General features: G+C 55.7%; 2 protein-coding genes and 1 long non-coding RNA gene across 3 annotated transcripts; 1 reads left to right on the forward strand and 2 right to left on the reverse strand.

Annotated features, from left to right (window-relative positions):
• Positions 1-15,063: 15,063 nt before the first annotated feature.
• On the reverse strand, positions 15,064-18,051 carry HSPB1 (heat shock protein family B (small) member 1). The gene is made up of 3 exons (XM_029081712.2): positions 17,530-18,051; positions 16,086-16,149; positions 15,064-15,428 (listed from the first exon to the last, which is right to left on the reverse strand). The coding sequence occupies exons 1-3, from the start codon at positions 17,897-17,899 to the stop codon at positions 15,227-15,229; spliced, it is 636 nt and encodes a 211-aa protein (XP_028937545.1). The 5' UTR covers positions 17,900-18,051; the 3' UTR covers positions 15,064-15,226.
• A 4,244-nt stretch (positions 18,052-22,295) lies between these two features.
• Positions 22,296-26,269, forward strand: LOC114817937. The gene is made up of 3 exons (XR_003765773.1): positions 22,296-22,593; positions 24,475-24,616; positions 26,230-26,269. It is a non-coding gene; the product is annotated as an uncharacterized LOC114817937 (long non-coding RNA).
• A 2,746-nt stretch (positions 26,270-29,015) lies between these two features.
• On the reverse strand, positions 29,016-83,270 carry SRRM3 (serine/arginine repetitive matrix 3). The gene is made up of 17 exons (XM_039914531.1): positions 83,037-83,270; positions 63,345-63,446; positions 57,945-58,205; positions 56,276-56,377; positions 51,035-51,169; positions 50,727-50,807; positions 49,873-49,902; positions 49,623-49,691; positions 49,093-49,128; positions 48,658-48,708; positions 48,287-48,391; positions 47,390-48,017; positions 44,464-44,649; positions 38,197-38,417; positions 33,609-33,863; positions 31,577-31,714; positions 29,016-29,534 (listed from the first exon to the last, which is right to left on the reverse strand). Exons 3-17 carry the CDS (start codon positions 58,166-58,168, stop codon positions 29,324-29,326), a joined length of 2,472 nt encoding a protein of 823 aa, XP_039770465.1. The 5' UTR covers positions 58,169-58,205; positions 63,345-63,446; positions 83,037-83,270; the 3' UTR covers positions 29,016-29,323.
• Positions 83,271-140,365: the final 57,095 nt, after the last annotated feature.

The following is a 140,365-nucleotide window of genomic DNA, read 5'->3' on the forward strand; positions in this document are numbered from 1 at the left end:
TAGCAGGGGACAGAGACGAAAATAAATGACAGGTAAGAGGAAGCAATGGAGTAGAAAGATATGGGAAAGGGGCAAAAGTGAGTACACAACTACACAAACACTGTGGGGACACTACTTGAGTCCGAGGGAATAAACTTTCCCCACTGAGAAGAACAATAAAGGGAAAACCAAGTCCCGCACAAGTCTGTTAGCATCCACTGCAAACCAAAATGGTTTAGCCCAAGCCAGTGCTACAATTGCTAATTACACCTTGGTGCACTAAGCCAACATTTCAGGAGTCCAGGCATCACTTATTAATTCCAAATAAACCCAGAGATAAACCCACAGCTAGTGGAGGAAAATACCACGGGCTCTATTCGGAAACGATCCCCCAAGTCGGGATTGGCGGAAAATCGTTTGACGTCTTCAGCAGGTTTGTTGAACTAACGGTATTTCTCTTGCCTCTCTAGGCCTTAAAGCCAAGTGAGCCGCCTTGGGGGCCTAGCAGTGAATTATTATTGATAATTAATGATGGGGATATTTATTAAGCATAATAATAATTGTGGAATTTGTTAAACACTTGCTACGTGCCAGGCACTGAACTGAACACTGGGGGGGATACAAGCAAATCAGGTTGGGCACAGTCCCTGTCCCACATGGGGCTCAGAGTCTTAATCCCCATTATATAGATGTGGTAACATAGGCACAGAGAAGTGAAGTGACTCTTCCAAGTTCACACAACAGACAAGTGGCAGAGCTGGAATTAGAACCCGGGTCCTTCCAACTTCCAGGCCTATGCTCTATTCACTAGGCCCCCTAAGCACCACAGTCGATAACAACTTAACAAGACACAGTCCTTTTCCTAAGAGGGAGGGAGCACACATATTTTATCCCCATTTTAGAGAGGAGGAGATTGAGGCCCGAGAAGTTAAGTAACTTTTCCAAAGTCACAGGGCAAGCGACAGAGCCCGGAGTTGCACTCTGACCTCCACAAATTGGTACTTGGTGGGATAAAAGGGTAAGGGGGCAAAAGAGGAGGGATGAGTCTACTACTTCGGGAGCCCGACTGGATGTATTTGCAGGGGGGTATGGAGAAGGAGAGAGAAGCTGAGATTTGGTTCCCTATTTGATAAGTGATCTCAACTTCAGCAGCCAGCAGTGCCTGACATTTGACACCTTCGGTCAGAGAATCCGGACCGACAGTCAGCTTGAACTTTGAATTTCTTGGCCTTTAACTGCCTGCTCTTGCCAACTCCAACCTTGAAGTTGCTCTTTTGCGGGCTGACATGAAAACGGCAGCTTCTCCAACCCCCTGGGACCCAGAAAAAGGCCCAGTCAGGGAGCCACTGATATTACAGAAGGCTTCCAAAAATCGCCGGGCTCAGAAAGCAGGCAGTGCATTCTGCCTTTCTGTGTGAATTCAGTCCCCTGGTCTCGCCCAGTCACTTCACCTCTGGACCTCAGTTCCCTCATCTGTAAATGGGGATTAAGTCTGTGACAGGGACTATGTCCACCCCAGTGCTTAGTACAGTGTCCAGCACATAGTAAGCGCTCAACAGATACCATTAAAAAAAGGGAGACGCTGGACTGTGTCCAACCTAACTCATATCTACCTCAGTGCTTAGTACAAATATCCGAATTATTATTATAATAATATAATATATAATAATATAATTATTATTATTATAATAGAACAATAAACAGACACATTCCCTGCCCACAGTGAGCTTACAATCTGCAGTGGTTGTGTGTGCACGCTTACACCACAGATTTACACTGGAGACAGATCACATGTCATCATCAGGGTGATCATGAGTGCGAGTGTTGTTGCGTGTGATTGTGCGGGCAGCCCAGGGATTTTTGCGTGAGACCCAGCAAGGCTAGAGCAGCGTGGACGAGGGTCCTCATCCCGGCTCTGCCACTTTTCTGCTGTGTGACCTTGGTTAGTTAAATCACTTCCCTTCTCTGGGCCTCAGTGACCTCATCTGTCAAATGGGGATTAAGACTGTGAGCCCCAAGTGGAACAACCTGATTACCTTGTATCTACCCCAGTACTTAGAACAGTGCTCGGCACAGAGTAAGCGTTTATCAGATACCATCATTATTATTATTATTACTAGAGAAGGGAAAGGGGCAGAAAGACGGGCGGTGGGGAGCGGGTGGATGGGGGCCGCTGACTCTGGGCCAGCGCGTGGGGGCGGGTGGATGCAGCAGGGTGTGTTTGTGGGTTTCTACAGTTGTGGGCAAGCGGTATGCACACTGCAGTGGTATGTTTGTGATGTGGGTGAGGTTGCTGGGTGTGTGCGGACAGCGGCCTTCTTCGGCAGACAAGCCTCGGATGTGGGAAGCATGTGGGTGTGTGTGTACGTGCATGAGGTGGGCAAGTGTAGCAGGTGGCAGGGGGGTGGAGAAGAGGTGTGTGTGTGTGTGTGTCTGTATGCAGAGATTAGGTCTACCAAATGTGGTGTGTGTGTGTGTGTGTGTGTGTGTGTGTGTATATGTGTTGGGGGGAGTTTTCATGCATGAGGCATGCAAGTGTATCGGGGGTCGGGGGGATGGGTATGTCTGTGTTTACCGGATGCTCTGTGTGTGTGTGTGTGTTGTGTGTGTGTGTGTGTGTGTGTGCATGTTTGAGGCAGGTAAGTGTAAGGGTGGAAGGTGTGTGTGTGTTTACCAGATGTGTGGTGCATCTGTGTGTGGGTATGCAGTGGGCAAGGGGTTTGTGTGTGTGTGTGTGTATGCAGTGGACAAGGTGTTTGTGTATGTAGTGGGCAAGGTGTGTGTGTATGCACATGTATGTGCATGAGGCAGGCAAGTGTGGGGGGGGAGGGGTGTGTCTGTGTGTGTGTTTACTGGATGTGGGGGGTGTGTGAGTGTCTGTGTGTGTGTGAATGCAGTGGGCAAGTCGTGTGTGTGTATGAGCAAGATTCCCAGGTGTGTGTGGCATGGTGGGGGGAGGTCCGCGGGCAGGGGCAAGTTGGAGGGAGGGAGGGAGAGTGTCTGATGTTAAACTGTCCTCATCCAAGCGCTTAGTACAGTGCTCTGCACATAGTAAGCCCTCAATAAATACCACTGAATGAATGAATGAATGAATGACTGAGGGAGGGAGGGGAGAGGGCGGGGGGGAAAGAGAGGGAGTGCGCATGCGCGGGCCCCCTCCCCTCCCCCTCCGTGGCCGCCAGGAGAGCGATGACGCGGCTCGCGGTCTCGGCCGACCAATGGCGCGTCAGCACGGCCAGCCAATGGCGGCGCGGAGCCGGCTCCAGTTCAGCCAATTGGAAGCCTGTTGCTAAGGCCCCCGTCTCCCTCTTTCCTGCCCCTCCCTCTAGGCCCCCTTGGCGCGCCTTCTGCTGCTCGAGGATAATAAATGCTCTTTGTTAAGCGCCTCCTATGCTTCGCGGACTGTACTGAGCGCCGGGGTGGATCCAAGCCTGTCGGGTTGAACACAGGCCAGGTCCCACATAGGGCTCAGTGGAAAGAGCCTGGGCTTGGGAGTCAGAGGTCATGGGTTCGACTCCAGGCTCTGCCACTTGTCAGCTGTGGGACTGTGGGCGAGTCACTTCACTAGGCCTCAGTTACCTCATCTGTAAAATGGGGATTAACCGTGAGCCTCACGTGGGACAACCTGATGACCCTGTATCTCCCCCAGCGTTTAGAACAGTGCTCTGCACATAGTTAGCGCTTAACAAATTCCAACAGTATTAATCCCCATTTTACAGATGAGGGAACTGAAGCCCGGAGAAGGGAAGTGGTTTGCCCAAGGTCACACAGCAGACGAGTGATAATAATAATGTTGGTATTTGTTAAGCGCTTACTATGTGCAGAGCACTGTTCTAAGCGCTGGAGTAGATACACGGTCATCAGGTTGTCCCACGTGGGGCTCACAGTCTTCATCCCCATTTGACAGATGAGGAAACTGAGGCCCACTTGTCTGCTGTGTGACCTTGGGCAAGTCACTTAACTTCTCTGGGCCTCAGTTACCTCGTCTGTAAAAATGGGGATTAAAAAATGTGAGCCCCACGTGGGACAATCTGATTCCCCTGTATCTACCAGAGCACTTAGAACAGTGCTCTGCACATAGTAAGCGCTTAACAAATACCGTAATTATTATTATTATGCTCTTTCCGGGAGCTTCTGGGAGAGGAGGCTGGGGGCGCAGGCTGGTGGGGTAGGCCTGGGTCGGGGGTCAGGGGTCAGCCAGGGCAGGCGACAGCAGAGGGACTCCAAGCCCCCATAGATTTATGTGGGGGTCTTTCCCACCACCACCCTGGAAACCCCTTCCTTTGGTCTCTTGGAGCTGCGGCTTGTGGTATCCACAATGAGTGGATAAGTGCTAAGCGCTTTCTATGTGCGGCAATACGATCGCATCAAATACCTGGGGCTCACGATCGTATCTACTGAGCCCTTAACGGTGTGCGGAGCATGGACTAAGCACTTGGGAGAGCACAGCATGTGAAGCGCTTAGTACAGTGCTCTGCATATAGTAAGCGCTCAATAAATACTCTTCAATGAATGAATGACAGCGTTGGTGCACACAAGCCCACAGCCCAAGGGACAAGCAGGTATTTAATTTTATAGATTAGGAAACTGAGGCACAGAAATCAATTGGTTTGCCCAAGGTTGCCCAGCAGGTAAGTGACACGCTAGAACCCAGGTCTCCTGACTCCCAGCCCTGTGCTAATAATGATGATAACAGTAGTTGCGGTGTGCATTTACCAAGAGCCAAACACTCTACTGAGCCCCGGAGCAGATACAAGATAATCAAATGGGATATAGTCCCCGTCCCACTGCAGCTCACAGTCTAAGGGGGAAGAAGAATAGGCGTGGAGTCAAAGGTCGTGGGTTCTAATTCCGCTCGGCCATTTGTCAGCTGTGAGACTTCAGGAAAGTCGCTTAACTTCTCTGTGCCTCAGTTACGTCATCTGTCAAATGGGGATTAAGACGGAGAGCCCCAAGTGGGACAACCTGATTTCCGTGTATCTACCCCAGCGCTTAGAACAGTGCTGGACACATAGTAAGCGCTTAACAAGTACCATCATCATTATTATTATATTTAATCCCCATTTTACAAATGAAAAACCTGTTCTTTCCTCCAGGCCAGCTAACAGGTGCTGTTCACTTCTCTAAAGATTCATCCCTCTCGGCTGGGTGCCTAAAATGTTCAGAACACTCTGCTGAGTCTGCACTGCTTTCAAGGCACTCTGCTAGGTGCTTTGGAGCAGACAGTAAAACGTCCCTCAGGTTAACAATCTAATCAGGGAGACAAGATAAATTATATCCAGGCAGCGGAAGTAGGAGAAAAACATGGTTACATCTGCTTAGAGTCTAAAGTGGGAGAAGAAAAAAAAAAGTGCAAATCGTGGAATAAATGAATCCAGTAGTCCCATAAGAGCTGAGGGAGCACGAGAAAAATGTAAGCACCCGTAAGTGCTCAATAAATACCATCGATTGATTGATTGACTGCTGAGGGGGCTGATGGACTGAGCTAACCAGGGTGGTGGGAAATCATCAATCAATGATATTCTGGAAAAATCGATGCCCTCTGAGCCCCCAGGACAGAAATCTCCCTCCTTCTCTCCTTTTCTCCTCCCTCTATACCCAATTGCATTGGTATGGTATTTATTGAGTGCTTACTGTGTGCACGGAGCGTGACTCAGTGGAAAGAGCCTGGGCTTCAGAGTCAGAGGTCATGAGTTCGACTCCCGGCTCTGCCACTTAGCTGTGTGACTGTGGGCAAGTCACTTAACTTCTCTGTGCCTCAGTTACCTCATCTGTAAAATGGGGATGAAGACTGTGAGCCTCACGTGGGACGACCTGATTCCCCTGTATCTCCCCCAGCGCTTAGAACAGTGCTCTGCACCTAGTAAGCGCTTAACAAATACCAACATTATTATTATTATTATTACTAAGTCCTTGGGTGAGTACAATACAGTTGGTAGACACATCCCCTGCCCAAAAGGAGCTAAAAATCTAGAGCGGGAAATGGAGGAAAGGTCTCCTAGATGCTCGAGAGAGAAAATTGGAATCAGATGCTCCAGAGAGGACAGAAGACCCACTTCACCGAGTCTCAGCCGTCCAGTCACCGCGGTCCAGCAGATGACAGGAAACAGACAAAGGAGATTCCAGGGTGGGGAGGGGGCTAGGAGTGTAGCCTTCTCTGAGGGGTTGAGTGAAGGAAAACTGACAGGGATTGTGGATGGGATGGCCAGGGAGGAGGGGAGACTGGAGTAAGGGGAAGAAGGACGGCAGTGGAGGAGCAGAAGTTAATAATGTTGGTATTTGTTAAGCGCTTACTATGTGCCGAGCACTGTTCTAAGCGCTGGGGTAGACATAGGGGAATCAGGTTGTCCCACGTGGGGCTCACAGTCTTAATCCCCATTTTACAGATGAGGGAACTGAGGCACAGAGAAGTTAAGTGACTTGCCCACAGTCACCCAGCCGACAAGTGGCAGAGCTGGGATTCGAACTCATGAGCCCTGACTCCAAAGCCCGTGCTCTTTCCATTGAGCCACGCTGCTTCTCCCAAGTTGGGGAGATTGGGGAGGGAGGGTTATAGGAGGGTTATAGGAGGGGTGTCTTTGGAGGCTAGGTGGTTAGCACTGCTCTTCCTGGGGTCTCTGGGGGAAGAAAAAGGAGGAGGAGGAGAGCTGGGGAGTGAACTGGATCTCCGCTTCTCTCTTCCCTACTGAGTCTTCTGCCCCTTCCGCCTGAAATTCCCGGCCCCACCTCCCCCCGCCCCTCCAGTCTTCCTGCTCTTGCCCAAAAGCACATCAGCGGCAGAGACATAAATAGGTTCCAGCCACAAGTCTTGCCAGTCCAATGAGGAGGCAAGTTTTGGCTCCCAAAAGCTTCTTAATAGCAACCATTTATCAAAGCAATTAGGTACAGAGGGAGGAGGGAGGGAGAGAAGGAGGGAGATTTTCGTCCTGGTGGCTCAGAGGGCATCGATTTTTCCAGAAGCAACACTCCTTTCTGACCGTCTCATGACCAGGCTGTTTTTTCCTCAGGGATGCCAGTGGTTAGACTGTAGATTCCCCCATTAAACTAAAGGCCTCTCGAAGGCAGGAATCATGTCTACTAGCTACTGTAATTTCCCAAATGCTCTGCAAACAGGAGGGACTCTCAATATGATTTATCGACTGATGGAGATTGATAATCCTGGCAGAAGAGCTCTCTCGGGTGGGTTAGGAAGGACTGGCCCCCACCTTTAAGATGACGCTGTGTTTCTCCAGCTACTTCCAAGATTAGAGAGGTACCTCTAGACCATAAGCTCGCTGTGGGCAGGGAATGCATTTGTTTTATTCTATTGTCCTCTCCCAGCGCTTAATACAGTGCTCTGCGCACAGTAAGTGTTCACCACATATGACTAAGTGCCTGCCAAGCCTCCCACACCCACCCAGGAGAGGAGGCCGGTTCCTGAGTCCAGAGCTAGAAACCCTAAGTGGGTCCCAGAGGGGTTTGGTAGACCTATGGGTGAGTAGTCCAGGCTGGAATACCGGAAAGAGACTCGGGGGTGGAGAGAGGGGAGAGGCAGGGGTGTCGGATGGTGCGTGGCTGAACACTGGGGAAGGGGGAGTCAGGGCGGAGATGGGGAGTCAGAGATGAAGAGGGGAGAGTCAGAGGGGTTGGACGATTAGTCCCGGGTCACTGGGGGAGAGACAGGAGGGAAAGAGAAGGAGGGGGAGGAAGAAAAAAAGGAGAGGGAGAAAAAAGAAAGGGAGAAGGAGATGGAGGTGGAAAGGAAAAGGAAGAGGAGATGATGATTCCTTTTGGGACCCCAAGGGAGTCAGGCAGGGACCCTGTTCCCTCTGCTCCAGGATGAGGTAAAGCCTGGGACTGGTCCAGGGGGAGGGTGGAGATGAGCCACTCGGCATGTCGGTGCTGGTGGCGAGGCAGGGGGATGGGGAGCCAGGCTGCGGTTGCTATGGAGATCCGGGCTCGGAGGAGGGGCGGTCCACCGGGATGGGTGCGATGGATGGTTATGTGCACCGGAGAAAGGGGCCAGCCCTCAGCGAGGTGCAGAGACATCCCCCACCCCCTCGCTGGCCCTCCTCCACCATCATACGCATCTTATATTTTCCGCAGTTGGTTCCTGGTTGCTCCCCTTTGCCCACCTTCCCCCCAACACACAGCCCCTCCGAGCCCCTGCCCTGACTGCCCTACTCTCCACTTCTCTACATCTTTCACTCATTCATTCAATCGTATTTATTGAGCGTATTTATTAATACAGTTGCTTAATACAAGCAACTAGGAGAGTGCAATAGAACAATAAACAGACAGAGTCCCTGCCCACAGAGAGCATACAGTCTAGAGGGGGAGATGAGCATGAATAGAAATAAATAAAAGATGTGGATATAAGTGCAGTGGGACTGAGAGGGGAGATGAATAAAGGGAGCAAGTCAGGGCGGTGCAGAAGGGAAGGGGAGAAGAGGTAAGAGGGTGCTTAGTCAGAGAAGGCCTCTTGGAGGAGATGGGCCTTCAGTAAGACTTTGAAGGGGGGAGAGTCACTGTCTCTCTGCTCCTCTGCTCCATCGCTGGTGAAATCGAAGTCCCTGTTAGGCACAGGAGAGCGAGTCAGCCCACCTCAGCCCACTCCCCCGCATCCCAGACCAGAAAACTGGGAAAGGGACCAGCCAGGAGCGAGGGAGGAAAAGGCAGAGCAGGGCCGAATGGAAAGAATGTGGGTCTGCAAATCAGGAGGCCTTGGTTCTAGCTGTAACTCTCCCACTGGCCTGCTGTGTGACCTTGGGCAAGTCACCTAATCTCTCAGTTTCTTCATCTGTAGAGATAAGGCAGCTGCTCTATTTTTTTTCTTCGGGTACTTGTTAATAATTGTGGCATTTGTTAAACTCTTACTATGTGCACCCGAGTGAACGTTGAAGTAGATTCAAGCATTTGGGCTGGACACAGTCCCTGTCCCATAAAGGGCTCGCAGTCTTAATCCCCATTTTACAGACTAGGTAACTGAGGCCCCGAGAAGCTAAGTGACCTTCCTAAGGTTACATAGCAGACAAGTGGCAGAGCTGGGACTAGAACCCAGGTCCTTCTGACTCCCAGGCCCGGGCTCTTTCCACTAGGGCAGGCCGCTTCACTTGTTAAACACTTTCTACGGGCCTAGCACTGTACTATGTTAGATACAAGATCATCATGTTAGACACAGGTCTTGAACCCTATGGGACTCACAGTCTAAGTAAGAGGGAATAGGTTTTAATCCTCATTTTCCAGAGGAGGAAACAGACACAGAGCGTTAAATGACTCACCCAAGGTCACACAGCAGTGATGGAGCTGGGAGTAGAACGCAGGTTTTCTGACCCGGTAGGCTCTTCCGACTAGGCCACGCTCCTCGGAGCCCTGGGTGGGACAGGGACTGGGTCCCATCTGATTATCTCCTATCTCTCCCAGAACTTAACATCTAGTAAGCTTTGAATAACTATTGGAAGGAACTCCTGTTTAGCCAGAAGGGAAGGCTGAGAGGATTGTTTCCTTCTGCGTGTTTGGCAATTTATGGCTGCTTGTCTCTGAATGGCATCTGTGTCCTTTCTTTCTACATTGTGGGTTCTCAAGGGCCTACTTCAGTCCCCTACTCGGAGTACATACGGAGTCCTCAATAGTGAAGCAGCGTGGCCTAGTGGATTCAGCAAAGAACTGGGAGTCAGGGAACCTGGGTTCTGTAGCACCTCTTGCCTATTACGTGACTTTGGGCAAGCCACTTCTCAGTGCCTGTTTCCTCCTCTTTAAAGCAGGAATTCAATACCTCTTCTCCCTCCCTCTTGGCCTCTGAGCCCCATGTGGGACGGGGTTGTGTCTGATCTGACTGTGTTGTATCTACCCCACTGCTCAGTACAATGCTTAGCACATAGTAAACCCTTAACAGATACTTACAATTATTACTACACTACAGCACACATTGGTGCCCAGCACAGTGCTCTACACACAATAGATGCCCAGTAGGGTGCTTTGGCTTCCCCCACGCCTCCCCAGACCTCCCTGAGTCAGAGGACTAGGACTGAATCCAGTTCCCAAGGAAAGTCATCTTTCAGGAATCCAGATTCCCTGTTTCCGGGTGCATCCAACCCCCCCCCCCCCCCCCCCCCCCCCCCCCCCCCCCCCCCCCCCGGAAGCTGGGAATCACCCAAAATGGAGGAGGAAGAGAGCACTCAGAGCCCTCCACCTCTGCTCGTAGAGCAACTTGGGACCCAGGATAGGGCTCTGGGATTGGGAGAGGGAGGAATTTCTTCCCAACAGTCAACCCCCTGCCTTCTTACTGTGCTCTTGGAGGAGCGTATGTGCTCACAACTCCACATATAGGTGTGGGACTGCCTGTGTGTGCAACTGCAGATGCATGTGATTCTGCATCTGTCTGTGTGCATGCGTGTGTGTGTGTGTGATGGGTCATACATGGGAGAATGTGTATGGGCAGCAGTGGGGGATGCAGCATGGCATGTATTCGCAAGGCTGGCTGTAAATGTGCGATATATGCGTGAGAACGTGTGTAAAGCAGGACTACGGAATGAGAGCGTGTGTGTGCGATTTGGGTGCGCGTGTGCACACGCGTACAAGAACCTCAATTCCCCTGGACCCCTTTCACTCTCTCCCGCATCATCTCTCCCTCTTATCTCCCCGAAATCGGCAGCCTGAGTTGCTAAGCAACTCCTGGCTAATTGCAGACTTCCATCCGCTCTAAGGCGAAGACGGAGACAATGTATCCAGGAGGGGAAATGCTTCCCGAAGGAGTTTGTCTCCCACCCTTCCTCTCAGGGCTCCCGGCCTTCCAATCTCCAGTGTTCCATCCTCCCCTCTTTCCCCCAACCCCTTCTCCTTCTCCTCCTCCTCCTCCCAGCCCTCCTGCCTCGCCCTTCGTCCCGGCGCTGGGTCCCCAAGGCCCAGGCAGATGGCTTCTCCTTGGCAACAAAAAGGCGGGTCCTGGGCTAGGGTCTCCTTTCAGCTGCAGCCCCCTCATTCATTCATTCAATCATATGTACTGAGGGCTTACTGTGTGCAGAGCACTGTACTAAGTGCTTGGGAAAGTACAACACAACAATAAACAGTGACATTCCCTGCCCATAATGAGTTTACAGTCTAGAGGGGCAGGGAGACGGACATCAATACAAATAAAATTGCAGATATGGACACAAGTGATGTGGGGCTGGTGTTGCGGGGAGAGCAAAAGGAGCGAGTCAGGGCGACGCGGAAGGGAGTGGGAGATGAGGAAAAGTGGGGCTTAGTCTGGGAAGGCCTCTTGGAGGAGATGGGCTTTCAGTAAGGCTTGGAAGTAGGGGGGAGTCTGTCGGATTTAAGAAGGGAGGGCATTCCAGGCCAGAGGCAGGACGTGGGCTAGGGGGTCCGTCCTCCCGAGTGGGGAAGGGTCTGGCCAGCCCCCTCCCACTCTTCCCCCACCCTCCCCCAGGCCCAAGGAGAGGACACTAAGCTCCTGGTGGACAGAGAACTTGCCAACCAACTCTGGTGTATTGGACTCTCCCAAATGCTTAGTATAGTGTTCTGCGCACAGGAAGCGCTCAATAAATACCACTGATTGATTGATTGAGGGGAAGGGAGAGGCAGAGCTCAGCGAGATGCGGCTCTGCGTCTGGTCTGGTAGGGGTGCCTTCGAGAGTACAGTGCTAAGCGCTTAGTACAGTGCTCTGCACATAGTAAGAGCTTAATAAATACCACTGAATGAATGAATTCTGCCAGTCTGGGCCAGGGGCTGCATCCTTTGCCGAGGGAGGGGTGGGGCTGCTGAATCTCCCTGAGGGTCTCCTGAGCCCTCCACCCCCCTCGGCAGTCCGGAGAGATGAGATCCTGCTGACCAGGTGACCGGCCCTATCCGCAACCCCGCGGGGAGCTAATCCGACCCCTGACTCACCCTCCCACTCCGACCTCCTTGGTATTTCAGACGCTCCGGAGGGGTGGGCAGTGCCCAGCTGCCCCACTGGAATGGGAGGGGGGGTCCTGCCGTGGTCTCTGAAATCGCAGGCACCCCCCACCCCACTCCTGCGGCCTATCCTGCCCCCAACCGGACTGAGTGTTTGGGTAGGGGGGAGAATTGGGGGGAAATTGGAGGGGGGGGGGGGTCCTCAGCCATCAAGAATGAGCAGCTCCTGGACCCCCAGGGGAAGGGGAGGGGCAGCCCTGGCAGACTCACCCGCTGAGCTCAGACGGCCCTGGCACCAGAGTCAGAGCGGCCTGTACCCGTCCGCCTGGCTAATTAAAGGGAAAGGCAGGGATGGGGCAAGGCCCGGCTCCGGGCTTTGCGACTGGATCTGTGCCAGCCTGGGCCGACTGATCTGCCAGCAGCCTGGGACTGCAGGGGTGGGGGAGAAAAGGAAGAATGGGGGGAAGGGGAGGGAAGAAGAGTGGGTGGGGTCACCCCGGTGGGAACCGGCTCTGGCACAGCCCAGCCGTGCCGCAGAGCCCTTAATCTCACCCCACTCCCCTTTCCCCCGGCCTTGGACACCAAGCTGCAGTGGGTACCCAAAGGAGGCAGTGTGGCCTGGTGGAAAGAGCAGGGTCTTGGGGGGCAGGGGGCCCAGGTCAGAGAAGCAGCGTGGCTCAGTGGAAAGAGCCCGGGCTTGGGAGTCAGAGGTCATGGGTTCGAATTCCGGCTCTGCCACTGTGGGCAAGTCCCTTCACTTCTCTGTGCCTCGGTTACCTCATCTGGAAAATGGGGATTAAATGTGAGCCTCACATGGGACAGCCTGATTACCCTGTATCTCCCCCAGCATTTAGAACAGTGCTCTGCACCCAGTAAGCGCTTAACAAATACCAACATTATTCATATTATTATTAATGACATCTCTTTTTATTATGGTGTTTGTTAGGCATTTACTATGTGCCCGACACTTCTCTGTCTCCCCCTTTCTAGACTGCAAGCTCATTAAGCGCTGAACAAATGCCATCATTTTTATTATTATTGTGAGCAGGGAATGTGTCTGTTTATTGTTGCGTAATACTCTCCCAAGCCCTTAGAACAGCGCTCTGCACACAGTAAGTGCTCAATAAATACCACAGAATGAGAAAATGAATGAACGTCCGCTGGGCTGCTGGGTGACCTTGGCCAAGTCACTTAACTTCTCCGGGCTTCAGTTTCGGCATCTGTAAAATGGGGATCAGATACCTACTTTCCCTCTACATACAGAAGCAGCGTGGCTTAGTGGAAAGAGCACAGGTTTGGGAGTCAGTAGTCGTGAGTTCTAATACCGGCTCCACCGCCTGTCAGCTGTGGGACCTTGGGTAAGTCATTTAACTTCTCTGTGCCTCACCATCTCTAAAATGGGGATGGAGACTGGGAGCCTTACGTGGGACAACCTGATAGTCTTGTATCTACCCCAGCGCTTAGAAGAGTGCTTGCCACTTGGTAAGCGCTTAACAAATACCAACATTATTATTATTATTACACACTGCTTAGCCTGTGGGCCCCAGGTGGGACACAGTTTCCCCTCACCCCCCCATACTACACACGTTCTACAAACACTGCTCTCCTAGACAGATCTCCCTCCCAATCTGAGATCCTGGGGCTGGGGGCTGGTCCAGACCCAACTGAGAACTCCAGGCCACCCTCACTGCCCAACTTCCAGTGGTTTGCCCATCCACTTCCTCATCAAACAGAAACTCCTTTCCATCAGCTTTAAAGCGCTCAATCAGCTTGCCCCTTCTTGCCTCATCTTAATGATCTCCTACTACAATCCAGCCCACACACTTCAATCCTCTAACACCAACCTACTCACTCTACCTCAAACCCATCTAATTCACTGCCATCCTCTATACGACCTGGTACTACCCCTTTATATCGCTTTCCCCACTTTGAAAATCTTATTTAAAGGAGGCCTTCCCCACATCCTCATTTCTTCTTCTCCCAGTTCCTTCTGCATTGCTCTTTCACTTGGATTTGCATGCTTTATTCATCATCCTTTCAGCCCCACAGCACTTAAGTCCAGGTCCATAATTTATTTATTTCTATTAATGTCGGTCTCCCCCTCTAAACTGTTAGCTCGTTGCAGGCAGGGAATGTATTTGCCAACTCAGTTATATTCTCCCACTTAGTATGCTGCTGTGCACAGAGTAAGTGCTCATTAAATATGATCGATTTGATATCAGACCACCACTCTCTCCACCTCCAAAGTTCCATCTCCTCCAAGAGGCCTTCCTTGATTAAACCCTCTCATTTCCCCTGCTCCCATTCCCTTCCTCATTGCCTTTACTGGGGTAGATAAAAGGTAACCGGGTTGGACATAGCCAATGTCTAATGGGACTCATAGCCTTAATCCCCATTTTACAGATGAGGTAACTGAGGGCCAGAAAAGTGAAGCTACTTGCCCAAGGTCACACAGCAGACAAGCGGCAGAGCCGGGAATAGAACCCAGCTCCTTCTGACTTCCAGGCTTACGCTCTATCCCGTAGACTAGGGTTCTGCTTCTCCTCCTCCAGACTATAAGTTCCTAGTGGGCAGTGAAGATGTTTTCCAACTCTGTTGTACCGTACCCTACCGAGTGCTTACATTACAGGGTTCCGCACACAGTAAACACTCAATTAATACCATTGAATGATGGATTGATGGGGAGGAGAGGGGGACTACCTTCTCTGGATACTGGACTCTGGCAGGGGACCCCTCCCTCCCCTCATCCCCGGGCTGAGCCAACAGCCCTTTCTAGTGCTTTCTGTATCCTCTCGCACTCCCTCAGGGCCGATTGGTTGAGGCCAAAGGTTGACCCCCCCCCCACATACACACTTGCCCGGAAGACATTAACCAATAATAATACTAATGATGGTATTTAAGCACTTAATATGTGCCAGGCACTGTACTGGCTACCAGCAAATCGAGTTGAATACAGTCTCTGTCCCATGTGGGACTCGCAGTCTGACTCCCCATTTTACACATGAGGTAACTGAGGCAGAGGGAAATGAAGTGACTTGGCCAAGGTCACACAGCGGACAAGAGGCAGAGCCGGGATCAGAACCCATGCCTTTCTGACTCCCAGGGCTGTATTCTATCCACTTCGCCATGTTACTTCTCCAACAGACACCCCCACACACATTCAATCCCCAATTTCAGTCCCTCGATGGAAAGGACCAGGAGGCCGCAGGTGGGTTTTAGAGCTTTATTTGAGAAAGTGAAGTGAATGTGCTAGTATAAAAAAGCAAGATGTGGGTGCTGCGGCGTGGGAGGGGACGGTAGAGGCTGGGTCCGGGCCTCCCCCTGCTCCAGGCTGGAGGTCCCCTCGCCCCCGGCCTGCAAGCGCAGCCGGATTTACTTCGCCGAAGCGGCCGCCGCCGCCTCCTCTGTCTTCTTGGCGTCCCCGGCTCCGATCTGGGCCCGGCTCTCGAAGGTCACGGGGATGGTGATCTCGGCGGACTGGGTGGCCGGCTTGGGCAGCGGGGCCTCCACCGTCAGCATGCCATCCGGGGACAGGGAGGAGACCACCGAGGTGGCGTCCACACCTGGGGGAAGGCTGAGGGGGTGAGGGAGACAAGGAGCAAGAGTCAGGGGGGAGCAGCAACTCCCAACTGGCAGGGGGTAAGGGGGGCAGGAGAAGGGAAGGAGGAGGGAAAAAAAGCCCGGTGGACCCTCAAAAAACCAGGTGGCCGGCAGGAAGGAATTTGTAATTTACAAAGTTCAACTCCTTCCCCACTTTAGCCCTGAAATGATTCTGCCCAGGTAGCGAAGGGTACTTCTGGCTGGTACCAATGCCCGCGGGGTGAATTTATCTGCCTGCTTGCCCAGGTAGGGATCAGGCCACCGGTAGGGTTTGGGCAGTAAGTCAGTCAATGGTATTTATTGAGCGTCTACTGTGTGCAGAGCACCATACTAAGCTTTTGGGAGAGTATAATAGAACAATACAACAGGCACATTCTCCTCCCACAATGAGCTTACAGTCTAGAGGCTAAGGGCTAGGTAAGCATTCTGGGGCGCAGAGATGAAAGAGGATCTCCAGGCAGACCCCTGCTTCTCAGCTCCAACCCAATTCCCAAGCCCCCAGCTCCCCCAGTATCCTCCCCCCTCAGTCTCCAGTTCCTTGGCTCCCAGTCCTCACTGCTCCCCACCCAACCCAGCCCCAAACCCTTCCCCCCTCCCAGCCCCCAGCCCCTCGCCCCCATCCAGGACTCACGTGTATTTCCGTGTGAAGCACCTGGAGATGAAGCCGTGTTCGTCTTGCTTCTCCTCATGTTTTCCTGGAATGGAGTGAAGGGGGGGGGGGTTGAAATGGGTGGGACGGTCTCATGCCTTGGGCACCTCCACTACCCGGGGGAAAAGCTAAGCTGGAACCAGGCTGGCAGAGCTGCTTTCCACCCTCTTGCCCCACCCTTGGCCTGGGCCGAGGCCTCACAGCTCATCACTCCCCCCACCGCTATTCCCCACCAACCCCATTTGGGATGGGAAGACTGATCCCAAGGCATGTGTGTGTGTGTGTGTGTAGGAGAGGGAAGGGCAACTCCATAACAATGTTCCAGCTGTGCTGGGCACTCGGCAAGTCCCTCTTACCAACATTCCCCATGCCACACCCCTCTTCTCCTCCTCCCGTCTCCCGTCCCCCCATTACTGTCAGAGCAGAAATTAACCCATGGGCATTAGGTGGTTGGGGGGCACCAAATGGAACCCCCATCGGTCTCCCTGAAGGCATCGTGGCACCCCCAAGTCGGCTTCCTCTTGGGAAGGGGTGGGGAAACTGAAGCCCAGAGGGTGGAGAGGGGTTGGCCAGGGAACGGGAGAGGTTACCGGTTTCCCCCCTAGGGAGAAGTGAGAGCCGAGAGCGGACTCCTCAAGGGGGAAGGGGGCGTTGGACGGAGGAGCGAGGGGAAGGAGCGAGGGTCTCTGCGTCTGGAAGGACCTGCTGGCCTGCAGTGGGAGGGATCGGGGGCAGAAGGCGGGGGCGGAGGGGAGGCTGCAGGGCAGGGCGGGGCGGAGAGGGGGGCATCAGGAGGGAGAAAATCCGAAATGAGAATGGGAGTGAGGGTGTGCGTGCAGCGGAGGGTGTGTGCGTGTGTGTTTGCGTGCGTGTGGGTCCGGGCCAGGCCCGGGCAGCCCCCGTTCTCCAGAAGAAACAAACTAAACCGCTCCCGTTGGCGGCCAAGCCGGGAGGAGGAATGCGGAGCACAGAGCGGGGACGGTGGTTGAGGAGGAGCGGACGCCGTGCGGGCGGGCTCCCGGACACCGTGCGTGCGGGGGCCTGGGGAGGGTGCGGGCGGGGATCTGGAGATGGTGGGAGCGTGCGGGGGGCTGGAGAGGTGCGTGCGGGAAACTGGAGAGGGTCCTTGGGGGGAACTGGAGAGGGTGGGGGCGTGCGGGGGTCTGGAGAGGATCCTTGGGGGGACCTGGAGAGGGTGGGGGCGTGCGGGGGTCCGGAGAGGGTCCTTGCGGGAACTGGAGAGGGTGGGGGCGTGCGGGGGTCTGGAGAGGGTCCTTGAGGGGACCTGGAGAGGGTGCGTGCGGGAAGGCGGGGACGGTGCGCGTCCCAAGAGGGAGAGGGCGGGGAGGGGAGAGGACCGGCCCCCCCCGCATCCTCTCCCCAGTCCCCCCCCCCCGTCTCCATCCCCCCACCCCCAGTCACTGACCGGTGATCTCCACCACCCCGTCTTTGGTCTTGACCACGAGCTCCTCCGGGGCGAAGTGATTGACGTCCAGGGCCACCCGCCAGCGGTCAGCGGTCTGGCGGATCTCGGACACCCCGCTGCTCAGCTGGCGGCTGAGGGCCCGGCCGTAGGCGGGCGCCGCGGCGGGCGAGGGCACCTGCTCGGACACGGGGCTGGGCAGCAGGCGCACGTAGCCCGGCCAGCTGGTGCCGCTGGGCCACGAGTACCAGTCCTCGGGGGCGCGGGGCAGGCCGAACGCCTGGTCGAAGAGACGGCTGCCCTGGTACCAGTCCCGGAAAGGGTCCCAGCTGGGGGTCCGCAGGAAGGTGAAGGGCACACGGCGCTCGGACATCTCTGGCCGTCGACCGGCTGGGTGTCTGGGTACCTGGGTGGGTGCCCGGCTGGCTGGCCGGGTAGCTGGGTGGGCGGAGGGGCCCGCGGAGGGGTCGAGGCCTGGTCCTCGGGGGTTCGGCGCCCGCCTGGGCTTTGGCTGGACTCCCCCGGCCGGTCCTGCTATAAGTAGAGGCGGTGGAGTTATTTTTAGCCGCGTGTTTCAGCTCTCTATTAATGGAGATGTGACACCCGGGGGCAGGGGCGGGGGGGGGGGGGGGGACGGGCTCCCCAGGCCCCGGCCCCCGGCCACGCCCGCACCGCTTGCGGGGAGGGGGGCGCCTCGCCTGTCCGCGCCCACACCGGTAGGTCCCCGACAACCCCCCACTCGGGGTCCCAGACCCTCGTGGAAACTCCCCCCCGCCCCGCAGCACTTAGGTAGATATCGCTTATTCTATTGATTTTACTCGTATCGATGCCCCTCTCCCCCCTTCTAGACTTTGAGGCCGTTGTGGGCAGAGTTGGTCTCTCTCCATTGCTGGATTGTACTTTCCGATCGCTTAGGACGGTGCTCTGCACACGGTGAGCGCTCAATAAATACGACGGAATGAATGCATGTCTGTCATTTCATTTATTTCTTCTGATTCCTGTTTACTTTTATTGATGGCCGTCTCCCCCCTTCCAGACTTTAAGGCCGTTGTGGACAGGGATGGTCTCTCTCGATTGCTGGATTGTACTTTCCAAGCGCTTAGGACGGTGCTCTGCACACAGTGAGCGCCCCATAAATACGATGGAATGAATGCATATCTGTCATTTTATTTTTTTCTACTGATGCCTGTTCACTTGTACTGATGTCTTTCCCCCCCGCTTCTAAACTCTGAGCCCGTTGTGGGCAGAGATTGTCTCCCTTTATTGCTGGATTGTAACTTTCCCAGCGCTTAGTACAGTAAGGGCTCAATAAATACGATGGAATGAATGAATCGAATGAATGAAGCTACACGGAGCCCCAGATGGGATCCCCTTCAGCTCATCCCCACGATGGGGGAAGGGGGAGGTTCTGCCAGCATTTCTCTGAGGGCGGAGCGAGATCAGAGAAGGGCAGCAACTCGCCTGGGGCACACAGCCAGTCCACTCCCCCGGTTTCCCCGCGTCTCCTCCCGGGGCGCCGCCTTCTGTCTCCCTCCCCTTAATTATGCTATTTGTTAAGCTCTTTCTCTGTGCCAAACACTGTCCTAAGCGCTGGGGTAGGCAATTGAGATTGGGAGCCCCACGTAGGACGGGGACTGTGTCCAACCCGATTGGCTTGTATCCACCCCAGCGCTTAGTACAGTGTCTGGCACATAGTTAAGCGCTTAACAGATACCATAATTGTTGTTATACGAGGTCATCAGGTTGTCCCACTTAGGGCTCGCAGTCTTAACCCCCATTTTCCAGATGAGGGAACTGAGGCCCAAAGAGGTGCAGTGGCTTGCTCAAGGTCACACAGCAGACACCTGGCGGAGGCGGGATTAGAACCCGCGTCCTCTGACTCCCAAGCCCGGGCTCTGGCCACTAAACCACCCTTGATTCCTCTGGTCCCCTTTCTGGGGCCCGGAGCCGGGACTGGATAGAATTCCTCCGGGAATTAGACCCACCAGCACTGGAATAAATTCTGCCCACGGCCTTCCCCTACCCCCTTTGCCCACCCAGGGTCTCTGCTTCCTTCACACAAACACACACTCATTCATTCAATCGTATTTATTGAGCGCCTACAGTGTGCAGAGCACCGTACTAAGCACTTGGAAAGTGCAGTTCGGCAACAGAGACAATCCCTACCCAAAGACAGACACACACACACACACACACCCAGGGAGGCCCGGACTGTGGGAGCCCCCCTGCGACGCTCTGTGTGACTCGGGACTGACCCCATAACCTCTCTGGGCCCTCCTTCCCACTTGGGCATTTGGGAGGCGCCCTTGCCCTGCCCTCCCCTGCCCACCCCCCCCCCCCCCCCCCTTGGAGGCCAGGGCGGGCCGGGAAAGTGCTGGAGCCGCCGGGAAGGTAGAAGCGCTGAGCTCATGCTGCCTCCTGACTCTTTCCGGGGCCCGGGTGGAGTTGCGGGGGATGAGATCACGTCTGCGGGGCGAGGCAGCCCACCCCACCGCAAATCCGGGGGGCAGAGGTGGGGGGGAGCGGGCCAGAGGGGTAGACCCTCTAAAGAAGCCCCTGTGGATGATGATATTTGGGATGGACCGTGGGCAAGCTTCGTCACTCCGTCTCTGTTACCTCATCTGTAAAATGGGGATGAAGACTGTGAGCCCCAGGTGGGACGACCTGACTACCTTGTATCTCCCCCAGCCCTTAGAACAGTGCTTGGCACATAGGCAGCGCTTAACGAGCACCATAATTATTGTTATTATCGTTAGTACGTGCCAGGCCCTGTACTAAGTGCTGGGGTGGGTACAAGCAAATCGGGTGGGATACGGTCCCTGGCCCAGGTGGGGCTCACGGTCTCAATCCCCATTTTCCAGACGAGGGAACTGAGGCCCAGAGAAGTGAAGTGGCTTGCCCAAGGTCACGGAGCAGTCAAGTGGCGGAGCTGGGATTAGAACCCGTGACCTTCTGACTCCCAGGCCCGTGATCTATTCAGTTGTCTGTGCCGCTGGACACTACACCTGGCTTTACCGGAGGGCCGGAGGTGCCCGTCTCTTTGTTCTGGAAATCAAAGGGCAACCGCCCACCCCACCCGCGTGGCGGCCCTGGGGTGGCGTTGGGGTCGGGGGTGGGTTAGGGAGGGTGGGGAAGCGGGGGACGACTTCTTCCCACGTCCCGAAGGTTTTGCGGACTCGGCACCGTCCTGCCGGGAAATCAAAGGCCTTAACGAGCTTGTGGTTTGGGAGAGGAGGGAGGGGCAGGGAGAGGTCGCCCCATTTCCCAGAGAGGGAAACTGAGGCCCAGAGAGGTGGGGTGACTCAACCGAGGTCGCACAATGAGGCTGTTTGAGGGCCGAGGTGGGGCGCGCCAGACTGCCGGGCAAGGGAAACAGCTTGGGGTAGTGTGGTAATGTGGCTTTAGTGGATAGAACGAGGATCTGGGTTCTGATCGCCACTCCTGCCACTCGTCCGCTGTACGACCGTGGGCAAGTCACTTCACTTCTCTGTGCTTCAGGTACCTCATCTGTAAAATGGGGCCCCCTGCACGACAGGGACCGATCCGATTTGCTTGTAACCACCCCAGCGTTTAGTACAGTGCCTGGCACATAATAAGCACTTAACAAATACAGTAATTATCATTATTAAAGGCCTGGAAGTCAGAAGGACCTGCCTTCTAATCCCGGCTCTGCCGCTTATCTGCTGCGTGGCCTTGGGCAACTCACTTCACTTCTCCGGGCCTCAGTTCCCTCATCTGTAAAATGGGGATTAAGACCGGGACCCCCATGCAGGACAACCTGATTCACTTGTATCTCCCCCAGCGCTTAGTACAGTGTCTGATACATAGTAAGCACTTAACCCATATCATATATTTTAAAACCCTGCCCGTTCCAGTCTGTGGGGGAGGAAGGGGTGCTACCCAGTACTTAGGACAGTGCCTGGCACATAGTAAGTGCTTAAATACTACTATTATTATTATTATAAGCGAGATTTCTTGGGAACACTTCAGGCAGCCGACCTGGGGTGGGGGGGTGAGGGTCCCACTCCCGGCCTCTCTGGGAGGATATGAAGGAGAGGTGGGGGGTGGGGAAGGGGGTGGGTGGGGAGACCCTTCTCTGGAAACTGAGCATAGCAACAGGCCCAAGGGCAAGACCGGACTAGAAAAAGGCTTTCTACCTTCTAGTGCCCTGCTACGGGGGACCTGGGCCCGCTCGGCTTCCGGCGAGACCAGGCTGTGCCCTTTCCTCCCCCACTCTCTTTGGAAAGTAATTCTTCCCTCTAGACTGTAACGTCATTTTTGTTTATGTTTATAATGGCCTTTGTTAAGCGCTTACTATGTGCCAGGCACTGTTCTAAGCGCTGGGGTGGATACAAGCTAATCAGGTTGGACGCAGTCCTGGTCCCACACTGTAAACTCCCTCTAGACTGTGCGCAATGTAGACGGGGAACATGTCTTCTATTGTACTCTCCCAAGCGCTTAGTACTGTGCTCTGCACACGGTAAGTGCTCAGTAAATACAACTGACTGACCGATGTGGGGCTCACAGTCTTAATCGCCATTTTACAGATGAGGGAACTGAGGCACAGAGAAGTGGAGTGACTTGCCTGAGGTCATCCGGCAGACAAGTGGTGGAGCAGCGATTAGAACCCAGGTCCTTCTGACTCCCAGGCCCTTCGACTACCAACTCTGTTATATTGTACTCTCCCAAGTGTTTGGTACAGTGCTCGGCACACAGTAAGTGTTCAGTAAATCCGATTGATTGATTCCCCCACAGCATTCAGCGGGACGGGGCGGAGGGAGGCGTTTGAAGCTGATGGAAGCCAGTGTCCAGTGCTCTTTGCCAAGTCCCGCTTCTCCCAAGCCAACTACGCGGTCACGGTGACCCCAGCGAGGCCTCCCAGCTCAGGCCTGGACCGTCCCCAGCTCCTGTCCACCCTTCCACTCCCCTCCCTCCTTGGACCCCGCCTGAGCAGACCCCCGCACTGCAGTGACCCACCGAGGGGCAGAACCTCCGCTGTGCATCCCCGGAGGAGCCGCTGGCCCTCTCTGCGCTTCGGTACCACCTCAGCCTTCCTTACAGACTCGGGTGAGATTTCCCTGTTTATTCATAATAATAATAATGGTATTTATTAAGCGCTTACTACGTGCCGAGCACTGTTCTAAGCGCTGGGGCAGATACGAGATAATCGGGTGGTCCCACGTGGGGCTCACAGTCTTCATCTCCATTTTACAGATGAGGTCAGTGAGGCACGGAGAAGTCAAGCGGCTCGCCCGAGGTCACACAGCAGACAAGTGGCGGAGGCAGGATTAGAACCCATGACTTTTGACTCCCAAGCCACGCTCCAGCCACTAAACCAAGCTGCTTCTCATTCGGTCGTATTTATTGAGCGCTTACTGAGTTCAGACCACTGTAACACTAAGGATAATGATAATCGTGGTACTTGTTGAGCGCTTCCTATGTGCCAGTCACTATACTAAGCGCTGGGGTGGTTAGGAGCAAATCGGGTGGGACCCAGTCCCTTGTGCCACGTGGGGCTCTCGGTCTCAGTCCCCATTTCACAGATGAGGCCACTGAGGCCCAGAGAAGTGAAGGTCACCCAGCCGACAAGTGTCGGAGCCGGGATTAGAAGAATAATAAGAACGTTGGTATTCGTTAAGCGCTTACTAGGTGCCAAGCACCGTTCTAAGCGCTGGAGGGGGAAACGAGGTGATCAGGTGGTCCCCGGTGGGGCTCCCAGTCTTCATCCCCGTTTTCCAGATGAGGTGACTGAGGCCCAGAGAAGTGAAGTGACTGGCCCAAGGTCATTCAGCGGAAGAGGGGTGGAGCCGGGATTAGAACCCCCGACCTTCCCATTCCCCGGCCCGTGCGCTCTCCACTACGCCATGCCGCTGTACTGAGCGCTTGGGAGAGGACAATGGAACAATAAACCGACACATTCCCTCCCACGACGAGCTGAGACCCGCCCCGGCGAGCTGCGGAGGTTGGGGGGGTGGGGGGGGGGGTGGAGATTGACAGGTCCCCCCGCCCCCCCAAATCTGGGCTGCCGCCCAAGAAGCCGCTCCCGCAACTCGGGAGGCTGAGCCAGGGGAGGGAGGGGAGGGAGAGGGAGAGAAACCCCGGGAAAAATCCAGCACCTTCGCCAGCCCCTGCGGGCAATTCCTGAGCCAGAACCTTCCAGCCGCCCCCAGACCCGCAGCGGGCCGCACCCCGCTTTCTCTACTGGAGAGATCGGGGCTCTCCCCCTTGGGCCGCCTGGGCTTCGGGGCTCCCGTGCCCCTTCCCCCCCCCCCCACCCCTGCGACCACCCACCCGTCTCCCCGGCTGTCCCAGGAGCTTGGCTAAACTCCCACATCTCTCCCTCCTCCCCCCCGGTCCCAGCTCCAGGGTCAGTTGGAGGCCTCGTCCACCGCACTGCAGCGGGGGGGGGGAGGCAGAAAGGCTCCGGGGAGGGGTCCGGGGGGTCGCCCGGCTTCCCCGACCCCTCCCCACCAGCCTCTCCCTCGTACCGGGGAAGCAGCGTGGCTCAGTGGAAAGGTGGTGGGTTCTAATCCCGCCCCTGCCACTTGTCTGCTGTGTGACGTTGGGGAAGTCACTTCTCTGGACCTCAGTTACTCATCTGGAAAACGGGGATGACGACTGTGAGCCTCGTGTGGGACAACCTGATGACCTTGCATCTCCCCCAGCGCTTAGAACAGTGCTCGGCATATAGTAAGCGCTTAATAAATACCAACGTTGTTAGTATTCTTATTAAGAAGAATAACCGTGGCATTGGTGAAGCGCCTACTAGGTGCCGAGCACTCTTCTAAGCACTGGGGTACGAACAAAGAAATAATACTAATAACCATGATGGTATTTGTTAAGCGCTCACTACGTGCCGAGCACCATTTTAAGCCCTGGGGAGTGGGGGATACAAGGTGATCAGGTTGTACCACTTGGGGCTCACAGTCTTTAATCCCCATTTTACAGATGAGGTCACCGAAGCGCAGAGACGTGAACCAACTTGCCCGGAGACACCCAGCTGACAGGTGGCGGGGCCGGGATCAGAACCCACGACCGCTGACTCCTAAACCCGTGCTCTTTCCCCTGAGTCAAGATGCTTCTCGCTGAGGTTAGTAATCAGATTAGGCATAGTTTTAATTAGCTCAGGTCCTTTCCCCTACCCTGGGACCCCGGCCTTTTCACTCTCCAGTTTCTCCCACCCCCCGCCCCCAACCCTCTCCATTGCGCAGCCCCCCACGGTCGTGTCTCCTGGGTTCAGATATTTTTCCTTCTTTTCCTGATCCTGCGATGCCTCCCAACTCCCTCTTTCTTCTGCTCCCCCCCCCATCCCCTCATCCTCCATCTCCCCATCCGCTTCCCCTCCCCTCCCCATCCCCCCAGTCTCCATCCCCAGCTCTCCCACCATCTCCACGACATCCCGGCTCCAGCCAGCCGGCCCGCGTCCCGTCGCCTAGCAACAGAGGACGTTCGCCATGGCAACCGCATCCCTGCGTGAGCCGAAGGGGATGCTCGCGGCTGGCTGGAAGCCAAAGAAAGGAAAATCTCATTCGGCTCTTCCTCCGTCCAGACCCTTCCGAGGGGCTGGCCGGAGCAAGAAAAGGCCTAAATTGCTAATTTGCTCCCATCTGGTGGGGAGTCACAAGCAAAGCTGGGGGCCTTGTGAACAGGGAATGTATCTGTTTATTGTTCTAGCGTACTCTCCCAAGCGCTTAGTACAGTGCTCTGCGCACAGTAAGCGCTCCTTAAATACGACTGACTGGCTGACTGATGCTCCTGTTTCAGTGGCTGTAACCCTGGCCCAAGTCGAACTCTAGAAGTAGGAGATAATAATAATAATCGTGGGTTTTGTGAAGCGCTTACTATGTGCCAGGCACTGTACTAAGCACTGGGGTGGATCCAAGCAAAACTCTTTGGACCCAATCCCTTTTCCGCATGGGGTTCACCGTCTTAATCCCCGTTTTACCGATGAGTGAACTGAGGCCTAGAGAAGTGAAGCGACTTGCCCCAAACCACACGGCGGACGAGGGGCAGAGCCGAGATCAGAACCCATGACCTTCTAAGTCCCGGGCCCGTGCTCCATCCGCTAGGCCATGCTGCTTCTCCAGGAGCATGGGTCTGTTTATTGCTATATTTTACTCTTACAGGCACTTAGTACAGTGCTCTTCACACAGTAAGTGCTCAATAAATACGCCTGACTGACTGCTGGTCCTGTCTCAGGGGCCGTAGCTCGAGCCCAGCCCAAACCCTAGAAGTAGTTGATAGGCCAGAGCGTAGTTCTCACACATACACGTTCATAACATACCCCCCACCCACATAGGCCCTACACACCTGCATGTGGGTCCCTCCCACACGTGTGCCTACCCATGACACATGTACTGTCTCCTCTGTCGTCATTAGCGAACACACCAAGACGCCACTGACCGTCACGCCGCGACTCCTTGTCCTCCCCTTTCCAGGTGATAATGGACCTGGGCACCCCAGCGGGCAAATAATAATAATAATAATGTTGGTATTGAGAGGAGAGGACGATCAGGGGCCAACTGCCCGTTGGCTCCCAGCTGTCAGGGTGAAGCTGCTGTTTCCCCCCTATTTATGATAATAATAATGGTGGTATTTGTTAAGCGCTTACTATGTGCAGAGCACCATTCTAAGCGCTGGGGTAGATACAGGGTCATCAGGTTGTCCCACATGAGGCTCACAGTCTTAATCTCCATTTTACAGATGAGGTAACTGAGGCACAGAGAAGTGAAGTGACTCGCCCACAGTCACACAGCTGACAAGTGGCAGAGCGGGGATTGAACCCATGACCCCTGACTCCCAAGCCCGTGCTCTTTCCACTGAGCCACGCTGCTTCTCCTATCTGGGCGACTCCCAGCCTTACCCGCCCCAGATCTGTAATTTATTTATTATATCTGTAATCTACTTATTCATTTTCATGTCTGTCTCCCCCTCTAGACTGTCAGCTTGTTGCGGGCAGGGAATGTGTCTGCTTATTGTTCTGTTGTATTCTTCCAAGCACTTAGTACAGCGCTTTGTACACTGTAAGTGCTCACTAGATACGATCAAATGAATGAAAGAATGAATGAAGGCCTCCCATCAGATCCGAGAACTTCCGAGAGGGGCCGAAGACGGCCGGATGGATTTTCTCTGACCCTCTGGCTTTTCCATGTCTACCACGGGGCCCCGAGATGGGCCCTACCCTGCTCTGTCCACACGCTCCAGATGAAAAGTTGTCACCTCTGGATGCATCAGCTCCCTGGAGGGGGGCGAGGGGGGTCTTGGACCAAGGGATAGAAGGGAGAGCGGAGACCCCCGACCTCCCCACGCTCAGCCTCCCGCCCCCACAGGTCGAACAGACCACGCTCCAGGATGCGCACACGGGCCTTTACAATCTATACTGTGTGTTTATTATAACCCGACCAGCTCACGGTGGGGGCGGGGAGGTGGAGGGGGGGAAGGGTGTTAACAGCTTGACTCACGATCAGGAAAAAAGGGAAACCGAAATCCCAAAATCCAACTCAAAAGAGAGAGGGAGTAGCGTGTCCCACATTTCTACAAGAGTGTTTGTTCCAGGAAAACTCACTCCCGCAGGCTGGAGGTTGACTTCGAGGAAGACTGGAGATATCCCTGATTCGCAATACCCCGGCCTGGGGGCCGTGGGGGCCGTGCCGGCCGACCCTGGGGAGGGAAATGAGGTCCGGGGTGCGGGGGACAAGGGGGTGCGAGGGGGTGGGGAGAGCCGAGGATCTGGTGCTCCCGGTGGTACTCCCCCAACCCCCCCAATCCCCTCCCCCTCTGCCCCACACGCCCTGCCCATCTCGGCGGTGGGAAAATGATTCTGAAGCCCAACCATGGAGGTAAATCAACAGAGAGATAAATAAATTAAATAAATAAATAAGAGACACGTTCTCGCGTGGTCGGACACGGCCGCGAGCCCTGTCGCTGTGAGAATAATACTTGGCTCTCCCCACCCTCGCCAGGGCCCCGGACCCACCTCCCCGAGGGCCCCCGCCCCGGCCCAGCCCTTTCGGGGGAAACCACAGCCCCGTGAAGGGCCTTGATCCCTCCACCCCCGCCCCACCCCCCCACTCCACCCCCATCTTAAGGGCAGAGACCCCTGTTTCGTCAATCTTCTGGGAACCCCAGGGAGGCTTAGCGGCAGCTGCCCGCACACCCCGGCTTCGCCCTGTGACCTCCCCAACTATCCACCCCCCACATACACACAGACTCCCTGCCCCAAAAACCTCTCCAGGTCATGACCCTCGCCTGGGTTTCCCACCACGGAGGAGGAAGGTGCTGGAGGCAGGCAGATCAAGGAAGTGGGGCGGAGCGGGGTGTTGGGAAGAAAGACCAGACCCCCACGGAGGGGGCGAGGGACTTTCTCCCATGATCTTTGGCCACTTTCTGGTTGGAGGCAGAGGAATGGACGGGGTGACCTTCGCGTCCCACCCCACCTCTTTTGAGGAGGGGGTAAGGAGCCTGCGATCCATCGTTAACCTCTACTCCTCCCCATCCTGAAGCCAGAAATTGGGTGTTGCGGAGAAAGGACCCCACCCTCCCAAAGAAACAGGACTCGGCTGGGACCCCCCCCCTTCCCCCCCAGATTTGCACAGCTAGGGGCTGGGGTGGGGAAGAGCTGGGCCCGTCTGGGCGGGCCGACAAGAGATGGCTTCTGAGACAGCCGAAGGCTCAGGTGATGTTTCGGCACCTGGTTCCGTCTCCTCTCCCACCCACCCCGCTCCCCCTACCCGACTTAACAAGCCCCCTGCTCCCCGCTCTGCTCCTTCCCGAGGAAGCCCTGGCAGTCTGGACTGTAAACTCCTTGTGAGTGGGGATGGCATCTACCGACTCGATTCTATTGTATTTTCCCAAACGCTTAGCGCAGTACACAGTAGCCCCTCGATAAATACCATTGATCGATCGATTGACCCCCCCCCCCGCCCCTTTCTTCCATAGCCGTGGCTCAGCCTCTCTTTGGGCTAGAAGCCCAGAGAGGCCAACGGATCCATCCCTCTGCCTCCAGACCCCAGTTTCTGGAAGGGGAGCCGTTCCACCCTTCCCTTGGACATCGTCAGGCGGCCCAGACCCTCGCACCCCCTGGCGGCCGGGAAGTGCTCCCTGCTGTCTGACCTCTATCCCTCTTGCTGCAGCAAACACGCTCGGGCCACAACAGAAACGGAGGAAAGTCCCGCTCCTGGTCCCGTGGGAGAGTCTGCGAGCAGGGAATGCCGGCGGAGCCACGGAGGGGGTCCTGGGTGAGGTGGGGAGGGGGTCCAAGCACCCCCTGAGGCCTCCGCCTGGCCCGCGCCCACCAGGATGACGACGGCAGGGCGGCACTGGGTGGAGAGGGAAGAGCCCCGCGTTAGGAGCGGCTGTTCCTCCCTCTCCATCCACTTTAGGGGATCTGGAGCCGGTTTTCCTGCCCTGCCCCTACCTTAACCCTTCCCCTGGGCGCCGGACCAAAGACGGCGCCAGGCCTCCCGACCGGGCGGGAAACGCAGGCCGGATGTGGAGGGGATCTTTATACGCGGGCTTCTCTTTCCTGCCTGGTCTTCTCCCTGGGAGGGGTATCGATGAGGGGTGGGGGGGTGGGGTGGGGGGCATCCCCAGTGCTGGTTTGATGGGAGACGCAGCCAAGCAGGGGGGCCCCGGGCCGGTGGGCAAGCCCGGTCCTGCTCCCAGAGGCCTGGGCCGAGGATGGGAGCGGGGAGTTGGGAGCCGGGACTCCCCTCCCCACGGCCGGGAGCAGTCTCCGGGGGCGACCCCGAAGGCTCCCGCCCCTCTGGGCCTCTCCCCCTCCGCCCACCCGGGGGGCTCAGAAGCCGGCACTCTCGGAGCTGCTCCTGCTGTGGAAGCTGAGGCTGCGGCTCTGGGTGCGAGGGAGGCTGTGCGGGCTGGTCGTCCGGCTGCGGCTGTAACTGCTGCTGTAGCTCTCGTAGCTGCGGCTGCGACTGCGGGAGTAACTGCTCAGGGAGCTGGAGGAGGACGGGCTGGGCCGGTAGTAGGGGATCGGCCTCTTGCGGGCGCTGCCAACGAGAAGGCCACGGGCTCAGCTGACGATGATGATGATGATGGGATTTGTTAAGCGCCTACTAGGTGCCGGGCGCTCTACTGAGCGCTGGGGTGGGTACAAGCCAATCGAGTTGGTCACTGTCCCTGTCCCACGTGGGGCTCACGGTCTCCATCCCCATTTTCCAGAGGAGGGAACGGAGGCCAGGAGAAGTGACTTAGCCAAGGTCACACAGGAGACAAGTGAGCAGCGGCCTGGCCGAGTGGAAAGAGCACGGGCCTGGGAGTCAGAGGTTGTGGGTTCTGCCACGTGTCTGCTGTGTGACCTTGGGCAAGTCGCTTCACTTCTCTGGGCCTCAGTGACCTCATCTGTAAAACGGGGATTGAGACCGTGAGCCCCATGAGGGCCACGGACTGTGTCCAACCTGATTACCTTGTATCTACCGCACCACTTAGAACAGTGCTTGGCACGTAGTAAGCGCTTAACGAATACCCACGATCATTATTATTAAGTGGCGGAGCGGGGAATAGGACCCAGAACCTTCTGAGTCCCAGGCCGGTGCTCTATCCACTATGCCATGCTGCTCCTCTACAGTGCGGAGCACTGTATTAAGCGCTTGAGAGAGCCCGGTAGAACAAAAGAACAGACACATTCCGCACAGGGATTGGCTTTACGCTTGACCCTGAGGATTTGGGGGGGGTCGGAAGCTGAGCGGGAGGGCAGGAAAGACAGGGATGGTTTTTACAGTTGCCTTTTTTAAGCACCCTGTCGGTTTGGTGGATGTCCCCTCCCGGGCCCAGGACTGAAATGGGGCCTGCAGCTGTCCCCGATGCCCCAGACCCCGGACGGACTTGCCCCGGCCCGGCCCAGCAAGCTTCACCCAAGGCCCCCGGCCCCCACTCTGCAGTTGTTGCTGCACGCCCACCCCCCAGCTGCCCAGAGCTGCTGGAAAAACAGACGTGATTAGTCAGGAGCCGTATGGGGTCTCGGCGGGGAGGGGAATCTGGATCCAGAATACTCAAACGTGGTCAGCTGTCTGGACCTGGGGGAGGCAGGGTTTAGCAGAGGAGCTTCCCTGTGATCTCCGAACTCCCCGATTTTGGAAAGAGGGCTGGGAGAAGCCCGGGCCACCTGGGAAAGGAGATCTCCGGGGTCACCGGCTGCCCCTCGCCCTGCCCCCGGGATGCCCGTCCCCAAGGTGACCGTCCCAGGGGGCCGCCGGAGGAGAGGGCTGTGGCTCTGGGAAGGGGGCAACCTGCCGGGAGTCACCCTGACTCTCTGGAGAGGAGGGGGCCGGGCCAGAGACCCCGACCTCCTTAACAAGGGGCCCCCAAGGTGATGCCCAGCCAAGGCGGGGTGTCGGGGGGTGGGAGTGAGGTTACACACTGTGCCCTATGTGGTGACTCGAAGTGGGGAGGTGCTGCCGGTCCCCTGTTCCCCACGGCTCCGGGCTTCCCCCTCTGAAGCATCCTGAGGCTACTTCTCTGCCTGCTCCTCTGAGAGGGAGATAAACAATTACTCTTTCCCCCTTCAAAGGCTTATTGAAGATCCATCTCCTCCAAGGGGCCTTCCCTGATTAAACCCTCCTTTCCTCGTCTCCCACTCCCTTCTGCACCACCCTGACTTGCTTCCTTTTTTTATCCCCCCTCCCAGCCCCCAGCACTGATGTCCACATCTGTCATTTATTTACTTCTATTAATGTCTGTCTCTCCGGCTGCAGACTAAGTTCATCATGGGCAGGGAATGCGTATTGTACGCTCTTAAGCGCTTAGCACAGTGCTCTGCACACAGTAAGCACTCAGTGAATATGACTGACTGGATGAATGAACCCCGGGCAAGTCACTTAACCTTTCTGGGACTCAGTTTCCTCGTCTGTGAAACGGGAATAAGAACCCTGCTCTCCAGCCCTCTTGGACAGGGAGGACGTTCGAGCCGATGACCCCGGAAGTGTCCCAGAGCTCGGCTCGGTGGCTGGCACCAGGGAAGCCCCCGAGGCCCGCCCGTGACCGGCCGGAGAGAGATCAGGGTTGCCCTCTTCCCCCGGCCTCCCGACCGTACCTGGTGATGCGCCGGGGCTCCATGAAGCTCGGAGAGTCGCGTCTCCTCTTGCGGATGGGCGAGTAGCTGCGGGAGCGGCGACGGGCTCTGGCCGCCTCAGGCTCGCCGTGCCGCGAGCGGGCCTCGCTGTCCTTCTCCCTGTCCAAGAGACAAGGCCCCGGTCACCCCGGCGGGCAGGGACAGGGGACGGCTGCCCGCTGCCGCCTGGGCCTCACGACCGTCTCCCTCTTTCTGTTTTTTTTCCTCGATCATTCATTCAATCGTGTTTATGGAGCACTTACTGTGTGCAGAGCACTGTACTAAGCGCTTGGGAGAGATCAATACAACAGAGTTGGCAGACACCTTCCCTGCCCATAACGAATTTACAGTCCATCTTTCCCATCCAAACCCCCTCGGAGCTCCAGTTAAGGTCGAGGATCCGCTAGATTGCAAGTTTCTTGTGGGCCGGGATCACGTTACCAACTCTTTTGGACTGATTTTCTCCAGAGTTTAGTACAGTGCTCTGTACACAGTGAGCGTTCAGTAAACTCCATGTCTGCCGTGTGACCTTGGGCAAGTCATTTAACTTCTCTGGGCCTCCGTTACCTCGTCTGTGAAATGGGGATTAAGAGTGTGAGTCTCCTGTGGGAGAGGGACTGTGTCCAACTTGATTTGCTTGTACCCACCCCAGTGCTTGGCCCATAGTAACTGCTTAAAAGGTACTATTATCATTATTATTATTATTATTATTGTTATTATTGATTGTTCTCTGTCTCTCCCTGCGATGCTACTGTCTCTGATTTTTTTCTCTCATCTGTCACTCTCTGTGTCTCTGTATGTCCCTGGATCTCTGTCTCCCTCTGACTCCTTTTCTGTCTGCCTCTCAGTCTCTACCTTTAACCAGCGTGGCTCAGTGGAAAGAGTCCGGGCTTGGGAGTCAGAGGTCACGGGTTCGAATCCCGGCTCTGCCACTCGTCAGCTGTGTGACTGTGGGCAAGTCACTTCACTTCTCTGTGCCTCAGTGACCTCATCTGGACAATGGGGATTAACTGTGAGCCTCACGTGGGACAACCTGATGACCCTGTATCTCCCCCAGCGCTTAGAACAGTGCTCTGCACATAGTAAGCGCTTAACAAACACCCACGTTATCCCCACCAGGCTCTGAGCTGTGGAGTTCCACTGTAACCTTGCAGTTATGCATCAGCCCACCCATCCTGGATGCAAGCCTGGAAAACACTGAGGCTTCAGGCCAAAAGCATCATGAAATGAAAATGAAGGACTTTGAGGCGGCTGGGTTGGCTCAGCAATATTACAGCTCTTGTAAAGATTAATTAATTAATGTTGGTATTTGTTAAGCGCTTACTAGGTGCTTAAGCGCTGGGGGAGATACAGGGGAATCAGGTGGGGCTCACACACTTTTAATCCCTATTTTACAGATGAGGGAACTGAGGCCCAGAGAAGTTAAGTGACTCGCCCACAGTCACACAGCTGACGAGTGGCAGAGCCGAGAGTCGAACTCATGACCTCTGACTCCGAAGCCCAGGCTCTTTCCACTGAGGAGAGATAGAGAGAACATGGGTGGTTGTGTGCTTGCGTGTGGGACAGGGACTGTGTCCAACTTGATGATCTCGTATCTACTCCAGCGCTTAGAACAGTTCTTGACGCATAGTAAGTGCTTAACAAATACTGTAATTATTATTATTATTATGTGTGTCGGGTGTGCGCATCAGAGTTTGCACGACTGTCCGGACCCTGTGCTCCTCCCGGAGGTCCTCAGAGGCCCTCAGAGGCCTGGCCAGGAACCGAAGCCGAGCTCTACCGGGAATGTGCCGTGTGATCTCGGGAAAGTCGCTTAACACCTCTGGGCCTCAGTTCTCCCCGCCGCGCAACGGGGAGGCTCACTCTCTCCCGGGGGAAAGGAGATCTTTATTCTGAAGGGGCCAGGGGGATCTCGGGGAGGAGTGGGCTGGCCGGGCCTCAGGGAGACCCTTTTTCCGGGGTGGGGCTGGGGGGACCCGCCTGCTGCTCCTTCCCTCCCCGTCCAAGGCCTCACCGGCTGGTGGTGTTTTTCTGCGAGGGGCTTCGGCTGCGACTGCGGCTGCGGCTCCGGGCCGCCCTCTTCTCCCGGGAGTGGGAGCGGGAGCGGGTACGGGAGCGGGACCTGGAAGGGGACGGGCTGGAGGTCCAGGAGCTGCTGCGGGGGGCAGGGCTGCGGGAGCCGCTCTTCCTCAGGAGGCCGTGCCGGCCGTGCTTGGCAGGCGACACGGAGCCGCTGGTCGGCCGGGTCCGGTGGTGCTGCTCCTTCCCCCTGCGGGACGCCAGGATTTACGTGCCTGTCCCGGCTCCTCTCCGTCCCCCATCCTCCCTCCCTCCCCGGTACCCCACCATCTGCCTCTCAGCTCCCTCTGGGACCAGTACTGATAACGATGGCGTTTGTTAAGCACTTACTACGTGCCAAGCACTGTTCTAATCACTGGGGTAGAGACAAAGAAATCAAATTGGACACAGCCCCCGTCCCACATGGGGCTCACAGTCTTAGTCCCCATTTTCCAGATGAGGGAACTGAGGCTCAGAAAAATGAAGTGATTTGGCCAAGGTCACTCAGCAGACGAGGGACGGAGCCATACCAGGTCCTTCTTACTCCCAGGCCCAGGGTCTAGCCACTAGGCCACCCTGCTTTTCACGCTGCCGGTGCCCAGCTGGGGCACTGCCCATGGTCACTGGCTGGGGGACTGAGTAGCTCCAGACACCCTGACTGGGTCTGGGGACCGGGGAAGGTGGGGGTGGGAGAGAGTGGGGGCTGGACTGGGGAGTGTGTGGGAGTTGGGGTGGCCGGGGAGCGGGAGGTGTTAGGGAGAGTGGAGGCAGGGCCAGGGAGAGTAGGGTGGGAACCAGCATGGCCTAGTGGAAAGAGCACGGGCCTGGGAGTCCAAGGACGTGGGTTCTAATCCTGGCTCTTGCCGCGTGTCTGTTGTGTGACCTTGGGCAAATCACTTCTCAGGGCCTCCGTTACCTCGTCTGTAAAACGGGGATTAAGACTGGGCGCTCCACGTGGGTCAGGGACTGGGTCCAATCTGATTACCTTATATCTACCCCAGCTTAGAACAGTGCTTGGCACATAGTAAGCGCTTAACAAATACCGCTATTATTATGATTATTATGATTAGTTTTATTAACTAAGAGAGTGACTATGTAATGTGGAGGGAGGGCTAATCAGGTGCCTCAGTTACCTCACCTGTAAAATGGGGATTAAGACTGTGAGCCCCACGTGGGACAACCTGATTCTCCTGTGTCTACCCCAGCGCTTAGAACAGTGCTCGGCACATAGTAAGCGCTTAACAGATACCAACATTATTATTATTATTATCATCAATGGTATCCACTAAACGCTTACTAAAGGCAGAGCACTGTACTAAGCGCTTGGCAGAGGACAATATGAGAGGGGAAACAGGGATAGCCAGGCTAGAGGTGGGGCTCTCCGCCGTGAGAACTGAACCTTGGGACTCAGCCTCCTCCTTGTGTGTTCTGAACCCCTCAAGTATCCCTCTCGGGTGTCCCCCGATATTCCGATTCACTCCCCAACCTCCGATCCAGCAGGTTCCGCCATCGGGAGGGAATTCGGGCCCAAGAAACCCACGGGGAGGAGCCTGACAGGAAATGGAAAGGAGGAATCGGTCTGGCCCGACCCCTTGCAAAATCGATGCTGTGTGACTTGGCTTCTCTGTGTCTATCTTCTGTCTCTGGCCTTAGCTCACAGGCTTGTTGTCAACTCTACGGCCTCCAAGAAAGCTAGAGAAGGGAGCTCAAGAGGCCATGTGGTCCAGGCCCCTGCCTCCAAGCAGGGAAGCAGCGTGGCCCGGTGGAAAGAGCCTGGGCTTCGGAGTCAGAGGTCATGGGTTCGACTCCCGGCTCTGCCACTTGTCAGCTGTGTGACTGTGGGCGAGTCACTTCACTTCTCTGGGCCTCAGTTCCCTCATCTGTAAAATGAGGATTAACCGTGAGCCTCACGTGGGACAACCTGATGACCCTGTATCTCCCCCAGCGTTTAGAACAGTGCTCGGCACGTAGCGAGCGCTTAACAAGTACCAACACTGTTCATCGAACCCATGCAGAATAGCTCCCCAGGGCCAGAGAAGTCTAAACCTCCCTTTGGAGCCGACATCAATGTCTTATTACCCTGACGGACGAAATCTCTCCTGCTTGGATTTATTCCCGTTTCCTTTTACTCGGCTCTCAGGGAGGGCGAAGGGTCAGAGCCATTTCCATAGAAACCCACCAGACACTTGAACGATTACCTATTGCCCCCACCCACCTACCCATCCTGCCTTCTCTTCTCCCTGATGAAAATCCCGTTGTCCCTTTCTTCTTCCTTCGAACAACCTATTTCCCAACCCCCAGCATGTCCATCCTTCCCTCTGGGTGCCCTCCCCTTCCTGCTGAGCCCACGTAAGAAGAAGCAGCAGGGCATAATGGATAGAGCCCGGGCCTGGGAGTCACAAGGCCCTGGGTTCTAATCCCGGCTCTGCCACCTCTGCTGTGAGACCTCGGGCAAGTCACTTCACTTCTCTGGGCCTCAGTCACCTCATCTGTAACCTGGGGATTAAGACTGCGAGCCCCATGTGGGCCAGGGACTGTGTCCAGACGGATTAGCTCGTATCTACCCCAGCAAATAGAACAGTGCTCGGCACATAGGAAGCGCTTAACAAAACCCCAGTTATTATCGTTACATCGGACTCTGCCCTGATAGAGAAGCAGCGTGGCTCAGTGGAAAGAGCATGGGCTTGGGAGTCAGAGGTCAGGGGTTCGAATCCCGACTCTGCCACTTGACAGCTGTGTGACTGTGGGCAAGTCATTTCACTTCTCTGTGCCTCAGTTACCTCATCTGTAAAATGGGGATTAAGACTGAGCCTCACGTGGGACCACCTGATTACCCTGAATACCCCAGCGCTTAGAACAGTGCTCTGCACATAGTAAGCACTTAACACATCCCAACGTTATTAATAACGGGACAGGGCGAAGCCCCATCCTATGTTTGCATGAGGGGGTGGAGGCTGGTGCGTTTACATGGTGTAGCGTATAGTGTATGGGCCTGGGAGTCAGCAGGTCATGGGTTCTAATCCTGCACTGCCACTTGTCTGCTGATCTTGGGCAAATCGCTTCCCTGGGCCTCAGTTCCCTCATCTGTAAAATGGGGATTGAGCCCCACGTGGGACGGGGATGGGGTCCCACCCGATTTGCTTGTCTCCACCCCAGCGCTTAGTCCAGGGCCTGCCGCATAGTAAGCACTTAAAAAAAGGCACAATAATTATGATCATTATAATTATTTCGAGCCTGGCTCCAGGCTGGGTGGCCCGGGGGGTCGTGGCCCAAGGGCCGGGTGTGAAAGCGTGTCTCTGGGCCTTTCCCCGCCGCGGGCCCATCCGTGTGAGCTCCACAGACGGCAGAAATGGGGGGAAAAAAAGGGAATTTTGTTCCCTTTGATCCCTCTCCGGGCTCCGCCCCGCCAAGAGGTTCTGCGGGACGCTCAATAAACGTTAGTGATTGACAGGTGGCCCGTTCCCGCGCGGCCCCTCCCCCCCCAGCCCCTCGAAGCCCCGCCCCCGTCGCGAGGCCCCCCCCGCCTCTCCTCGGCCCCGCCCCCCTCGCCACAAGCCCCTCGAGGCCCCGCCCCCTCGCGAGGACCCGCCCCTCCCTGACCCCGCCCCTTCCCCTCAGATCCTCGAGGCCCCACCCCCGTCGCGCGCGCCCCTCCACAGCCCCTCGAGGCCCCGCCCCCGTCGCGAGGCCCCGCCCCTCATCGACCCCAACCCCCTAGTCCCTCGAGGCCCCGCCCCCTCCCTACAGCCCCTCGAAGCCCCGCCCCCGTCGCGCGCCCCGCCACAGCCTCTCGAGGCCCCGCCCCCGTCGCGGGGACCCGCCCCTCCCTGGCCCCGCCCCTTTCCGCAGCCCCTCGGGGACCCGCCCCCGTCACGAGGTCCCGCCCCCCCCGCCCCCACCCCTTCCCCACACCCCCTCGAGGCCCCGCCCCTCATTGACCCCCGCCCCCCTCCACCGCCCCTCGAGGCCCCGCCCCCGTCGCGAGGACCCGCCCCTCCTTGGACCCTCCCCCTTCCCCCTCGGGGCCCCTCGAGGCCCCGCCTCCATCACGAGGATCCGCCCCCCCTTGGCCCCCCACCCCTTCCCCACCGCCCCTCGAGGCCCCGCCCCTCCTTGGCCCCGCCCCCTCCGTCCATCGAGGCCCCGCCCCCGGCTCGAGGCCCCGCCCCTTCCCCTCCGCCCCTCGAGGCCCCACCCCCGTCGCGCGCCCCCTCCACGGCCCCTCGAGGCCCCGCCCCTCCTTGGCCCCGCCCCCTGCCCCTCCGCCCCTCGAGGCCCCACCCCCGTCGCGCGCCCCCTCCACGGCCCCTCGAGGCCCCGCCCCTCCTTGGCCCCGCCCCCTCCCCCTCCGCCCCTCGAGGCCCCGCCCCCGTCGCGGCCCCCCTCCACGGCCCCTCGAGGCCCCGCCCCTCCTTGGCCCCGCCCCCTCCCCCTCCGCCCCTCGAGGCCCCGCCCCCGTCGCGCGCCCCCCTCCACGGCCCCTCGAGGCCCCGCCCCTCCCCGCGCGGCCCCTCCTCCGGCCTCGCGCGCGCGCCCCGTCTCACTTCCGGTCTCTGGCTCCGTGGCTCCTGTCCGGGGCGGCGACGACGACGGCGGCGGCGGCGGCGGCGGCGTCGGGTTGCGGCGCGGCGGGGGCTGAGGCGGCGCCGCCGTGGTCGGCGGGGGCGGCGGGGGCGGCGGAGTCGCTGCTGTCGTCGTCGCCGGCGCGTCCGAGGGAGCGGGGCGAATCCCGCGGGGCCGAGGGCCGGGTCCGGCCGCGGCCCCGCTGCCGGGGCGAGGGGGAGCGGGAGCGGCGCCGGCGCCTCGGCCCCCCGCGGGCCCGGCCGTCTCTCCCCCGCGCCGGCGGGCTCGGCGGGCTCGGCGGGCTCGGCGCCCTCGGGGACGGGGAGGTCGAGTCGAGCCTCTGGCGGACGGGGCGGACGGGGAGGGGGAGGGGAGAGAGAGGAAAAGAAGAAAAAGAGACGGGGGCGGGAGAAGAGGGAGACACGGCCTTTAAGGGGGGGCTTCCCGGCCAACCTATCGGCCGCAATGTCAAATGAACGTTGCACAAACTGCAGGCTACCCAGACCCTAACCTGCCCCTTCCTCTCCTGCGTCAAACCTTCTTGACCTCAACGATGCAGCTCATGCAAATCCCTCGGCATGCAGAACACAAATTCAACGGAACAGATCGAAGAAGGCGGGGAAGGGAAGGGGGACGAAGAGGAGGAGGAAGGATGAGGGGAGGGAGGAGGACTGGGGCGGGCCCCCGGCCCCCGGCCCCCCCCCCCCCCCAAAAAACGGGGCCTGGAAAATGGGCTGCAAGGGGGCCGAAGGGCCGCTCGACCCCCCCCAGGATGGAGGGACTTTTTATTTTCCTTTTCCCCCCGCACCCCGCCCGGTGTGGAAGGGGGGAAACCCGTCACAAAAATCGCATTTTCCGTGGGGATTACGGGGGGCGGGGGGGGCGCACGAAATGGCGAGGGGTGGGCGGAGGTCTGGATCCGCAGAGGCCGAGATAAATCTCCACAGACCCGAGGGTGGGTGGAACGAACACCGATGAAAAGGGAAGGGTGGGGAGGGGGGAGAAAGGGGGGGCAGGGAAGAAGAATTCAATTGAAACCAAAAGCAAAGGGAAGGAAAAAAACAAAACTCCACAAATGTCATCGATACTGAAATTAAAAAAAAAAAATAATGTTTCTGAACTTCCCCTGGGAAACTCATCAAAATTTTTTTGTATATATATATTTTTTTTTCTTCCTCAGAGTACTGTTGAGCTGTAAGCAGCTTCCTACTGTTTCTTTTTTTTTTTTTTTAAATTCTGATTAAGTCCCTCCTGGTTAACGTCCACTTACCAAAAAAGTGGCACTTCCTCCTTTAGTAGGTAAGGTGTGAAGAGAAGGGAAAAGTGGGGCAACATAAGTTCATCATTAGATTCACAAAAATGCAAGAGAGATAGAGAGAGAGATCAAAACGAAACAACCCCTTCTGTCTCCTAGACCTCAGCCAGACCAACCTCGGGAGCTTCCAGGTGCAGGAGGGCGTGTGACGAAGAGCGTTTGCTTTTGTTGTTGAAAGAAAAGAACAAAAAATGGACAAAATGGGAGAGTCGCCTCTGGTTTTCAGGAGGCAGAAAAACAAAACGAGGAGGAAAAAAACAGGCCCCGAGGTCGATGGGGCGCGGGCCCCTCGGTCCCCAGGGGGAGACCCTCGAGGGGTTGGCCCAAAAAGGACAGATCTTCAAGGCCTGTTCTGGGGGCCGTGTGTCGGCTGGGCCGTGGTACCCCGATTTCATCATTTCATCCATGCCAGGAGCCATTTAGAAGAGGTCTGAGAGGAAACTGATTTTTACGGGGACCTCTTGGGGGTGAGAAAGGGCAAGGAGCTGAAAAGATGACACCCGCCAGGGCGGCGAGTCACTAAGAGCCTGCGTTCAAAGCTCCGTCCCACAGGTTTCTGGGGGCTACGGGGACGCTCTCGGGGGTTAAACCAGTTTAGCAAAGAGCCGGATCCTAGGACGTGTAACAGTTGATGCCCGGCAAGCGGAAAAGAGTGCCGACATCAGGTTTCGCGCCAAGTAGGTATGGGGGGGAAGGAGCGGGCTGGTAAAAAAAATGTCCCTAGCTACCAGGCAGGATTAAATCCGTATGGCGGTGAGAAGACACATCGTCTCTCCCTCACTCATCCCTGACCCGGGCAGAAGCGACTGCAGCGGAGACCCATCCGAGCTGGGGTTTCCTCCCCAGGCACTGGAGTTCCCGTGCGGATTGAGCCGCGGGCCCAGACGAGGTGGAGACCGACCTTACTGGGGCTGTGACAAGAGCCGGCTTGGGTCTGTGCCCCAAACGAAGTCACCTGACTTGGGAGCCACCGAGGGAGCTGCCTCGTGCTCCTCGCGGGCCGAGGAGGGGGGAACTGGGGCCGATGGGGAGAGGTCCTGAGGCGGGGATGGTTCTCTCGTCTGAGTCAGCTGGACTTGGAGTCAGCGGCTCAGGCCCAACGTGGCGGCGGGATCCGGTCGATGTCGCTGCGACCGAAGCATCGCTTCGGTGCCCCACCCTCCGCTCTTCCCTCTTCCTCTCTCTGTGGCCCCATAAACGCTACCCCGGCAGGCGGCGATTGATTTCTGCGGAAGAGACACTAAGCAACAGCGCGTCTCCTTCCCCTCAAAGATCCGCATCTGTCCTCCTATCAAGCCCCTAGATATCCCCCTCCCCGGTTTCCTCGGCGGCCCACCGACCTGGGCGTAGAACAAGGCCCAGTGTCTTGACCCTCCTGCTCCGACCCTACTGGAGGGGGGATTTCCTCTTTCTGCCAGCTCTTTCTGCCTCTCTCTTGGGGTCTGAGAGACGCCATCTGGGCAGGACCCTCTTCTGCTCGCTCTCCCTTCGTGTTCCTTGGGAACTCAGCTGGGGCCAGGAAACTCCCGGCTCCTCCTGTGAGGCAGTGGGAGAGGAGGTTCGGGAAAGGCCGCTTAGGATCGGGCGTCTGGATCCAAAACTCCGGGTCCGGAGCCTCAAAACCCGACAGCACCCAGCCTATGCCAGTCTGGCCTCTGCCCAGACCGGGGGCACCTCAGCTCCAAGGCCCTAACCCCTGCCGTCACTTCTGAGACCTGCTGGATGCTTTGACCCCACCAACCATGTGGGTAGGGGCTGTGTGTCTAAAGAGTTTTGCACAGTGCTCTGCACAGGGTAGGTGCTCAATAAATGTGACAGATTGACCAGTCTCCCACCCCTACTCCGTGTCCAAGTGCTCAGGGCATTTGGAGACTGAGGGGCTTACAGGCCGGGTGTGAGGAGCAGGTCTACTTACAGGCCTCCACGGATTTCCTTGTCACAAAGCTATTTTTTTATCATCACGGTCCCCTCCGGGGGAGGGGAGAATTGACCTCTTGAGAGTTATCTGGTCCATCCTTCTGCCTTCAAGGTAGGAATCATATCCCAACCAGTGTTTTCGGAAAATCCTCAGGGCCAGAAATGCCTTCCAGCTACCCCGTGTCTAGCAAGAGCTTCCCGGAGCCTACCCGAAATCTCTCAAGCTCTAGTTTTGGCCCCCTTTATTTTCTGCCCTCAGAGGAGATGGGTAGCCAACTGAACGCCAGCCTCTGGCTAATTGCCTTCGGGTAGCCCCGAGGCCTCAGAACCACTCAGGAACCAGGCTCTGTGACATCACAGCTTAGCAGCAGGGCGCCGGTTACGACATCACGAACATTTCAGGCCGCCCAGTCATTTCCCCCGCCCCCCATGCAGGCTCTGCCTCTTGTGCCCTCTGTTGCGAGGAAGATCCCGTACGTTTACCTCTCCCCACTCTCTTCTCAGCTTGCTCCACCCCCACCCAGCTGTCGGTGGTCCCTGGCCTTTACCCCAAAGCCCCAGGCCTGGCTGGGGGACTCGGAGGGGGTAGGCTCTCCCCAAATTTTCAATGGGCCAGGAGGGAAGGAGAAGATCCCAAACCAAGCCTTTCCTGGAATGGGATCCTGATATCGCAGCCTCAAGGGCTCCCTCTCCCCCCGACTGATGGGCCGGGGGTCCCGCGGCTGCCGGGGCGGGGGGGGGGGGCCGGACACCCAGAGCTTACACTAGTTACTGTCTCCCTTGGAAAGGTGGGGTGCGGGGCGGGAACGCTACTGGAGATCGTGGAGGGTCAACACCTCCAAGCTGGGCTTCTTATCACCTCTCTCCACCTCTCCCTCTGGCCAGCCTCTTCTTCCTGCGCCAGCAGGGGATAGGGAAGGCCGGGGAGGATAGCGAAGCAGGGGAAAGAAAAGCAGCTCCCTGAGGGCCCGGGTTGAGTTTTATGTACAGGAGAGACTTTTCCTCGTTCTCCCTAAATCTATCCGGTCACAGCCCGGACCGTGAATCTCGGGGTCGGGGTTGGCGGAACAAGCCACTGGAGCGTCCAGTGGCTCAGTGGACTGAACATATCACACCGTTGAGGGGAGCAAACACCACGCTCGGAGCCCTGAGACATACAGAAATGCATTCTAACAACGGAACAGGAAACAGAGGCAGAGAGGGAAAAGAAAAACAAAAATCGTGAACCAAAAGAAAGAACGAAACCAAACCAAAACAGGAGAAGAGGAGCATGGCTTTGTAGCTATTTGAAAAAAAAAAAACAATATTATATATATATATATATATTTATCTATATACAAGTTAAAAGATTTGAGTCACCAAAAAAAGGGAGGGAGAGAGAGACCAAATTAGAGATTGACAGAGAGAACGAGAAAGAAAATGAACATTAAAATCAAGCTAAGTGCTTCAGCAGGCTTATCTGCAGATGGGAACGTGCGTAGTCGAATACCTACCTTCTGTTTGGTCAGTGACAGGAATGCAATAATAAAAACAGAAAACAATAATCTCCGCATTTGGAATGCAGAATGGGGAAAAAGACAATGACTCTTTAGTAATGTGCTTTAGACCCCTTTGCTAAGAAAGTTGTTCTCTGGGGAGGTTTGGCCCGAGGAGTGTGGATTTTTAAAGTTGAACAAGGTTTCAGTTTTGATTAAAAAAAAAAAATACCAGTCGTCTGAATCGCAGAACTCCTTAAGTCCCTCAACAAACATAAAACTTGGAAAGTGCATGCAGTAAGCGGCAGATGGAGGCAGAGCAAATTCAAGGTATTGTAACGGGAGAGGGTTAGAAGAGAGAGAGAGAGAGGAGAGAGAGAGAGGGCAGTAGAGAAAACGATTGAAGGAGGAAGATGAAACGGAAATGAGATGTAATCATTTAAAAGGGAAGTCAACCATGTGGGATTTCTTTCGGTCTTTCCCCTCAGCCATTTCTCCTTTGCCCTCCCCTGGCCTTGGCCAAAGCTTATCCACCAAAAGCATCCATGCTTGTCAGGAATTTTCTTCTCCCCCTGCTCCTTGTCTCCTCCTTCCCCAGGAGGGGAAGTTCAGGGAGGTTTGGAGTCACTCTTGCCATTCCTTCCCATCTTTCCTTTCCAGGATACCACGGAAGAAAGGAGGGCAGCCGCAGCTTGACCTTCCCCCTCCTTTCACTAAGGGAAGATACTTCCCTCCAACCACCATCTTTGCCTGAGTTCACGTTGGCTCAGGAGCCTAAGTGCCCCCTCTCCTTCTGCCCCACTGTGCGTGGCAGGATTTCTGAAGGAGGCTTGGGAGCAAGAAGGTGGTGGGGCCTCAGCCCCTTTGGATTTGGCCCAAGATATGGGAGGGAAGGATCCCAGAGGAACTCTCTATCTAGTCTCTGTACCTAGCGGATCGTCAACCCAGGGGGAGATAGAAGCAGGAAGTGCAGAGCTGCTCTTTCCGGCCAGTTCTGAAAAATATCACACCTCATCTCCCCTCTTCCTAGAGTCCACCCTCCCCCCCCCCCCACTACTCTTGCCAGGACTCCTCAAGCCTTCTGGGCCATCCGCGGATCCGGCAACCCCGTAGAGGAGAAGGGTACGGGATCTCTGGTCTGTTTGAGTCTTTCTGCAGCACAGATTGCCGCCAGAATTAAAATGGCCACTTCTGGGTCCCGCCCACCCAGGGAGGACCACTCCTTCCCACGCCTGGAAAGACCACTGCAGAGTCTTGGTTCTTGGCCCACCAACAGGGTGGTCATTTGGGGACTCCTGGAGGGGGAGAGGGGGAGGAGAGGAAAGCCGGAGGAAGCTGGCCAACTCCTCCATATCCACGTCTCCTCCTGCCATTCTCACCTGGCCCCAGCTCTTCCAAAGTCCAGACTCTGAACACAGAGGGGAGGTAGCCTGGGGCCGCTCGCCACTCTTTCCTCTGGCCTAGAAGGGCCAGGGGCAGCTTCGTTCTGCTAGGGAAATTGTCGGGGTAAGGCCGTAGGGAATTAGGAAGTCAACTCCCACCTCCTCTCCCGTCCCCCGGGGCCTGGTGCCCAGCGGGTGCTCACAGCCGTCCAGCCAACCGGCTGGCTGGCACCAAAGGGACAAAACTTGAGGAAATCCGCTCTGCTGGGGATGACGCCTCAAGGCAAGGTATGGCGTCTGGGGCCACCGGGACCTGTAGCCGTGGCCCCTCGGCTCTGGCTCTGGCTATTTGAGAAGAGGAACAGATCATGTCTGAATTTTGGGGCCCTCAGTCGAGGGGGATGGGGTTGGGCCTGGATACCGCTTTGAACAGTTACCTTCCCTTTTAAATTCCAGTTCGGGGACGGGAAGGGGAGACGGAAGGGCAGAATGTGTGTGTGTATCACGTTCGCTGAATATTCCAAACCAGATCTCCATGTTTATGGATGAGGCTTCCACAGAACACACACGGGAAAGCAAAATTCCAGAACCACAGGAACACAAAAGGATATTGGGGAAAAAAAACAACAACACCACAAAACAACAACCCAGAAACGTCGAACTGATTTTGCATTTCTGGATGTGGCGGAAGGAAAGGAAACCCAAAGAGAAGAGGGAGAAGCTGGGACGTTCTCCGGCTCTTCCTCCCCTCCCTCTCCCCGCCTAGTGAACAAGGAAGAAACCCTGTCTCCCCGCCGTTTCCAGGGGGTCTCTAAACAAGCGAGGGATTAGCCGAGACCACCGTTCGGGGTTCAACAGTCTGCCGGGCCCGTGAGGGGGCCGGACGGGCGATAGAATCGGGTCACCTTGGAGGACTGAAGAAGCCGAACCCAACCCAGAACCGGTGGCTCTCTCAGACCGATGTCCTGACTGCCTTTCCAACAGATCGGCCGCGGAGGTGGAAGGCCCGAAACGCCCCGCTGGGTGGCCCAGAAAGGGATCAAGAGGGAGACGAAAGAGAGACCGGAGGACACATTTGGAGCGGGGACGAGGGGGAGGTTTTGAGAGGTGTTGCCTTAAGCAGGGGCGGGAAGGGAGACGGAGGAATGAGGACAGTCCGAGACGCTGTTAGTAAACGGATGGAAAAGTTACACTGCCGTGGGGGTAGGGGGACGAGGGAGCAGGCTGTGGCCCCGGGCTGGCCCCGGTTCTGCCTTCAGTCCGGGGAACGTAGACTTCAATGTGAGAGAGATGGGATTTTTATAAATCGGTGCCCTACATTCTCCGGGAGAGAAACGGGCTGAAGCCATTTCCTGTCAGTGGTGGGTGGGCTCGGCTCCCCCACGCGCGGGGGCTCTGTGAGGGAGGCCAGCCCCCACCTCGTGGATGGAGGACCCGCGGCCCGGTTGGCGGATCGGAGCCCGCGGGTGGGGTGGCGGCCATCTCGCAGGAACCTGCTCGGGGAACGGGACGCCCTACAAGTTCGCCTTCTCCCTGAGGCCTCACCTCAGCCCCGAGAGTACGTGGCCTGTGTCAGTCACGGCTTCTATCTTCCTCCCCGCCTCAGTGGCTAGCGGGATTCAGCAAAATGGCCACCACCCTCCACCAGCCTCTTCGGGGGGAGGGGGGGGTTGGGAACCCCCAACCCTCCACTGAGTTGCTCCCTCAGTTTTGCCCCCCATTCAGTCTCCTCAATTCAGGCTGTGGGCCTTTATGGAGCCTTTAGGAGCCCCCGGAGGTGACAGGGGTCGGGGAGACTGTGCTGGGCCTGGCAGGGTCCTGGTCCCTCTGGAAGGCACCAGGGTCTCAAAGAGCAAGTCCCAGGGTTATAGATGGCTCCATCCAGGGCTAAACCGGGCTGTCCATCCTCAGGCTCGCGGCCCCCCAACATCAGAGTCGACGACCCACCCCGAGGGGAAGACCTCTCCTGACTGGCCCCCACCTGGACCCAGCATCAACCGACCTGATTCTGAACCAATATTTGTGTGTGTGTGTGTGTGACCTTTGACTCGCTCGGGCCCGCCAAGCCGGAAGCCCCGGGCTTTGCCTCGATGGAGGGGAGACGCTTTTGGAAAAAAAACAAAACCAAAAACCGAAACAAAGGAAAAGGAAAAGGAGGAAAACAATCCAAAACATCAAAATAAAAACCAACCGACACACACATGATTTGCTGCCATGCTGAGACCCCGGAGGCGGAGTCGGCGGATCTGGGGAATGACGGAGGTACCGGCCTGGGTCCCCTGGCCCGGGGTTTGGGGAGGAGGGAGGGGCAGGGGCAGAAAGGACCTGAAGCTTTGAGAGCAGTTGCCCCGAGCTGTGCCCTTTGGGGTGGGTGGGCCCATCTGGCCCACCTCGGGCCTGGGGTGAAAACAGGGTTGAAGGAATTTACCTCCGGCCTGCAGAGAGAGGCTGGGGGAGACTGGAGCAGGGAGAGCCCCGAGGCTAGTGTCAGCAACCGTGCCACTTGGTTGTTTTATACTTCCCAAGTGCTTAGCCCAGTGCCTTCCCCACAGAGGGCACTCAGTAAATACTACCATTACTTCTGGGGTGAGGAGGGGGTAAGGCCGGGGGAGTCAAGGGAGGTTGGCTTTTTTGCTCAGCTTTTGTGAGCTCGTTGCGGGCAGGGAACGTGTCTGTTCTTTGTTGAATTGTCCTCTCCCAAGTGCTTAGGACAGTGCTCTGCACCCAGTAAGCGCTCAATACATAGCATTGACTGACTGCTCTCCTGCCTCTAGAGGCTTAGGAGGAAAGTAACCGGAGCTGGAGTCGGGAGAGCTGGGGCCTGACCCTTGTTCTGTCCGTGACTCCCTGCGTGGCTCCGGAGGAGCCGCCTAATCTCTCTGGGTTCCTCCGTCTCGTCGGGGGCTCGGGGGCCGGGAGCCGCCCCTCTCCCGAGTGGGGAAATTAAAGGCTCCGGAGAGCCTAATGGCTGATGATGAGGAGCGACCACTTCAGTGGCCCAAAGGGGTCCGAAGGCCCGGGTTCTAGCCCCCGACCAGGCAGCCGAACCGCTGCGGAGCCTCAGATGGGTTCCTTAATCTCTCTGAGCCTCCGGTTCCCCTCCTGTAAAACAGGTCGACCGGAAGGTGTGGCCTCTCCCTGTTACCCGTTCTGTCCGGCCAGGGTCTGGGGGATGGTCGGTCGTGGAGGGCCGGGGCCCACCGGGCTGGGAGCCAGATTGCCGGCCCAATCCGGGGGGACCCACCAGTAAGGGGGCACGATTTCCCTCCGAGTTAAGGCAGCGAACGGGGAGGGGGCAACGACAAGACGACGAGCCCGAGGGGGTCAGTCCCTTCCTCTCCCTCCTGGAGAGTCCGGCGGGAGGGAGTGACCCGCTCTGGAGCCGGCCCGTCCACCTGAAAACAGGAAGCGAGTCCGAAAGAGAGCGGATGGTTGTGGTGCGGTGGTGGAAGGTAACAGGGGGGATCGGAGCCGGGGTCGGGGAGGGAGGAAGGGAGGATGAACCGTGGCAAAAGCAAAGCGTACGTACATCCTGTGGGCGAGCGGGAGGGCTGGCCCGGCCCTGGCTGGAGCGCCCGTTGTGCGCGCCGCCCCGGTGCCCGTTCTGGTGCGGCGTGGCCGATCTGCTGTGGCCGGGGGACGAGGAGGACCGGCTCCCGCTGGACCGTCGGCTGCTGGGCTTGGGGCCGTCCTCTCGGTGCTTGGGGCTCAGCCTGAGGGAGGTGAGCGGGGAGCTCAGGGGTGGAGGGGCCGCGGAGGGGCACCCGGGCCGCAGTGGGGGGGCGGAGGGCGCAGCAGGGGGTGGGCAGGTGCCCCGCGAGCTGCGGGGGGGTCACCCTGTCTTCCCGGGGGAGGCATCGGGGTGGGGCCAGGAATGGCTGGGGGTGGACCCTCAGGGTGCTGGGGGCAGGGCCGGGCCCTCGGGCTCCTGGGCGAGCCCGGGTCTCGGGGCTGGAGGAGGGGGATGAGGGAGCGGACCTACCTGCTGGGAGATTTGAAGCTGCTGGAGTCTGAGGAGAGCGAAGTACGGCGGGAGCTGCAGCTGCTGCGGCGGTGACCCCTCCGCGCCGGGGATTCGCTGGGGGGCCTGCGGGGGGAGGAGGACGAGGAGGAGGAAGAGGAGGCAGTGGAGACGGTGGGGAGGCGGCGCGGCCTAGCTGGCCCTCATCATCCGCCCCCCCCCCTCACCGCCTGGCTGGGGTCCCCTCCTCCTTCTCCCACCTCCCCATGGCCCCAGCCCCTCCCTCGACCAGGGGCCAGGCCAACGAGGGCCCGGGTCATCGGGGTCGGGGGGTCGAGGGGAGTGGGCGTCGAGTGGCAAGCGAGGTGGTCCCGGCCCGGACAGCCCCTCACCTCTTCCGCTCTTTGTTCCTCTCTTTCCTTTTGTTCTTGGGGCTCTTGGTTCTGCAAAGCAGGGTGGGGAGGGGGCTCAAGACCGGGCGGCTGATCCCGCCTCGCCCCCCTCGCCCCCCGCAGCCCGGGCCTCCGGCCCTCCCCGCTTTCTTCGGTTCACGCCTTCTTCGGACCCGCGTCCGAGGTCTGGGGGGGTGACGGCCTAGACTGGGGAGGGTCCCAAACAGCTCCTTGAGCTTCCCCGGCTCCTCAGCCCCCTCTGGCCTGGTCCGGGAGGCTGGGGGGCTAGCCCCAAGCCCTCTGTGGAAGTGCCCGACCGCCCCCGTCCCCTCTCACCACCCCCTCCAAGGGTCTGATGCCCCTGGAAGGCCGGAGGGGAGGGGGCTAGTGTCCGGGGGGGGGAGGGGGGGTGGCTCGGACCCCGGAGCCTCTCACCTGTATCTGCGCTTCCTTCTAGATCCTGACTCAGACCTGTGGGGGGAGAGGCGGAGGAAGGGTCCACTGAGCGGGTGTGGAAAGCGTTACTAATAATAATAATAATAATTGTGGTATTTGTTAAGTGCTTACTATGTGCCAGCCACTGTTCTAAGCGCTGGGGTGGATACAAGCAAATCAGGTTGGTCCCATGTGGGCCTCAAAGGCTCAATCCCCATTTTCCAGATGAGGGAACTGAGGCCCGGAGAAGTGAAGTGACTTGCCCAAGGGCATAGAGCAGACAAGCGGGCAGAGCGGGGATTAGAACTCGATACCTTCTGACTCCCAGGCCCGGGTTGTATCCATTACTCCATGCTGCTTCCCGGTTAACCCACCCCGTCCGTTTACAGGGGAACCTTAACCCCCAACCCCTGCGTCTGAGACCTTGGGGAGGGGGCGGGGGGCCCTCTGACCCCAGGGGGGGGTGAATGCCAGGGGAGATGGAGAGAGGGGCGGGGTGACAGGGGTCCGAGGGAACAGCCCCCCGATACCTATCTCGCCTGTGCCTCTTCCCAATCCCAGTCCTCTTCCTCTTGTGCTGGGGCGAGGAGCTGTCGAAGCTGCGGACACAGCGTGGTCGGGAGGCCCGTGAGGCCTGAGCTTTGGAGAGGGGGGCTCTCCCCTCTCCCTGGACCCCAGGGACCCTTGACCCGACCTCCCCCAGGCGCCACGAGACCTCCCATCCTGCACCGTGGATGCCCCCCAAAGCCCACCAGGCCCTCGGGCGGCGGGCTCCCTGACCTGCAGTCCGAATCCACTTTCCTCTTCTTTCTGCGGCCGGTCCGGTCCAGTCCCGGTCCGGTCCCGTCCGGGGGAGGCAGGGAGCAGACGGTCGAGTGAGCGGCCGGGGGTCGGGGGGCTGGGGGGGCCGGGGACCCAGGAACCCGGGGGGCTGAGGACCAGGGTTGGGGCGGGGGAGGCAAATGCTGCCTCCCGATCGGTTGGTTCTGCCCCCTCCAGTAAGACCCATGAGGAGGGATAGGGGGTGGGAAGGGACACGGGGGAAGGTGGGGAATTGTGCCTGCTCAGCTGCAGAATATACGTGTGTGCACTTGGAGGTCCCTCTAATGTGTATGCAGGCGTGTGTTTGTGTTTGCGTGTGTGTTTTGGGGGTTGGGGAGGGGGTCTCCTCCGTCTCCTCCCTCTGCCCCTTGGCCTGGGAGCAGGCCCGAGTCAGGGAACCGAGACAGCTGTCGATGGGATTGCGGCGGGGGAGTCCCAGAGACAGTCAGGGACTGTCGATTCCCATCTGATTCGATCAGATCGATTGATCGATTGAGGGTTCAGAATCCAGGAGCCGGAGGAACGGGGACATGTTCCCTTTCACCCCGTCTGCCTGTGTTCTCCCCACCCGCCTACCCTCCCTTTCCCTGTCCTCCGGGCTTCCCGGGGATCAGTGGGGTGGGGGAACTGCCCCCCGCTCCCTGCTCCAGCCTCAGTGCACGGTTTTGTTGGGGGTGGGGGGAGATGAGTCCCATAGATTCTCGTGGCGCGGGCCCCCTCCTCTCTCGGGCCAGGCTAATCAACGGTGGGGCTTGGGGCAGGATGGGAGCCAGGCAGGTTTCCCTGTCCGATCGCCCCGGAGAGACACCCACCGGTTCCGACGATGACCCGATTTCTTCTTCTTCTTCTTCTTGGGGGGAGGAGAGATCGAGCTGCTTGACCGATGCGTGGTCCTGCCCAGGGGGCAAGTGGAGATAGGGTGAGCCCACCAGGTCGGAGCAGGGTGGAGGGCGGCAAGGCAAAGTGGCGGGGGTGGGATGGTGTTCTTAGGCCTGCCCTGGTTTCCCTCTTGCCTCAATCAGGGATCCTCTTTCCTCCTCCGTCCCCCCGACGCTCGGTCCTAACCAGATCACCCTCTCCTCACGCCCCCTCCCAACCCCTACGCCTCCCCAGAACACACCTGTACTCGCGGTGGCGACCGTCACCCCGGTAACAGTCGGAGGGACAATTACACTCCAACAGACTGTCGTCTCCATACGGGGGGTACTCCAGGCCCGGCTCCTCTCCCTCCACCGGGTGATGGGGCTGGATCACTCTGCCACAGAAAGAGTCAGCCCTATTTATTGAGTGCTTACTGTGTGCAGAGCACCGTACAGAGCGCTTGGGAGAGGACAAGGTAACTATCGACAGACACATTCCCTGCCCACAACGAGCTTACGGTCTAGAGGGGGAGAAAGACGTTAATAGAAATAAATAAATGACAGGTATGGACATAAGTGGTGTGGGGGCTGGGGGAGGAGGGATGAATAAAGGGAGTGAGTCAGGGAGAGGCAGAAGGAAGCTGGAGAAGAGAAAAGGCGGGATTAGTCAGGGAAGGCTTCTTGGAGGAGATGGGCCTTCAATAAGCCTTTGAAGGGCGGGGGGAGAGTCATTAGTGGTTAGAAATGAAGAACGGGGGAGTCGGGGAATGCAAAACGGGGCGGGGGGAACCTAGACCCTGCTGGATTCCACCCTGATAATGATGATGATGGTATTTGTTAAGCGTTTACTACGCGTCAAGCAGTGTTCTCAGCCCGGAGTTAGATACAAACTGATCACGTCGGGCCAGGTCCCCCCTGCCCTACATGGGGCTCACGGTCTTCATCGCCGTTTTAGAGACGAAGTCGGCGAGGCAAAGAGAAGCCCTCCTTTCCCGTGCTCCATCCATTAGGCCACGCTCCACCCCTCCTCAGACATCTCCCCCTCGGGTGGGTGGGCAGGGGTCGACAAAGAAGTCAGTGAAGAACGGTGGTTATTTTTTAAGTACTTACTGTACATTGAAAGCTGGGGTAAACGCGAGATGGGACCCAGAACGGGACTCCCAATCCATGTCAGCCCCAGCTTACAGATGAGGATACTGAGGCATAAAGAAGCGAAGTGACTTGCCCAAGGCCACACAGCAGAAAAGGGGCGGAACCGAGATTAGAACCCAGGTCCTCTGACTCCCAGATCCCGGATCTTTCCACTAGACCATGCTCCTTCCCTCTTAGATTTCTAATCCCAGCTCTGACACATGTCTGCTTGTGTGGCCTCGGGCAAGTCACTTCACTTCTCCATTCCTCAGTTCCCTCATCTGTAAAACCGGGATCGAGACCGTGAGCACCATGTGGGACAGGGACTCTGTCCAACCCGATCTGCTTGTACCCACCCCGGCGGTTAGTACAGTGCTTGGCACATAATAAGCGCTTAACAAATACTGTTATTATCGGAGAGCTTTCAAGTGGGGCAAGGAAAATCCCAAACCGGCCTGTTCCATGTGCCCCTTCATAATAACCCCATCTGTCATCCTTGTGTTTTAATAATGACGGTATTTGCTAAGCGCCGACTAGGTGCCGAGCACTGTTCTAAGCACTGGGATTAGACTGGAAACCCGTCAATGGGCAGGGATTGTCTCTATCTGTTGCCGAACTGGACAATCCAAGTGCTTAGTACGGTGCTCTGCACATAGTAAGCGCTCCATGAATACTTTGGAATGAATTGAATGAATAGTAAGCGCTCAATAAATACTATCGAATGAATACAAGGTAATCAGGTTGTCCCACATGGGGCTCACGGCCTTCGTCCCCCTTTTACAGATGAGGTAACTGAGGCCCAGAGAAGTTAAGAAGCTGCCCAAGGTCACACAGCAGGCAAGTGGCGGTACTCTCCCACGCGTTTAGTCCGGCGCTGTGCACACAGTAAGTAAATACGATTGATTGATTGATCGATTGATCCGGCAGACCAGATCCTGTTCTTTCTCGTACTTCCGCTATAATAATGTTGGTATTTGTTAAGCGCTGACTATGTGCCGAGCACTGTTCTAAGCGCTGGGGTAGATACAGGGTCATCAGGTTGTCCCACAGTTAATCCCCATTTTACAGATGAGGTCACTGAGGCCCAGAGAAGTGAAGTGACTTGCCCACAGTCACACAGCTGACAGGCGGCGGAGCCGGGATTCGAACCCATGACCTCTGACTCCCAAGCCCGGGCTCTTACCACTGAGCCACGCTGCTAATGCTTCTCTAATGCTGCTTCTCGATGTACCAGACGCTCCTGTTTCTAGGGGAGTTGTGGGACTGTGGGCAAGTCACTTCACTTCTCTGGGCCTCAGTTACCTCATCTTAAAATGGGGATGAAGACTGTGAGCCTCAGGTGGGACCACCTGATGACCCTGTATCTCCCCCAGCGCTTAGAACAGTGTTCTGCACAGAGTAAGCGCTTAACAAATACCAACATTATTATTATTATTATTATTATTATTATTAGTTGTGGGATCGTCTACTGTAGTTACCACATGTGGCCACCAGAGGGCAGAGCGAAAGCCCAGTGGGGGGCGTCTAGGACAGCGCCCTTTTAGTCATTCATTCATTCAATCGTATTTATTGAGCGCTTACTGTGCGCAGAGCCCTGGACTAAGCGCTTGGAATGGCCAATTCGGCAATAGAGAGAGGCAATCCCTGCCCAATAACGGGCTCAAAGTCTAGAAGGGGGAGACAGACAACAAAACAAAACAAGTAGTCAGGCATCCGTGCCATCAAGATAAATAGAATCAGAGATATCTACGCATCGTGAATAAAATGAAGAGAGTAATTAATACGGACAAATCTACAGAAGTGCTGTGGGGAGGGGATGGGGGTAGAGCAGAGGGAGGGAGTCGGGGGAATGGAGAGGGGAGGAGGGGCGGAGGGAAAAGGAGGGCTCGGTCTGGGAAGGCCTCCTGGAGGAGGTGAGCTCTCATTCATTCATTCATTCATTCAATAGTATTTATTGAGCGCTTACTATGTGCAGAGCACTGTACTAAGCGCTTGGAATGAACAAGTCGGCAACAGATAGAGACGGTCCCTGCCGTTTGACGGGCTCACGGTCTGATCGGGGGAGACGGACAGACGAGAACGATGGCGATAAATAGAGTCGAGGGGAAGAACATCTCGTAAAAACAATGGCAAGTAAATAGAACCAAGGCGATGTACAATTCTCTCCCCTTTTAATCATTCGTTCGTTCGTTGATATTTATTGAGCATTTACTGTGGGAAGAGCACTGAACTAAGCGCTTGGGAGAGTCCGGTATAACAATAAACAGGCAGGCTCCCTGTCCGCAACGAACTTATAGAATAGGAGACAGTCAGTCGTATTTACTGAGCACTCACTGTGTGTAGATCACTGTAAAGCGCTTGGGAGAGGGCAATACAACAATAAACAGACGCATTCCCTACCTACAACGAGCTTCCAGTCTACGAGACAGATGTATTGAGCGCTTACCGTGTGCACGGCTCTGTCCCGAGCCCTTGGAAGAGTACAGTATAACAACATACGGACACATTCCCTGCCCACAGTGACCTTAAGGTCTAGAGGGACAGATAGACCTTAATAGAAATAAATAAATCATGATCATTTCCCGCTGGATCCGGGGGAACGGAGACAGGAAGACAGCGGGCTGGCAGACCCCAGCTCCACCCAGACCGGTGGACCGATCCGTAAGCAGACGTCCCCCGTCCCCCACCCCTCCCCTCTGGTCCCATTTTCCAGGTGGCCACAGATGGACGGCATCAGCCCCGACGGGAAGCCCAGTCTTGCCCCGTAACCCCATCAGCCTCGCCCCCGGGGGAATATAACCCAGTTAAAGTCTCTTTCTTTCCGTGGGCCAAGTGAGTAATTGCCTGTTCTCCCGGAGGAAGAAGCAAATCCACAAGGCCTCAAGGAGTCCAGGCCTCAGGCCCCGAAGCCGCGGGCCTTCCGAGGGAAGACGCGAAAAAGGCCGGGATCCTACAGTGTGGACTGATCCAGGCAGAGAGGAGGCAGGGTCGGAGAGGACAGATCCTGGGAGGGGATGGACGGGACGAACGCGGAAGTTCCGTCCCTCTAGACTGTAAGCTCGTCGTAGGCGGGGAACGTGCTTAGGGAGAGCGGCATGGCCTAGCGGACAGAGCGCGGTCTGGGAGTCAGAGGGTCACGGCTTCTAATCCCAGCCCTGCCCCTTGTCTGCTGTGTGACCTCGGCCAAGTCGCCTCACTTCTCTGGGCCTCAGTTACCTCACCCTTACGATGGGGATGGAGACGTTGAGCCCACTGTGGGACGGGGACTGTGTCCGATCTGATTTGCTCGTATTCATCCCGGCGCTCGGTACAGTAACTGGCGCATGGTAAAAGCGCTTGACAAATGCCATAATTATTATTATCAACTCTATCATGTTGTCCTCTCCCAAGCGCTTAGTTCGGTGCTCAGTAAATATGACCGATTGACTGATTGATTATTCCCTAAATCCCACAGCCCTGGGGCAAGGGGCACCGTTAGATGTGGCTGGGGGAAGGGTCAGAACAAACCCAAGGAAATAGCCAGTCCTATTTATTGAGCTCTTACCGTGCAGAGCACTGTACTAAGCACTTGGGAGAGTTCGGCAATATACAGGCACATTCCCCGCCCACCACGAGCTTGCAGTCTCCTTCCCCCAGCACAGGGACTGCGTGCCCAAAGGCATTAGACTAGAACGATCCCAGACCAGAAAGCAGCCATACAGAAATCAGCCTGCGGGACCATAATAATAATAATAATAATAATGTCGGTATTTGTTAAGCGCTTACTATGTGCAGAGCACTGATCTAAGCGCTGGGGGAGATACAGGGTCATCAGGTCGTCCCACGTGAGGCTCACAGTTAATCCCCACTTTACAGATGAGGTAACTGAGGCACCGAGAAGTGAAGTGATTTGCCCACAGTCCCCCAGCTGACAAGCGGCAGAGCCGGGAGTCGAACTCACGACCTCCGACTCCCAAGCCCGGGCTCTTTCCATCTCACACCCCTTCCCGCAAAGGAAAGGAGGGAAGGCGCACGGCCTAGTGGCGAGAGTACGGGCTTGGGAGTCAGAGGATGTGGGTTCTAATCCTGGCTCCGCCACTTGTCTGCTGGGTGACCTTGGGCAAGTCACTTCCTCCGGGCTTCAGGGACCCCGTCTGGAAAACGGGGATGAAGACTGGGAGCCCTTTGTGGGACGGGGACTGATTACCTTGTGTCTACCTCAGCGCTCAGAACGGTGCTTGGCCCATCATTATCATTCTCATTGTTCTTATTCATAAATATGATTGAAGGCATTATTATTAATCGTTATAATTAGGGGAGGGATGGCCAGACCTGACAGGCTGGACCCGGTCTCGGCCCCCCCCTCCCTCCGCCACGCCCGATAGACTCACATATGGCGTCCGTGCTGGTCCTCCCGGGTCAGCACTCCCTCCTTCTCCATCAGCATCTGCCGGAAGGTGCCCACTTTCTGCCTGATCTCCTCTTCGGCATACCTGAGGTGGGCCGAGCGGACGGGGGGCATCAAGAGATCTTCCCCTCCCGCTCCCTCTTTCTCCCTCCCGTTCCTCCCAGCCTCCCTGGGGACCCCCCCCGCCCCCCGCCTCCCCATTCATTCCATCGATTCATTTGGATCCAACTGTAGCGATTATGATGATTTGTTAAGCACTTAATAATTATAATAATGTTGGTATTCGTTAAGCGCTTACTATGTGCGGAGCACCGTTCTAAGCGCCGGGGGAGACGCGGGGGGATCGGGTCGTCCCACGTGGGGCTCACAGTCTTCATCCCCATTTTCCGGATGAGGGGACTGAGGCACGGAGAAGTGAAGCGACTCGCCCACAGACACGCAGCTGACAAGCGGCAGCGCCGGGATCCGAACTCGTGACCTCGGACTCCAAAGCCCGGGCTCGTCCCGCTGAGCCACGCTGCTTCTCTGTGCGCTTACTATGTGCGAAGCACCGTATTAAGCCCCGGAGTAGACACAAGATATTAAGGTTGGACCCGCTCTGATTGTATCTGTTGAGCGCTTACCGTGCGCAGAGCACTGTACTAAGCGCTTGGGAGAGCACAATACAACAATAAGCAGACACATTCGTCGCCCACAGCGAGCTTACGGTTTTGAACGCTTTTCCCTAATAATACAGTAATAAGTGTGGTCTTTGTTAAGCCCTTACTGTGTGCCAAGCACTGGGGTAGATACCAAGTAATTTTATTCTTTCAGTGGTATTTATTAAGTGCCTCCTATGCGTCAGGCACTGTACTAAGCGTTGCGGTGGATGCAAGCTAATCAGGTTGGACACGATCCCATCCCCTCTGTCAGCCCCACAGCACTTACGTCCATGTCTGTAATTCACTTCTATTTCGTGTCTGTCTGCCCCTTTAGACCGAAAGCTCACTGTGGGCAGGGACTGCGTCTGCTATATTGGTCCATTGAACTCTCCCAAGCGCTCAGTACAGTGCTCTGCACGAAGTAAGCGCTCAATAAATACGATCGCTCTGCACACGGCCAGCGCTCAATGAATAGGATTGATCGACCGATCCCCCAGGAGCTGCCTCTCCCTTAGAAAGACGTGGCGGCTAGTTCGACCCCCCAGTTGGGTCGTCACCTGGGCCGGGAGCCCCATTTAGTTGGACCAGATGGGGCAGAGACGCCATCGAGAAAAAGCAACTGAGGCCCAGAGTGATCCGGCGGGCTGGTGGAAGAACCGGAATTAGAACCGCTTGAAGAAGCAGCGCGGCTCGGTGGCAAGAGCCCGGGCTTGGGAGTCAGAGGTCACGAGCTCAAACCCCGGCTCTGCCACTCGTCAGCCGTGTGACCGTGGGCGAGTCGCTTCACTTCTCGGTGCCTCCGTTCCCTCACCTGTCCCATGGGGATGAAGACTGGGAGCCCCACGTGGGACGACCCGATTCCCCTGCGTCTACCCCGGCGCTTAGAACGGTGCTCGGCGCACAGTAAGCGCTTAACGAATGCCAACGTTATCATTATTATTAACCGCTGGGTCCCGTTGCTGAGTCCGCCCAAGGCCAGGGTCTCCCGAGCCAGCCCCCCGGCCCACTCACCCCTGCTCCTCCATCATCTCCTGGAGCTCCATGCATTTGAGCTCCACGCGCCGCTTCCTCTCGTGGTCCAGGATCTCGCGGTGGGCCTTCTTCCCCCGGCCGGGCTCGCCGGCCCGCGGCTCCTCCTCCGACTTGTACCGGGCTCCCGAGGCCCCGGCCTGCGGGAGGCCGTTGGCGGCTTCCTGGGGGGACGGCATCCTGGCCCCGTTGTTGAAGGTGGACATGGCTCAGGCCTCAGGGCCCCCGCCGCCCCTGCCGCCCCTGCGGATGGGAGACGGGGGCTGATGCGGGCCCGGTGCGTTGCCGGTCCCCCGCCTCGTTCGTTGGCTTGCATTTATTGAGCGCTTACCGTGTACCGAACACCGTACTAAGCGCTTGGGAGAGGACGGTAGAACAATGAACGGACGCGTTCCCTGCCCGCAGGGAGCTTACGGTCTGGAGACGAGCTTCCGGTCTCCTCTCCGCCCGGCCCGCGCCGGGCCCTCGGGGAGGTGGAGAAAGGACAGTAATAATAGTTGATAATAATGATGATATTTGTTAGATGCTTACTATGTGCCAGGCACTATACTAATTGCTGGGACGGACACGACATCGATCAAGACGTCCAAGAGTGCAACGGATACTTACGTTTTAATAACCCCAAACTAGTCGCTCCTCAAGTGGAGCTAGAAAATCACCTTCATCACCCACGGCGTTTCCCGGGTGTCTAATGAGCGCAAACCACTGTCGCTAAGGGCCGAACGATAATGCCGACAGTAAGGGTGGTAATAATGACCGTGGTCTTCGTTAAGCGCTTACACCTGCCGGGCACTGTAGTGAGTGCTGGGGTGGATCCGAGCAAACTGGGTCGGACACATTCCCCGTCCCACGTGGGGCTTCCAGTCTCAATCCCAGAGGAGAGGGAACCGAGGCACGGAGGAGCCAAGTGACTCTTCCAAGGTCACACGGCGGACATTTGGAGAGGGGGGAATCAGAACCCGGGTCCTCTGACTCCATTAGGCCACGTTGATTCTCTCATGCCACCCTGCCCACAGCTGCCTCTCCTCCTCCCCACCGCTCACCCCGCTCACCCTAACTCCCCTCCTTCGCACCCCTCCTCCGGGTGATCCCCTCTGCTTCCTCCACGCCCCGGGTCGCACTGTCCCATCGGCCGGGCACGGCACTGCCCTAGTCATCTGCTTAGTCTGTTGACCTCCGTGGCTTTCAAGTATTTGTCCCCGAGCTCCTCACCTTTTACCTATTGTGCAACTGGCAATCGCGTCCGCCTGACTCCGTGGCACCGGAGGTTCCTCGACATCAGTGACTTCTATTTCCATTCCGTTATTTTATTTTCCCGAGCTTCTAGTACAGCACTCTGCGCACAGTAGCCAATCGATCCATCATCTATCGCATTTCCGCGGCTCAGTGGAAAGAGCCCGGGCTCCGGAGTCAGAGGTCACGGGTTCGAATCCCGGCTCTGCCACTTGTCAGCCGGGTGACGGTGGGCGAGTCACTTCTCCGGGCCTCAGTTCCCTCGTCTGGAAAATGGGGAGGAAGACTGGGAGCCCCACGTGGGACGACCCGATTCCCCTGGGCCTACCCCAGCCCTTAGAACAGTGCTCTGCACATAGTAAGCGCTTAACAAAGACCAACAGTATTATCTACTGAGCGCTTCCTCTGGGCAGAGCACCGAACTAATGGGAGGGGACGATGTAACCGAGTCGGGAGAAACGTTTCCCGCCCTCAACCAGCTTCCAGTTTATCGCGACGATGAATGAGCTTCTAGTCTCCTCTCCACCTGGCCCACGCCGGGCCCTCGGGGAGGTGGAGAAGGGACACTGATAATAACGATGATAACTGACAGTAATAATAATAACGATATTTGTTAGGTGCTTACTATGTGCCAGGCGCTATACTAAGCGCTGGGATAGATACGAAATCAATCGATACCTCCATGAGTGCGCCAGATAAATACAGATACAGTTTAGAGGGGGAGACGGACATTACTATAAATAAATGAAACGCGGATAGGGACGTAAGGGATCTGGGGCTGAGGGACGGGGGGGGATGAGGTGTACGACTCCAAGGACACAGTGGGAAGAGCCCGGGCTTCGGAGTCAGAGGTCGTGGGTTCGACTCCCGGCTCTGCCACTCGTCGGCTCTGTGACCGTGGGCGAGTCGCTTCGCTTCTCTGCGCCTCGGTTGCCTCATCTGTAAAACGGGGATTAACTGTGAGCCTCACGTGGGACGACCTGATCATCCTGTATCTACCCCAGCGCTCAGAACAGTGCTCTGCCCATAGTAAGCGCTTAACAAATACCAACATACATATGCAGAAGGGAGCGGAAGAGGAAAGGGGGGCTTGTCGGGGAAGACTTTTTGGAAATGCGCTTTTAATAAGGTCTTGAAAGTAGGAAAGAGCGATTGTCCGTTGGACATGACAGACATCAAATATGACTCCCCTCCTCTAGGCTGTAAGCTCACTGCGGGCAGGGAACGTATGCGTTTATTGTTATATCGTACTCTCCCAGGCGCTTAATACAGTGCTCTGCGCACGGTAAGCGCTCAGTAAATATAACTGACTGGATTGAGCGACCGCCCACAGCGTCAGGACCGGTCGCGGAAGACTGGTCTAGAGCCTTCGAGGAAGTCTGTAGCACTGCTGGTCTCGGATGAACAGCTCTCCCGCCGAGACATCGACCCTGGAGTCTAACCCTAATCCCTCCCGCTGCAGCTATGACCGCTTTATCTTTAGTGGAGCTGGAGAGCAGCTGGAGCTCTTTCCTTGGACCCGCCGTCGGTCGTCCGGTGAACTAAAAACGCCAGGGGCTCAGGGGCGGGAGGTTGGTGGGGAGCCAGGTTGGCCCAGTTGGCTCTCCCTCCTGCTGCCCACCACGGCCCCGAGGCCCACGTCCTTTCTGCTGGCCCCAGGGCCTAGCCCGAGGCCGAGGCTGAGTTGCTGGGGCTGGGGGGAGGGACCGGGAGCTGGAGACTGGGGGTCCGGCGTCGAGATCTGGGCCTTCCTTTCCCCATCCTCTCTCCTTCCCCGCCTCCTAATGATGCGAAGCCTCCTAGGCCTTCCCCGATTAAGCCCTCGTTTCCTTTTCTCCCACTCCCTTCTGCGTCACCCCGCTTCGCTCCCTCCCCCAGCCCCCCAGCACTTAGGTACGTATCCGTAATTCATTTCTATTAACGTCTGTCTCCCCCCTAGACGGTAAGCTTGGTGTGGATGGGGAATGCGCCCGTTATACGGATAATAAGGAGAACAGGAAGAAGAACTGCGGTATTCGGTAGGTGCTTTCGACGTACGTGCCGAACGCTGGGGTGGATACGGCAAATCAGGTTGGACACAGTCCCTGCCCCACTTGGGGCTGCTGGTCTTCAACCCCCATTTGACAGATAAAGGAACCGAGGCCCAGAGAAATGAAGCGACTTGTCCGACGTCACCCGGCAGACTTGTGGCGGAGCCGGGATTAGAGCCCGTCACCGGGCAGGGATTGTCTCTAACTCTTGCCGGATCGCACATTCCAAGCGCTTAGTACAGTGCTCTGCACGTAGTAAGCGCTCAGTAAATACTACTGAACGAATGAACCCGTGACCTTCTGACTCCCAGGCCCGGGCTCTATCCGCCACACCTCGCTGCTCCTCTTGCCCTCTTCCAAGCACTTAGTAAAGTGCCCTGCGCCCGGTAAGCACTCAATGAATACCAACGATCGATTGATCGATCCGGCAGCGGCCCGAGGAGGCGGGATTAACGAGGATGAGGATGTTCCCCGGTTCAGGGAGGGCCACGGTGCTGTCCGGAGAGGTCATTCCTGCCCACACCCCTGCCTACGGGTAGACCTGCACCTGGACCTCCATCTCAGGAGTCTGCGTGGGTGTGTTTATGGGGTGCTGGTGAAGGGGCGAGTACTAGGGCAGGGGTAAGTGTCAGGGAAGGGGGGGGAGCCATGGAGAATAAGCTGGAAGTCACCCCGTTGCCCGTTCTCTGGCCCGGGAGCTGGGCCTCGACGCCCCAGCCCATCAGAAGCACTTCAGCCCCCAAATGCCCCCCACCAGCCTGGCCTCCACCCCCTGACCTCTCCGCCCCCCGCCCCCGGCATGAGGCTCATCAAGCCCCAGACCCCCTCTGCCCGCCCCCTCCCCGGGAGAGGAGTCCTGTCGTGCGGAGCCAGGATGAGGCCTCCCTCCAGCCGACCCTCTCCGCGGCCCGGGGGAAGTTGTATTTTTTTATTGAATAAATCAAACCCCTCTGTTTTCTCAGCTCCCTGCTCTTCGGCGGGGGAGGGGGGGAGAGAAGGCGGGGGGGGGGGGGGGGCCGCAAGGAGAGGTCCGACCTTCAGCGGGATCTGAAGTCCTTTCATCCATTGTACTCCCAGTTGCTAAGCAACGGCTTTGCCCACTCTTCCTCCCTCCTCGGGAGAAGCCGGGAAGACAGAAGCTGGGATGGGATGGAGGGGCCTGATCCTAAGGAGATTCCCCAGGGCCCCCCACCCCCTTCCCGTCCCATCCCCGCCCTCCCACCCACCGATTTTAGAGACTTAAACTGCAGGTTGCAAGCTCGTCGTGGGCAGGGGATGCGGCTTTTTATCGTTGCGTGGTCCCCTTCCAAGCATCCGGTACGGTGCTCTGCGCACAGTAAGTGCTCAATAAATTCGATTGAATGAATGAAAGAGCTCGGAACTGAGAATCAGGAAACCTGGGGTCGGGTCTCCGCTGGGTGGCTTTGGGCAAGTCCCTTAACCGTGCTGGGCCTCGGTTTCCTCATCTGGAAAATGGGACCCATAGTGCTGTCTTCTCCCTACCTCACAGGACTGCTGTGAGGACGGGATAACATATGTAACGGGACGATGGTACTCTCCAGGCGCGTAGTACAGGGCTGTGCCCACGGTAAGCGCTCGATAAATACGATTGAATGAACGATGCTTTGGAAAAATGAAATCTCTTGCTTTTTTTCCAAGTTTTCCGAACATTCAGTAAATGTCACCGATTGGTTGACCCCAAGCAGTCCACGCCAACCTGGAAAGCCAGATCCCAAGTACGTTGGGAAGGGGTTCGGAGGACCCAACGCCGTCCCCCACCCCCGATAATAATAATTAAGTACTTACTGTGTGTCGAGCACTGTTCTAAGCACTGGGGCAGATACCAGTTAATCAGGTTGGACACAGGCCCCGTCCCCCATGAGTCTCACAGTCTTAATCCCCATTTCCCAGATGAAGTGACTGAGGCACGGAGAAGGGATGTGATTTGCCCAAAGTCACAGAGCAGACAACTGATGGAGCAGGATTAGAACCCAGTTTCTTCTGCCTCCCAGACCTGGGCTCTATCTACTAGGCCACCCCGCTTCTCCCTGAAGCCCCTGCTCATCCCTTCCCTTTTCCCTCCAGGATAACCGCGAAACCCTCCGAACCTCCCACTCACCTCTCAGAAGGTGGTGCCCATCGGCTGGTGGCCGGTCACCCCGGGCCCAGCCTCCGCTGCTGCGGTGCCCTCTCCAGCGGCCTGGGGTCGGGGAACACTGGGCTAGAAAGAGCGAGAGACAGAGAGACACACGGAGAGATAGAGAGAGACAGAGTTGAGCTACTGACCAGCTCAGCCTCGTCCCCTGCTCCCTGCCCTCCAAGCCTCCTCCCGCCCTGAGAACGCCCCCCCCCCCCCACCCCGAAAGCCGAGGGGTCAGGGGAGTGGGGGGGGGTCCCAGTGCAGACTCGGGAACTAGGAGGGGCCGCGGGAGACGGAGGGTCCAGCGTTAGCCTGGACTCCTATTCTGCCAGATTTTTGGTCGGTTTGTTTTTTTACGGCATTTGTTAAGCGCATAATATGTTCCAGGCACTGTACTGAACGCTGGGGTGGACCCAAGCTGAGCAGGTTGGACGCAATCCCGGTCCCACGTGGGGCTCACAGTCTTAATCCCCATTTTACTGTGAATTCGAGACCGCGAGCCCTGCGTGAGACAGGCAGTGCGTCCAACCCGATAACCCAGCGCTTAATACGGTTGTCTGCTCATAAAAGCACTTAACGGGTACCACGGTTATTATTATCATTATTTTACAGATGAGGGAACCGAGGCCCAGAGAAGTTAAATGACTGGCCCAAGGTCACAGAGCACATTAGAAACCCAGGTCCTTCTGACTCCCAGGTTCTGTCCATTAATACGTGCTTACCATGTGCAGAGCACTGTTCTAAGCGCTGAGGTAGATATAGGGTAATCAGGTTGTCCCCCGTGAGGCTCACGGTTAATCCCCATTTTACAGATGAGGTCACTGAGGCCCAGAGAAGGGAAGTGACTTGCCCACAGTCACCCAGCTGACGAGTGGCGGAGCCGGGATTCGAACCCGTGACCTCTGACTCCCAAGCTCGGGCTCTTTCCACTGAACCACGCTGCTTCCCAGATGCCAGCTGTCCCATGCCCAGTGGGTGCCCCCAGTGCTTTGCCCTGAAATGCCAACACGTTGGCAGTCTTCCTCATCCTTCCCCATTCTTGGCATTAGTCGTGGAGCTCGATTCCATTCTTGCTGACCTCTCCGAGCCCCGTGGGGATCGTGGGCGGATTCTGAGCCAACGGACTCTGTAATAGGAGGGCTTAGGATTCGGGTGAGGAAATCTTAGGGCTTCCAGCCTGGAACCTGGTGGAACTCGAAGCCTCCTGGCACCTCAGGGTTGCTATTTCATTCGATTGTATTTCGGGGGCGCTTACTGTGTGCAAGGCACCGTACTAAGCGCCTGGGAGAATATTTTAGTTAGCTAACATTTAACTAAGCATTTATTAAGTGCCGAGCCCCGCTACACGCCCAGGTAGGTCCGGGATAACCTGATTGGACACGGTTCCTGTCCCTTCAAGGAGGAAGAAGAGGAGGTCTCAACCCCATTTTGTAGGTGAGGTAACTTCGAGCCCAGAGATGCCCAGTGAACTCCCCGAGGTCACCCAGCAGGCCAGAGGCGGAGCTGGGTCTAGAAGCTGAGCCCGTGACTCTTTCCTCGAGGCCGTGCTGCCTTTCGGGAGCTGGGCAAAATCCTTCTCTCCAGCCTATGTGCTCCTCCATCCGAGGCACAGGGCTTCGATGCCCCCCCACCCCCCCAGCCGCGATCAGGCCTCCGAGCAGCCTCTCGGCCTGAACCCCCTCCCCAACTTCTGAAGCTCCGATTCATCCTGCCGTCTTTGAGATCCCTTGATCGAAGGGGAACCAACCCCGGGGCTCTCTTTCCCCTCCCCTTCCGGGGGGGGGGGGGGGGGTGAGCTTGGCTCGACCTGAAACATCTTGGCCAACCAACCCATCTTCAGAGAACCACTTGGCCGCCCCCGGCTGGGGCTGTGTCCACACTGGAGGGGCTGGAGGGTCAGCAGAACCCGCCCCACCCTAGCGACCGTCCGAGCAGCAGATATACCGTACTCTCCCAAGCGCTTAGTACAGTGTTCTGCACACAGTAGGTGCTCCATAAATGATTTACTGAAGCAGAAACATCCTCCCTCCTCCTGCCAGTGACTCGCCCCCCGCCCAAGCTTCCAAGTCTTATCGAAGCCCCATCTCCTCCACGAGGCCTTCCCAGACTAATCCCTCCTTTCCTCTTCTCCCGCTCCCTTCTACGTCGCCCTGACTTGCTCTCTTTATTCATCCTCCCTCCCGGCGCCTCAGCACTTCCGTCCACATCTGTCATTTATTCATTCATATTCGTCTGGCTTCCCTCTAGACCGTTATGGGCGGGGAATGTGTCCATTTACTGTTCTATCATTCTCTCCCAAGCGTTCAGCACAGCGTGCTCTGCACGCAGTAAGCGTTCAGTAAGGACGACTGACTGACCGATGACAGGACTCCCCTCCTCCAAGAGGAAGCAGGGCCCACCCTAGGGGGTGGAAGAAGGCCGCAGCAACGGGAGGACGACCCGAACCGCCGTGGGGACCGGGACCAGAACCGCTCGGTCCACTCTGACCCGGCAGACACCAGGAGACGGAGGGGTTGGAAGACTGTGGGGGAAGAGAGACAATACTCGGCAACCCACCCCCCAACACGCAACCGCTCCCCACTAGCACCGACAGCTCTGCTGAAATCCTTTTCCCAGACACTGTGCAGCCACGAAATCCCACGGGGACCCGAAATTTGCACGGGTCCCGTCCGCTTGTAGCATCCCAGTCCCCTCACCCTGGGTCTGATCGCCCTCCTCCGTCTCCCTTTCCCACCCCCTCCCAGGAGGACCGCAAGGGAAGGGGTTTTCTCCTCAGACCCCCATCTCGAGCGGAAAACCGGCCTACCATCCACCCTGGCGGTGAAAATCGTCGCATTTATCAAGCACTCACTGGGTGCGGAGTCCTGTACTAAGCGCTGGGAAAGGATGGACCTATGGGAATTAAGACACTGTCTCCGCCTCTTGTCCCCACCGCAGAGGCCTCTGGGCTGCCCCTTCTCGCTAGGGCTCCCGGAGGTTCGCTTGGCTTGCTTGAGCTTGGCCAATTTGCTTGGGCCGTGGGCATCTTAGAGGTCCTAGGGGGCAAATGCCCGTGTCCCGGACCCCGAGCCTTCCAGGACAGCGGCGAGATGGCGGACAGGAAGGTGAGCCAGGTTGGGCGCTAGGGTCTCTACAGTGTGGGAGACATTGTAAGGGAGACATCCCTTTGTCCCCCACACTTCTCTGGGAGCACAGTGATAATAATAACATCATAACTGTGGTATCTATCTGCTAAGCGTTTACTACGTGCCAGGCACTGTACTAAGCACTGGGGTAGATATAAGCTAATCAGGTTGGACACAGTCCACGTCCCGCACGGGCCTCCCGGTCTTAATCCCCATTTGACAGATGACATAACTGAGGCACAGAGAAGGGAAGTGACTTGCCCCGGGTCCCACAGCAGATAAGCGGCTCTCGAACCCAGGACCTGGGACTCCCAGGCCCGGGCTCTCTCTACTAGGCCACGCTGTTTCCGTGTGCCCCCTCGAGCCCTCCCGGAAGAAGTCGGGGCGAAGGTAGGCCGTTCCCCAGAATAACAGAGCCGGGGGAGAGTGACGGAGAGCGAGGAAGCCGGGCCTTGCCCGCTCTAGACCGTACTTTCCCAAGCGCTTAGTACAGCGTCCTGCACACGGTAAGTGCTTAATAAGCGTCACCGACGGATTATGACTCCCCCGTGGCCTCGGGCCTGGCTGGCTGCGTGGGGTGGGGTCCCCAGGAGGGCCGAGAAGCTGGCTGGTCGCCCCAAGGTGGAGCGGTGTCGGGGGTCGGGGGGTGAGGAATCGGGCCGCGTCGCGGGTTCATCCTCTCGGCCCGGCCGGCCTGCTCCAGGGGATGCCGGATAATGAGGGCGAGGAACGGGCAGCGGGGACGACCCCGCGATGCCCAGAAGTGCTTCTTCTGGGTCCAGGGAGGATGAGGTAGAGGCGGGGGGGGCGGTTCAGGCCTGCGGGCCTGGAGGTCTGGGTTCTGGTGTCTGCTTTCACCTCATTCTTGGGGTGCTTGAGGAGAGGGGCGGGTGCGAGGGGAGAGGGGATAAGGACCGGGACCCCCAGGGCACTGACACGGCTGAATAAACAGCCCTCCCGCCCACCTGCAATCTGGGGTTCTGCAGTGCCCGTTCGCTATGTAAACCCACCCGAAAGACCTGGCCTGACCCCCCTCCCCCCCAACCGGGGATCCCCTGGACATCTTCACCTCTTACTGGCATCCTAGATTTTTATTTTTTTTTAATGCTGAGCACTTCCTATGTACCAGGTACTGTACTAAGCTCTGAGGCAGATACAGACCGATCAGATTCCACACAGTCCCTGTCCCGCACGGGGCTTAATCCCCATTTGACAGATGAGGTAACTGAGGTGCAGAGAAGTGAAGGCCGCACAGCGGACAAGCGGCAGAGCGAGGATTAGAACGCAGGTCTTCTGACCCCCACCCCCCACCCCCCCCCAGACCCGGACTCTCAGGCCACGCTGCTTCTCTCAGAAGCCCGGATTGGCAGCGGGGACTTGGGCAGACCGTCAAACCTCAACGACATCCAGCTGGCCCTCCACATGAGGCCTCCTCCTCCTCCTCCTCCTCCAGTCGGTCGTATTTACTGAGCCCTCACTGTATGCAGAGCACTGCGCTAGGCGCTTGGGAGAGGACAATACAACAATAAACAGACACATTCCCTGCTTCTAAAAGGCAGAACCTTGAACCCAGCTTCTTGGCTCTTCTCTTGCGCAGAGGCGCCCAGAACCTGCTCCTCCTGCACCCCCCGGTCCTGACCAGCAGCCCCCATCCCCTCGGCCCCAGCGCCCCTCGATCCTCCCCGTCTCAGGGCTCTCCCGGCCGACGCCTTTGTTAACTGGCCCTGAAGGAGGAAGAGAGGCAGGAAGGAGAAACGAAGGCAGTTCTTTGAATTATTCAGTGGCTCGAGGGCTCTCATCTCCTCCGGAGCTTGGCCGGGAGCCAGCCGCCTCCATCCCTTGCCCTGTCGGCCCGCAGTCGAGTCACCCGTCGCGGTCGCGGGGTGGGCAGCGGCGGAGGGGAGCCGGAGAGCGCGGACCCCCTCAGCCGCCCACGGGGCCTATCGTATGGAGGGACCTGAGCCCCAAGGTGCTCGATAAATAATAATCGTGGCATTTGTTAAGCGCTTACTACGTGCCAGGCACCCTACTAAGCACGAGGGGGGCAAGGAAATCAGGTTGGACACCGATCTGTGGGGCGGAGCCGCCTCTCCCGGATGTCTCCGGGTTCCTTCCCCCAAATCCACCCTCCTCTTCTGTCCCGGCGGAGAAACAAGCAGCCTCTTCAGCGCTAGGGAGTTCGCAGGACAAGGGAGCCCCGGTCAGTCAATCAGTCGATCATGTTTATTGAGTGCTTATTGGGAGCAGAACACTGTACTAAGCACTAGGGAGAGTCCAGGAGAACAGAGTAGATAGAAGTCCCCCGCCCACGAGGAGCTCACAGTCTAGAGGGGCAGGCCGACACTACAGTAAATAAAAATGACATTTTATTGGACATTAGTGCTGTGGGGCTGAGGGAGGGGTGAATAAAGGGAGCAAATCCAAGTGCAAGTGGGATGCGGAAAGGAGTGGGAGAAGAGGAAATTAAGGCTTAGTCAGGGACTAAGCTCTTTGGGAATCCCAGAATCTTCCAGGGCGGGGATACCCCTGCCTCCCCCACCCTCCTGCTCCCCGCTTTGGCCTACAAGCAGCCCCGGGATCTCTCGGGAGTTTCCCGGTCTGAGCCCCAGTGGGAAAGGAAGTGGAGCCAGGTGTCCCTTCTGGAGGGGACATCGGCACACAGGCCCCGCAATGCTCGCGTAGGCGTGAAACCTCACCACACCCAGCCACTCCGCAGGTGCCCCTTCTTGTGCCAGAAGGGAGCTGCAGGGGGGCAGGACTGGGGCACCCGCGTCCCACCCGAGTCCGGCCGGCTTTAGCCCGGGAGGCTCGGAACGGGACCAACCACGGGGGGCGTGAGGTAGGGCAGGCTTAGGGCAGATCTCTCTTCATTTCGATGGTATCCGTCAAGCGCTTATTACGTGCCGGGCCCCGTACTACGCTAGACCCAAGGTCCATATCCTACACGGGGGTCACGGTCTTGATCTCCATTTTACGGGGAGGGACCTGAGGCCCAGGGAAGTGAAGCCTCTGGACGCGGTCACACAGCAGACAAGCGGCGGAGCCGGGGTGAGGACCCGGGTCCCACGCTCTATCCAATAGGCCGCACTGCTTCTCTGGCAAGCTCCAGACCCGAAGAATCCTGGAAACCAGGGGGTGGAGGGGAAGGGTCCTCAACAAGCAGGGTTCAGCCACGGGGAAGAGATAGTTCCCCGCGGGCCGCTCTCGCTTCGACGCGGCTCACCGGCCCGGATCCGCTGCTTTTCCCGGGCGGGTTCGCCCGTCTGGCGCTCCGTGCCACCACCCTGCCTCGGGAAAGGCTGGCGCTGTTGCTCGTGGCCAAGGGCGCCGACCCTTTGGACTCCAGGAGAGCCTGGCACCTGCCCAGGCCTTGCCCTCTTCCCGTCCGAGTGCCCGAGCTGTGGGAGGCCCCTGCGCAAGCCACGGGGAGAGATCTCCTGGCTCACAGAGGCTTACCGATAATAATAATAATTGTGATACTCTTTAAGCCCTTGCTATGTTGCCGAGCATTCTTCTTAAGCGCTGGGGGAGATACAGACGAATCAAATAGAGCGCGGTCCCCGTCCCCCATGGGTCTCACACTCATCTCCTTTACGGTTGAGGGAACTGAGGCTGAGAAGCGAAGTGTCTGGCCCAAGGTCACACGGCAGACACGCGGTGGAGCCGGGATTAGAAACCGGGTCCTTCTGACTCCCAGCCCGGGCTCTAGACCCCGCGCCACGCCGGCGACGGACCCGAGTTAGAACAGTGAGGACAAGCAATCGATCGATCCATCAGTGGTCGTCTCCTCCTCTAGACTGTAAGCACGTCGTGGGCGGGGAATATCTCCGTTGTATTTTTAGGTTGTATTCTCCCAAACGCTTAGTACAGTGTGCTGCCTATGGTAAGTGCTCAGTAAATATGATTGGATGATCGCCCAAGGCCTGAGGGGGGTCTCAGCCCCAGGCCCCTCACTGTGCCCATCAGAGAACCTGCACACTGCTCTACCTCTGTCTTCCTCCTCTTCCTCTTCCTCCTCCTTCTCCTCCTCCTCCTTCTCCTCCGGGGTGTGTAGTTCTGAGGGCCGAGGGAGGGGCTTCGGGTGATGGAAGCCCAGAGTCCACATGAGTCTGTTTTCCGGGATAGAAAACCGGGCAGGGGGCGACGAGGGGGGCCCCCAAGACCCTCTCTTGGGATGGTCTTTCTCTCCCCACACAAGGGACTGACCCACCCTGGTTCTCGCCCCTTTCCTGCTGTTAAACGACTCGGAGATTAAACATTCGGTCTCCCCATCTAAGAACCGGGAAGGCTAAGGCCCGATGGGCTGCGAGACAGGACCCCTGGGTCCTTTTCAGGGTGGCACCTCCCTCTACGCCGGTGCTGGTCCGGGCCCGGGTCCCGGGGGGCAGGGGGGACCATCCGGGAGGGAGGAGGGCGGGGGCAAGGTGGCGGGACGTGGGTGGGTCCCGGGGGGACGGACGGGCAGGCCGGGGGGCCCGGGAGATCCGACCGCGTCGAGCGAGGTTCCTTGGCCCATCCGAGCGGTTGGGGGTCTCCAGCGGGGGTCTCCCCTCCTGCCCCCGGCTAACTCGGTTACGGGACCCCTGGCCGAGCCTCTTCCGGCCCGAGCACGGGCCAGGCCGGGGCGGCTCTCCTCCGCTACCTGTCTGCTGTGTGACCTTGAGCAAGCCACTTCGCTCCTCTGTTCCCTCATCTGTAAAAAATGGGGATTAAGACGGGGAGTCCCGTGTGGGACAGGGACTGTATCCAACCTGATTAACTTGTATCTACCCCAGGGCTTAGAACACGGCTTGGCACCTAGGAAGCGCTTAATAAAAATCATCCTCATCATCCCGCTTTGGGCAGCCCCCCGGACCCCATCCCTAGCCTGTCGTCGGTTGCTAGGCAGTGAGGCTCCACGTCCTCTCCCGGTTCCAGTCTCCCCAGGGGAAAGGGGGCAGATCCACTCTCTCTTCTAGATCGGCCTATCCTTCACCCGGGTGCGGAAACTCCCGCGTATCCAAGCAACGGCCTCCTTGCCGGCTGAGAGGAACATCTCTGCCCAGGTGAAGATGGAGGTGAGAAAATAAGAACGCATCTCCAAGCACTTCTCTCTCCCCCAGCCCCCACAACCCCATCTGAGGCCGGAGGCGGTGGGCGGGGGGGGGAGAGACCGAGGCTCAAAGCGCCGGGGCCCTCCCTCCAGGGACCTGAGAGCAGTCCCTAAATTCCCCGGCCTCTGAGGATCTCGGAGCACGCGTCGAGGGCCGGTGGGATTTGTTAAGCGCTTACTGTGTGCCAGGCGCCGTACTAAGCGCTGGGGAGGATACTGGCAAATCCAGCTGGACACCGTCCCCGTCCCAGGTGAGGATCACAGGTTCCATCCCCATCAGTTACCTCATCTGTAAAAGGGGGATGAAGACTGTGAGCCCCACGTGGGACCCCCTGCTTCCCCTGTGTCTCCCCCAGCGCTTAGAACAGTGCTCGGCACATAGTAAGCGCTCAACAGATACCAGCATTATTACTTTACAGACGAGGTAACGGAGGCACTGAGGAATAATAATAAGATGTCGGTATCTGTGAAGCGCTTACTACGTGCAGAGCACCGTTCTAAGCGCTGGGGTCGACACGGGGTCATCGGGTTGTCCCACGTGGGGCTCACAGTTAATCCCCATTTGACGGATGAGGTCACTGAGGCACAGAGAAGCCGAGTGGCTCGCCCACAGTCACCCAGCTGACAAGTGGCAGGGCCGGCATTCGAACCCACCACCTCTGACTCCCGAGCCCGGGCTCTTTCCACTGAGCCACGCTGCTTCTCGGAAGTGACTGGCCCAAGGCCGCACAGCGGGCAAGCGGCGGAGCGGGGATCAGAAGTCGTGACCCTCTGACTCCCGGGGCCGTCCTCTGTCCGCTTCGCCTTGAGTCGCCAATCGATCAGCAGCATTTACTGAGCACTAGGTGCAGAACACTGTAGTAGGCGCCCGGGAGAGTACAGTGCGACAGAATTGGCAGATACGTTCCCTGCCCGTCACGCCCCGCCCCACCCCCACGCACCCGCACCGTCTCGTGCCCTTCCGAAGCGCGGCCTTAAGCCCGACCAGGGCAGCGTGGCTAGGTGGAAAGAGCACGAGCCTGAGAGTTAGCAGGTCACGGGTTCTAATCCCGGCTCCACCATTTGTCTGCTGCGTGACCTTGGGCGAATCACTCCGCCTGTCTGGGCCTCGGTTACCTTCACCTCTAAAATGGGGATTGAGACCGTGAGCCCCACCCGGACAGGGATTGTGGTCAACTCGATTTGCTCGTATCCGCCCTAGCGCTTAATGTAGTGACTGAAATATACTGAGCGCTTAACAAATACTCTCATTATAGAGGAGCAGCGTGGCTCAGTGGAAAGAGCCCGGGCTTGGGCGTCAGAGTCGGTGGGTTCGAATCCCGGCTCTGCCGCTTGTCAGCTGTGTGACGCTGGGCGAGTCACTCGGCTTCTCCGTGCCTCAGTTCCCTCATCTGTAAAATGGGGATTAACTGTGAGCCTCACGTGGGACGACCTGATTATCCTGTATCTCCCCCAGCGCTTAGGACAGTGCTCTGCCCATAGTAAGCGCTTAACGAATACCAACGTTATCATTACCTGCCTGAGTTAGCGGATCTGCATCTCTCTGCAGAGGGGCCACGGGGCTTCCTCCCCATTGCCCCCCCAACCCCTCCCACCCCCCCCACCCAAACACAGAACGACCCATCCGTCCCAGGGCCGGGAAGGGGCCTATCTCAACCGCCTCCTCCATTAATATGCGGGGCTCCGAGAGGTGTTTCTCTTCGGAGCACTTGATGAACATTAACCAATTAATGTAGATTAATCTGATTAGCCTAAATAGTTAATTAAGCAGTTAATGGACCATAGGCCTTCTACTCTAACCTGCTGTATCCCCAGCACGAAGGCCCCTGGAGGCGAGGAGGGCTGTGCGTGTGGGGCGGGGGGGTCGGTGCCCGACCCAGGGTGACCCGCTGAACGATATTCCCTCGCCGCCCCCGGAGGAAGAGACGAGGTGCCTGGGGTTCCGGTAGAGCGGGGACCGATGGAGCCCCCGGTTGTCTCCCCATCTCCCCTTGGAATCAGCCCGACAGCCGATTCCGGGCCCGGATTCATTCCTTCGTTCGGTGGTATTTATGGAGCGCTTCCTATGTGCAGGGCACCGGACTGAGCGCCTGGAATGGACGAGGAGAGGTCTTGGGTGAGGCCCTCGGGAGTCCACAAAGGCTACCGGGAAGGAAGGCGATTTCGCCCATCCAGATACCCCAGCCCTTCCCCTGCTCCCACAGCCAGACCCTTCCCCCTCGGGGCTCTACCGCTCGTCTGCTGTGTGTGACCTTGGGCAAGTCACTTGGCTTCTCTGGGCCTCAGTGACCTCATCTGGAAAATGGGGATTGAGACTGGGAGCCCCACATGGCACTGCTTCCAATGAGATTGGCTTGCATCCACCCCAGCGCTTAGTACGGTGCCTGGCACATAGTGAGCGCTTAACAAATGCCATCATTAACAGGGACCGGGGCTGAACTGAGAGGGCTCCGGGCCGTTCCTTAATGGCAACCGGGCACCTCCCCCGTTATCTGGGCCATTCCAAGCGCTTGGTACAGTGCTCTGCACATAGTAAGCGCTCAATAAATACTACTGAATGAATATCCCCCAGGGCACCAGCCCCGGCGAGTCTCATGCCCCGAACCGTGCCCGTTCCCAGCTCATGGATCTAATCCCCCCCCATCCGCCGCCTGACGGCTGTGTGACCTTGGGCAACTCGCCGCACTTCTCCGGGCCCCAGTTACCTCATCTGTGAAACGGGGATTGAGCCTGGGAGCCCCGTATGGGACGAGGACTCGTGTCCGACCCCATTGGCTTGGATCCACCCCAGCGCTCAGGACAGTGCCTGGCGCATAGGCGGCGCTCTACAGATACCGCAATTATTATTCATTATTATTATTAACGTCCAGTGGGGGAGAGGCCCATGACACTCCGCCAGGATCCTCAGAGGCTGGGGGGGGGGGGGCAAGGGAGGTGGGCAGGGAGGAGACGCCAGCCTGGTCCAGCGCTCTGGGGTTTTGCGTAACGGGGCCGCAGCGTCGCCCGGGAGTGATGCCAAGCGGGAGGAGCCAGAGAGGGAAGGCCCCGAGACCCGGTTTAGCGGGAAGCTCTCATCCATCCCACCCTTCTCCTCTACCCCACCTTTCGTATATTCTGGGCCGACGCCCACGCCCTCCCTCAGCCTTCGAGGCCGGCCCCTGACGGAAGCCGGTCGTCTCCCTCCCGTTGTCCCCGTGCCAAAGCTGGGACCTAATAATAATACTTGTGGTATCTGTTAAGCGCTTCCTAGGCTTCTCTGTGGTATCTGTTAAGTGTTCCCTACGTGCCAGGCACCGTTCTAAGCACCGGGGTAGGTACGAAATAGTCTGGGCACAGTCTCCCCCAAAGAGCTCACAGTCCCGATCACCATTGTACAGACGAGGCGAATGGGGCCCAGAGAAGCGAAGCGACATGCCCAAGGTCATACAGACGTTAAGTGGAAGGGCCAGGATTAGAACCCAGGGCCTTCTGACTCCCAGGCCCCATCTCATCTGCTTGTTCCCACTCTTCTTCCTCCTGCTCCCAGCCCCACAGCATTTCCGTATATATCTGTCATTTTATTTACTGTATTGATGTCTGTCTCCCCAGTTCTAGGCCGTGAGCTCGTTGTGGGCAGGGAATGTGCCGGTTTCATGATGTTGGTATTTGTTAAGCGCTTACTACGTGCAGGGCACTGTTCTAAGCGCTGGGGTAGATACAAGGTGATGAGGTTTTCCCACAGAGGGCTCGCAGTCTTCATCCCCGTTTTACAGATGAGGTAACGGAGGCCCAGAGAAGTGAAGTGACTTGCCCAAGGTCACCCAGCTGACAAGTGGAAGAGCCGGGATTCAAACCCGTGACCTCCGACTCCCAAGCCCGGCCTCTTTCCACTGAGCCACGCTTGTTTATTGTTCTCTTATACTCTCCCAAGTGCTTAGTACAGTGCCCTGCACACGGGAAGCGCTCCATAAATGTTATCGACTGGCTGGTTTCCACTTAAATCCCCCAGGGCTGGGCTCGTCTCCCCAACTCCCTCCAAGAAGCTGAGAGCGAGGGGCTCGGGGGCCAGCTTGTTCAGAGAGGAGGTCGATTTCGGGGGCTCGGGAGAAAGGGGGAGGAAAAGCGGCGTGGCTTAGTGAACAGAGCACGGGCCTGGGAGTCAGAAGGACCTGGGTTCTAATCCCGGCTCCGCCACTTGTCTGCTGCGTGACCTTGGGCAGGTCATGTCGCTTCCGGGCCTCAATTCCCTCATCTGTAAAATGGGGATTAAGGATGTGGCCCCGTGAAGGACAGGGACCGTGTCCAACCTGATTCGCTTAGAACGGTGCTTGGCATGAAGTGACGGGTACTATCGTCATCATCATCGTTATTATTATTATTATTCCAGGGCCGGGGTGGGCACGTGCCTAGTCCCATTCATTCATTCATTCATTCATGCAATTGCATATACCGAGCGCTTACTGTGTGCAGAGCACTTTACTAAGCGCTTGGAAAGTACAACTCGGCAGTGTCCAGAAGGAGGGCAGAGAAGGGAGGGAGGCAGAGAGAGGGAACAGAAATGCTGGCATCCAGGCCTGAGCCTGGACCAGAAGGAAGGCGGCATCAAACGCTCTCTCCTTCCCCTCCTCGCGGAGGAGCGCAATGAAAGCTTTAAAACTCCAATATCGCACCTTCCCTTTGAGCTGGCTCCCCTCGGGGCAGACGGGAGGGATCAAATCCACTTCTCTCCACCACCGCTCCCTTCCACGGCAACAGCCGGATGGCGTTGCCGTGGCAACTCTGCAGGATAAACTTGCTGATTGTCCGATTGGCTGAATCTCCCGTGGGCTGTTCAGAATGCCTTCGGTGCAATGTCCTTAAATGGCCCCGGGGGGGGTGGGGGGGTGGGGGGGGTCTATGCTTTGAGTCCTAGGGGTTGTTTCACTTCCAGCTCTCATTCGAAGTCCAAAGTAGAGGTCATGGGAGTCAGCTCAGAGAGGTGGCCGGATTAGACAGAAAGGAGGACTTCCTGTTGGGGAAGGGGAGCCGACGACGGGGTGGGTTGTGGATTCTTCGCCCCTGGAGATCTTTAAACACAGAGTCATTGGACCTGTGTGGTTTCTGGGAGGCAGAAGCCCGGACCAGATGACCCCTTTCGGTCACCTCCAGATCTAGGATTCTCTTCCAATCAGAGGACCCGGACCTAGATTCCTTGGGAGATTTGTTTGTCTTTAACGCTATTCGTTATGCGCTTACTATGTACCGGGCACTGTACTGCCCGCTGGGGTAGTCACAAGCTAATCGGGTGGAACAGGGTCCCTGTCCCACATGGGGCTCGCGGTCTTAAACCCCATTTTCCGGATGAGGTAACTGAGGGCCAGAGAAGTGAAGTGACTTGCCCAAGGTCACCCAGCGGCAGACAAGCGGCAGAGCCGAGATCAGAGGCCCGGGCTCTTTCCCCTAGGCCACGCCGCTGCTTTACGGGGGCAGCCCGCTCGGGGTGTCTCCCCGGTGACTCGCCACAGCCGGCTTAGTCTCAGCCAAATCGGCCATCTCTCTTACAGCGGGCCTCCCACGGAGCCCTCCCCCGGCCTCACCCACCAGGCGACCCAGGCCCAGGCCTTCCTCCCTCCCCCGGCAACCCGTTGACCACCCCGGGCCGGATCCCAACCCTATCCTCCTTCCCCCTCAGCGGAGAGGTCCGGTCCCCAGACTTGGGGCCTAGATCCAGGAGGTCTCCCCCATCCCTTCCTCAGTCACAAACCCCCTCCCCCATTCTCTCTTGCCCCAGAGCCGGAGACTGGCTGGGCAGCGGGGGAGGAAAGCTAGCCGGGGCCTGTCTTTGTAAAACGAGGAGCTCGCCGGAATCGCGGGGCTGGGTGCGGGCTGAGAGGCTGAGGTGACTCAAAGACGCAGAGGGAGCCAGGGAACCGCGTCTCTTTCGCAGTCGTTTTCCCTCCCCTTGGAAGGGCTTAAGACCGTCTGATCCGCACCCGGCCTGTTCGGGAAGGGTCTCGCTCTCACACCCTCCCTCCTCAAATTCGCGCATTCGGTCATACTTATTGAGCGCTTACCGTGTGCAGAGCACTGAACTTTGCGCTTGGGAGAGGACAATGCAACAATAAACAGACACGTTCAAATCCGACACACAATTACAGAGCCTGCTTCCCCACCTTCACAGCCTTACTGAGGGCACATCTCCTCCAAGAAGGCTTCCCTAAGTTCCCCTCTTCTCTTCTCCCACTTCCTTCTCCGTCTCCCTACCCTGCTCCCTTTTTCCATCCCGGCCCCCCAAGCCCCACAGCACTTACGTCCGTATCTGTCATTTCTTTCTTTCTATTCGTAGCCGTCTCCCCTGCTCCAGACTGTGAGCTCATTCCGGGCAGGGGATGTGTCCGTTTCTTGTTGCACTGTACTCTCCCAAGCGCTTAATACAGCGCTCTGCGCACAGTAGTAAACGCTCAGTAAATTCGACTGAATGAATGAAGGAAACCATCTCAAGCAACTCTTCCTCTCCCCCAGGGGCTGACCAACGGAATGGTTCCCCACCAGACCCGGGGGCGGGTGTTGGGTGGATTCTGGGGGGAGGTTGAGTGCTAAACAGTGGGGCCGAGCTGAGCAGGGACCCAAGCGTCCTGCCTCCCAGCTTGACGCTGCCCGAGGGCCACACTACTGGAATTTAGGCTCCCTCGGTCAGCCCACAGACACCCTCTCTCACCCCTTCTGTGCTCACCCCCCGGGGAAACAGAACAGTGAGGAGGAAAAGGAAGCTAGCCAGGGACTGTCTTCACAAAATGAGGAGCCCCACTGCTCCTTTCTCTTCCCTAAGGACCACAGGGGCCCTGTTCTTGCCCAAGCCTAGAGCTAAACCCGCTAGCAGGAGGGGCCGTGACTTACTTCCGAATCGTCGGTGGTATTTACTGTCTACTGAGTGCAGAGAGCTGTACTGAGCACCTGGGAGAAGGCGATCGAAGCATTTCCTGCCCTCGAGGACTTTACAATTTAATGGCTTGATGCTACAAGACAAGGGCAGGGACCACAGGTTCAGTGAGGCCAGGGATGGAGGCTTTAATTAGCTTTTTGGATGATAGAGCGCATCGCGCCTTGTTTCTTCCTCCTCCTGGGGCTCTTCCTTCCTCCGCCCTCCTCCCTTGTGGCCTAAGGCCTGCAAAATGGGGGTGGGCAGGTTTGTCTGAGTCACCCTTCTCTCCTCTGAGGCCCCCCGAACTCAGCCCCTCTGCCCCCGCCTTCTGTGAGAACCGAGACGTTAATGGGGTCATGGCTGCTGGAAATATCTTGCAGTAGATTAGGCGGGAGAGGATGGGAGGGTCTTGGGGGTGGGCGGGGGGGAGAGGGAGCGAATCACCCTTCTAAGACTGGGAGTTCACCCGCTGAAGGATCCTTAGGGACAAAGCTGCCCGGGCTGGGGACAGGTGACCATTTCCGCCTCCTCGTTGCTAGCACGAAGCTTGGCAGCTTCCCGGGAGAGAGTGGACACCCCTTCTCTGGAGATTCTTCTCCAGAGGGCAGAAATCCACTGGGTGCGGCTCCGCTGAGAAGCAGGGTGGCTTAGTGGATAGAGCACGGACCCAGGAGTCAGAAGGACCTGGGTTCAGATCGGCCACACGTCCGCTGAGCGACCTTGGGCAAATCACTTCACCTCTTTGGGCCTTCGTTCCCTCGTCTGTAAAGCGGGGATTAAGAGTGTGAGCCCGATGTGGGACAGGGACTGGTTCCAACCTGATTAACTTATATCTACCCCAGAGCTTAGAACAGTGCTTGGCACGTAGTAAGCGCTTAACGAGTACCATGATTATTATTATGAGACGACCCTGCAAATTCTCTCTCTCTCTGTGGCATTAGAATGCTGCCCAGCTCCCAGTCTCCCCGATGCCCTATCTGGTCCAGGGGTCCGGGAGTTGTGGGTCTCTTGAAACCAAAATTCAGGTCCTCTCCCAGGTCCAGTTGGCCCGGACCGACTCTTGGAAATGAGATCAGGACAGACCCTCAAGAGCAAACCGACCCGCGGGTCAAGAGAAGTCTGAGTTTCTTCGCCCTCTCTGGGTGCTCTCGGCTATCCAGCATGGTAGTTTTCTTTCTTTCTAAAATAGCCCCAGGTGTGTTCCCCAAGGTGGAGAAACGGAGTTCTCCTCTGACCTGAAGCGGTGGCATCTCGAAGCAAGGGACCCCCATCATGTCTGGCGACCTACTTGTAAGAACGTTGACGGGAGAGCCCGAGAAGAGATTTTTTTTTTTAAGGGTATTTGACTTCCAGGCCCATGATCTATCCACTAATAATAATAATAAAAATGGTATCGATTAAGCACTTTCTATGTGCCAGGAACCGTACTGAGCGCTGGGGTAGATACAAATTAGTCAGGTTGGACACAGTCCATGTCCCGGCTGGGGCTCACGGGGAATCCCATTTTACAGATGAGGTAACTGAGGCACATGGAAGCGAAGTGACTTGCCCAAGGTCACACACCAGACGAGTGGCAGAGCTGGGATTAGATACTGAAACTCGCTTGGCCCCTGGGGGCTAGAATCAGAATCGGTCGGCTTGCCTCTCTGAGCCCTGGGGTCTCCCACCAGTGGCAGAATTAACCGTCCTCATCCCTGCTGCAGGAAGACGCCTCATGATTCCACGCTGGGAGAGGCCGGAACGGTCCATAGCTCGCCTCGTGGAGCCCCAGGGGTGAAATTAAAAATCTGGAGAGGCGGGACACCCCCCCCCTCCCCCCCAGCTTCACCCTCGGGACCATCTTCCCACCTTCTGGAGGGTAAAAAGATCCGGCCCTGCGGGTCTGGCCCTCACCGGAGCCCGGGCACCGGTAGAGCAGGAAGCGATAACACTGAACTCTGGGAAACGCCAGCAGCTATTTTTAACTGCTGCCAAATTTCAAGGAGGGAGATGCTCTCTTTCTTTCCTCCCTGCTCCTCCTCCCCCATCCCCTCCAGGAGGAAAATGACATCAGCAATTTCCTCGCTGAGGTCACCCGGCTGGTGAGAGGCCGTCAGACCCGGGGAGGGTGGGATGGGTGGGGGGGGGGGCAGAATGGGGCAGAACCAATGAGGGGAGGTTATCCCCAAACACACCTCAGGCAGAGTAGGGCAGGAGGGGAGTTCCCCGGGTGTCGGGACTCCTGGGTTCTATCCGAGAGGCAGTCGGTGACCTTGAGGTTGACATCTCCCCGCACCGATGAGCCTGACTCGCCTCCTAACTCAGAGACCTCTGGAGGGATCGTCGGGTTCATCCCTCTGACTCCAAGACCGGGCTACGTAACTCGTTTTTCAAGGTCTCCAAGGAAGGAAATCGGGCCTCGACGATGCTATCAGGAAGTTCTTCCTTATGGCTAGCCTCCCTACTTCCAGCTGCTATTATTTCGGCTTGATTTCTCTTCGAGTTGAATGAGGGGAGCAGGGCCAAGACAATACCCCGGTTTTATCCGTGAGACTTCGTCGGCCCAAGCCCTATTATTGCAGCGTGGGAAGAGGCTTGGGTCCTGCTGGACCACCGGGCTGAGGAGACCCCCGAGGAGAGAGGCCGGTGGGGAAGGGGGAGACGGGGGCTTGGCTACCTCCTCTGACCCTTTCGTCATGGCTTCCCTGAGTTAGAGAGGCCCCAGACGGAGGATTCCTGGAGAGGGAGGGAGAGGACCTGGAGAAACACTGTGCTAAGCGCCGGGATAGCTACGAGATATTGAGGTCAGACCTGGTCCCGGTCCCACGAGGGGTTCACGGTCAAGGTAAGAGGGAAAACGGGCACTGAAACCCCCTTTTACAAGGAGGAAACTGAGGCAAAGAGAAGTGAAGTGGCTTGTCCAAGGTCACACAGCGGGCAAGTGGCCGAGCTGGGATTAGAACCCAAGACCTGAGCTCTTTCCACTGGGCCACGTTGCTGCTCCTCCCTTCTAGACTACAAACTCGTCGTGGGCAGAGAATGCGTCTCCCGACTGTGCCGTAACAATTTGATTGTACTTGCCCGAGGGCTTGGTACAGTGCTCAGCACACAGTAAGCACTCAGTAAATACAATCGACTGATTGTATCAGGCTCCGCAATTCAGCATCCTTGAGATAGACGTGCCACCGGGGAGGGAAAGAGACGGTGTAAAACGAGAGCCGAGGTCTCGATGTTCACCCCATCGCTCAGGCGGGAGCTCCTTGATGTCTGAGCATCCGACCCAGAAGTGGCGTCTTATTCGCCGACCACCCCAAGATGGGAGACTGGGGGTGGGGGGGGGGGGAGGGACCGGCCCCGAGGCTTCAGGACTCCTGGCTTCCAACCCCAGCTCCAGTCTAGTGTAGGGGACTAATTCTCTCTCTCGGTGCCTCAGTTTCCCCCGTCCCCGAGGGGATGAGGTGCTTTTCAGACCTGTCCAGGGGCATTTTTCCACCCTGGATTTCTCTTTTGGCCCAGTCGCCAGCTCCAGGGCAGGAAAAGAAGAGGCTTGGAGTTGTTGGAGGTGGGGTGGGGGAGGCCCAGCTCTCCCATAGGAGAAGAGAGTCCCGCGGGAGGGGTGAGCTGCTTCCTCTCCCCCCCTCCCCAGCCTGGGGCCGGTTGCTAGGGCCGGTGATGTTGCTAAGGAACCTCCTCCGGGGAGCAAGAAAAGAAGGCAACGCGAGGAAGAGGGCCAGAAGGTGTAGACTGGGCGCCCCCTCCCCACCCAGTCCAAACCCCAGGCTGGGGTCAGCAGACAAACCCGGGCTTAATCCCCGACCCCACCCCACCCTCAATATTCCTCCAGCCCCTGGAGAGCTCTGAGGGTCCTGCAGTGGCCTCTGCCCGGTCGGACTCTGCCTCGGATCATCTCCTCAGAGCTCCCCGTCGGAGAAAATCCTTCTCAGCCCGCTAAGCTGTAAATCCAGCCGACCGAAAGCAGCAGAGATGGCGAGGCCGCATCTTGGGGTTCTCCCTTCCCCACCCCCAAAATGGAATGGGGTGGACAGAGCAAAGAGAACTTTTCCCATCTCTTCCATCCAGCTTTTCCCATCTCCCCCTTGGTCCCCCCCATTTCCTTTCCCCCCGCTCAAAAAGCGGCGGGCCCGTGTCCTCATTCTCCCCTGCAGCAGCGGGGGCCTGGACATTCCCCGACTTGAGAGAATTTCAGACCGTCTCTATCTCGCTCGCCATCTGTTCCCCATTCGCGAGCCCACAGACACACACAATTCTCCCTCCCTCCAGTCCCCAGTCTCCTGCAGCCTCCCCCCACCCCCATGGGGGGAGAGATTCTGGCGGCGAGAGGGAGCTCCCACTCTTCCCGACCTCCCCCCTCCCGAGAGCCGGGATTCACTCCTCCCCTCCCTCCTCCAAAGCTCATAAAATGTCCTGCAACAGGAGACACCCAATTGGGATTCCAGGCCCTCCATCCGGCTCCCGACGGCAGCTGAGGTCTCTCTACCACGCTGTGCGTGCAAAAAAAAATAATAATAATCAAAGGCTCCGGGTATCCCCCTCCACCTTTATTCCCCCCTGCCTTAGGATCTTCCGCTTCTTACCTTTCCGTTGGCTTCTCCACCTCGCTCTTCGAGGCTCCTTGCAATTGTGCCTCTCCTCTCTTCCTTCTCCCCTTCTTCTCCCCTCCCTCCTTTTCTTGCAATCCCTCTTCTGGCTCTATCTGTTGCCCCCCCCCCCCCGCTACTCGCTGCCTGATTTTCCGAGTTAAATCCCCCCCTTTTCGACCCCCACTGCGTCTCCCCCTCCGGGTCTCTTCCCTTCTGCCTCCCTGTTCTCGATGCTGAAATGTTGGACAGCTCATAACCATAGAGCCCGGCCTCCCGGGCGGCCAGAGCGGCCGCCGCACACCACTGGCGCCTCCCCCACATCGCCCCCTCGAGGCCGGGAGGGCCAACTGCCCCTGGGAGCGGAGAGGCCCGGCGCCTTCGGGGAAACTGAGGCACCACCCCCCCCCCCCCCCCCCCCCCCCCAGCCCGGAGGAGCCCGGCCAAGGAGAGGAGCGGGGAGACAGGGCTGGAAGGGGGCGGGCCAAGATGGAGGAAAGGAGTGGAGGTGCCAAACGAAATCATTAGCTAAATCTCTGTCCTAGCGCTCAGTGAATACTGTTGAATGAATGAATGTCACCTCCTGTCAGGGTGTAAAATAATCATCATTGCGGCATCTGTTCAGCACTTGCTATACGTCAGGCACTGTAATAATAATAATAATGTTGGTATCTGTTCATTCATTCATTCAATAGTATTTATTGAGCGCTTACTATGTGCAGAGCACTGTACTAAGCGCTTGGGATGAACAAGTCGGCAACAGATAGAGACGGTCCCGGCTTACGGTCTAATCGGGGGAGACGGACGGACGAGAACAATGGCGATAAATAGAGTCGAGGGGAAGAACATCTCGTGAAAACCGATGGCGACTAAATGGAATCGAGGCGATGTACAATTCATTAACAAAATAAATAGGCTAATAGGGTAATCTGTTAAGCGCTTACTACGTGCAGAGCACTGTTCTGAGCGCTGGGGGAGATACAGGGTAATCGGGTCGTCCCACGTGAGGCTCACAGTTAATCCCCATGTGACAGATGAGGTCACCGAGGCACAGAGAAGTGAAGTGACTCGCCCACAGTCACCCAGCTGACAAGTGGCAGAGGAGGGATTCGAACCCATGACCTCTGACTCCCAAGCCCGGGCTCTTTCCACTGAGCCACGCTGCTCCTCTGTACTAAGCGCTGGGGTAGGGAGAGGGTTGCTCACAGTCCATGTCCCACGTAGGGCTCACAGTCTCAATCCCCGTTGGCCGGGCGAGGGATGACTTCGGCCCGCGAACATTAGAGGTCCGGTGGGATGAGAAGCGGTGTGGTCTAGCGGGGAGAACCCGGGCCTGGAAGTCAGAGGACCTGGGTTCTAATCCCAGCTCTGCCACTGCTGTGTGTCCTTAGACAAGTCACTTCACTCCTCCGTACCCCAGTTATCATTCATTCGACAGCATTTATTGAGCGCTTACTATGTGCAGAGCACTGCACGAAGCGCTTGGAACGGACAGTTCGGCAACAGAAAGAGACGATCCCTGCCCGTTGACGGGCTCACAGTCTAATCGACTGCCAAATGGGGATTCGCTGCCCTCCTACTTAGACTGCGAACCTCAAGTGGGACCTGATTATCTCGTACCTACCCTAGTGCTTAGTATAGTGCTTGGCACAGAGTATGTGCTTCACAAATATGATGAGAATAATTACGATGATTATTACTATTATTGTTATTATCTTCCTGCTGCCGGCCTCATCCACGGGAAAGATCCGGCTGCTAATTCTGCTGACGAAGGAGGCAGAAGTGAATCGTAATTTCCTCAGCCTCACTCCCAGCCTCGCGCCGTTCCCTCTGGGGAGGCCAAGATGGATTCCCCTGACAGTCTCTTCCCTGATCAACCTTTCGGAGACCATGAATTACTTGCTCTCATCCGATGAGGGGACAGAATCTGTCCCGGCATATGGCCCGTGGATAAATGGAGAAGCAGCGGGGCCTGATGGATGGAGGCCGGGCCCGGCAGTCAGAAGGAGCTGGGTTCTAATCCCGGCTCCGCCGCTCGTCTTCTGCGTGACCTTGGGCAAACCGCTTCGCTTCTCTGTGCCGCAGTTCCCTCATCTGTAAAATGGGGGTTAACGCCGTGAGCCCCACGTAGGACGTGGACTACGTCCGGCTCGATTAGCTTGTGTCCATCCCAGCGCTCAGAACGGTGCCTGGCACATAGCGAGTGTTTAATAAATACCCTAAAAAAAAAGAGAAAAGTCAGGCAGGGCGACTTCAAGCCTGGAGATTCGCCGGCAACGTGTTCATAACCGAGGAACAGGCTGGAGAGAGCAGCAGGCTTCTGCGGCAACCTCTGCTGAAACAGAGCCGGAGAAATTAAAATCGCCAAACAGACCGATAAACGCACAGCATCCAACCACCCGGATGTCAGAAAAGATCAGCGGCTAAACTACTTTTATTAAAGACAAATGGGAGGAGAGGGAGAGCGAAAGGAACCTTCCATATGGAGTTGACAGAGGGCCCACCATCTTGACCAGGCAGTCACTCATTCAATAGTATTTCCTGAGCGCTTACTATGTGCAGAGCACGGTCCTAAGCGCTTGGAATGAACAAGTCGGCGACAGATAGAGACGGTCCCTGCCCTTTGACGGGCGCACGGTCTCGTCGGGGGAGACGGACGGACGAGAACGAGGGCGATAGATAGAGTCGAGGGGAAGAACCTCTCGTAAAAACAATATCGAGGGCCTGCTGGCTGTAGAACACTGTACTGAGCGCTTGAGAGAGCTCAGCTTCTCGGCGCCTCAGTGTCCTCATCTGTAAAATGGGGATGAAGACCGTGAGCCCCACGTGGGACAACCCCATTACCTTGTATCTACCCCGGCGCTTAGAACAGCGCTTGGCACATAATAAGCGCTTAACAAATACCGTAATAATAACAGTATAAGTAGGTGTGACTCCCTAACCTCGTAGAGTTTACAGCCTAGTCGGGGAGATGTTCGTTCATTCATTCGAGTAGTAGAGAAGCGGCGGGGCTCAGTGGAAAGAGCCCGGGCTCCGGCGTCGGAGGTCGTGAGTTCGAATCCCAGCTCCGCCACTTGTCAGCTGTGTGACTGTGGGCGAGTCACTTCACTTCTCTGGGCCTCAGTTCCCTCATCTGCAAAATGGGGATGAAGACTGTGAGCCCCACGTGGGACGACCTGATGCCCCTGTGTCTACCCCAGCGCTTAGAACAGTGCTCTGCACAGGGTAAGCGCTTCACAGCTATTTATTGAGTGCTTACCCTGTGCAGAGCACCGTAGTAAGTTTTTGGGAGAGTACACTACGACAATAAAACAGACACATTCTCCGCCCGCAGCGAGTTTAGAGTTGGGGCCGGGGGGCGGGGGGAAGACGGGCGTTATTATAAATAAATAAATCACAGATCCGTACATAAGTGCAGAAAAAGACATTTCGCGTTTGAGGAAATTATAGAGAATAAGGATAATCACCCAAGGGCTCTAGGGTTTAAATGTTTGCGAAGCTTGAGGATCCGGGTTCTAATCTAGGCTCCACCCACTTGTCTGTTGTGTGACCTTGGGCAAGCCACTTCTGTCACACCCGTCCTCTGCCAAGCCCTTGGTACAGGGCTCGACCTACCGTGAGCGCTCAGTAAATATAACTTACTGACTGACTAAAATGGGGATTAAGCCTGGGATGTGGGACAGGGACTGAGTCCAACCCGACTCTCTGGTATCTACCCCATTGTTTAGCACAGTGTCTGCCACAACGAAAGTGCTTAACAAACACCATTAAAACACACACCCGCACACACGAAACACAAACCAACCGTTTGGGGAAAGTAAGGGGAAAGAAGAACCTGGGTTCTAATCCCGACTCCGACATCTGTCTGCTGGGTGACCTTCGGCCAGTCACTTCACTTCTCCGGGCCTCAGTGACCTCAACTGTAAGTTGGGGATTAAGACTGTGAGCCCCACGTGAGGCACGGGTTGCGTCCAACCCGATTAGAGCATGTTTCTCTCCCAGCGCTTACTACGGTGCCTGGCACATAGTAAGCACTAAACAGATACCCCAGTCATTACTATCGTTGTTATTACCGAGAAGCGGCGTGGCTCGGCGGAAAGAGCCCGGCCTTGGAAGGCGGAGGTCATGGTTTCGAATCCCGGCTCGGCCACTTGTCAGCCGTGTGACTGCGGGCAAGCCGCTTAACTTCTCTGTGCCTCAGTTCCCTCATCTGTAAAATGGGAATTAAGACTGTGAGCCTCACGTGGGACAACCTGATTCCCCCGTGTCTACCCCAGGGCTTCGAACAGTGCTCGGCTCGCTTAACAAATACCAACGTTAATTAATTATCTTTATTAGGTCCTGGTCTCTCCTTACTTCCCAGCTCTAGCCTGGATGAACAATTCAGGCCTGGCCCCTGCCAAGTTAAACGGTGGCCCTGTGACCTATAGGAAGGTTTCCGGGTGAGCCTCCGGCCACCAGCCCCGGCGTGGACGCCCGACAGCTATTTTCTTCCTCAAGCTTCCGGTCAAACCGGCGCCGGAGCCAGAGGAGAGGAGCCTCCGGGGTCTGCCCGGCATCTTGGAGCGAGGAGGCCGGGAGCGGGAACGGAAGGCTCGTTTTCGAGGAGGAGGGAGGCTGACACGGGGGAGGGATCAAGGGCCAGGCTTGGCCGCTCCGCGCGCTAATTTCCCACCGGAGGCGGAGGCCAAATCCACGGATGACACAGGACATCTTGGGTTCTGATCGAGCTCGGGGATCGCTGGAAGGAGTTAACTGGAACAGGCAACTGGGCAAGGCGACAACGGGCGGCACAACCCGGAGTGGAGCCTGGCATCGCCCGGGAGACGAGCTCAGTACAGCGTGGTTCTGTCGTCCTGTTCTAAGCACTTGAAACAGTGGTCTGCACACAGTAAGCGCTCAATAAATACCACCGTTTGATTGACTCAGTGGAAAGGGCAGGGGACTGAGAAGCAGCACGGACTAGTGGATCAGGCCCGGGCCTGGGAATCAGAGAGATGTAGGTGCTAGTCCCGGCCCTGCCACTTGCCTGCTGTGTGACCTCGGGCTAGTCGCTCTACTTCTCTGTGCCTCGGGGACTTCTCTGCCCCTGTCTTAATCCTCATCTGACAGATGAGGGGACAGACCCCGACTTGATGATCTTGTATCTACGCCAGCACTTAAGATGGTGTTTGGCACATAGTGAGCGCTTCCCAATTATCGTCGTCATTACGACCGTTATCATTATCCCTCTCTAGACCGTAAGCTCCCCGTGGGCCGGGAACGTGCCCGTTGATTGTTGCGTTGGACTCTCCCAAGCGTTTAGTACGGTGCTCCGCACACCGTGGGCACTCAATAAATACGGATGAAGGAAGGAAGGAAGGAATGGGCTGGCGGTTCCTCCGATGTCACGGTTTCCTGAGCGTCCGGCCCCCGCGGGTTGACCGGAAAACCCCTCCGTGCCCAGCCGGGGTCTCCTCCGGTGACCGGGGGGGCCGGGACAAGCTCTGATCCTCGACCCCGGCTGACACATGGCAAGCTGAAAAGGAGGGAGACGAACGGGGGTGAGGCCGGAGGGGGTGGGGGGCGTCTAGCAGCAGCATGAACAGCAGCGTAGGAGCAGGAGCAGCATGGTCTAGTGGGTAGAGGACGGTCCTGGGAGTCAGAAGGTCACGGGTTCTAACGCCGGCTCCACCGCCTGTCGGCTGTGTGACCTTGGACAGATCGCTTCACTTCTCTGGGCCTCAATTCCATCATCTCTGAAATGGGGATTGAGACCGTGAGCCCCGTATGGGACAGGGACTGTGTCCAACCCGATTTGCTTGGATCCACCCCGGCGCTTAGTACCGTGCCTGGCCCACGGTAAGCATTTAACGAATACCGTTGTTATCATTCATTCATTCACTCGATAGTATTTATTGAGCGCTTTCTATGTACAGAGCACTGCGCTAAGCGCTTGGAATGTACAGATCGGTAACAGAGACGGTCCCTGCCCTCTGATGGGCTTTATTATCATTATTATTATTAGCAGGAGGGAGGGAGAAAAGCAGGAGAGAAGGGGGGTTCCGCAGGAGGGAGACAGTGGGGGCGTGAGGGAGGAAGGGGACTGTTGCTGGGAGGGAGGGGGATGAGCCAAAGGGAGAAGGGAGGAGGGGGGGGGGCGGGGATGAAGGGAAGGGAGGGGGTCTAGCTGGAGAGATGAGGAGGAGCAGAAGGAAGGGGATGCGAGGGAGGGGGTCTCGGTGGAGGGAGGGGGGTCTAGCTGGAGAGATGAGGAGGAGCAGAAGGAAGGGGATGCGAGGGGGGGAGGGGGTCTCGCCGGAGGGAGGGGGATGAGCAGAGAGAGGAGAGGGTCCAGCCGGTGGGAGAGAGGGGATCTAGTCACTGGTCCCCGGCATCCCCGGCCAAAAAAGGGGAGGGGGGGGGGGGGGAAGGGAGGGAAGAGTGGCGCTTCATTCGTCTGCCTTCTGGAGCCACTGAATATTTCATCAGAGGAGGTGCAGGCTGGGGGCGGGCCGGGGGGCTTCGTGCTTCTCAGATCTAGTTACGCTCCGGCTTCCCGGACGGGGCCGAAGACGAAGGAGAAAATCGAGGGCTGCCGGGGCCTCTCTCCCAGAAGGGAGGCGGGCAAGGGTTGTGTCCGGCTCCCGGATTGACCGACCGATCGATGTACTAAGTGCCCGGGAGAGTACGCTCCGCTCAGTAGAGTCATGATCCCTGCCCTCAAGGAGCCTACGGTCTAGGGGAGGAGCTCACCGTCTTTCCACCTTGCTACCGTACCCCTGCTTGTCCTCTCGTGGACCCCGGAGGGGTGCGAGAAGGAGGGAGACCCAAGCGTAGCAACACGGACAAGGGGCTAGAGCCCGGGGCCTGGGAGTCAGGAGGACCTGGGTTCCGATCCCGCCTCCGCCACCTGTCAGTTGTGTGATGTCGGGCGAGTCGCTTCATTTCTCTGGGCCTCAGTTCCCTCATCCGGAAAATGGGGGTTAAGACGGCGAGCTCCACGGTGGGACAGGGACTGTGTCCAACCCGATAAGTTGGTATGTACCCAGTGCTTAGTACGGTGCCTGGCACATGGTAAGCGCTTAGCAGATACCAAAAAAAAAGAAATAATACTGGCAAGGAGGCTCGATTCGCCATGAGGGATAATTCCCAACGCGGGGGAGGGGCGCAGAGCCCGATCACACGACACAGTAAATGGCAATCCATCCATTCATCGTAGTTTCTGAGTACTTACCGTGTGTCGAGCACTGAACTAAATGCTTGGGTGAGTATAATAGAGTAGGTAGAGCTGTTCCCGCCCCCAAAAGAGCTTACAGTCTAGAGCTGGGGGGAGACATTAATAGAAATAAATTCGGGGTATGTAGAAGTGCTCTGGGACTCAGGGTGGGGAGGAATAGAGGGAGCAGGGGAAAACGGAGGGGCGGGACGCCTCTGATCCCGTTCGCTTTAGGTAGGGGAGGGCATCCCGTCCTTGCGTTTATGCTTGCCAGGGACCCAGCAAGGAACCGGTTTATCCTGCTCGGTTGCTATGGAAACTCCAGATGCTCAAGACCAGCCCCCGGTGATGGGATGCCATCTTCCCGTCTCGGGGGAATTAGGTCTTTGGTCAAATCCGTTGGTTCCCTTCATAAAGGGGGAGGTGGAGGGGATTCAGTCATCCCGACAGGGAAGAGTCTCTTCCTCTTTGGCCTCTGGATCGGTCCACGCCATGACCTGGGAGAAACGGGAATACGAGACGCAGTGTGGTCTCGGGGATAGAGCTTGGGACGGATCTGGGTTCTTAATCCTGGCTCCGCCGCTCGTCTGCTGTGTGACCTTGATTAAGCCCAATTGTGTCCCACCTGATCAGCTTGACTCTGCCCCAGTGCTTAGTACGGCGCCTGGCACGTAGTAAGCACTTACCAGATACCGTAAGACAAACCCAGGCGTAATAATAATATTTATTAGGCATTTCCTAGATGCCAGATCGCTGCGTTGAACCCCGGCATAGATACAGTCAATACAAGCGGCGATCGATAGAAGCAGCACGGTGTTGCGGCTCCAGCTAGGGCCTGGGGGGCAGAAGGTCACGGGCTCTCACTGGGGCTCCGCCGCTTGTCCGCCGTGTGACCTTGGACGGGTCACTTCACTTCTCTGTGCCTCAGTTACCCTATCAGAGAAACAGGGATTGAGCCACACATGGGACGGGGCTTGTGTCCAACCCAATTTGCTTTCATCCACCCCTGCGCTTAGTACAGTGCCTGGCACATAGAAAGCACTTAACAAATACCACAGTTATTATTATTACAACAAGCAGATCAAGTACAGTCCCTGCCCAACGTGAGGCTCACAGTCTAAGAAGGAGAGAGAGCAGGCACCTTATTCCCATTTAACAGATGAGGTTTATAGACGTAAAAGGACCCGCCCAAGATCACACTGCAGGTCAGTGGCAGACCTGGGATTGGAGGAGACAAACTGGGATGTGACCCCCCGCTTCTCATCCTCCTGATTTTGGGTGGACCCCTGGACTACTCAGAGGTTGAAAAGCAGTGTGGCCTGCTGGAAACAGCTCGGGCCTGGAGTCACGGGACCTGGGTTCTAAGACCGGCTCCGTCACTTGCCTACGGTGTGACCATGTCTCTGTGCCTCGGTTCCCTCATCTGCGAAATGGGGCTCCAACACATACTGTCCCTCCTACTTAGGCCGTGAGACCTAATTATCTTGTCTCTGCCCCAGCGCTTGATACACAGTGAGTGCTTAATAAATACCACAATTGTTATTATCATTATTATGAAAATCTGGCCTTATTTGGAGGGGGGAAGGGAAGGAAGAAACTGAAAAAAAAAAATGTGGGAAAGGAGCCAAGGGGGAGGGAAAGGAGCAGAGGAGGAGGGAACGGTGAGAAGGAGGAGTTGCAGAACAGCACGGCAGTTTTGTGGCTTACAATTCCAAGTCAAGGCGATAGGCCTATTACTTAGTCATCAATTGAAATTATGCCCAGAAATCCCGTTGGCTCGCACAGCTCAGGGAAGATGGGAGCCCAGGAGCAGAGGGAGATATTGGGGAGAGGAAATGGCAGGGGTCCCGGGGCGGGGGGGGGGGGGGGGCGGCTGGGGGGAGCTGAGAGCAGAGGAGAATGGTGGGATATGGCCTATTAGGAGGGGATTAAGAAATAAATTTAAAGAAGAGATTCTCTTGAGGACAGAGTCTAACACAATTCTTATGGGGTGCACCCTCTGCGCGATCGTCCAAGTCAGGGCAGACTAGTACTGGACGATTTCTGAAAACTGGGAATATTCTTCCAATTTGAACTCTCAGTTTCTACCAAAAAAATAAATAAAGCAGAAGGCCCACCTAGGGCTCAGGGAGAAGCTCCAGAAGACTTTCCAGAGCCGAGGGTCTGTCATAAATCTCTCGTCTCCATCTTCAAGTCGTAATCCACAAAATGGGCAGGATAGCTTGACCGACAAGAAGTCCTAGCCGTGTCTTATGCTGTCCGGTCATCTCCGACCCATAGCGACGCCATGGATACGTCTCTCCCCAGTGCCCCACTCTCCATCTGCAATCGTTCTGGGAGTGTGTCGGTAGATTTTTCTTGGGGAAAATACGCAGGTGGTTTACAGTTGCCTTCTTCCATGCGGTAAACCCGGGTCCCCGTCCTCGACTCTCTCCCGTGCCGCCGCTGCCCGGCACGGGTGAGTTCTGACGGGTAGCCGATGGCCAGCCAAGCTGGGAATGGAATGGCTAGGCCTCTGCTGGACTCTCCCTCCCTTAGCCGAGTCTGGTAGAGGACTGGGAACCCTCCAGTTGCGATCCTGAGAGGGGATAGGAAGTCCTGGATCCTTTGAAAAAAACAAAAACCAATCCATCTCAAAGTAGCACAAGCAGGCCGGTAACGAGTCAAACGCTCCCTGGACTTGGTGAGGAGATAAACCCGAATTAGATCTCTTTGCTTCTAGCAAGAAGAGTGGCTTTAACTTTTTGCTGGCCGGAGATCAAGGGTAGAAAATGGAGCGCTATTTATCGAATGCCCCTCGGGAGCAGTGCTCTGAGGTAAACGCTTACAGCGGAAGCACAATCAATAATAATAATAATAACGTTGGTATTTGTTAAGTGCTTACTGTGTGCAGAGCGCTATTCTAAGCGCTGGGGTAGATCCAGGGGAATCAGGTTGTCCCACGTGAGGCTCACAGTCTTCATCCCCATTTTACAGATGAGGTCACTGAGGCACAGAGAAGGGAAGCGACTCGCCCACCGTCACGCAGCTGACAAGTGGCAGAGCCGGGATTCAAACCCATGACTTCTGACTGCCAAGCCCGCTGCTTCTCTATCGGTGGTATTTATTGAGCGCTTACTGGGTGCAGAACACCGTACTAAACGCTTGGGAGAAGCAGCGTGGCTCAGTGGAAAGAGCGCGGGCTTTGGAGTCGGAGGGCATGGGTTCGAATTCACTTTACTAAGCCCCGGGGGAAAAAAAAAAGATGAAAATCAGACCTGTCCTTGGCCCGCAGTCGGGGAAGTCGTACTCTAGGAATAAGGGAAGGGAGAGGGGATGGGTGACAGATACATAAGGATAGATGTGGCGTAAAGGTTTATTTGTATTTATAATCACGGCATTTATTAAGCACTTACTACGTGCCAGGCCCCGGGCTGGATCTTGGCCCTGTCCCTCACAGGGTTGCCGTTTTATGCCCTTTTTACAGAGAAGGAAATCGCGGCCCAGAGAGGTTAAGCAATTTACTCAAGGCCACCCAGCAGGCTGGTGGCAGAGCTGGGACGAGAACCTGGGCCTTCGGATTCCCTCCTCGGCCCTGCGCTCTTTCCATCAGGCCGCACTGCCTCCTCGGAGGACGTCAGATCCAAGAGGGCTGGTCACAACTGTGTTAATGCTGGATTAGTCGGGCTCGGATTAACAAGAGGCCGGAAGCCCCAGGGAATGTTAGGGTCAAAAGCTTTCCAAGCGGAGAACACGGCTTTAAAATGAATAATAATGATAAATCATCCGACCCAAATAATAAAATCACCGTCATCCTCTAATCCAGGATGCAAACAGACTTCTATTCCCAGAATCCCGACTGGTGTTTTGGGCTACTAAGCAACTAACAATTAAGGGAAGCAACGTGGCGTAGTGGACAGAGCACGGGCCTGGGAGGCAGAATGTCACGGGTTCTAATCCCGACTCTGCCACTCGTCCACTGTGTGACCTCGGGGCGGGTCACTTCACTTCTCTGTGCCTCGGTTACCTCGTCTGTAAAATAGGGATCGAGCCCGTGAGCCCTATGCGAGACAGGGACCGTGTCCAACCCGATTTGTTTGTATCCGCCCCAGTGTTTAGTACGGTGCCTGGCGCATCAGAGGCGCTTAACAAATACCATAATTGTCATTATTAATCTCAGGAAACCAACAGCGGTCGAAGGAGCGTCTACTCTCTACAGAACTCTACGGGGCGCCCGGGGGAGTCAGCCTACAGAAGAAATGCGAGGTACAACCCCTCGTTTCAGGAGTTTTACACTCTATCGATCAGTCGTACTTACTGAGCGCTTAGCGTGCGCAGAGTATGGAGAGTATGATAAAATGACAAAGAGTTGGTAGACCTACTCCCTGCCCATAGCGATTTTACAGTCTAGAAAGAACAGTGATGCCAGAAGTGGGACTCGAACCCACGTCCTCCAGAGACTAGAGCCTTGATCCAGAGATTTAAAGCACTCCGCCATGCTACCTACAGGGGTGACTGCTACAACAGTTATGAAGTAGCACGGCCTAGTGGATAGAGCCCGGGCCTGGAAGTCAGAAGGATCTGGGTTCTAATCCCGGCCCCGCCACTTGTCTGCCGTGCGACCTCGGGCGAGACGCTTCACTTCTCCGGTGCCTCGGTTTCCTCAATTGCAAAATGGGGATCCAATACCTGTTCTCCCCCCTGCTTAGACGGGGAGCCCCATGTGGGACCGGGACTATATTCGGCCTGATTGACTTGCGTCGACCCCGGCGCTCGGAACAGTTCCTGATATATTGAAAGTGCTTATCCGCTACCGTTAAAAAAGAGAGAGAGAGAGTAAATTTCATCAGCCGCAGAGTCTGGGACCGGGAGGAAGCAGCGGAAGAGCCAGATTCCCGCACCCTGGAAAACTCCTGGTCGCCGGGCCCGGATTTGGGCATTCCGAGCGTGTTCTGCCGCAAATTAAGTCTCGGAGAGGATGATTCAGGCGGGTCTGATTTTTCAGGCGGGTCTCTCCCGGAGACACCAAACTGTCAATGGGCCCTGCTCTCAGGAGGAGCCGGAGGCAGGGACGGAAGGTCAGTGCTGCCTGAAATACCTCCTTCGGCGGCTGTTTAATCTCCCCCCTCCGCTCTCTCGCTCTGCGCCTCTGAAGGAAGCAGCAGTGAGGAGCGGCGAAGCAGAAGGGAGGCAGGAGAAGGTTTGGGGGGGGGGGCAGAAAAGGAAGCCCCGGGTTTTCGTGGGGAACTAGAAAACGTTGGCGTAAACTACAGGGAGGGGACACTGACTGGAGGAGAGATCTGGATGAGGAGATCCAGGTCTTAGTCCTGGCTAGCTGTGTGACCTTGGGTTAATCGCTAAACCTCCCTGGGCCTCATGTTTCTATTTGTGGTGGGTGAGGAAATGATCTGGAGGAGAGAAAGCAAAGACAGCCCTGGTGTCCATCTTGTTTAAGAAGTTCGATTAGCCATGGAAGTGGGCAGGGAACACGTCTACCAACCCAGTTGTATCGTCCGATACTCTGCGCGCAGTAAGTGCTCAATAAATTCATTCATTCATTCAATAGTATGTATTGAGGGCTTACTATGTGCAGAGCACCGTACTAAGCGCTCGGAACGGACAAATCGGTAACAGATAGAGACGGTCCCTGCCCTCTGACGGGCTCACGGGCTCATCGGGGGGAGACGGACAGATCAGAACAGTAGCAATAAATAGAATCTAGGGGATGAAATACCACTGATCGATTGGTTGATCGACTGAGGGCGGTGGGATCCAGAGACTGATATTTTTAGTTGAGGGGAGACTCGGATGGGTTTGAAGACGTGGGGAAGGATTCATCAGAGAGTGAGGGGTTTGCAGATGGCAGTTAGGGAGGAATGGTAAGCAAGAGGGGAACCTGGAACAGTATTCATTCAGTCAGTCAGTCATTCAATAGTATTTATTGAGCGCTTACTACGTGCAGAGCACTGTACTAGGCGCTTGGAATGTACAATCCGGCAACTGATAGAGACCATCCCTGCCCACCCACGGGCTTACAGTCTAATCGGGGGAGACAGACGGACAAAAACAAGACAAGGCCATGGAAAGAGCACAGGCCTGGGAGTCAGAGGCCCTGGGTTCGAATCCCGACTCTGCCACTTGCCCGCTGTGGGACCTTGGGCGAGTTACTTAACTCCTCTGTGCCTCAGTCCCCTCATCTACAAAATGGGGCTTCAACACCCGCACTCCCTCCTATCCCTTCATTCCTTTATTCGGTCGTATTTATTGAGTGCTTACTGTGTGCAGATCACCGTACTAAGTGCTTGGGAGAGTACAATACAGCAATAAACAGTGACATTCTAAGAATAAGAGCCCTGTGTGGGACCTGATTATCTTATATCAGCGCTTAGGGCAGTGCTTGACACAGAGTAAGTGCTTTGTTGTTATTATTAATAATAATAATGTTGGTATTTGTTAAGCACTTACTATGCGCAGAGCACTGTTCTAAGCGCCGGGGGAGATGCAGGGTGATCGGGTTGTCCCACGTGAGGCGCACAGTTAATCCCCATTTTACAGAGGAGGGAACTGAGGCCCAGAGAAGTGAAGTGACTTGCCCACAGTCACACAACTGACAAGTGGCAAAGCCGGCATTCGAACCCATAATTATAATAACGTCGGTATCTGTTAGGCGCTTACTATGTGCCGAGCACTGTTCTAAGCGCTGGGGGAGATACGGGGTCATCAGGGTGTCCCACGTGAGGCTCACGGTCTTCATCCCCATTTTACAGATGAGGGAACTGAGGCACCGAGAAGGGAAGTGACTTGCCCACAGTCACACAGCCTTCACGTGGCAGAGTGGGGGTTCGAACCCATGACCTCTGGCTCCCAAGCCCGGGCTCTTTCCACTGAGCCGCGCCGCTTCTATTTTTAAGGGGGTCGGAGGAAATGCGATCTAGAACTCAGGTGGAGGGTGTACATTTTGGGAGCTGGTGGAAGTCCTCCTCTTGAAAGGCGGCAGTGTGACCTAATGGACAGAGTCCAGAGCTGGAAGTCAGAGGACCTGAGTTCTAATCCCAGCTCCGTTACTTTCCTGCTATGTGACCCCTTCGTTCCCCTATGCTTCCTCAACTGTAAAATGGGGATTCAGCACCTTTCTCCCTCCTACTCAACTGTGAAAGCTTTGTGGCACAGTGACTTGTATCTACCCCAGTGCTTAGAATAGTGCTTGACATGTAGAAAGTGCTTAACGGATACCATTAACAACAACAACAAAAAAAAAACCCAGCCGAGGATGAGCCAGGGTGCGAGCGTTGGAGAGGGGGGGAGAGGAAGTCGGGAAAGGTCGCACCTTTTTGCCGATCAAGTAGTCCATCTTGCCAATAAAGTAGTTTGCGAGGCCCTGTGGTTAACTGGCTGATTGACCGAGGTCATCGGGGGTTAACGAGAGGAGGGCGGGAACCCTGGGGACTTGGGCGGGGGAGCACTAGGGGCTTGTGAGGGAGCACTGGAGGCTCGGGGGACGAGCACCGAAGACTCGGAGGCAAGGAAGAGTTGAAGGTTTGGCATAGAGCAGCAGTGTGGCCAACCGGATAGAGATCCAGCCTAGAAGTCAGAAGGACCTGGGTTCTAATCCTGCCTCCTCCACTCGTCTGCTGGGTGACCTTGGGCAGGTCACTCCCCTTCTCGGTGCTTCAGTGACCTCACCCGTGAAATGGGGATTAAGAGCGTGAGCCCCCTGTGGGACGGGGACCGTGTCCACCCCGGTGCTTAAAACAGTGCTTGGCACGTAGTAAGCGCTTGACGAGTACCATAATTATTATTATTATTTATTGGCGGGGGGGGAGGGTATTAGGGGTTTGTGAGAGGGCACTGGGGGGCTTGGTGGAAGAGCGCTGGGGATTTGGAGGTAGGGAAGAGTTGAAGGTCTGGAAGAGTCTGGGGGACTGTGAGTGTAAGGGTCAACGAGGGAGGTGAAATGGTGTTGCTGAGCAGAAGAGAGACTGGCCGGAATGAATTTGAAGTAGAGAAGGCAGCCTCCTGTCTGGCTCTCCGCCTGCAGAGCTCAGTTCCGCGGTGGCAGGAGCCAGGAAAGGCAGCCGAGGAAGAGGAGCGGTGTGACCTGATGGAAAGAGCCCCGGCTTGAAAGTCAGAGAATCTAATCCCGGCTCCGCCGCTTTCCTGCTCTGTGACCTCGGGCGAGTCACTTGGCTTCCCTGAGCTTCAGTTTCCCCGACTGTAAAGTGGGGATTCGATACCCGTTCTCCCTCCTACTCGACTGTGGAAGCTATGAGGCACAACGAGGGTTAACGGAGGGACGGGGGTGGGGTAAGGGAGGGAGTTAGGGTAGGTAGAGACGGCCATGTTGAGAGGTGGACTTTAGCATCGAGAAAAGAGAGAGGGGAGGGAGATTTAGTGAGTTGGAACTGTAGCGAGCCCTTGCATATGTATATATATATATATTCAATCATTTATTCAGCTATTCTGACATCTGGGTTACTATTGCCTGCTATTTCCTCGTTCATTCAGTTGCGTTTATTGAGCACTTACTGTGTGCAAAACACTGTACCGAGCATTCGTTCTCTACTCTTTCTATCTTTTTCCCTGTCTCTTCCATGAGATTGTAAGCTCCTTGAAGGGATGGTTCAGTTCATTCATTTCATTCATTCAGTAGTATTTACTGAGCGCTTACTATGTGCACAGCACTGTACTAAGCACTTGGAATGTACAATTCGGCAACAGCAATCAACCAATCCAATTTATTGAGCGCTTACTGAGTGCAGAGCACTGTACTAAACACTTGGAATAGTGCAGTCTAACCGAGTCGGCAAACACGGTCCTTGCCCACGGTGAGTTTGCAGCCTAGAGGGGGAAGCGCATTAAAATCAATCAGGAAATTAGAGATACGGACATGTGCTACAGGGCCGAGGGAGAGGCGAATAAAGTGTACAGATCCAAGGACGGTTTAGGAGACAGTGTAGTTGTTCTCCCAGACCCGGAGGAGGGAGATATTTGATTCCTCCGAGTCACGCGGCCTGACGAGGGCCCTTCCCCAGTTCTGGCATCGAATCCCGACTCCGCCTGCCGACAGAGGAGGAAATCGAGATTTATTCCGAAAACCGTCAGCCGGTTGAACCCTGAGGTCTGGGAAACGTCTTCGGTTTCATTTAAGCGCAGCAGGAAAGGCCGTGATAAGCTGTGGTCAGTGACCTCGGTGGCCGGCTCAAGGAAGGATGCGGGGAGGAGAGTGGGGAGGGCGGAGGCCACGTGACCCACTTTTTGCAGAACTTCAGGGCAGCTGCTCGACGGACTGTGGGAGGGAAGGAGCCAGCCATCTAGGGACCCTCTTTCCTCGGTGGGCCGGCGCGGTGGCGACCGAGTTCGGCAGACTCAACTCTTCTGACGGAGAAGACGGGAGATTGAGCATCAGCCCACCTGATGTCTAAACCCGGCGCGACCTCCGGACCCCTCTCCGGGAAACGGCGTGACAGAGTGGGAAGACCCCCCCGGCCTAGGAGTCAGATGACTTCAGTTCTAATTCCGCCACTTGCCCGCTGGGTGACCTTTGTCAAGTCACTTAACTTCTCTGTTTCCTCATTAGTGAAACGGAGATGAAATACCCGTCCTCCCTCCCTATGAGACTGAGATTATCCACGTGGGACAGGGACTCTGTTGGCCTGGATTATCTTGTAGCTATCCAGTAATCGGCACTTCAATCAGTCGGTTGTATTTATCTGCGTACTGTGAGCAGAGCGCTGTACTAAACGCTTGGGAGAATAGAAAGCAATAGAGTTGGATACGCTCCCTCGCCCACGAGGAGCTTACAGGGTAGAGCGGGGGAGACAGACATTAAAATAAATTACAATTAGGAGAAATGGCAGAATATAAAGCGGTGTACGTAAGTGCTGCGGAGCTGGATTTGGGGTGAATATCAAGCACTTAAAGGGTAAGATCCATATTCGTAGGGAGCGCGGGCGGGAGAGTGAGTTTGGGGCTTTCTGTGTGGTATTTGTTAAGCGCTTACTATGTGTCAAGCACAGTTCTAAGCGCTGGGGTAGATGCAAGTTAATCAGGTTGGACACGGTCCCTCTCCCACAGGGGGCTAGGTAGGACGGAATAGGACTTAATCCGCTTTTTACAGTTGAGGAAACTGAGGCACAGAGACGTTAAGGTCACGTAGCAGGAGATCGTCAGAGCTGAGATTAAAACTCAGGTCCCCTGGCTCCCAGGCCCGTGTTTTTTCCCAATAGGTCACACTGCTTTTATTTGGGGAAAGGAGGGCTTAGTTGGTCTCCTGAAGGATATTTAAGCACTTAGTAAGCGCTTAACAGATGCCCCAGTCGATCAAAGGTATTTATCGAGCGCTTATTGTGTGCAGAACACTGCATTAAGCACGTGGGAGAGTACAAAACAGGAGAGGTCTAAATCAATCAATCAGTGGTATTTATTGAGCGCTTACAATGTGCAGAACACTGCACTAAACACTTGGGAGAGTGGATATGCAGCAGAATTAGCAGACGCATCCCCTGCCCATAATGAGCTTCTTCCCTTCACTTCCTTGCCACCCAGAGAAATCCTGGAAAATCCTTTCAGATCCGGGCTTTGGTCCTAGATCGGGAGAGCTTTGCATCTCAGAATGATAACGGCACTTGTTAAGGGCTTACGCCCGGCACTGTACTAAGCGCTGGGGTAGATACGAGTTAATCGGGTCCCACACGGGGCTCACATTCTAAGGAGGAGGGAGCCCGGCTATTGAATCCGCATTTTGCGGATGAGGGAACCGAGGCTCAGAGAAGTGAAGTGTCTTGCCCAAGGTCACACAGCAGGGGAGTGGCGGAGCCGGGATCAGGACCCAGGGAATGGGAAAATGGGGAAAACGGGAGAAGCCGGGTCCTCTGACTTCCAAGCCCGTGCTTTTCCTACTAGGCCACGCCACTTCTCATCCACCCCCCGCGGTCTACTAAGATCTCACCGCGAGGGGTGTGAAAGGCTGAGTTTTCCAGACCCTCCTCGCCTCTGCTCTCCCACCCGGCCTCTCTGCCTCCCCTCGCAAGCTTTCATCTGGTATTTTTCAGGCCTGCTCCACCCCGGAGGGAGCCCTGGCATTGTCTGAGCGGACTATTAAACGGCAGCTTGCCGTAGTCATTAAAACATACCTGCTGTCACTCACGTGACAAGCCAAGAGTGCTTTTCCCATTTTAACTCTCGCACCGCCGATGCCAGGGTCCCGTCCCGCTCCGCTTTGCCCAGGACGTGAGATGTGGGCGGGGGAGGGGGGGGTCTGTCAACTCTGTTGTTCTGCGCTCTCCCAAATGTTTAGTATAGCGCTCTGCACGCAGTAAGCGCTCGTGAAATGCGATTGGTTGATGGTCGATTTCTCCTCAGTGCTTCGTTCAGAGAGGGAAACTGAGGCGTAGAGAGAGGAAGCCACACCCGGACCCTGCTGTCTTGTGCTTGGCACTCAGTAAGTGCTTAACAAATATCGTCATTTTGATTATTATTAAAATTGCTTCACAGTTATTGACTACGACGTCCTCCCCCTCATCCTATCCCTGTCCTATGGTCATAAGGAAGATTAATTACTGTACTGTTCTTACACAAGCGCCTAGTACGGTGCTTGGCACACAGAAAACGTTCAGTAAATACCAGTGATTGATCGACTGTGACCTAGAGGAAAGCGCTTCAGGCTGGGAGACGAGAGATCCAAATTCTAACAGTGTCTCGCGGTGGGACCTTGGAAAAATGACATTTTTTAACGTCTCTAGGCCTCAGTTTTTTCATCCTTAAAATAGGGACAGTGCTACTTTCCTCTCCCTATCTTACAGAGATGTTGTGACCAACGACAGAGCCTAGTGGATAGAGCCCGGGCCTGGGTGCCAGAAGGACCTGGGTGCTAATCCCGGCTCCACCGCGTGTCCGCTGCGTGATCTTCGGCTGGTCACCTGGCTTCTCGGTCTCTCTTTCACCTCATCTGTAAAATGGCGATTAAGACTGTGAGCCCCGTGTTGGACGCGGACTTTGTCCGTCCTAATTAGCTTGTATCTACCCCAGTGCTCAGTACAGTGCCCGGACCATAGTAAGTACTTAACAAATACCTTTTTTAAAAAATAAAAAGTAACGAAGTCACTGTAGGGTTTTATTATGAAGGAAGATTTCCTACGGAATATTGTTTCCAGCGGGGCAGGGCACACTGGTCGTCTTGATTAGATGAATAACTTCCCTGATAACAGCTATCGTGAGGGCTAGTTGGTATCTGTTAAGCGCTTACTATGTGCAGAGCACTGTTCTAGACGCTGGCGTAATAATAATGTTGGTATCTGTTAAGCGCTTACTATGTGCAGAGCACTGTTCTAAGCGCTGGAGGAGATACAGGGTGATCAGGTTGTCCCACGTGAGGCTCACAGTGAATCCCCATTTTCCAGATGAGGGAACTGAGGCACAGGGAAGTTAAGTGACCTAGATACAGGGTAATCAGGTCGTCCCGCATGAGGCTCACAGTCTTAATCCCCATTTTACAGATGAGGGAACCGAGGCCCAGAGAAGCGAAGCGACTCGCCCAAAGTCACCCAGCCGGCAAGCGGCAGAGCCGGGATTCGAACCCATGACTCCTGACTCCCAAGCCCGGGCTCTTTCCACTGAGCCACGCGAGTGATGGCCTGTTGGATGTAATAATAATAATAACAACGATGAAGAGCGAGGGCGTTCCAGGCCAGAGGCAGGATGTGGGGGAAGTCGGCAGCGAGACGGGCGAGATGGAGGTGCAGCCAGTAGGTTGGCGTTTGAGGAGCGAAGTGTGCAGGCTGGGCTGTAGTAGAAAATCAGAGAGGTTTCGTAGGAGGAGGCGAAGTGTTTAAGCGCTTTAAAGTGGATGGTAAGAAGTTTCTGTCTGATGCAGAGGTGGATGGGCACATATGTCCATGTTTTCTATACTCTATTACTTCCTCTTGCAATAGACTTCCTTTCCTGCATCCTCTGCTAGACTGTAAAGATTCTTGAGGGCTGGGAATCGCGTTTACCGACTCTACTGTGCTCTCCCAAAAGCTCATTTGCAGTGTGCTTTGAACGCAGTAGGGACTCAACAAATACTATTGATTAATTGAGTGAGGGAGCAAAGCAGGTGTCATCTGGCTGCTTTCTGCTTCTGTTTGCTCTCCGTCAGGGATTTTAATCTCCATTTTAGAGCAGGGACGAGAGGCCCCGTGACTTGCCCAAGACCAGACAGCAAAACAGTAACATGGGCTGGTGGAAAGAGAATGGGTCTGGGAGTCAGAAGGACCTGGATTCTAACCCCTCCTCAGCCACTTGTCTGCTGTGTGACCCTGGGCAAGTCACTTCACTTCTCTGTCCCTCAGTTCCCTCATCTGTAAAATGGGGATTAAGACTGTGAACTCCACGAGGGACAGGGGCTGGGTCCAACCCAGTTTCCTTGTATCTACCCCAGAAAATGCTTAACAAATGCCACTACGATCATTATTATTATCATCATTAGTACTATTAATCTCAACTCTGCCAATTCCTTGCTGGGTGACCGTGGGCAAGTCACTTCACCTCGCTGTCCCTCAGCTGTCTCGACTGCACAGTGGGGATTTTATGCCTATTTTCCCTCCCATCTGGACTGTCAGGCTCATACGGGTCAGGGACTGTGTCTGACCAGATTAGCTCGTGTCTTGCCCAGCGCTTGGAACGGTGCTTGACACAAAGTAAGTGCTTAATAAATACGACAAAAATTCCAAGCGCTTAGTACAGTGCTCTGCCCACAGTAAGCACTCAATAAATACGATTGAATAAACGAATGAACAGTAATAATAGTAAACATCACAGCTGGACCTACAAGCCAGGTTTCTGAACTCTCGGCCCGGGGATCCCCCCCCGGCTGATGCGGTTGCCGGTCTTGAAGAGCTCATTGTACTTTTCCAAGCGCTTAGTACAGTGGACTGCACACCGTAAGCGCTCAATAAATACGACTGAATGAATGAATAGAGCCTGAAATGGATTTAAGTGCCTGTCCCCTTTGCATCTAATGGTCTTTCTCTTTCTCAGGCGATGCCTGGAGTCTTTTACTCCTGACTTCTCCCGCCTGGCATGCCCCCCATGTAACGACGCCGTACACTTTCACCTCAGGGACCCCAGGGCTGAAAATCCAGATCAAAGAAAGTGGAGGAAAAAAAAGATTGCCCGGCTGAGTAATTTCATAGTTGCTAATAACACTACAAGCTCCGTCAAGCTAATATAATGATGATGCTTTGCCATCCTCTCATGCCTTTCACCTGAGGAGCTCCAAACTAATTAACTAATTAATGATGGTTGAGGCCTTTGAAGACTCTAAGGGCTGCATCCAGGCAGGGCACAATCATCCTCAAGATTCTTGACTGGCGAGCAGTGAGGCTTGGAACCCGAGTGGGGAAACTGAGGCATAGAGTCCAGGTAAGGGGGCGGAGCCCTCCGTGGGGGTCTAGGGTAACATCAGCAGGGACGTGGCTGCCAATCCGCCTCGTACGGCCCCGAGGATACCCCCACCTCCCGCCCACTGAGGGGACTCCGCGGCCTAGTGGAAAGAGCCCGGGCCTGGGAGTCCGAAGACCCGGATCCCAACCCCGCCTCCACCAATTGCCTGCTGTGTGACCTTGGGCAAGTCTCTTACCTTCTCTGGGCCTCAGTTTCCTCTTCCGTAAAATGGGGATTAAATGCCTGTTCTCCCTCCCCCTTTAACTGTGAGCCCCATACGGTCGAGGACTGTATCTGAACCGATTATCGTTTACCGATCCCAGCGCTTAGTACAGTGCTTTGCACACAGTAAGCGCTCAATAAATATGATTGAATGAATGAATGAACGAATGATTCATGCTTCCAAGGCAGGCGGGTAGGCAGGGCGAAATATCTACGGCCTTCATGATCTCAGTCATGGAGATACGTGGGATGATAATAATGGTCGCGTTTGTTAAGCGCTTACTATGTGCCAAGCACTGTTCTAAGCGCTGGGATAGCTACAAGGTTATCACGTTGTCCCGCATGGGGCTCATAATCTTAATCCCCATTTTACAGATGAGGCACAGAGAATAATAATAATAATAATGTTGGTATTTGTTAAGCGCCTACTATGTGCAGAGCACCGTTCTAAGCGCTGGGGTAGACACAAGGGAATCAGGTTGTCCCACGTGGGGCTCCCAGTCTTCATCCCCATTTTACAGATGAGGGAACTGAGGCACAGAGAAGTGAAGTGACTGGCCCAAAGTCACACAGCTGACAAGTGGCAGAGCGAAGTGAAGTGACTTGCCCAAAGTCACACAGCTGACAAGTGGCGGAGGAGGCGGATTTGGAACCCACGTCCTCTGACTTCCAAGCCCGGCTTCTTTCCACGAAACCACCCTGGGATATCAAACGCACTGCACCGGGCTCTCGGTGTGATGTGATGATGTCACATCACCCATTTTACAGAAATCTGCCAATTTCGTGGGTCCCCCAGGCATAAACTGGTAGCTCCTGGTGGCGGGGAACGTTTCCACCCACTTTGCCAATCTCCCAAGTGCTTAGGCCAGTGCTCTGCACAAAGTAAGTGCTCAGTAATCACCATCGATCGAATGATTAAATAGCATTTTCTGAGGGTTTAGAGGAGTACAGTAGCTACCACTCCGGCCTTCAAGAAGCTTACAGTCTAGCAGGGGAGACAATCAGTCAGTCAATCGGTATTGAGCTTTTACTATGTGCAGAGCACTGTACTAAGCGCTCGGGAGAGCACAATACAACCGAGTTAGCAGACACATTCCCTGCCCACGGTGAGCTTAAGGTCTAGAGGGGGAGAGCCAGAATTGTTTACAAATAGAAGAGAACGATGGATATTTGGAGGAGTAAAGACTTAAATAGTAGGGTGCGTAAATTAATACGCACGAGAGCGCAACAGCTACATACATTCTAATAATCCAAAACTAGTCAGTCCTAAAATCGAGCTAGACAATCACCGTCATAACCAATGCTATTTTCCGAGTCCTTAATGAATGCACATCGCTGTTACTAAACGCTTGAAGAGTACAAGAGAAGTACCTGTGAAGAAAGGCTGAAAACCTTTTCAATTTATGAGCAGGGAGGGGGGCAACGTGGGCTTGTGTCGGTATATTTAATAACATCTGAGGTGTCTGATACGTCCTTAGTAGGAGCAAAGCACTGCTGGGACAAATACAAGATAATCAGATTGGACACTGTCCCTGACCCTCATGGGGCTCGGAGTCTAGGGGGAAAGGGAGAAAACACAGTGAATCCCCATTTTACAGATGAGGAAACGGAGGTCTAGAGACGTGAAATGACTAACCCAAGGTCACACAGCAGGAAAGCGGCAGAGCCAGAATTAGAACCTAGGTCCTCTGATTCCCAGGTCCGGACTCTTTCCACCTGGCCATGCGGTTTCTCAAGATTTTTTTTTTAATGGTACTTGTTAAGCGCTTACTATGTGCCAGGCACCGTACTAAAGCGCTGGGTAGGTAGAAAGTAGTCAGGTTGGACACCATTCCTGTCCCACATGGGCCTCACAGTCGTAATTCTCATTTTACAGATGGGGTAACTGAGGCACAGAGAAGCTGGGCGACTTGCCCAAGGTCACACAAGAGACAGGTAGCGGAGTAGGGGTTAGAACCCCGGTCCTTTGGCTCCCGGGTCTGGATTCTTTTCACCTGTCCAAAGCTGTTTTTCAGGATTCCATGGGGTAACTGCCTCTTTCCACATTATCGCCACCCAGAGGGATATCTACTGGGGCAGTCATCTACACTTATGTCTATATCTTTAAATTATACATTATAAATGTTTATTTCTATTAATGTCTGTCTCCCCATCTAGACTATACGTTCACTGTGGGCAGGGATTTATTGCTATTATAATCATTTATAATACTATAATATATGTTATATATAATATATTATAAGATAATATAAACAATAATTTAATATATAATAACAATAGCAATAGATTTATTGCTACCGTTCTTTTATTGCTATTGTTCTTCTCTGTCCGTCTCCCCCGATTAGACCGTAAACCCGTCAGAGGGCAGGGACTGTCTCTATCTGTTACCGATTTGTACATTCCAAGCGCTTAGTACAGCGCTCTGCGAAGAGAAGCAGCGTGGCTCAGTGGAAGGAGCACGGGCTTTGGAGTCAGAGGTCATGGGTTCGAAACCCAGCTCTGCCACTTGTCAGCTGTGTGACTGTGGGCAGGTCACTTAACTTCTCTGTGCCTCAGTGACCTCATCTGTAAAATGGGGATTAAGACTGTGAGCCCCACGTGGGACAACCTGATTCCCTTGTGTCTACCCCAGCGCTTAGAACAGTGCTCTGCGCGTAGTAAGCGCTTAACAAATACCAACATTATTATTAGTAGTAAGCGCTCAATAAATACTATTGAATGAATGAATGAAGGGAACGTGTCTGACAACTCTCTCGTACTGTGATCTCCCAAGTGCTTAGTACAGTGCTCTGTACACAGTCGGCTCTCAATAAATGCCACTGAATTGATTTGATTTGATCGGCAGCACTGTCAGGAGCAGAAAAACCGGTGCTGAGGAGAGAGGAAGTCAGGCAAGGAACGGCGGCAGAGATGCAGCGTGGCCGAGCACTTAGAACAGTGCTTTGAACACAGTAAGGACTTAATCAATACGATTGAATGAATGAATGGCTAGAGCCCGGGCCTGCAAGTCCCAAGGACCTGGATCTTAATCTCCGCTCCACCGCTCGTCAGCTCTGTGACCTTGAGTAAGTCACTTCACTTCTCTGTGCCTCAGTTATCTCATCTACCTAATGGGGGTTAAGACCGTGAGCCCTACGTGGGATAGGGATTGGGTCCAATCTGATTATCTCATATCTACCCAGCACTTAGTAATGCCTGGCACGTAGTAAGCGCTTAACCAACACCATTACGAAAAGAAGCAGCAGAGGAAAAATACCCATTCCCTCTCCCCACCGCAGCCCCTAAGCCTCTGAGTTCCTGTAATTCTGCTTTGTCTTTGCTTTCTATATCTGGGTTTCCTCTCTCTGTTTTCCTGTCCTCTTCCTTTATTCATCTCTATCTTGTTCTCTCTCTGGGTCCCTTTCTAAGGGCATCTCTCCTCTCTCTCTCTTCCTCCCTCCCTCTCTCTATCTTTCTCTCATTATCTATCTCTCGCTCGCTCCCTCTCTCCAGCTTTATCCCATAAATCTGTTCCTGCAGAGGCTGGGAAATTGAGGAGTCCCCTGTGACGGAGCTCGGCACGGGATGACCTTGAAGCAGCTGTTTAATAAAAAATGAGAGCAGGCCGAGCCAGCGGGACAGGAGCCCCAGCTTCTCAAGGGTGGGGGGGCTGCTAGGCCCCGAGGGACCGCCTGTACCCCTTTTTTGAGGTGGTTCAACCACACCAGGGTCACCCCAGGCCCCAGTGTTGCCAATGAAATCAAATTGCTTCTTCTGTTCAAACCTGGGTGTCACAGTAAACATTATCCGGGGCTGGTTCCCTTTGGGGCACAACCTTGATTTTGCCCATGTGAAGCAGCCATCTTGCCTCCAGGGCACCTCCGGGGCATCACCAGTCAGTCAGTGGTATTTACTGAGAGTTTACCCTGTGCAGGGAACTGAACTAAGTGTTTAGGAGAGTACGGTATAACAGTATAACAGACACATTCCCTCCTCACAACGAGCTTACCGTGTAAAGGGGGAGACAGACATCGACAGAAATAAATAAAATTACAGATTTGGACATAAGTGCTGTGGGGCTGGTAGGGGGGAATTTTTGAGCCCAGGAGGTGCTCAAAAATACTGGGCACAGAGCCCCCCTGTGACATCACATTTGCCTGCAGAGTAATATTATGACATCATACATGGCATTTACAGGAAGAATGCCAAGTTTCGGGGGTTTTTTTGTGTTTTTTTATGGTATTTGTTAAGTGCACCGTATTGAGCCTGGGGGAGATACAGGATAATCAGTTTGGTCACACAGCGGGACTCACAGTCTTCATCCCCATTTTACAGATGAGGAAGCTGAAGTACAGAGAAGAGGAGTGACTTGCCCAAAGTCACCCTGCAGACAGGTGGTATTCATTCACTCATTCATCCAATCATATTTCACAGGAGGCTCTCAATAAAAATAGATAAACGACAGACATGAACATGTAGTGTGGGACTGGGAGGGGGGAAGAGCAAAGGGAGCAAGTCAGGGTGATGCAGAAGGGAGTGGGAGAAGAGGAAACCGCTATTGTTATTGATTAATGACACTGACAAGATACATTATTAATTTATTGATATATTGCAGCATATATTTTCTACACTATTCCTATAACACCAATGGATCCAATTCCGGTGGTCGCCTGGCGGGTAGAGGGAGAATTCATTGGCCCCCTTGAAGCTTTAGCTTCTCCATCTAGAAGATGGAGCTGACCCCATCCACCCCCCACCTCCTGGAGCCGGGGAGAGTTATGAGGAGACCCAGCAGGGTTTAAAAGATATTAAAAGCTGAGGAGGGCCAAGCCTTTTCTTCCCTGATTGCTTGATCACAGTCTCAACATCTGCCTGGCGTCACCGAGAGGAGTGGCTGTGAGAGAGAAAACAGAGCCCTGCAGTTTACAGGGAGCAGAGAGGCAGGAAGCCAGGGTTTCTTGGGCCTGTTTCCAAATCCCTGCTGATTTTCCATTCACGCCTGCATCCACCCCACCCCCTCCCCCCCCCAAAAAAAAATCATTAATGTAGTGAGATGCTAATTGCATTAGCCATTTTGATCATATTAGCACACCACATTAGTATTCTTATCTTTCTTTCTTCTTAAGGCTTGTTGCCTTAAATGACTTTCTTTTATCTCCTTTGTGTTCTCCCCTTTCTTAGCATTTCTCTGGGATTTGTCAAGTTTAAGAGGATCAGTGGCCATTAGCTGCATTAGAGGGGTGAGGTTCTGAGACCTGGTCTCTGAACTCCGGACAGGTCCTCGTCCCTCTGCCCTCTTCCTGAATATTTCCATCAGCCGCGGTATTTATTGAATGGTTTCTGTGTGCACAGCGCTGTACTGAGCGCTTGGGAGAGTCCGCTACGTCAATTAGTAGGTACGTTCCTTGACCACTAGCCTTCCTTGAGATTGAACTCCCCCATTCTGTCTACTCTCCCAGAGGGGTGTAGTCTTTATTATTATTATTATTATACTTGTTGGCTCAGGGGAAAGAGCCTGGGCTTCGGAGTCAGGGGTCATGGGTTCGACTCCCGGCTCTGCCACTTGTCAGCTGTGTGACTGTGGGCAAGTCGCTTAACTTCTCTGTGCCTCAGTTACCTCATCTGTAAACTAGGGATTAACTGTGAGCCTCACGTGGGACGACCTGATTACCCTGCATCTGCCCCAGCGCTTAGAACAGTGCTCTGCACATAGTAAGCGCTTAACAAATACCAACATTATTATTATTATTATGTGCCCAGCACTCTTCTAAGCAATGGGGTAGATACAAGTCAGTCAGGTTGGACACAGTCCCGGTCCCACCTGGGGCTCACACTCCTCATTCCCATTTTACAGATGAGGTAACTGAGGCCCAGAGAAGTGAAGTGACTTGCTCAAGGTCACACACTTTACCCATTTTGTTCCACACTGGTATCTGGCTGGGTTGGAAATCTGGGCAGTCAATCGATCAATCAATCGATCGATATTTACTAGCGTTTCCTGCATGCAGAACACTCTATTATGTGTTTGGGAGAGCACCACGGTCTCCTGCTATAGTTTACATTCTATCCGGGGAGACGTTCACTGAATAATATAGAGATACGAAGGAGGAAAAGATGCTATGTATAGGCTGAGTCTAAATTTCATCTGTGTATTTCCCAGAGCTATTTTTTTTAAAATGCAGTACTTGTTAAGAGGCGGGTTCCCAGGCTAATGAGGGGGTAGACCGGGAATGGGAGGGAACTGAGGCACAGAGAAGTTAAGCGACTTGCCCAAAGTCACCCAGCAGACAAGCGGCAGAGGGGGATTAGAACCCAGGTCTGACTTCCAGGCCCGTGCTCTACCCACTAGGCCACATTGCTTCTCTGGTGGATTGTAATAATAATAATGATAACGTTGGTATCTGTTAAGCGCTTACTACGTGCCGAGCACTGTTCGAAGCGCTGGGGTAGACACAGGGGAATCAGGTTGTCCCACGTGGGGCTCACAGTCTTAATCCTCATTTTACAGATGAGGGAACTGAGGCACCGAGAAGTGAAGTGACTTGCCCAAAGTCACACAGCTGACAAGTGGCCGAGGCGGGATTCGAACTCATGACCTCGGACTCCAAAGCCCGTGCTCTTTCCACTGAGCCACGCTGCTTCTCTCGTACTCTCCCAAGAGCTTAGTACAGTGCTCTGCACGCAGTAAGCACTCAATAAATACCACTGATTGATCGATGTCAGGCCACCAACCTCCCCTCCAGGGGTGGAGTTGCGGGATATCACTTTTAAAGGGATTTTCAGATCCTCAGAGGGAGAGGGGTCCTGGAAACTCACACTGTTGACTGAGTGCTGGAGTAAAAGTCATCATGCGTCATTAGCAATTTATTCAGGCTCTTTTTCTAGAAGATTATTTACTTTGCATGCATTAAGTTGAATTTGAATTATGGCTATAATTATGATTTCAGCATTGGCTCTGATATTAAGTAATTATGCTGCTATTTAATTACGAGCAACCAATGCCCCGAACTGCCCGGCTAGACTTGACGATCTGAATCTCCAGTGAGGCTGGTGGGGGACGAGGGGGACACCCCCTGCCTCTCCTTGGCCACCGATTCATACATTTTCGAAAAATAACCAGCCCGTCAATATCAGTCATCAGTCAACGAGTCAGACAATAATATTGAGCACCTGCTGTGTGAAGATCACTGTGCTAAGCGCTTGGGAGGGAAGCCACAGCTCCGGCTCTCAAGGAGTTTACAATCTAATGGAGCAGACAGGCCCCAAATTATTCATTCATTCAATCAATCGTACTTATTGAGCGCTTACTGGGTGCAGAACACCGTAGTAAGCGCTTGGAAAGTATAGAGGGAAAAAGAGCGGAAGATAGCGAAGCAGTGTGGCTTAGTGGATAGAGCCTGGGCCCGGGAGTCAGAAGGACCTGGGTTTTAATCCAAGCTCTGCCATACATATGCCTGCTGTGTGGCCTTGGGCAAGTCTCTTCACTTCTCTGGGCCTCGGTCACCTCATCTGTAAAAAGGGGATTAAGAGTATGAGCCCCACGTGGGACAGGGACTGTGTCCAACCTGATTAACTTGTATCCACCCCAGTGCTTAGAACAGTGCTTGGCACATAGTAAGCACTTAATAAGTATCATAATTATTATTGCGATTTCAGTGTTTAAACAGTAGAGTACGTAAATCGATATGTATGTAAAAGCTGTGGATAACTGGAGTGGATAACTGCTGAGATGATATGGTGAGAGGATACGATGTGGGAAGAAAAAAGTTAAACAGAGAAAAGCCTCCTGGAGAGTGTAAGATTTCAGAAGGGCTTTGAAGATGGGAAGAGTGGATATCCAGAAGATCTGTGGGCAGAGCACTGCGCTAAGCACTTGGGAGAGTACAAGGTAACAGAGTTATCAATCAATCAGTGGTATTCATAGAGCGCTTATGCGCAGAACACTGTACTAAGCACTTGGAGAGTGCTGTAAAACAGAATTAGCAGACACATTCCCTTCCCATAACGAGTTTGCCGCCTAGAGATTTGAGCAGGGGTGGGAATTTCAGGTCGAGCCAGTTTGTTTGAGGGGAGGCTTCAAAGTGGGGAATAGCCAATGTAGAGGGCAGAGCAGAAGGAGAGAGCTGCTTAAGAGAACCTTGAAGCTAATGGTCAGGAGTTTTTGCTTGAAGGGGAGAGAAATTGGATGTTCTGGAGGAGAGGAAGATGTGTGAGCAGGTTTTAAGGAGGTGAGTTGGACTGTGGACTCCAGTACCAACCGAGAATAATGTTGGTATTTGTTAAGCGCTTACTATGTGCCGAGCACTGTTCTAAGCGCTGGGGTAAACACAGGGGAATCAGGTTGTCCCACGTGGGGCTCACAGTCTTAATCCCCATTTTACAGATGAGGGAACTGAGGCACAGAGAAGTTAAGTGACTTGCCCACAGTCACACAGCCGACGAGTGGCAGAGCGGGGATTTGAACTCACGAGCCCTGACTCCAAAGCCCGTGCTCTTTCCACTGCGCCACGCTGCTTCTCAATATGAATATGAGATATGAGAATATGAATACAAACAGATTAAGGCGTTAGGAGAGGGGAGAAGTGGGTCCCAGGGCGTGTTGATGGGTGGAGGTGAGCCTCGTGCTGAGCATTAAGGAAAGGTAGATAAAATCAGTCCGTTCTCATTAACCAAATCTAGGCCGGACCTGGGGCACCCCTGGTCTATTCTGTTTATTTCCCTTCAGGCAGCTCAGAGTTCTTTTCAGACACAGTTTAAGGAGACCAGGAAGATGTCCCAGTTCAGAGAGATCAATCAATCAATGAGATCAAGCAATCGTGTTTATTGAGCGCTTACTGTGCGCTGAACACTGTACTAAGCTCTTGGGAGAGTACAACACCACGGAGTTGGCAGACACATTCCCTGCCCACGACAAGCTTACCGTCTAGAGGAACGACGGGGACCCGAAAGGGAAAGGTCGGTGACACGTTTGGAAATAAAAGTCAGATCAGGTCTCTTTCACTACTGGGCAAGAAGCTCACCCCGGATGTTCCACTACCATATAATAATAAAAATAATAGTAATTGTGGTATTTGGTAAGTGCTTACTATGTGCAGAGCACTGTTCTAAGCGCTAGGGTAGATACAGGGTGATCAGGTTGTCCCACGTGAGGCTCACAGTGAATCCCTATTTTACAGATGAGGTCACTGAGGCACAGAGAAGTGAAGTGACTTGCCCACGGTCACACAGCTGACTAGTGGCGGAGCCGGGAATCGAACTCGTGACCTCCGAACCCCAAGCCCGTGCTCTTTCCACTGAGCCGCAGCGCTTACTACGTGCCAGGCACCGTATTAAACGCTGGGCCGGATACAAGCAACTCGGATGAGTCCTCCAGGAATCTTTCCCTGACTAATCTCTCACTTTCTCACTTGATTCTCCCTCCCTTCTGCACCACTTGAGCATTTGATTCTACACCCTCTAAGCACTTGGGAACTCACCCCTTCGTATAGCAATTATCTTTCAATTAATAGTATTTATTGAGCACTCTGTATGAGTAGAGCACTGTACCAAGCACTTGGGAGACTATGCTATAACAACTCTGGTAGACGTGTTCCCTGCCTACTTCCGTCTACACCTTTATACTTGGTTGACTTCTTTAACTGTAATTTATTTTTATGTCTGTCTATCCCCGCTAGATGGTAAATTTCTTGAGGGCAGGACCGTGTTTATTTAACGTTTACTTAATCTCCAGCACTCTCCCAAATGTTTCCTGCACACTAAGTGCTCAATAAACACCGCTAATTGGTTGAAAAATAAACACGGTATTTATTAAGTGCTTATTATGTGCAAAGCACCATGCTAAGTACTCCGATTCAAAGTAATTACATTCGTCACAGTCCCTTTCCTTCAGAAGGCCGCCTCGTTATCTAAGAGGTAGGGAAGGCAGGGAAAGTAATAATAATAATAATTTCTGCTAAGATCTTACTCTGTGCCAAACACTGTGGTAAGCACTGGGTTAGCTGAAAGATAATCAGATCAGACACGGTCTCTGTCCCACATGAAGCTCACAGTTTAAGTGGGAGGTGAACCAGTATTGGTTTCCAACTTGCAAATGAGGGAGTTTCTTCTCAGTTTACAGGGGAGGAAACTGAGGCCCAGAGAGGTTAAGCGACTTGCCCAAGATCACCCCACAGACCAGTAGCAGAGCTGGGAATAGAACCTGGGTCTCCTGACCCTAGGAAAGCAGCATGACCTAGTGGGCGTGGCTCAGTGGAAAGAGCCCGGGGTTGGGAGTCAGAGGTCATGGGTTCTAATCCCGGATCTGCCACCTGTCAGCTGTGTGACTGTGGGCACGTCACTTCACTTCTCTGGGCCTCAGTGACCTCATCTGTAAAATGGGGGTGAAGAGTGTGAGCCTCGCGTGAGACAACCTGATTACCCTGTACCTTCCCCAGCGCTTAGAACAGTGCTCTGCACATGGTAAGGGCTTAACAAATACCAACATTATTATATATATCTATGATTCTATTTATTTCTATTGGTGCCTGTTTACTTGTTTTGATGTCTGTCTCCCCCTTAGGCTCTAAACCCGTTGTGAGCTGGGATTGTCGATTTATTGCTGTATTGTCCTTTCCAAGCGCTATGCACAATGCTCTGCACACAGTAAGCACTCAATAAATACGATAGAATGAATGAATAACAGGGACAGAGAAGTGAAGTGAGTTGCCCAAGGTCACACAGCAGAGAAGAGGCAGAGATGGAATTGGAACCCACGTCCTCGGGCTCCCTTGCCAGTAGGCCATGCTGCTTCTCGAGGGGATTTTTTGGATTAATTGAGAGAGTATTTTGTTTTCCAATTTACTCTGGGGCTAAAAGGCTCTCAAGAGAGCTTCTCGTTCACACATGTGCAATAGAGGGGAATGTTTCGCCTCGACAGTTGTTCTTGTCAGGCTCCTGATGAGCAGTTTAGGGCAAGAAAGTGGAATTTAGGCTCCAAGATCCCCTTTCTCCCCTCAATTCCTGGCTCCAAATTTGCCGCCGCTGCTTGCAGGCAGATGCCAAGGTTTAGTTTGACGGGGAAGGAAAAGGGGAGGCATTAAAGGATTTTAAAGAAGGGGAATTAGGTGAGCAGAACGACATTTTAGGGAAATGGTTGAGATTCTGGGTGTGTGCTATGGACTGAAGACTGGAAAGGCTGGAGGCAGGGAGGCTGTTGAAGAGGAAAAGGTAAGCGGGAGAAAATAGTCGCCTAGGATGGCGTTAAAACAGGAGAAGCAAGGGAAAGGATTTTTTTAATTCTGCGATTTAAGAGGGGCGTAAAAGTCTCAGAAACAGCTTTGATGAATGATGCACGAAAACGCTGCTCGCAGAGAAGAGTTTTGTATCCTCGTGGCCTCATCTTTTTCCCTCCACTCTTGGGCCCTCTCGGGCCCCCCCCCCCTCATTTTCATACCAAGTTTTCGCTTTATTTGGAGGAAAACGGATAGTCCTTAAAAAAAAAAAAATTTAAAGAAGGGATTTAAATGAGCCGAATGACACTGTAGGAAGAAGACTGGAGTCGTTCTGTTTTGCTTTGCTGTTTCCCCCGTTTAGACCGTGAGCCCGTTGTTGGGCAGGGATGGTGTCTATCTGTTGCCAAATTGTACATTCCAAGCGCTTAGCACAGTGCTCTGCACATAGTAAGCGCTCAATAAATACGACTGAATGATTGATGTGTAATGGGCTGAAAAGGGGAGAGGCAGGGAGGTCACTCAAGACCCAAATGTAATTCTATTTATAATTCTAATTTATCTATTTTGATGCGACTGATGCCTGTCCACTTGTTTTGTTGTCTGTCTCCCCCGTCTAAGCTGTGAGCCCTTTGTTGGGTAGGGATGGTCGCTATCTGTTGCTGAACTACTTTCCAAGCGCTTAGTAGAGTGCTCTGCACCCAGTAAGCGCTCAATAAATACGACTGAATGCATGAATCAGAAGAAAGCGGTTGCCTGTAGTGATGCAGGGTGGCTCAGTGGAAAGGGCCCGGGCTTGGGAGTCAGAGGTCATGGGTTCGAATGCCAGCTCCGCCACTTGTCAGCTGTGTGGCTGTGGGCGTCACTTCACTTCTCTGGGCCTCAGTTCCCTCATCTGGAAAATGGGGATGAAGCCTGTGAGCCTCACGTGGGACGACCTGATGACCCTGGATCTCCCCCAGCGCTTAGAACAGTGCTCTGCACCTAGTAAGCGCTTGACAAATACCAACATTAGAGAAGCAGCGTGGCTCCGTGGAAAGAGCCCGGGCTTGGGAGTCGGAGATCATGGGTTCGAATCCCGGCTCTGTCAGCTGTGTGACTGTGGGCAAGTCATTTGACTTCTCTGGGCCTCAGTTCCCTCATCTGGAAAATGGGGATGAAGACTGTGAGCCTCACGTGGGACTACCTGATGACCCTGGATCTACCCCAGCGCTCAGAACAGTGCTCTGCACCTAGTAAGCGCTTAACAAATACCAACATTATTATTATTATTACTAAAATGGGGATTAAGTTGTGAGCCTCATGTGGGACAACCTGATGACCCTAGTTCTACCCAGCGCTTAGAACAGTGCTCTGCACCTAGTAAGCGCTTACCAAATACCAACATTATTATTATTACTAAAATGGGGATTAACTTGTCAGCCTCATGTGGGACAACCTGATGACCCTGGATCTACCCAGCGCTTAGAACAGTGCTCTGCACCTAGTAAGCGCTTACCAAATACCAACATTATTATAATTATTAAAATGGGGATTAACTTGTGAGCCTCATGTGGGTCAACCTGATGACCCTGGATCTACCCAGCGCTTAGAATAGTGCTCTGCACCTAGTAAGCGCTTACCAAATGCCAACATTATTATTATTACTAAAATGGGGATTAACTTGTCAGCCTCATGTGGGTCAACCTGATGACCCTGGATCTACCCAGCGCTTAGAACAGTGCTCTGCACCTAGTAAGCGCTTACCAAATGCCAACATTATTAGAGTGCTCCGCGCGTAGTAAGCGCTTAATAAATACGACTGAATGAATGAAGGCACCAGAGGAACAAAGCAAGGGGATTCTTTTTTCTTTCACTCCGCGGCTCAGCTCAAAGGGGAGGATCCTTCCGCGCTCGCACATGCGCAGTGGGGCGCGCGCCTCACAAAGAGCAGTTGGGCTCGAGCGGCCGCTCAACGTGCAGCACAGGGAGGGAGCAGCCGCATTTCCTTTCCTCAGTCGTCTCCCCCACCTCTCCTTCTGGTCCTTCCCAGGACCGCTCCCCCCCTTCATTCCCAAGCCAAGTTTCCGCTTAGTGAGAAGTGGGGAGCCATGGCAGGAATTTGAAGAGGGGGAGATACGTGAGGGGAAGGACATTTCAGGACCGAGATTGGGGTGTAATATAAACTGAAGAGGAGGGAGAGATTGGTGCAGGGGAGGCCATCGAAGAAGCCAGTGTAATCACCAGAAGAAAGTAAATCGACCTGATTTGGGGTCGGAATTGAGGAGAAGCCAAATAAGGGGGTTATTTTTAATATTTTTGTGGCGCTAAGAGGTTGAGGGGAAGCCGCCCTTCCGCGCTCGCACATGCGCAGTGGAGCGCCCCTCTCCCCAAAACGACAGTTAGGTTTGTGAGGAGAAAAGCCGAATTTTGGCTCCTGGTTTCCTCACGAAGTCCCTTCTACCCCCCCCCCCCCCCCGCCCCAAGCCAAGTTTTGCCCCAATTTAGAGGGAAATGGGTGGCCAGCGCAAGATGTTTTTGAAGAGGGGGACTAGGTGAAAAGAACATTTAAGGAAGAAAATGACTGGTAGACAGAAGAGGGGAGAAGTTGGAGGCAGGGAGGCTGTCGACGAGGCAAACGGTTATAATCAAGAGACCGTAGTTGCCCTAACTGCTGTTAATACTCGGAAGATTCAAGGCTAGGGGACTCAGAATTACGTGAAAGGGATTTTTTTAATCAATGCTGTGGCTCCTAAATCCCCCCGGGCGCCGAATCCTCAGAAACGGCAGCTGGGTTTGAGCGAAGCACGAAGGAGCAGCTCAGGGGGAACAGCTGAATTTTGGCCCCCGACTTTCCCCTTCACCCCCCCCCCCCCCAGTCTCATGTCCCTGCCAGCCTCGCTTTATCTGGAGGGCAATGGGTAGCCATTACAATATTTCGGAGAGGGGAAATCAGTGAGCAGAACGACACCTCAGGAAGAAGGTCGGGGTTGTAACGTGTACTTCACACAGAAGAAGGGAGGCCATGGAAGAGGCAAATGTGATAACCAGGAGAAAGAAAGAACTTGGCCTAAATTGGTGTTAGATCTGGGGAGAAGCCAGAAAAGGGGATTTATTAGAACCTAAAAGAGAATTTTTCACCATTTACTCCGTTGGGTCTACGGTTAGCGCGTGCACAGCGGAGTGGAATCTTCCATAACGGCAGTTGGGTTTGACACGACTAGGCAGGCCTGGACTTGCTGTCCCCTCCATCCAGTTTCCCACCATCTTGCACCGAATTTTCGCTCGATTCGGAGGGAAATGGGTAGCCATTATAAGATTTTTAAGGAGGGGAAAGTCGCGAGCAATTTAGGGACGTGAGAGAGGCCAAAGCAAGTTATAAAGAGAAGTCGGAGGCAGGGAAACCAACAAAAGAGGCTGATGCAGACGGTGTTTTCGGAAAACGGCAAGAACTTCAATCAGGGTAGTGACCGTTAAAGGGTGGATGCTAGAAATGTTGTGGGGCGGGGGAAAGAAATGCTAAGATTTAGCTGTAGATTGAGAAAGGACTAAACGAAGTCAAAAATGACATCAGAGTTGGCAGTCAATGGGGCAGGGAGAATGGTGTTGTCCCCAGAGTTGGGAAAATACTTATTACATCTTAAAGGTGGATGTAGTCTCTGTCCTTAAGTTTAATTAAGGAGACAGAACAGACAAAAATGTAACCTACGTAAATAAAAACAAATGCATTGATCACAGGAAGGGAGAAGTAGGTTACAGATTAATGAAACTCCTTTGGGATATTGCTACATTTTTATTATTGTTAATTACATTTATTAAGCACCCATTGGATTTTTAGAGAACCATTAGGTGCTGCACACTTAAGGCACTTGGGACTGTGAAAAAGATGTTAAAAAATGCAATTCCTATCTAAAGGTGGAGACAGACTCAGATTAAATATAATGGCTGAAAAATTAAATGGAGAAACGTGATAAAAACGAAAGGAAAATTAATAAATAAGCAGGAAAACACAAGTACTAAAAGGGGTCGTCTGGTAGGAGTGGCCTGGAAGATGTCGTTGGGGAGATTTAAGTGGAGAAGGAATTCCAGTCAAGGGGGATAAAAGGTCTGACGGGAGTTCTGTGTTGATAATGGAATGAGAGCTGAACCTCAGTTATGAGACTTCAGGACTGAAAGCTTGCTTGAAGGAACTGATTTTAGTGCTAGTGGTTTGCACAGGGCCATTCAATCCTTTCATCCCTTCCGGTCGTGTCCCTGCTGGGGCACAGAGTGCAAGAAATGAGTAGGTAGGCAGGGGAACAGCAGAGTGTTAAGGACACACCAAGATTTTCTTTTTCATGAGCAGGATCCATTTTCCGCAGAAACAACCTTAGCATGATGCTGAGCCGTAATGCCATCACTCAAAAGGCAGTTTTCCAGGTGGCTACTGTGGTCTTTGCTGCTGACTTTGGTCAGCAATTTTTCAGGATTCCTGCTGGGCTTGTCCACTTCAGAGTGTGGTCTCGTGGAAAGAGCACAGGGCAGGGAATCAGGAGAGCCAGGTTCTAGCCATTGGCCTGCCGGGTGACATTGGGCATCTGTGAAATGGGGATAATACCTGCTCTTCCTCCCAAAGTTGTGAGCCCCATGAGGGAAAGAGACTGTGTCTAACCTAAATCCCTTGTATCTACCATAGCTCTTATGTACAATGGGCACTTAATACCTTTAAAGCACTGTAAAAAAACTTTGGATGGCATAGCCCCAACGGGCACAACCAGGAGTAGGATCCACTTCTCCTGATTCCCAGAGCAGGGGTCTTTCTACTGAAACAATAGCAGGGCTATTGTAAGAAGGTTGACTTGGGAGGAGCAAAGAGTATGAGCTGGGGGAGGGCAGATAGCGGAAGAAGAAGAAGACAGAAAGACGGTAGAGAGCCCTGAAGCCAGTCGTCAAGAGCTTTTAGTTTATGTGAAAAGAAATAGGGATCCATCGAAAGTCAGAAAGTGTTATAAGTGTTATAAGATTTTTAAGGAGGGGAAAGTCGCGAGCAATTTAGGGACGTGAGAGAGGCCAAAGCAAGTTATAAAGAGAAGTCGGAGGCAGGGAAACCAACAAAAGAGGCTGATGCAGACGGTGTTTTAGGAAAACGGCAAGAACTTCAATCAGGGTAGTGACCGTTAAAGGGTGGATGCTAGAAATGTTGTGGGGCGGGGGAAAGAAATGCTAAGATTTAGCTGTAGATTGAGAAAGGACTAAACGAACTAAACTAAACTAAACACTAATCTCCTGTGTCTTAAAAGTGTTTTAACATGAATCTTGCACCGTATGAGTGTTTTTTTTTAAAAAAAGAATAGCCAGTATTTAATATAACTATGGAAAACAGGTGTTGCACGTGAGACAGGGTTAAGGGGGAGTTCCTCGGGCTCACGCTGCAGTTTATTGAGGATGATGGCAAAGCCCCACAAGTCCTCAGGCCAAAGGGCACATCTTGCAGGCCAAAAAAGCTGGCCCCTGATGGACTTGCTGCAATAGCATTCAGGCTCGGCTAGCCCCGTATTGCCTCATACATGGCAGCCCGGGCCAAGTCCATTCTTTCCACACAAATATAAGAACTCCCAAACCAGTGAGGGGGTAGTCCATTCCCTGTGCCCCCGATCAAATGTGATAGCCCCCTTTCTGGTTAGAGGAGAGTGGCCCAGAGCCAGAGGGGGAGGTGGGGAAGCATCCAGTTTGAAAAGAATTCATACCAGAATGTCCGCAGTGACACAAGTGTTCACTTCTGGTTATGCTAATTTGGGGTTGAGGCCCAGGATGGTAAAGTCGTGTTTGGTAATCGGTCCTTACTTTGTGCTCGGCACTGTGGCCAATGCTGGGCACGGGCGGGATAATCAATTCAGATGCTCTCCCCATCGTACGAGGGGCTCACCATTGAAGTGTCATCGAGAAGGTGGAGAGGAAGGGGATGAGTCCATGAGATATTATAGAAGAAGTGGCAGTGAAACGACCTCTTCCCTCCCCCTCCGCTTCAAAGACATATGACTCTGGAGCTGCACACTTCGGTAGTGGAGCCCAGCTTCCTCCCCCGACCCCCACACAGTTTTAGGAGCCGCAGGTCCGGACCACTGCTGGGGTCCAGCTGAGATCAGATGAGGCTGATGAGTTGGGGCTTTATCTCTATCTCCCCAAAACTCTCCCTTCTGACTCCATCCCCTGGAGGTGGAAACTGGGGGCCTCTAATTGTGCCATCCTCCATTCCACCCCTTTGGCCCCCAGTTGAAAGGGGTATTGATCTCTCTGGAGAGAGCAGAGTGAAGTGAAACCAGGCCCAATCTCAAATGCTTAATCTTCTCAGCTTCCTGGTTGGGGTGGAAAAAGGGCACTCGTTCATTTCTGTGCTGGCGAGGCTACCTGTACCTTCAAGATGGGGCGGGGGGAGTGGGTTGAGCCTAAAGGAGGAAGAAGAAGTAGAGGAAAAAGAGGAGAAATGAGAAAGAAGAAGAGGAGGTGCGGCAGCGGCAAACTGCAGTTAGGTGGCTCCCCCACGTTAGCCCATTTGAAAGCGAGGAGGTGGGCTCAGAGAGATTTCAAAGGGAGATTCAACACCATTTCTCTGTGAGAAAGATGCCCAAGGAGAACCTCTGGAATGCTAACTTCCAACCTTCAGGCCCCAATTAGATAAATCTCAGAGCCTGGAATAAATAAATAAATAAATCTCTCATCCAGGAATAAATAGCACGTTCACCGTTTCTTCGCAAACTAGTAGAACCAGTGGATTCCTTGAAATTCTGTCAGAAGGAAGATGCTGTCACTGTAGGAATGGAGCTGAGAAGGCGGGGGGGGGTCGAGTGTTAGCTCTTTGCTTCTGATTATTTATCTGAAGCATTCACGGTCAACAGACCAATCATGGCATAAACTTTTGGTGCACTTGACTTGCCCGGGATTCACAGTAAACGACAGCGGGTGACCTCACAAAGGTGGGACGCCCGTCCTTTCTGACTTCAAGAAGAAAGGGACGAAAAGCGGGGGGGATGGGGGGGGCGGTCTCTCCGCAAGACGTCAGATGGGGCCAGTTAGCCCATTATCACCTCGGCAGAGGCCGAGTTCCTAAATTTTCAGATCTTGCCATGTATTTGGGTGGCTGATCTGGCCCAGCCGGACAGGCCTGGTTTTCTTTGGTAGCGCTGTTCCTCTGCAGACCTCCTGCAATCCCCAGCTCACAAGCTCTTTGAGAGGAGAAGAGTGTGCTTTGATATCATGCTTCTAGTCATTCTTTATTGAAAGCATTCCCAACCTCTAAGTATTCATCAATGGCTGAGGTTTTGAGGGCGCCTGAGTTGGCCAGAGGAGGTGAAGGGTTCTGGGGTTCACAGAGAATAAAAAATGACATCACAGAGATGGAAGCCCTTTTTTCCCCAAGGAGGAAAAAGGATAGCGTGGGGCTACCTTCCCTGGCAACTGTGGTGATGCCAAAGGGGAGAGATCTAGGAGCTTCTCTGGTCAGATACTCCTAGTTTCCTTCAGATATTGGCTCCAAGTGTGGAAAAATTCTTAAGTACCAAGAGAGGGGGACCCTCTAAGGCACCGAAGGAGTGGATGCAAGTCGGGGCTGAGCTGGACTTAATCATGAATGAGGGCGTCTTGAGGGTCACGGAGTAGCTCTTCGCCCACCTCTGACTAGGAGATAGAGCAGAGTCGAAATGTGGGCCGGGTGGGCCGCAGGGTAGAGAAAGGAATGGGACCAGTGAGATGGTTCACGGGGTCTAATGGTCTGTGAACTCTTAGGGTGTTTGGGTGAGTCTGGTTAGACTGTCACCCTGTCAACGGAATCTTTTCAACTTTCTGCTGCTCAACTCTGCCTTGGTACTAGCCAACAGCGGACTCTAGCTAGCAGTCAGCTCTAGCAGCAGTGAGCCTGTTGGGCTACCTCCATTCGCCAGGCAACAGCTCTCTCTTTAGAGCTCCCTCCCCAAGTTGCCCTAGGGGGATGTCGGCCCACGGTGGTAAGGGGCAGAGCAGAGTTCCTGAAGCTGCGGCGGGAAGCTTGGAGGCCAGAGGCTGCAGCCAGAAGAAGGTGTCTGGTCCCTCCGGCCCACCCTCCCACCCCCCAAGGGGCAGCAGAAGCTGGGGTGGAGTTAGGTTCGCCAGGCATCCGCAACCGGGGCCATTCAGGTTGTCCACTGTGGAGGAGAAGCTGTTCGGACTCACATATACGCCCGCCACGATGCCAGGCAAAGCTAGAATATCTCCCCCATTTAAGTAAAAGCCCCTCGAGCCACAGGCAAATCCCCAGATGTCTGCTCTCGGGGCATCCTTTTCAGGATATGATTTTGCCACTGAAGCCATCACCGATGCCTCCCAGATGGCCTACCCTCCTCCGGGACGATGAGGGCGGTGGGTGTAAAGAGGCTACGTGTCAGGTCTTGTGGCCAAAGGGGGAAATTGTAACCTCCCTTTTCCAGGCGGCGTGGCGGAGGAAGGCCACCCTGCTCAAGGACTAAACTCTGGGAGTCGGGAATCCTGGCGTTGACTCTGCCAGAGAGGAGCTGTGCTTCCCGGTGCTGGGAAGTAAGCCGTTTATGGGGTAAAAGACAATTTGGGGAGCGGTTGAAGCGGGGCGGGGGCTGCTCCATCTGCCCCGGGCCCCCACTCTTTGCTGACTCTTTGGTCATCAATAGCTGCAACCCTATTTAATTCCACTCTGAGACCCAGGCTACGGGCCTGCCATCATCTTAGGAGGTCCATCAGGCCTTTCCTCCCTTCAAAAGTCCGCTTGCTTCCGGCCGGAGGGAATGGTGGGAGTCTCCAGCTTTCTGGATTTGACTTTTTGACTCCAAGCCCTCGACTCTAAGCCCACTTTTCAGGGGAAGGAACTCGGGGCCTGACCTACGGTTCCAACAACTGCAATCAGGCGGTCAACGGTATTTCGTTAGGGCTTCTTGATCCCTGAGGGACTCTGTACCGAGGTCTCGGGAGAGGTTGGCAGAAGCTAACGCCGCGGTCCTTGCTCTCAAGAAGGTTACAATCTAATGGGAGAATTAAACCTCAACAGGCGTCGGGATTCCGGTTCCCCGGGCCGGAAAGGCCGCGGGCAATGCCACTGTTGGGTTGAAAGCGGAATGGTCGCAGCCATGGATTTTGAAAACGATTTACAAGGCTAATGGAAACATTGCCGCCCTATAGGTGACTCGAACATATCGTCCCTCGCCGTGTCTGGCGGGGTCAGAGCAGCTGGGTGACAACGAGTCACTCGGCTAACCTTCAAGACTCCCCTTCACCCCCACTGCCTCCTGCCCTCTCGGCTCCAGCCGACTGGCGTGGTTTAAAACTCCAGGGGAGCAAGTGAAGCAGGCAAAGGCAGGGTGGCAGGTGGGCAGGGCAGATGTCTTGGATTCCTCTCGCCCACAGGATGCCCAAATTCCAGGCAAATGGAGAAAGACGAAGGAATGGTGAACTCGGCAGCCCAGCGTCTATTGACTCTCCTAGGCTCGAACCAGCAGACTCCCAGGATGGGGGTGGTGGGGTCCGAGGTCATGGCCAAGGGGCTTTATGGCCAGGAGGCCAAGAAAGATGCCATCAGAGGAAATCCAAACCCTGGGCAAGAGAACTGGGAAAGCAAGAAGAGGGAAATATCAAGTGGAACATGGCAAAAGAAGACTTAAAATGGGCAAGGGCTGCTGATGTGTAGGCGTGTCGCCGGCGGGGGGAGAGTCCTGAATCCCACGCCTCTGATAAAACTGCAGGCCGGTCTTTATGCATCCTCCACAACACACGCACAGATGCATGCTTACGCACCTCCCCGTGCCGAGAGTGGAGAGTGGATAGAGCTGAGGATCAGGATTCAGGAAATCCAAGCTCTCATTCCAGCTCTGCCACTTGTCTGCTGTGTAGTCTGAGTCAAGACACTTCACTGGATCTCAGTTACTCACCTGTAAAATGGGGATAAGATACCTGTCTTTCGACCCTCCCCTTCGACCGTAAACCCCATGGGAGACAGGGACTGTACCCCGCCTGATAATCTTGTATCTACCTCAGTATTTGGGAACGCGGTAAATGCTTAACAAACTTATCCTTGTTTTTATTATTATCATTGTTGTCGTAGACCGCGGGATCAGAGGCCGGTGAGGGATCGTTCCAGCCGAGCCCCGCGGCCCTGTTGTTTGGGAATCCCTCCTGCCGGGAGACGGGGGCGAGCGGCCCCAAGCCGACAAGCGAGGGCAGCCGCCCTACCTTACTAGCTCTTCAACTAGGTGGAAGGACTCCCAAAGCTGGGCCTGTGGGGCTGGGGCCAAGCCCAAGTCTCACCTCCTGTTCCCCAGTCTCATGTAGCAAGGTAGCCTGTCGCATCAGCCGACGGGGGCCTACGGTAAAATGCCCGTGCAGTTAGTTTCAAAGGGTCTTCTAGCCCACCTGTATTTTCACCAGCCTGCCAGGCGTTTCCCCAGTCCAACCCCACTCTGGATGTGACGAGGCCGCAGCTTCCCCTGGGGCCATTCTGACCTTCCAAGAGTCTTCCTGAAGGGAGGGAGGGGGCTTAAGCAGGAGATTCTACCATTATCTGGAACCGATAGGTTAGAGTAAGCCCCTCGCCCCCAGTTCCCTCTGTGTTCTGACTCCTCTCTGTAAATAAATGCATTTAATTGCCTGTCACAAACCCCCTGAAGCTCTAGAGGCTGCTCCCAGTCAGGGCTTCTCTCCGTGACCCTCTCTTTAATTGCTCCTTCAGGGACCGGGAGAAGTGAACTGAACATAGTCGTAGGACTACGTTAGAACCCGGCTCGGAGGAGAAATCCCCTCCCGGTCCCAGCTGGCCCAGTGCCGAGACCAGTGCGGGCTTGTTTGTTTGCTCAATTTCTCCAGTCAGTTTATTAAATTTCCTACTCAGAGGTAGGAGACATTTCTCCCTAAATTCACTGTCCCCCTCCTCCCAGTTGCCCAAGAAACCACAGACCCACCTAATCTTGTTGGTACCGAAGAGATTTGGCCAGCCTCTCGCCCCAGGGGCCCTGGAGGGAGCCTTCCCCTTGCTGGATACCTCGGTGCCTGAATCCCTGCCTTCCTCCTCCTCCCCAGGGAATCTGAGGAAGCAAATCTGCAGTCCCCACCACTCCCCTGGCCCAAATCGTCCCCAGATCGAGTGAGAGGGGGGGATCTAGCGGGGAAAGTGGGACGTTGAGGGGGCAGGAAGGGGCCGTCCACTCTGAAACTCCTTTGGGACCCATGAAGGCGAGGAGTTTTTCCCCTTCCTAGCCGAGCAACGGCCTAGGGGTTCTCCGTACCCAGTTCCTGGTTGTGATGAAAATGCAGGAGGGGAAAGGGCAACCCTATTCCCTGGTTAACCTAATTACGGCCGCCCAGGCTGCAGTGGATGTTGTTAACATTGCTCAGGAGCATGTTAAACCTGATGGAGGCCTGAGGGAGGGAGAAGAGAGGTGGTGGGGGTGGGTTTATTTTAGGCAATGAGGCCATTACCGCAGTGATTTTTTTTCTAGGTAAGCTGGCAGGGATGGGAGCTCAGCCGGACCCGAATTTGGGCCCCGAGAACCTTCTGCCTTTCGTGTTGGGGACCCCACAGTGACTCAGTCTGCGAGGAGGCTGAGAAAGGGATTCGGGTCCAAGTAGGCCCAGGCTGAACTGGGTTGAGCATTTTTCTCCGGCCCCGTGACAGGCGGGTTTCAGGGCCTCCTGGAGAAACAACCCCGCGTAGCGGATAGAGCACGGGCCTCGGAGTCAGAAGGTCTTGGGTTCTTTTTCTGGCTCCCCCCTCGTCCGCTGCGGGGCCTCGGACAAGTCACTTCACTTCTCTGGGCCTCATCTGTATAATGAGGATTGAGACTGTGAGCCCCACATGGAACAGGGACTGTGCCCAACCTGAATTGCTGGTATCCACCCCAGTGCTCAGTACAGTGTCTGGCAACATAGTAAGGGCTTAACAAATACGTTGTTATTATCGTCGTTGTTGCTATTATTTCCAGAGGGTGGGAGCTGGGGAACAGAAAAGCACCATGGGGCCTTGAGGAGGAGGACAAAACGGTATAGAAGTGGCGCTCCAGTTGCCGCTGACCAAAGACAGTAGACGGCACAGGCCGAGCCTTGGAGGCTCGCTCCGGGACCCCCTGCCTTGGATCTTTTGGCGGAGTCACGTTCGCCTCCCCTCGAAACCTGTCTGGGATTTTTCATTTTGCCAAAACAGAGTTCCACCGGGTTCCTGTTTACCTCCAGCACGGCCTGGGCCCGCGGGAGTCAGCCGGCTCTGCCCTCCCTCCAATCCCAGTGAGGGGGGGGTGACTGGGGGGAAACTGACCAAACTTGCGATCAGAGTGCAAATGGGGTCCTGTTCCCTGGGGCTCGGAAACCCTCGGGCGGTGGGGCGCAGACCCTGGGTTGATGTTTCTCCGCAGCAAGATTCTGCGGGACCTCCCGAATGGGGGTTTGAGACCGTCCGGCAGGAGTCCTACAGGGATTCTGCCGGGAGAGGGTCGGGTTTGGTGATCAGTACCAGTCGGCTGGTGATGCAACTGGGAACCGTGTTCAGACTTGTGCCGGGATGAAGAGAGCTGGGATTGACCCTCCTGCCCCGCTCTGCATCCCCCCCCTCCCTGGAGGGGGACCCGCTTTCTGCCTCACGGCTGTCTCGAGGGAGAATGTTCAGGGTCCTAATGATGACATCTCCCTCTGACAGGCCACGGCTGGCTCAGGGACATATGCCCGGTATTTTTCGTTTTCCCGGAACCCTGATCTTGTGTGCTTTCAACACGGCTCTCGCCCTGCCAGAGACGGTCGGCTCTGGCATCCCTTCCGCCCCACTGAAAGGGAGGGATTTGGGTAGATTGGCCAAACTTGCTGTCAGAGTGTACATGGGATCCTACTGCCAGGGACTAAAACCGTCAGTGTCGGCGCCCAGGCTCCCGGTTGACATTTCTCGACGGCAAAATCCCGTGGGGCCTCCACGGTGGAGACTCAGACAGACGCTGGGGATTCTCCAGGGGAAGGGGTCAGGTTTTCGGGGTGGTCCGCCAGTAGGCAAGTGATACAATGTGGAACTGTGTTGAGCCCTGGTGCCAGGGTGCAGGGAGGTGTGATCGGCTCACCTGCCCTGTTCCGTGCGCCCCCCTTCCTCAGGGACCCACTTTTCCACCTCCACGGCTGTCAAGGCAGGATGCTCAGGATTCTAATTACGGCATCTCCCTTCCGACAGGCCACCCTGGGACCCCGGCCAGTATTTATTGTTTTCCAGGAACCGAGTCCCAGCTGAATCCTGTTTAGTTGCAGCACGGCCTAGGCCGCTGAAAACGGTCAGTTCCGTGCTCCTTCCCATTCAACTTCAGAGGGAAAGGCTGTGGTGGATTGGCCAAACTTGCCGTCAGGTTGCACCCGGGATCCTGCTTCCTGGGTCTCCCAGACCCTCCGTGTCGGGGCACGGACTGTTGAGTGACGTTTCTCGACCACAAAAATCCCACGGGGGCCTCCCTGTCATTTGGCTCGGACCCTCCGCCCGGGATTCGGCCCGGAGAGGGTCGGGTCTGGGGTCTCTCACCGGTCCACCGGCGATGCAGTTCAGAACGGTGTTCGGCCTCGGGCCGGGGCGCAGGGAGGCGTGATCGGATGCCTTGCCCTTCTCCGCGCCCCCCCCTCCCCGAGGGACCCCTTATTTCCCTCATGGCTGTCGAGGCAGGATGCTCCGGGTTCTAGTGACGGAATCTCCCTTCTGACAGACCACTGCCATCCCGGGACACTTCCAATATTTTTTTGGTTTTGCTGCAACTGAGTCAAAACGGGATCCTGTTTGCTTCCGACACTGTCTGGGCCCTCTGGAGCCGGTCGGTCGTGCCCTCTCTCCCATCCCACTGAAGAGGGAGAGATTGGAGCGGATTGACCCAACAGGTGGTCAGGGTGCAAGTGGGATCCCACTGCCTGGATCTCCTGCAACCTCAGCGTGGGCGCGCGGTGTCTTGGCTGACATTTCTCGACAGCAAAATCCTGCGGGGCCTCTCTCTAGATGGCTCGGACCTTCTGCTGGAGATTCTCCAGGGAGAGGGTCAGGTTTGGTGCCCGCCACAGATGGGCCGGTGATGTCACTCAGAACCTTGCCCAGCCACGTGCCAGGGCACAGGGAGGTACGATGGGCTACCCTGCCCTGCTCTATCCCCCGTCCTCCCTCCCCGAGGGTCACACTCTTTCCCCAGTGACCGTCGCGGCAAGAGTTTCGGGACTCTGCCCACGCGATCTCCCTTCTGAAGGGTCCAATCCCCCCAGGACCCCGACGGGTGATTTCTGTGTTGCGGGAACTGATTCCCACCCGGTTCCCATGTGTTCCCCAGCACAGCCCTTGTCCTGCCAGAGGTGGTGGGCTCTGCCCTCCTCCCATCCCACTGAAGAGGGAGAGACTGGGGCAGATCGATCAGCCTTGCAGTCAGGGTCAATGAGGAATCCCATTGCTTTGGTCTCCTGAACACTCAGTATGGAGGCACAGTGTCTTGGTTGACATTTCTCGACGACAAGATCCCGCGGGGCCCCTCCGTCGGTGGCTCAGACCATCCGCCGGGGATTCTGCACCGGTAGCCCGGTGATGCAACTCAGGACTGTGTTCAGCCAGGTAGTTTTTGTTTGGCGGGTAATGAGTCCCGCCCGGTTCGTGGGTGCTTCTTCCAGCACGGCCCTTGTCCCGTCAGAGGTGGTCGTCTCCGCCCTATCTCCCATCCCGCGGAAGAGGGAGAGATTGAGGGACCCTGGCCAATCGTGCCATCAGGGTGAAAGTGGGATCCCGCTGTCTGGGACTCTCGAGCCCTCGGTGTCGGGGCACGGAGTCTCGGTTGACACGTCTCCACAACAAAATCCTGCGGGGCCTCCCCGTGGCAGCCCAGACCTTCTCCTGGAGACCTTCTACTTCAGGTAGAGGGTCGGGTTGGGGGTCCATCTCCAGTAATGCAACTGGGAACTGTGTTCAGCCCCGTGACAGGGTGCAGGGAGGGGTGATTGGCTGCCCCCACCTCCCCAAAGAACCCAGTGTGTCCCCCGTGTCTGTCAAGTCAGGATGCTCAGGGTTCTCTTAGTGACATCTGCCTTCTGACAGGCCGTGGCCACCTCGGAACAGCTGCCGGTATCTTTTGTTTTCCCAGAACCGAGTCCCAATTGAATCCTGTTTCCTTCCAACGCTGTCAGGGCCCGCTGGAGACGGTCAGCTCTGCCCATCCTCCCATCCCACTGAAGAGGGAGAGATCGGAGCCGATTGACCAAACTGGCATTCAGAGGTGGAAGTGGGGTCCCCCTGACTGGTTCTTTATGGGGGCTCAGTGTCTTAGTTGACATTTTCCGGACAACAAAATCCCCGGGTGTAGGGAGGTGTGATGGGTCGCCCTGCCCTGCTCTGTGCTCGCCTCCCCGAGGGACCCCACTCTTCCACCCCATGGCGGTCGAGGCAGGATGCTCGGGTTTCTAATTATGGCATCTCCCCTTCTGACTAGCCGCGGCCAACCTGAGGAACCTTCCGGTATTTTTTGTTTTCACTGAACTGAATCCCAGCTGGATCCTGTTTGGTTCCAGCCCTGCCTGGGCCCGCCGGAGCCGGTCGACTCTGCCCTCCCTCCCATCCCACTGAAGGGGGAGGGACTGGGGCAGACTGACCCAACTGGCAGTCAGGATGCAAGCGGGATCCCGTTGCCTGCGCCTCTCAGACCCTCGCTGCGTGGGTGCGGCGTCTTGGTCGACATCGCTCGACGACAAAACCCCGTGGGGCCTCCCTGTCGGTGGCTCAGACCCACCGGAGATTCTGCGGGGAGAAGGTCGGGTTTGGCATCCCCCTCCGGGGGCAGGTGGTGCAACTGGGACAGCGAGGTGTGTGATCTGCTGCTCTGACCTTGCTCTTCTCCCCGCTCTGTGAGCAGTTCACTTTCTCCCCCACAGCTGTCAAGGCAGGATGCTCAGGCTTCTAATGATGGCGTCTCCCTTCTGACCGGTCCCAGCCACCCGGGGACACCATCCTGGCATTTTTGATTTTGCCAGAACTGATTGCCACCCCCTTCCTATTGGCATTCAGCGCGGCTCTTGACCTGCCAGAGATGGTCAGCTCTGTCCTCCCTCCCAACCTCGCCAATCTCGCGGTCATGGCGCAAGTGGATCTTGCTCTCTGGGTCTCCCAGACTCTCAGTGTAGGAGCGTGGTCTCTTGGTTGACATTGCTTGACAACAGAATCCAGTGGGGCCCCCCGGCTGGCGGCTTAGACCCGCTGCTATGGATTCTGCAAGGATCCTGCAAGGCGAGGGTCGGATCTGGGGTCCCACACCAGTAGGCCGGTGATGCAACTCAGGACTGCGTTCAGTCGTGTGCCAGGCTGCCCCGCTCTGCGGCCCCTATAGGACCCCTACATGACTTTCTCCCCCATGGCTGTCATGGCAGGATGCTAAGGGCTCTAACGATGGCGTCTCCCTTCTTTCTGATAGGTCAAGGCAGCCCCGAGACTCCTGCCAGGTAGTTTTTCGTCGGCGGGAAGTGAGTCCCGCCCGATTCGTGGGTGCTTCCGGCACGGCCCTTGTCCCGTCAGAGACGGTGGGCTCCGCCCTCCCTCCCATCCCTCTGAAGAGGGAGAGACTGGGGCAGATTGGCCAAACCGATAGTCAGCGTGCACTTGGGATCCCGCTCCCTGGGTCCCTCAGATCCTCAGCAGGGGGGAAGCACAGTGTCATCGTTGACATTTCTTGACAACACAATCTCGCAGGGCCTCCCTGTCGGCGGTTCAGGCCGTCTCCCGGGGTTCTGCAGGGAGAGGGTCAGGTTTGGTGTTCACCACGCGTGGGCCGGTGATGCAACTGGGCACTGTGTTTGGTCCCCTGCCAGGGTGCAGGGGGGTGTGAATGGGGGCCCTGCCCTGCTCTGGGCTGCCTCCCTCCTACCCCCCCCACCCTTCCCCCGTGAGGGACCCATTCCGCCGCCGTGATTGTCAAGGCAAGACGCTCGGGGTTCCAATGATGGCATATCCCTTCCGACAGGCCGCGGCCTCCCCCGGACACCTGCCGCTATTTTTTGTTTTCCCGGAACTGAGTCCCAGCTGGATCCCGCTTGCTTCCCAAACTGCCTGGGCCTGTTGAAGACGGTTACCTCTGCCCTCCCCATCCCCCTGAAGAGGGAGAGGTTGGAACAGATCGAGCAAACCGGTCGGTAGTCAGGGTGCGAGTGGGAATCCCACTGCCTGGCTCCCAAACCCTCAGTGTGGGGGGTGCGTTGTCTTGGTTGACATTTCCCGAAAGCAAAGTCCCACGGGGACCTCCCCGCCGGTGGCTCGGACCTTCCGCCTGGGATTCGGCAGGGAGGAGGTCAGGCTCTGGGGTCCCACACCGGTGGGCCGGGGATGCAGCTCAGGACTGTGTTCGGCCACGTGCCGGGGTACTCGGAGGTGTGATTGTCTGCCCTGCTCCGTGCCCCGCCATAGAAGGGACTGACGTTGTCCCCCATGGCTGGCAAGGCAGGATGCTGAGGACTCTGATGGCAGTTTCTCCCTTCTGACAGGTCAAGATTGCTCCGAGACTCATGCCAGGTAGTTTTTGTTTGGCGGGAAGCGAGTCCCGCCCGGTTCGCGTGGGACGGCCCTTGTCCCGTCAGAGACGGTGGGCTCTGCCCTCTCTCCCGGCCCACTGAAGAGGGAGAGACTGGGGCGGATTGGTCAATCTTGCGGTCAGGGTCAGTGCAGAATCCCATTGCCTTGGTCTCCTGAACACTCAATATGGGGCACAGTGTCTTGGTCGACATTTCTCGACAACAAAAATCCCGCGGGGCCTCTCCGTCGGTGGCTCAGACCATCCGCCGGGGATTCTGCAGGGAGAGGGTCGGGTTTGGGGTCCCACACCGGTTGGCCGGGGATGCAACTCAGGACTGTTTGGGGCCATGTGCCGGGGTACTCGGAGGCGTGATTGGCCGCCCTGCCCCGCTCTGCCCCCCGCCCCCTCCTTGAGGGCCGCCACACTCTTTTGCCCCCGTGGCTGAGAAGCAGTGTGGCTCAGTGGGAAGAGCACGGGCCTAAGAGTCAGAGGTCGTGGGTTCTAATCCCAGCTCCGCCACTGGTCAGCTGCGTGACTTGGGGCAAGTTACTTGGTCTCTGCGCCTCAGTTACCTCATCTGTAAACTGGGAATTAAGACTGTGAGCCCCCCCATGGGACAACCTGGTTACCTCGTATCTCCCCCCAGTGCTCAGAACAGTGCCTGGCACATAGTGAGCACTTAACAAGTACCATTTTTATTATTATTATTAAGGCAAAAGGACTCTCCCAACAGCATCTCCCTTCTGACAGGCCCCAGTCACCCCGGGACACCTGACAGGTATCTTTTGTGTTGTGGGAACTGAGTCCCACCTGCCGCTGTTTGTTTCCAGCGTGGCCTGGGCCCACTGGAGACGGTTAACTCCGCCCCGCCTCCCATCCCAGTGAAGAGGGAGAGATTGGGGCGTTTGACCAAACTGGCAATCGGGGAGCAAGTGGGATCCCGCTTCCCGGATGTCTCGCACCGTCAGCGTCGGGGCACGGTGTCCTGGTTGACATTTCCCGACGACAAAATCCCGCGGTGCCTCCCTGTCGGTGGCTCAGATGTTCTGGTTGGGATACTCCGGGGAGGAGGAGGTCAGGTCTGGGGTCTCACAGCGGTGGGTTGGGGATGTAACTCGGGGCGCTGTTCGGCCATGAGTCGGGGCGCAGAGCTGTGAGATTAGCTGCCCTCCTTGGCATCTCCCTGCCTGAGGAACTGACGTCTTCTCCTACGGCCGTCAAGGCAGAATGCCGAGAGGGCTCTAGTGACAGCATCTCCCTCCTGACAGGTCATGGCCACCCCGGGATTCCTGCCAGGTAGTTTTTGTTTGGTGGGAAGTGAGTCCCACCCGGTCTCGTGTGATTTCAGCATGGCCTCTGTCCCGTCAGAAATGGCCGGCTCTGCCCTCCCTCCCATCCCACCGAAGCGGGAGAGATCGGGGCAGGTTGGCCCTACTTGCCGTCGAGGTGCGAGTGGGATCCCATTGCCCTGGGTCTCGCAGATCCTCAGCGGGGAGGCGCAGGGTCTCGGTTGACATTTCCCGACATCGCAGTCTTGCAGGACCTCCCTGGTGGTGGCTCTTCCCGCCTCCCGGGCTTCGGCGGGGAGAGGGTCAGGTTTGGTGCCCACCGCCGGTGGGTCGGTGACGTAAATCAGGACTACGTTCAGCCACGTGCCAGGATGTAGGGATAGGCTGCCCTGTTCTGCTGTGCCCCTGCGACCCCCGAGGGCCACACGCTTTCCCCCCGTGGCTGTCAGAACTCTCCCGGCAGCATCTCCCTTCTGAAGGCCCCAGTCGCCCCGGCACAGATGACGGGTACTTTTTGTGTTGCAGGAACTGAGTCCCACCTGTTGCTGTTTGTTTCCAGCATGGCCTGGGCCCACCAGAGGAGCTTGGCTCTGCCCTCCCTCCCATCCCGCTGAAGAGGGAGAGATGGACCAAAGTGGCAGTGAGGGGGCGAGTGGAATCCCGCTGCCCGGGTCTCTCGGGCCGTCGGTGTGGGGGCTCGGTGTCATTTCTCCACCACAAGATCTTGCGGGGCCTCCCTTTTGGCTCAGAATTTCTACTGGAGATTCTACAGAGAGAGGGTCACATTTGGGGTCCCACACCCGTGGGCTGGTGTTGCAACTCAGAACTCTTGTTGGGCCCTGCGCCGGGGTACGGGGAAATGAGATTAGTTCAATTGTCCCCTTTCCCTGAGGTACCTGCTTTCTCCCTTGTCAAGGCAGGATGCCCAAGGTTCTAATGCTGGCCTCTACCTTCCGACAGGCCCTGGGCTCCCCAAGACACCTGCCTGGTATTTCTTATTTTGCCGGAACCGAGTCCCCCCAACTCCCGGTTCCCGTTTGCTTCCAATAGAGCCAATGACTGCCAGAGAGGGTTGGGCTCTGCCCTCCCTCCCATCCCACTGTAGAGGGAGGGATTGGGGCAGATTTGCCACACTTGCAGTCAGAGGGCAAGAGGGATCCCGCTGCCCGGATCTTTTGAACTATCGGGTCGGGGCACGGTGTCTTGGTTGACGTTCCTCGACGACAAAATCCTGCGGGGCCTCCCTGTCGGCGGCTCAGACCTCCTGCTGGAGATTCTCCAGGGAGAGGGGTCAGGTTTGAGGTCCACCACCAGTTGGCCGGCGATGCAGCCGGGAACCGTGTTCAGACTTTTGCCAGGGTGCGGGGAGGCGTGACTGGCTTCCCTGCCCCCTTCGCTGGGATCCGATTCTTCCCCCACTTTTGTCAAGAGAGGATGCTCAGGGCTCTAACGAAGGCGTCTCCCTTCCGACCGGTGACGGTCACCCCAGGGCACCCGCCAGGATTTTTTGTTTCAGGGGGACCGAATCTCACCCCTTTCCAGTTTCCTTTCAGCACCACCTGGGCCCGGTCGTCTCTGCCCACCCTCCCACCCCACTGAAGAGGGAGAGATTGGGGCCTATGGCAGGCGGGGTGTAAAATGGGATCCTGCTGCCCGAGTCTCTTGAAACCTAACCCGAAGGGGCGCAGCGTCTTGGTCGACACCGTAATCCTGCGGGGCCTCCTGGACATCTTTAAGGAGAGGGTCAGATTCGGTGTCCACCGCCCGTGGGCAAGTGACACAACTCAGAATTATGTTCAGCCATGTGCCAGGACGCAGGGAGGTGTGACTGGCTGCCTGAACCCACCTTCCTGAGGGGACCCCCCCTTCTTCCCCTAGGGCCGCCAAGGCAGGAGGCTCAGGGTTCTTATAAAGGGCCTCTCTCTTCTGACAGGTGACGGCCACCCCGTGATATTTGCCCGGTACCTTTTTTGTTGCCAGAAATGAGTCCCAGTGTATCTTTGTCCCAGTCCCGGCCTTTGTCTGGCCAGAACTGGTCAGCTCTGCCCTCCCTCCCAGCCCTCACTGATGAGGGAGAGGTTGGGGTAACCTTGAAGTCAGGGTTTACATGGTACCCCGCTGCCTGCGTCTCTCCGATCCTCACCAGGGATGCCCAGGGTCTCGGTGGACATTTCTCCACAGCACAGTCTTGGGCAACTTCCCTGTCGGCGGCCTAGACCGTCCACTCGGCCCTCGGCGGGGAGAGGGGCGGGTTTGGTGTCCATTCGGTATCCGCCCCTAGTAGGCAAGTGATGCAACTGGGAACTGAGAAGCAGCATGGCGTAGTGGACAGACCCCGGGCCTGGGAGTCCGAAGGCCATGGGCTCTAATCCTAGCTCACCCCTTTGCTGGGCGACCTTGGCAAGTCAATTCACTTCTCTGAGACTCAGTTACCTCATCTTTAAAACGGGGATGGAGCCTGGGAGCCCCACATGGGACCGGGACTGCGTCCAAGCCGATTTGCTTGCATCCACCCCCAGGCGCTCAGTACAGGGCCCGGCACAGAGTAAGCATTTAGCAAATTATTATTATCCCTGCACCAGGGGGCAGGAAGATGCGATTGGCTGTCCTGCCCTGCTCCGCACACGCTTCCCCGAGAGGACTTGGAAAGCCGGGTGCTATGGATGGCATCTTCCTCGTGACAGGTCACATCCTCCTCGGGACGTATGTCCAGTGTTTTTCGTTTTGCCGGAACTGCTTGCTACTTGGATCCTCTGAAGAGGGAGGTTGGGGCGGATGGGTCCGGCTTGCAGTCAGGGTGCAGGTGGGATCCCGCTGCCTGGGTCTCTTGGATCCTCCTTTTTTTTGCGGGGGCGCTGCACCTTGGCTGACATTTCTCGACAGTGAAATCCTGGGTGGGGGGGGGGTCCTCTCCGCTGATGGCTCATACCTTCTGCAGGGGATTCTGCAGGGAGCGGGTCAGGTTTGGGATTCTGGGAACTGTGTTCAGCCGCGCGCCGGGGCACAGGGAGGACCGATCGCCTGGCCCGCCCCTTCCGTGCCCATGCCTGTCGAGGCAGGATCCTCGAGGTTCCCATAACGGCGTCTCCCTTCTGACAGGCCACAGCTGCCCTCGGGCGCCTGCCCGGTATTTTTGGTTCCGTGGGAATCTAGTCCCACCCAGTTCCCATTGACTTCCAGTCCCTTGTCCTGCTAGAAACGGTCAACTCCGCCCTCCCATCCCACTGAAGAGGGAGAGATTGAGGTAGATTGACCAACTGTACAATCAGGGGGCACACTGAGAGGGTCTCTCAAACCCTCGGTGTGGGGGCGCGGCGTCTTGGTTGACACTTCTCCCCAAACAAAATCCTGCAGGGCCTCTCCGGCGGGGGCTCGGACAGTCTCCCCGCGGGCGAGGGGCAGGTTTGGTATCCGTCGCCCTTGGGCGGGTGTTGCAACTCGGAACCGTTGTTCAGCCCTGCTCCGGGGCACGGGGCGGCGGGATTGGTTGCCCTGCCCTGCTCTGCATCCCCGTCCCTGTGGGACCCACTTTTTTGCCCGTGGCCGCCCGTCAAGGCGGGAAGCTCGGGGCTCCAACGATGGCGTCTCCCTTCTGACAGGTCACGGCCGCCCCGGGGCTCCTGCCAGGTAGTTTTCGTCTGGGAGGGAAGTGAGTCCCACCCGGTTCGCGGGTGTTTCCCGCACGGCCCCTGTCCTGTCAGAGATGGTCGGCTCTGCCCTCCCTCCCATCCCGCTGAAGAGGGAGAGATTGGGGCCGATTGGCCAAACCGGTAGTCAGAGGGCAAATGGGATCCGCTCCTTGGGTCTCTTGAATCCTCAGCCGGGTGGGCGGGGAGAGCCCGGTGTCTTGGTTGACATTTCTCCACAACAAAATCCTGCGGGGCCTCCCTTTTGGTGGCTCAGACCACCTGCAGGGGATTCTGCAGGGAGAGGGTCAGGTTTGGGGTTCGGGAACTGTGTTCAGCCGTGTGCCCAGGGCACAGGGAGGAGCGATCGGCTGGCCTGCCCTGCTCTGTCCCCCCTTCCGTCACGGCTGTCGAGGCAGGACGCCGTCTTCCTCCTGACGGTTGTCGGCCGCCCCGGGCCCCCGCCCCGGGCCCGGCATTTCTTGTTTTGAGAGAACTGAGGCCCACCCGGCTTCTGTGTGCTTCCGTCACTGCCTGGGCCCACCGGAGCCAGTCGGCTCTTCCCTCCCTCCCATCCCACTGAAGAGGGAGAGAGTGAGGCAGACCGACTAAACTTGCACTCATGGTGCACGTGGGATCCCACCGCCTGGGTTTCTCAAATCCTCAGCGAAGGTCGGGGGCTGGGGGGAGGGGGTCGCAGTGTCTTGGTTGACATTTCTCAACAACAAAATCCTGGACCAAAGTCCAGACCATCTCCCGGGCTTCTGCGGGGAGAGAATCAAGGACCGGCAGGCGATGCAACTGGGAATTTTGCTCAGCCTTGGGTTGGGGTGCAAAGAGGCTTAATCGCAGCCCTGCCTTGTGTCACCCCCCCCCCCCCGCCCGAGGGACCCCTCTCTCCCCGCAGGGCTAAGCCAGGTTATTCTGACAGGTCACGGCATCTCCCTACTGAGGGTTGGCGGGTGCCCGGGATCCCTGCCCGGTATTTTTTGTTTGGTGAGAACTGAGTCCCACCCGGGACTTCAAGCACGGCCTGGGCCCGCCGGAGCCGGTCCGCTCTGCCCTCCCTCCCATCCCCCTGAAGCGGGAGAGACTGGAGCAGATTGGCCAAAGTTGCCGGTGGGATCCCGCTGCCTGGGTCTCTCAAACCCCCAGGGTGGAGGCGCAGGGTCTTGGTTGACATCGCAGCAATGCGATCTTGCGGAGCCTCCTTGTCAATGGCTTGACACTTTCTCCTCGGGAGCGTCTCCCGGGCTTCTGCAGGGGGGAGGGTCGGGGTTGGCACTCAGCCACGTTCAGCGGGGCATGTTATCCTGACTATCGTCCAGATAAGCCCCGGGGCGGGGGGATGGCTGAGAAAAACTCAATCTCCCCAACGACTGCCAAGACAGGGTGTTCAGGGCTCTAAGGATGGCATATCCTTTCTTTACAGGCACAGGGACACCTGCCTGGTAATTTTCACTTGGCCAGAACTGAGTCCCGTCCTGTTCCTGTGGCGGGTCGCGCTACTTGGGTCTCTCAAACCCTCAGCAGGGCGGTCTCTGGGTCAACCGGGCTTGGGGACTCGATCCTGCGGGCCTTGTTGCTGGCCTAGGCGACCTGCCCCTCTGCATCGTCCAGGGATTCTGCAGAGCAGCACCGGCGGGCACGAGATGCTACTCTGATCAGTATCCAGCCCGGTGCCGGGGCGATGGGTGGATGGGGATGATGTGGGGCCCTACCTCTTCACCGTGATGGTCGAGGCAGGACACTCAAGGTTCTAAAGAGCGCATCTGTGCCTCGGCGTTCTTAGACGGGGACTCAAATACGAGCCGGGGCTGCAAGCCGGGATTTGGGGATTCTCTTGCTTGGGGCCTAATGGGCACCTTGACTAAGAGAGACAGTGCAGGGAGGGGAAGAGGAAGGGGGGTGGGGGGGGA

Source organism: Ornithorhynchus anatinus, chromosome 17 (assembly GCF_004115215.2).
Source record: "Ornithorhynchus anatinus isolate Pmale09 chromosome 17, mOrnAna1.pri.v4, whole genome shotgun sequence".
Lineage (NCBI taxonomy): Eukaryota > Metazoa > Chordata > Mammalia > Monotremata > Ornithorhynchidae > Ornithorhynchus > Ornithorhynchus anatinus.

What these genes read in the sequence shown, in the direction of transcription:
- HSPB1 (XM_029081712.2), bottom strand. Translation starts at nt 17,899, where the DNA reads ATGTCCGAGCGCCGTGTGCCCTTCACCTTCCTGCGGACCCCCAGCTGG. An exon ending in CGGGGTGGTGGAGATCACCG is followed by an intron (nt 16,150 to 17,529) that starts GTCAGTGACTGG and finishes ACTCCATTCCAG; the next exon opens with GAAAACATGAGGAGAAGCAA. An exon ending in TGCTTCACACGGAAATACAC is followed by an intron (nt 15,429 to 16,085) that starts GTGAGTCCTGGA and finishes TCACCCCCTCAG; the next exon opens with CCTTCCCCCAGGTGTGGACG.
- SRRM3 (XM_039914531.1), bottom strand. Translation starts at nt 58,168, where the DNA reads ATGTCCACCTTCAACAACGGGGCCAGGATGCCGTCCCCCCAGGAAGCC. An exon ending in AAAGTGGATTCGGACTGCAG is followed by an intron (nt 49,692 to 49,872) that starts GTCAGGGAGCCC and finishes CTGTGTCCGCAG; the next exon opens with CTTCGACAGCTCCTCGCCCC. An exon ending in CAGAAAAACACCACCAGCCG is followed by an intron (nt 31,715 to 33,608) that starts GTGAGGCCTTGG and finishes TCTCTTGGACAG; the next exon opens with GGAGAAGGACAGCGAGGCCC.